General features: G+C 40.2%; 2 protein-coding genes across 9 annotated transcripts; both read right to left on the reverse strand.

Moving 5' to 3' along the window:
• Positions 1-8,164: 8,164 nt before the first annotated feature.
• On the reverse strand, positions 8,165-111,790 carry LOC108135856 (homeobox protein homothorax). Of its 8 annotated transcripts, none has more exons than XM_017256750.2 (14): positions 111,437-111,790; positions 103,290-103,570; positions 100,932-101,073; positions 91,795-91,845; positions 89,512-89,562; positions 83,915-84,100; positions 59,529-59,652; positions 46,263-46,310; positions 31,078-31,173; positions 26,478-26,501; positions 18,390-18,538; positions 11,247-11,323; positions 8,875-8,933; positions 8,165-8,655 (listed from the first exon to the last, which is right to left on the reverse strand). In XM_017256750.2, exons 1-14 carry the CDS (start codon positions 111,449-111,451, stop codon positions 8,513-8,515), a joined length of 1,446 nt encoding a protein of 481 aa, XP_017112239.1. In that variant the 5' UTR covers positions 111,452-111,790; the 3' UTR covers positions 8,165-8,512. The 8 variants fall into 8 exon arrangements, with proteins under 8 accessions (XP_017112239.1, XP_017112238.1, XP_017112242.1 ...); XM_017256749.2 differs by having other exon boundaries at positions 8,165-8,673; positions 111,437-111,789; XM_017256752.2 differs by having other exon boundaries at positions 8,166-8,673; positions 46,308-46,310; positions 111,437-111,788.
• Positions 111,791-143,275: 31,485 nt separating this feature from the next.
• On the reverse strand, positions 143,276-143,993 carry LOC108135861 (NADH dehydrogenase [ubiquinone] 1 beta subcomplex subunit 9-like). The gene has a single exon (XM_017256762.2). It carries the CDS (start codon positions 143,842-143,844, stop codon positions 143,419-143,421), a length of 426 nt encoding a protein of 141 aa, XP_017112251.1. The 5' UTR covers positions 143,845-143,993; the 3' UTR covers positions 143,276-143,418.
• Positions 143,994-144,179: the final 186 nt, after the last annotated feature.

Consider the following 144,179-nt stretch of genomic DNA (forward strand, 5'->3'; position numbering starts at 1 on the left):
TACTTTTCAATGCTGAAGAACCCTTAACTCCTCCAAAGCCACACTGGTAAAATTTATGTCCCGACACTTATAGAAAATATCTTTATTCACCAGACAAATATTTGTTTTGAAGATCCAATATGGCATGATTAAAGTGGAACTCAGCTTAGGCTTAACATTTTTTTTTTTAAGCTTTTAAAAAGAAAAGATTTAACATTTTTCCTATTAAATTAAATATATTTGTTAAGATTTCATTTCAGTTTTTTGTTTTGCCCTGTGCACTTTTATTCAAATGTATTTTTCACTTTGGCTGGCAAAACCGACAGGGGGCGTGGGAGTGGGCGTGGCAAGCCGGCCTGCATTGACAGCATTTATATAAATTCTGTTGAAAGGTTTTTGCCTGAGAGATGTTAAATGTGTGCGAGTTCGAATTGCGAAGAACAGCCATTTTTGATTGCAGCTAAATGCATTAAATTTGATTGGTTCTACATAAGTGTTTGTGCACATATGTAAAGTTTTAAATTGGCACATAAGTAAACTGACTTAGCGACTAAATCAAAATTAAATTGCTTTTCGTTTGCGGCATTTTATCAGGGAGAGAAAGAGGTAGTCTTAAATAATTGAATTACATAAGCCTAGTGAAATGTGCTTTAATTAGTAATGGCCAATAATTGGAAATCGCATTTGAACGCATTTAAAGTCGCAATCAACCCGATTTGGGTGGACCAAAGCCGAACCGTTCCCGCAGGCACACTCCACTCCAGAGATCTCTCGAGCAGCTCGAGTGCCCCATAATCTGATCATTTAATCTGCATTGGAAATCATTATACGCATTAAAGTCAAGCATCCCAAAATCGGAATCGCAGACAAGCCCGCAGATGGAGGCCACCACCACCGACCGCATAACAGAAACCAGAGGCAACCACAGAAGCCACCACATCGCACCACCGAGCAGAGCAGCAGCACCAGCACCAGCACCACATCCATATAGCGTATATGGACCATAATTTATGCCCGCCGATTGTTTCGAGCACATTCGCACACTTCACAATCTGTTCGAGTTACATTTTTATTGACAAATTGCGTTGATTTTTGCGCCGGCGGATGAGGGCCCTTTCCAGATTTTGTATCTCTGCACGAGCATAACTCCCGAGTTCGTGTTTCTGCAGGCCGGCATCGATGGCACTTCAAACTGCAAACGACCGGAACTAGCAATTGTCAATTTGATGATCCCTCCCGCAACGAACGAACCATCGACAGCTCGACAATCAAGCAAACAAATTCAATTATGTAAATGCAGACATCAGCACGGAGAGATAGAGATACAGATACAGATACAGATACGGATAGAGATACAGCTGCCGAGAGATACAGGGAAATTATGCCAGGAACGTACGAGTATAGTAAGTGGGACAAGTACACGCGACATGCCGCGATGAAAGTGCAAAGGCAATCGAGACAAAAGTCAGCCCAATGACATATTGAAGCTGTCCGTTTGTCCACAGTTCGCGTGGGCGGACAACGGACAACGGCCAAGCGGACAACGTACCAGCGGACAGTGGATAGTGGACAGTTAACCAACGGACAGCATTCCAGCATCCAGAGTATACCCAACTGGCAGTGCACTAAATTTTTCATTGAATCAATTGTCAAAACAAAGTTTTGGATTGTCGCCACACGGACGGATCTCAGATCTCAGAACGATGCCAGCCGCCGTTCGTGGTGTTACTTTCAATTGAGCTTAATTAAATTTGTAAGTGAATCTAGTGCGGGCCGCACGATATCGTCTGGCTTTCAGTTGCCCCCGCATTCCCCATTCCCCATTCCTCATTGCCAATTCCCCCGCCAAGTGCATTGTCTGGGGCGACAATTTACATAATTCGAGTCATTTAAATTATCCGAAAACATTTCAATTCCAGCTCTTACTCCACTTGACACCAACGCCCCCGCAAAAACACATCGCATCGCATCGCCATTGTCTGTCGCCTGAATGATTTTGCGATTATGCAAAGTGCATTAATGAGCCGAGGCTCGGACTTCGTAGCTCTCCAGATCCTAGCTCCGGGCTATAGACGAGTGAATGAAGCCATGGATGAATGAATGAATGAGTGAGTGAGTCAGTGGGGGCATGAATGGGAATGGCTTGACAAACGCGTGTCTTGAATGGATGGCTCTCGCTGCGATATCACATTACGGGCCAAAGACAATGGCTAATGCTGCTAAATAGATTTGGCCAGGGAAACGAAAGAACTGAGGCCAATGAATGCCAAATTACTGGAGCTGGGCAGGCACAAAAGGAAATCCATATCCATTGTGATACTCCGAGTTACCGTTCTGTTGCGTTGTGTTAAAAAAAAGCTAAATAACGCTTCTTTGTTATCGTGAATCATAAATTAAAGTAACGATATTGAAGTTTCACTAAAATTGTTAAGGGCTTAGTTTATATATATATTATTTTTTGTGGAGTGTATTTGGATTAATATTTAAAAAATATTTTTGAGTAATTGCTATGTTTATTCTTAAACGACTTTGTTCCGTTTGTTTGCACGTGTTTCCTTTAGTAATCCAGAATAATTTATCCTTATTTTCTAATCCTGAAAATATGTAGAAATAAGAAATATTTAAAAGTTGTTGTAAAAACTGAAATTAAAGTTTGTGCTTCTTTTGAGGGGAAACCCTTGAATCTTTAACCGCACTTCTCGCCAACCCCCTGGCAAAACTGCCCGAAGTAGAACGCAATCTCCCCCTCGGCTGAAATTGCTCATAATACGCTCGCACCTGCTTTGATCTGGCCGGCCATTTAACCCAATGCCGATGCTGATCCCACTTAAGACCCCGGCTGAACCCGCTGAACCCGCTGAACCCTCGGCTCAAACGGGTCGCACTTTCCTAGCCGAGATGCGCCGTGATGCCGACGATGATGCCATAAAGGAGATAAGCCCGTCGCATAAAATGGTGTCACATATGCGCAACATTAATCTGTTTTGAAATTATAAAAGTGGAGAGAGCGCAACAAAGTCGGGCGGCAAAAAAAGCGAAATTAAAATAGCAACCACTGGGGATGAGGCGAAGGGCTAAGGACCCAGGGCTGAGGACTGAGGGCTGTGGCTGTGTAAGCGCAGTTTACAATGTTTTCGCTCCCAAATCATATTCATATGCAAAGCGAGGGCAACACAATGGCAGAAGTAATGATGCCAACACCGAGCGTGACATTATAACACTCGGAAAGGGAAAACGGGGAGGGATGGGAGGAATGGAAAGCCGGGAACAGGAGGCAACAATAACGAGGGAATTACGAGCATCAAAATGCGCAATGAAAATAAATTAAAGTTTCAAAAACAACAGCCGCAGGGCGGGAATCCCGGGATGTCGTCCTCTGCAATTGTGCAGACAATTTAAAGAACTTTGTGTAGGTGGACAGAACGGAACAGAAACTTTGTGTGTGTTTGTGCCTGGGGGAAATAAGAAATTTGCATAAATTGACAGCAGAAATTTTTATACGCCACCACATAATGACCACTCGGAGCAGCTGTAAACAGCTCGTAAAAGTAATTACAGCCGCCGACGGACAAAGCGGGGGTTTCCACGACTGCGTTCCACTGGCCACTAATTATAGGCAACTTAAACGCAACTAATTTTCACACTTGGAAAATGATTAAAACTCCATTTATCTGTGTGCGTGTGTGTCCGTCCGAAAAGTGGCCAAAATGGTGCGTGTGTGTGAGTGTGAGTGAGTGTTGGCCAGCGAGGAGCAACAGCGTGAGATCCGGAGATCCAGCGGGAGAGCCACCAGCTCGACACCTTGGCTAATTAATATTAATTGAATTTCTTGGCCAGCCACTCGGGCGGGTGCGTGGAAATCCACGCAGCTGTTGTCGGGTGCCATTCGATTGGCATTAGCAGCGGCTGCCAAAAAATAACAACCCAATGAAGTGGAGAATACCCTGGTATTTGGAGCAGCACTTTAAGAAAAAAGTTTGTGGTAAAAAAATTTTACAACAATTAATATTTCAACTTAAAAAATGTTTGCTTTCAAATAAAATTTTTTTACTTTTTTTTGTATAAAAAAGATTTCTTGAATTTCATAGTTTTATAATTGGCTCCCTATCTTATATTATCATTTAAGACAGGATGTTGTTCTCCAAACTAAATTTAGAAACCAAAACGAAGTGATTTCGTTTAGAACTACAAGCCCAAGCAAAAAAAAAGCACATATTTATGGAAGAAAATGTTTACTAACCTTACAATCATTTAGATTTGGAAATTAGATTATACTAGATTTTAGAGTGCTATTTTTTTGAGTGTGTGACCAGGAGAAGTGCATTCAGTTCACACCAACTCAGAACACAGCTAATGCCGGGTCTAAACGATCACGAAAGCCGGGCGGAAGTCGAGCAGATGAAGCGTGCTCCGCACGAACATATCGGGGCAATTATAGTTCAATTATATTGGTCGAGAGAGCGCCGTAGATATATAATATATAGTGGATTCGACATTGGCCATTTACCCGGGCACGCAACGGTCAAGAGCGGGTCAGTTGGCGATGGAGTTTGGGCTTGAGTTCGAGTTTGAATTCGGGGCCCAACTGACAGCTGGCAAATTGCGAGTGGACCCACGTCAGTTGTCAGGACGCAGGACAACCAGGATTTCCCATTCCCAGGCTGGACTTTTGTCAGAGGTCAAGCGGTGAACCCGTTACCAAGCACACACATTGCATGCCAATTCAAAAGACAGTCTCGGTTGGTTTTTATAATCTTTTATTTCATAATTTATTACAATTGAAAATTATGTTCAATATTTCCTCATATTCTGTTTCGCCATTGTTGTGCCTCCGCCAGTTGTCTTTCGATTGCTGGCCACAACAAGTTCAGGAATTCGTTAATTGGTTTTTAGTTCTTTACATAGAAGCTTCATTTAGTTAATTAATTTAATGATACTGTTTCCTTTCAATATATTTATATTTAATTCATTCTGGCCTTTAAGTCTAGCAATTTAGTTAAAGTTAATTTTTACACGCACAAACATTTATTTATTTCAATTCTCCATATAAATATATTTATAGTTTTTACTTCTTAGAGTTTTCTTTTGTTTTATTGATTTAATTTCTGGATTTCGCAACTGCTGAGTTAGCTCTCCCTTTCTAACTCAAGTGCTCGCTCTCGCTCGCTCGCTCGCTCGCCCCCTCGCTCTTCCGCCAGTGTGTCTTTGTCTATTTCTAGCTCTTTCATTCTTTTGGATTTACTTGATGCTGTCGCGTGGGTAAGTTGTATAAATTGTTCTTCTGTCTTTTTTTGTTTTTTAGTGCACTATAGTCTATGCTCAGGGTTGCATTTCTCCTCCAAATCGTCTCTTACCATTTACCGCTAGAACCTACCTTTAGATTAGGTTTAGACTTAGCTTTATAATTAGTATAATGTTCTTAAGTGTGAGTGATCTATGAAATTGCTGCGCTATATTTACAGTGTTCTCTAAGGGAAGTTATCAAAAATGTACAATATTTATTACATACATTACACTCGAATATGTAAATTTATAATCGTATTATCAATCGTAGTAATCATAATAGTAATAATAATGTTGCTGGAGCACTTAATAATCATATTCATAATATTTACGGCGTATACATTAAAGTTTCGAGAAAAATCACATTTTAATTTAAATTCTGACACGAAAATAATTTCAAACGTAAAAGCCTTTTAGATCGTTTTGTCCATATACAATGCGTTTAAAAAATCGTATAACTCATTATCTGGATTTTTGTGGATACTTATCCACACCGATCCGATACGCACACATATTGCCATATCCCTTCAAATCAATCCTACTGATTTAATTTACAAGCATTTGTCGGCCCGACGCAGCGAGCATATATCTCAGATACTCTGGGCAGATATTGGATATCCCGAGGATCGAATGCTGAAGGTGCATATAAAAGAAGCTTATACAAAATACTTGGAAACTCCCGGAAATTCTCTGACCCATCAACTGTGCTATATCACTCGCCGCCGACCGATTCGACTGCATTTGGTTCCCTTTTCTTAAGCCATAATGTTTATGATATATAGATATATACTATTTAAGATTTTTAAAATTTAGTTTGGTATAGCTAGGTATAGTTTATATTCTGTATATAGACTCGTATACATCATTCATTCAATGCTTCCACTTTGGTTTCTCATTTAAGGCGTTCTGTACAATTTGCGTTTAAACGTTTCGCAAGTCAATTGTTGTGTCGATTATTTAACTACTTTATATATAGTCTAATAAATTACTAGCGATGCGTACTCGTACTCGTATATCGTATAGTTCTGTTGTATAATTGTGAAAATGTTCGATTTGCCTTCAAATTCAATTTCAATTTAACTTCGTGATTACAGCTTTTGCAGTTTAGCAAATTTTGTAAATAAATTTATCGCTTCGCTTGTTGGGTGCAAAAAATTCGCATAAGGTTTACATTCTTGGGGATTCTTAGAGAAGTTCGTATACATTTGAGTGATTGTTTCGAGTGTAGTCGGTAAGTAGTAAGATAAGTTTGCCTAAGTGTGTCTGCCAAAGAAATGGTGGTTTCCCATGCAAAAGAAGCTCAAGTTTCATTCAAAGAGCAGGCTAAGCAATCGATCCTAATTCGCGTTTGTATTTTCAAAAAAGGTACTCGCTTTCCACACTTTCAACCTGTATATAGTCAATAAGTTCAAAACTAAAAAGTTAAATTTCGATTTGTTGCCCTCTGCATTTACGTATATTCGTTACCATTTAAGATTAATCAGATTCACAAGCAATGTAAATTCAATTCAGTTCCTTAGCATGTCACTCGTCTGCCAAAAGACCCAACAAGAGTACAAAATAAAGATACCGTGAAAGAGGCGATAAGGCTCTTGGAGCTTATATTCCTTGAAAAATCATAATCCTTGCCCCGCTGTAAGAAAATCATAAGCCGAACCAAAATCAAATGAAAACACAAACAAAGGTTATTTTTTCAAATATTTTCTCATATATGCATTTTTGTTTTCATCAATAAATCATCTTTCGTACAATTCTATCCTCTTGCTCAGTGTTTTGAATTAGTTAAATTTAAATCATTAATTAAGTAAATGTAATAATAATAATAATAGTTAACTAAGGATTAACGCATACAAATTAGAATACATAAATAAAAGTACAGTTTAAACGTAAGCATAATTTATTATTAATATTACGTATACATATTCAGAGTTATGTATATGCCTATGCCATTATAATTATTTGTATCGTATTGTTTGTATCTCGCATAAAATCCATACATATACATATACATATATTCAAATCGGTCCGTGTGCTTCAGTTGGAAAATAATACTACAAAATCCACACACAATAAAAACTCTAAAACAAATTCCATTCAAATCATAATGCTTCCTCCTCATCGATCTTTCTTTTTTGTAAAAATTAAATTCCATTTCGTTTTTACTTAAGTGTTGCAAGGCGTAAAATTAGAAAACAATTCAATTTATTTAAATTAATCGTCTAAACGTAGGATATAGTAGGGTTCTATCGCCTAAACGTAGATGTACGTGTGTATCTATAGTTCGATATCGATTTGTTTTGTATGTACATATACATATGCGTAAAGGTATAGAAAACAAAGCGTTACTACAACTGACTTGTTACATAACTAAAATGAAACTAAGAACTAGCAAAGAATTCTCCTTCAATTCCGCAATTAAATTCAAACTTTATTGAAGTTCGTGCTGCTATGGGTTTTTCTTGATTTTCTGGTGGGGCGGGACATTCTCTAAATTCAAACTAAAATCTATAACAATTCCGAACGAAATGTCGCTTTAATTTTGTGTGGGTTTTGTATCCTTGCTGGACTGCGCCTAAATTCATGCTTTAAAAATTGTGTGTGTGTCACATACTGCAGCTTTGAACATAAAAATTTGCATTTCAAATTGTTGTTGTTATGTGTGTCTGTGTGTGTATTTCGGGTGTATGTGGGTGTGTGTGTAAGTTTTGGTTTTATTTTGTTTATTTAACTTATAGCTAAGCGTTTCATTTTTGTTTATGCATAAATATCTTTTTTCTTGTTTTTATTTTTCCCTTTTTTCTGCTTTTGTTATTTATGTTTAAGGTATACACAAATAGTTTCTTTAAAATTTCTGGTTTCTTTTTGATGTGATTTGTTTTTGCTGGTGCCTTTGTTGTTGCTGCTATTGTTGCTATGGTTGTTTTGGGTTCTGCCGTTGTTGTTGTTGTTGTTGCTTAGCTAATATCATTTTATAGATTTTACGGTTGTTCTTTGCTTGTGTTTTTTGTTTGCTATTACTTGACTGATATTGCCACGCGGTATGCTAGTTTTGGGATTGGATCGGACTGCCCCTGCTCCTGCTCCTACTGCTGCTCCTGCTCCTGCTGCTGCTCCTGCTCCTCGTGATTCAGCTCCTTCTCCTCCAGTTGGTTGGTGGTGGTGGTGGTAAAAATTTAAGCTATGATTTTGGCTTGATCGCTTCCGGAGAGCTTTCTGGTTCCGTTTCCGGTTGTGGGCCGGATTACGAGGATTACAAGTGCTGGCCGTAGTACTCGGCGGGCGGGTAGTGCGGATAGCCCTGGTGGAAGCCCGGATCTCCGGGCGGACGGTGCATCATATGCGCCTGGCTGTCCATCATGTAGCCCATGGCGTCGTGGCCATATCCGGAGGGACCTGGATGCGGTGTATAGACTGTTGGTGAGTCGCCCAAAAAAAAGGGAAAGAGAGAAAAAATGCACATAATTAGAAATTGCGTTGGAGTGGATTGCGAAAGTAAGCGAGGCGATCCTCTCGGTTCACCAGACTTAATTCTTAACTAGATCACCGCCATTTCATATTTATGGATATTTTTTTTTTTGTTTTTTCTTATTTCTAAACGAGAGCGATAGTTACCTGCTCGGTTCGATTGATCGATCATTGGCTGGACGATTCTCCGCCGCGCATTGATGAACCTGTAAGCACACAAGAGATATCGTTTTAGTGGCATTCCCTAATTAAACACACAACCGAAAAGGGGCCATGAATTATGCATGAATTGGCCCGGATTTGCCGGGACCGCGCTGCTTTATGTGCCCAACTTAGCCATAAACCAAACCAAATCTCTGCCGGAGTCACACTTTTTGCGGCCCTGCCACGGCCAGATCAATGGGCCGCGCCGACTTTGGTTATGATTGTCGTTTAATAAATGCAATAAGAAATAATAAGCAGTGGCTGCAGTTGATCCGCAGGATCAGTGGCGACGCAATAAGCACAAAAAGAGCAAAATGATTAAAGCAGAAAGCCGCCGGTGGAGTGACAGTCACTTGGCCAAGACGATGTTACCCGCAAGCTTTGACACGGCCTCAGAAAAAATCAGCCAAACAACGAAACCACACAGCAAAAAACCCAAACATGGAAAAGGAAAAACACCAGAGGAATCAGTTACAGATGCACTCAGAAAAAATATAGACTAAGATGGCAGGACTTGTCCAATCTGCTGAAATTTAGCTGACCAGTAATGATTTAGGATTTTAGTTTTGGGATCATTTTCAAATAAATTTTATCTTTCTTGGCCTTATTGAAAGCAAGGTGGTAAAAACTTCAAGTATTTTTTTTAAGTGAAGAGAAACAGATACAAGGACGGTAATGGATACAGCTACTCGCATTAGCCAAAAACCAAGTTAGCTGGGGTTAATGCACTTGGGAACTCCTCCTCAAACGGATTGAAAAAGGGAACATTTCACCGCTCGCCCCTTTGACTTTTCAATTTGCAGTTCGTTTGCAATCTGCCCCTGATTTCTGCTCATTTTGGGGCGGAAATTGTTGCAACGCCCTGAAATCGTTTATCAAAACGACAAAATGGAATTGAGTTCCGTTCTGCCATATAGATATTTTCGCGTTTTTCGCTCTTCACGATGCAGCCGAAGATTTGAGCTGCAAATCGATTTGCCCGCTGGCCTCGCACTTGATTGGAATGATTGCAGATGAGGGAAAAATGTAGGTTCAAATCTGGAGGATAACTCGCAGAAGTGAGCAAACATTTGCCAAGTTATTTATGTACTTAGGCCATAATTATAACTTTTCTTTTTGCAGCTGTAACTAAGCGGTAATATTTAAAACTTACTCGGCAGCAGGGAAAAAAGTGAAACTTTTTCGATTACGAAAGTTACTTCTGCCGTCTGGCCATCTTATTGGGTGTTAATGGACTTCTCGAGCTTCTCCTGGTCATTTGAATGGCTTCTTATGCTGTCTTTTTTCTGCCTCAAATTGCGCAAAATAAATACACATTTAGAGAAATAGTCCCGGCGGCTATTCCCCCAGGATTAGTGTCCTGCTCGGACCGACTTGCTCAGCAAAAGGTGTCGCCCGCCTCTGCCCATAAATAACCGAAAGTGTCAACATTTTATTTTGCTATTTTCTGCCAAGGTTTTCCCTCTCTCATTTTTTCGTTTTTCCTTATTTTTCCCCATTTTCAGACCTCTGTCTACGCAGCGTTGCGTGCCTAAGCGAATCGGAAGGGCAGAGTCCTTCGGCTACTATTTGTTAATTTGCAGTGTGCTTCGGTGAGCGCGAAATTCAATTTAATTGAGCTGAGTGCCTGCCAGGCGGCCGAGCTCTCACACATTTCTCGCCGGATTTTATTGTGGCCTGTCCCAGCTTAAAAGCATTCCAGGCCACCTCGTCCCGAGCTGCATAAAAGATTCAGCAGCGCTTTTAACTTGCTCCCAAGCTTTTCCATCTTGCCTAGTTTCGCATCTTCTAGTTTGCCGTTTCCCATTTGCCATTTGCCGTTTTAAGTTTTCAGTTTGCAGTTTGCGGCTTAGCAGCCAGTCTTGCCGAGTGTCAAGTTCTGCAGCCTGTCGCATAATGTGCAAAATTTGATGAAGTTGCCGTCTCCGTTTCGTTTCGTTGCGTTGCGTTCCGTTTCCCTGGCCCTGTCTCAAGCCTAATGCACTTCGGGATCTCTAGGATTTCCAGTTTGCAGTCCCAGGTAACAAGGCCCATAATTTTGTTTGCCACATTCTTTTCACCTCTTGCCTGTCGGCCCGTGGCAGGTTCTATTTCCTTGGCGTGGGCTGCCTTATAAATTTGTTTTCGGCCAGATAGTTGTATTTTCTCGTGTGTGCTCTGGTTTTGGTTTCGGGTTAAGTCTTACGACCAGGTTGGGATATAAAACGTGTGAGTAATGGACAACCCAGGGCATCGTTTACCACATTATGATGTTGTTTTTTGAAAGGATATCTGAGAAGATCCGATCGGATCTCGTGCGGATAACGGATACTCACCAATTATTCACTTGCAATATCGTTAGGCCGGTGTCCTGGGCCAATTGTTTCTTCTGGTCCTCGGATGGGTAGGGATGCTGCAATAAAACAAGAAGAAAATGAGAATTTGAATTATATGTAGAAATAAAACTAACTAATTATTTATACTGAACAGCCTTTGATTAAAATAACAAATAGGCAACTGTATTTCATTCAAATGTATTTATATGAAAAATGATTTTTTTATTATTTATTAAAAACATCATTAGTATTTTAAGCTACACATACATTTTTTATCATGGTTAATATATTTGTTAACATATCTTTAAAGTATCATTAATGACTTTATCTGTGCCAGATAACTCCAGATCATTTGCTTAACAAATTAAAGTCGTTTTAATTTAATTGAATAAAAAGTATACCCCCTGCTCTGTCACCAAACCTGAATTTTGGAGTTGGGAAAACTGTTGCAGTGCCCAAATTTACAATCTATCTGACGAGCCGGTCAAACAATCGATCAATCATGGCCGCAATAAAACCGAATGGGAACCTGTCAGCCCGCATCGATGGTTGCACTTGAATCGCAGCATTTTCGGGTGTTTTTGTTTTATCGGGCGGCGGTGGCAGAGCCTCCTTCTTATCAGCAGTGCCACTCAAAGTGTCCTCAATTGCCGCTGCCTTCAGGGGGTAAAGGGAGGGGGTCAAAAGAGGCGTTTGCTGCAATGGGAGCGCGTGTCTAGCGCCAAATGGGCAAACAAATGCCACCGAGTAGTCCACTTCCCATAAATCTTGCAGTCGAACCGCCGACACAGTGGCGTCAGTGGGTAAATAGTTCGACTAAAGTAAAAGTGCCACTCCCCCTGGACAGCCGCAACTCCGCCCCCTAACACCACGGCTGCCCAGCAGCTAATCTAATCGTTCGACTGGCCTGGCGCTTATTACAATTCGTTTTATTTGCCTAGTTGTTGTGCACTTTTTGTTGATTCAATGATTTCGATCGCAGCACAAATTCACTTTATTAATGCTGCTATGGTCTGTGACACAGGGAAAAATTTCAAACTTTTTGTATACTGTATATCTTTAAAACCTTTTTCACAATTAGTTTAATTGAGAAATAGTAGTAGAGTTTTTAAAACAATATTTTTCCATTAAAATGAAGGTTAAGATAATTTTCTCAGTGCAGAAAAGGACGCAAAGGGGTTTAACCAGTCACCTGGCGGCTGTCAAAAAATTGTTTCTAAGGATCTCGGTTCAACGGAAGTTCCCGTCAAACGATTTTGGCTTTGTTTCGCCCTCGAAAAATCGGGATACTCTTGTGCGCGTGCTCGAAGGACGAAGGACGAGGAGCCTTTGTGTTTTAACCCTCGACTGGCCGCAACCGTTTCCGGCAGCTGTGGGCGGTTTCTCCAGCTTTTTGGCACTCGTCACCAGTCGATAATTGTGATGCAGAGGAGCCCGATTCCGTCTGCGAATGCAATTTGCTCGTGGTGGGGCTGGCTAAGAAATTGCATGGGAATTTACGACGACCCCAAAAATATATGTACTGTCACCCGTACACGGGCACTCACATCCGGGCCATACCATATATACCATATAAGGCGGGGCCATTCCAATCGAAATGTGCAACGCTGCACATCCTTGTCTTCGTCTGCATCTGTGTGTTGGCTGGCATGTCCTTCTGGCCGTCCGTAATGCAATTTAGTTGCCGTTGTTGTCCTGCCGCAGAGAAGAAGGCTTGGTCGGTGCCTCGTGGCCTGTGCCCCTTAAATGCATTTGCCTTATTGTTTGTGTTTAATAAATTGTACGTGCTGTCCGGCAGCAATAGTTGTTTGCTGTCCTGTCCAGGCCAGGACTTTCAGCCTGACACGCCCGCACTTCGGACAACAACGACAAACAGCAGATACCGAATACTATATGAAATTTGCGTATTGACAAATAAACGTAGAAACCATGTAAATACAATGGACATGCCAATGGCAATGTTTTCCCCATTCCGTTGCTGCACCTCGTTTTCTCGTCCACATAAAATGTTCAAGAAGTCAGAAGGCATAAATTACATGCAGGTAAATTAAAACGGAATTTATAGCATACTTTGTGGCGCACATCTATTTGCCGAGATGGCTTTCTCCAAGGAGGTGGTGGTCTGAATCTGTATTTGGATGCAGGTGAAGTTTGGTTATTGATTTGATGTTGTGGCCAACACAAGCTGAGACATCTGGCCGTAGCAGGGACAACTTTGTGGTTGTCAAAGGGCAAGAGGAATGTGCTGTTGTTGTGAACCAGGAATAATTAAGAGTCCAACAATAAGCAGGGTACAGGATAAATTTCGGATTTTATTGATGAGAAAAAGAAGTGTATTTCTAGTAATTTCAGTGATAAGCTTGTCAAATCTAAATCTACGTTGTTATAAGTAAGTAATTCCACCTATTGATCAATCAAATCAAAGTGCTCGTTTTAGAAACAATTTAAAGATTATACTATAAGCAACAGAAGTGAGTAGTTTTAAGCTACATTTCCAAAGTATAATCTTATTGTACAAGAAGATCGTAGAAGGCCCAAGGGATTGCCTGGCTAATAATAAACGTGAGTAATCTAGAATTTTACATCAAAAATGGCATTCACAGAGACAAAGATTTCTTTAACAACTATAAATACGACAGACTTCGCCCGTCTGAATATAATCCTTTATACAAGTATATGTGGCAGGTCAAGTTCGTTGACTTGCCCGACTGTAGGGGGATCAGAAAGTGCATATATTTCATTTGCAAAAGCTTTTCTTTCAACGCCTACTCTTCGTTGTGTACTCCCAAGAGCTTAGCAGACCGTCCCGCTTTCCCCTCGACCTGCTGTCTCTGTCTGCTTAAGCGTTTTTCTTTCAGCTGCACTTTGTTGCACCAATTAGACTAATAAAAGCAATTATGCATTTGCGCTCACACACGCCGAGTTATATGCACACATATACAGATAGTGCATAACATGTCAAGTAGAAACAAAGTCCATTTGGTTTATTAATTTACCATACGACAAAATAATTAATTACTGTCACGCCTTTAAGTTGTCGCCCCAGCCCACAGTCGTTGGCCGTCTCTTTCTATCCCTGGGCTGGCCGTCTCTTTCTTTCTGATTTCTGATGTCTGCCTTCTGTCCCTGTGGCAACCGTACTCGCTCCACTTTTTTTGCCAGCATATTTTCACTTTGTTGTGTGTTTATTTAAACTTGGCAAATGAATTTAAAACAATCATCGCACACATATGAAGGGGGTTTCGACGACCCCCTCCACCCCCCCTGCTGACAAGTGGTGGCAGGCCCAAGGCCCCGAAGAGAGACCCCCTTTCATTGGACCTGGGCCCAATGATGTCAACATGACTGCAACGCCGTGACACATGGCACAACAAGCCCAAGAAGTCTGCCCCCTTTTGGGGTCCCCTCTTTACGCCCCTTTCGCCCCACCACCCATGTCCTCCGCTCACGAAGACCACGATGCCAGCGATGCCGACGCCATTAACAACGCCAAATGCGACGCCATTTGTGAAACAAGCCGACGGCAACAGCAACAGCAACAACTGCTGCAGCAACAACTACGGCTACACCAGCAACAGCAACATCCACAACAGCAACACCAACTTCCACTGCAACAACAACGTTGGCAGCAAATTTCAGCGGTGAAAATTGCAATGCCACAGCGAAGAAAAGGCGACTGTTGGCCATTATGAAGATTTTTTCCAGTCTAAACAAAGCCAAATGAGTGTTTTTGCCCCCGTCTTCGCCCCTCGAAACCCCCAATGATAAGGTGAGCTAGAAGACCCAGCACTAATCGCAATGTTGTGGGGGCTGGAAAAAATCATAATAACTTGCAGCGACGCGATAGGGTTATACTGCAATAAAGATGCCCTACGCCTGAAATTGAAATTGAATATTTAAAAAAGGAATTCGATTTAAGGATTTGAAACATTCCCACTTAACTATAAATGCTCAAGGCTTAACAAAAACCTTCTGAAATAAGCAAACTATAACAATAAATTTTCAAATTTTAATATGAACAAATTTGAACAAAATCTATTTTAGGATTTACAGTTTTTTAATTTTGCTTTTTGTTTTTCATTCATGAAGCGCATTGCAGTTTTGTCTTTAGCCGGCACCTTGAATCATGCCACACACTAAGCGCCGTTGCAACATGACTCTGTTGACAACAATGCAACTCTTTCACCGCGGCTGCACCTAATTCCCCCGGCCTCTCCCACTACCCCCTTTCAGCGACCCAGCACCTCCCTCTATGGCTTCCTTTGGCCATTTTGCCATGGTTTAACATTTCGCGCTGTGCGCATTTTTTTCGGGGGTTGCAAGTTGCAGCGGCAATACCAACGGCAACGGCAAAACGTAGGCCCAAAAGCAGAACAGCAACAACAGACAGCCGGAAGAAAATTGCCGGCGAGGGAGGGTTTTTTGGGGGGAAGTCGAGAATGGGAACGGACCCGGGGCATATGGGCACATGGGCACATGGACACATGGACGCACACATGTGGCCGACTGCTCGAGTAGGCGGAGCACGCGAAATGAGTCTTTTTTTGCTGGTGTTGCTGCCGTGCCATAGCCGTTGCTGTTGCCGTTGTCGTTGCCTTGGTTGCTGTTGTTGCCGCCTGTCTGCAATGCGCGCCAAATGTAAACAAAATATTCGCGCGCCTGCCATAATTATGGCAACCAAGCGGCAGCAACAACAGCAAGCACATTTTTGCAACAACGGCAGTCAGCCATAAGCAACAACAAGGCGGCCATGCAATGCCCTCAATGTTGCTGTTGCTGTTGTTGCTGTTTTTGCTGTTGTTGTTGTTGCTGCTGCCGTCTGCCTTTTGTTTTTTGGTTGGCCAGTCAGTTAACCCGGCCCCAAACACCCCGCCCCCATTTTCAGAATGCAATGCACTTCATTAGCACCATCATTGCGGTCTTATTTGGGGTCTGGCTTTAAGTCTTATTCGGATTTCGATTTACAAACGACGTTCCTATAAATAAATTTATCAGGCAAGTTTGACAAAACAACTTCTTTTGTAAAAGGATAAATAAAAAAGCTCAGCAATGGATTTAATTGTATACACATGTTTCCAATTTGATATGTGTAAGACAACCCTTTATAGTATAGAGCATCTGCATTTAGAAAAATAAAACAGAAACTTTGCTTAAGTACATTCTAGGCATACTGCCCTAAGTAAATTAATGCGCCTTTTGCATTTATGTAAATTAAGTATTTATTTCTATTTAAAGCAATTTAAATCATTTAAAACTATGTCCTCTACGAAAATACATCAGTCATAGGATCGCCTTAAATAAATTAAAAGGCTACACCGATAAATCAAACTGGCAATCATTGCTTTATGCCAAATCGAAGGCCATTGAATACGAAATTAAAGTTTCGAACGCATGTCGGCGTAAAAGAAAAACAATTTCCCTAATGCGTTGAAAAACTGTTAATGGCATTAAGCCGGGACGACGGAGTCAGTCAAGGATGAGAATCAGGATGAGGATGAAGATGAGGATGTGCAGGCTGTGAAAGTCGAGACGCTGCCGCTGGGCAAACATGAGTGATGCGCTGATTTAAACGGCAATTCATCAATGTCACCGTGGGGTGGGGAAATGGGGGTGGTTGGGCTAATGCTTCTTCCGTTTACTTTACTTTTCGCCCGGGGGGTGGCTGGCGTTTTAAAACGATTTTTGGGCCAGAAACGCAGCCTCAACTTTAATTTCCGATTCGCTGGCTTATCGCGCTGGTCAGCTTTTGGTCGTTAACTCTGGCCACACACATTCGCTTACCGGATTCCATTAAGATTTCTATCATTTTACATACGCAGCTGCGTCGGCAGCAGACTCACAAAAAATCCCCAAAACTAATGGGCAAAAAACGTAGTTACAACTTCCTTGACCCGTCCAGCATAAAATCTTATAGCTTTGCTTGCCTCTTTCTTGGCTCGTTCACATTCAACCCTTGGCCACCTCCTTCGCTAGTTTTTTATTTTTTATTTTTTTTGTAGCTTAACATAAAGTGGCGCATAACAAATCTGTTTATTTGTATTACACATCCGCTGGATTGGACTGGACTTCCGTTTGGCATCTCCGAAATCCGAAAAAGGAACTTTGAACTGCAGTTTCTGGCTTTGAATAGTTATTGCCATTGGCAATTTGTTTTTAGTGCCGCATTTCGAGGCCGTTTAGCCGAGCTCTTTGATGGCCCCAAAATGGAAATCTAATTGGACGCGATGACCGGGCAAAGAAGCTGCCGTGGTCCGAAAGGGTATTGCCAAATGGATAAATGGCCAAAGGGCTAAATGGATGCTTAGGCCGAGTGAGTGGACTGCGATTGGGTCTGGCAGTTGGATTTGGGCGGCGGAAGGCTCTTCACTCTGATCAAGTACAGCACACAATCTTGTTTGCATTTCCCACCCTAATGGCCATATAATCAAGGTTCCAATGGCGCCTCCCCTGGCTGCTATCGTTTACATCATCGTGCAGGCTTTTCCTTGCCTCCCCCCTTTTGTTTCCTTTTCCCCCAGGTTTTCAACCAGCCTTTCCCCACCCACTGCGCCGCCAATTGACGCAGGCCATTCATTGGAGCCCATGCGGTAATCTTATCAACCTGCCACACGTTGGAAAAAAAAACAACGAAAATAAAACAATAGCTGCACTTAGAAAATAGATTTGAGAGTACGTTTTTCTTTCAATCCCCTGTAAATTCTTTTTAGCTTCAAACTTTAAATTTAACAGATTCTATTTCTATCTAAGTACATTTTTCTCCGTTATATTTTCTGTATATATTATTATTCAAACTTTTTTGAACTTTTTGACCTTTAGTTAGTTGGATAGGTCTTGAAGGTATATATTGATAGTTTTTCAGATATTCTGTGTATCTTTATTTTCTTTTATATTGTTGTCCGTTGGCTTGTTCGTTTAATATACGTTTTTTAAAAAAATTATTATGTAATAAGAACTATTTTTGCGCAGTGTGCCTAGAGCACACGCTTATCAGGCCGGGGCTGGTTTAGCTCCCAGTTTGAAGGGGGTGGGGCCTGCCCCCGGCCAGTCAGAGATTCCCACCGAGATCGCGATAACATCTCTGACGTGCCGGTAAGCCATTGGCCAGAAATCGGAGGTGGAAATAAAGGTACTGTCGGTACTCACCGTTAAATGCTGAAACAGCCACGCTCTCAATATGTTGGTTGCTACTTTTGGGAAAATGCCACGTTTCTTTTGGTTCTTTTTGCCGCTCGCATCGTCGTCCTCCTCGCCGGTGCCCTCGCCACTTCCTATGCTGGCATTGCTGGCATCACCTGGAAATGGGGGAGAAATGGAAGAAGAGTGAGTGGTGCTGGTGCTCGTGGGGAATCTTCTAAGGCCTATGTCAATATTGCCACAGTTCCACACACTACGCCTCTACGTTACTATGCTTTACATATCACTATAAGCTGCCCGAAAATGAGAAGACTACAAGAAGACTTCCAACTTCTGTGTTTGCTGTTCTGGTTTATGGCTGTTTGTCAAGTGGGCATAAAATTACTCGGCTCGGTCGTAACGATAATCATATGGATGACATTGTTTGTGGCACTGGCTGCAGGTCAGTAGACTGGGGCTCAAAGACTTGTTTATAAACAAAATTAATATTTGTCAGGGCTGCTGCGTTGGCTTTAGCTTTGGTAATGTTCGTGCATAATTTTTGGTTAATTTAAACTCCCCTGGCTTTTATCTTTTGTTTGCCTCGTTGGCCGAAAAGCAAAATCTCTGGGCCAGGCGTTTCCTGTGTGCTTTCCTTTTCATCATCATCATCATCACTGGATCTCCCCAGACAGAGTGTATATTTTTGTTTAATATTAAGTATGTTATTTGTGTGTTTACTTAAAGTTTTAGTTACACTTAAGTAACTCAAATGCCAGCAAACAGGAAGCCCGAATCGCTGCGCACATGCAAACAAAATAAACCAGACCCAACTCTCCTCGAACCATGGATTGCATAATTTCACGCTCCTTCCTCGATGATTATGGCGACGATGATCATCAGATTTCGGGGCCCAAAACAAATATTGCCCAACGCCAAATGTCTAACTTGGTAGCCTTCGTTCTCCGCCCCCAAACCCCATTGTTTAATTCCTTCATAAATTTTCCATGCTTTATCTTTTGCACAACACCTTTGGCATTTGCTTTCGCTCCACCTTCACTTTGGCTGCTTTTCATTAATTTTTCAGTTAACTCATTCATTAATTTTCACACACAGTAGCACACACACACTGGGCCACACCTAAATATTATACATTCAATGGTGGCAGACTTCACGCCATTTTGCGTAAACCGGAAGTTCGTTTTGATTAATTTAGTCGCCGATGGAGACGTTCGCTTGGCGAGTGGTCAGAAAAGTACAAGAGTGCAGGAGTGAGGGGATTTTCCAAATAGGCCATAAAACAAAAGCCGATGGCAGCAGACTAAATAAAAAACACAAAAAACCAAAAATGAACCTGGGGAATTTCGAGTGAGAAAAGACAGACCACTCTATACTCTCGATTTAGATAAAGAAATGACGGTGGTTCTAGGGCTCCTATCGAATTAGGAATTCAAAAATAGCATAGAGAGCCGGAAGAATTTGTATAATTTGTTTTTAAGGCTAGATAAATTCGAATGAGAAAGAAGACCATTTAATACTCTCCATTAAGATATAAACTTCATTTCCTCCTTCACTATTTGTATAATTTCATTGCTTAATATTCAATATAAGCTCCAGAAGAAACTATTCCCTCAGATAAAGAAATGAAGAAAATTGAAGCCACTAACCAAATCAGCGGAGCCCTATGCCGGAAAAGTTGTAAAATTAATTTACCAGAAAGAAGAAAAAAGGCCGAAAAACGTAAACAAAAGAAGTTCCCAAAACAATCACTTGTTGGAACCTTTCTAGCGCCTCGCCCCCAACTTCGCCCCATTGTTTGCATAATTTAGCAATTATGGAAATGCGTTGGCCTACGGTGTGTACGAGTGTGCATGTGTGTTGGCCAACGGAATCTGGCCAAATGAAAGCCAAGGAGGAGGCGTCCATTACACAAGCTTATCGAGCACTGTGAGCTGCACTTTAGCCGCGAAGAGCGGAGAAGAAATGCTAAGAGAGTCGGGCCAACTAGCTGCTGGCACTTAACAACTTCATTAAAAGTTGTTTATGATCCTCGAAATTGATTATTCCACTCGTGGGGGGGCGGCAGGGGGATCCCCAGACCCCCGATCGCCGCCAATCCCCCCGTTTCTCCATTTTACCCCCGCGAAAGGGGCCAAGGCACTCAAATCGCGACGGGCGCGCGCTTAAGAAAACATGAAATTGATTAATGCATTTGCCTGCAACATGGTCAGGAGTCGCAGATGCAGATGGGTCTGCCGGGTTCGGGGTCTCCATGGATCCAGCGGCTGGTATCTGCTGGTGATATGTAAATTCCTTCAAGTGGTTTGCACTTTACGCCGACTCCAAGTTCGGTTTGCGGTGTGTGCTCCCATTTCTTCTTTTTATTTTTATTCTTTTTTATTTTTTCTTTTCTTTTTTGTTTTTTTTTCAAGACCCAAACACAATTAATCTTTGGCCAGAGCCGCATCTTCTGGCTCGCTTATTATTGTTATAATAACGATGTGCAAAAGCACTTGTGCCACTTGAAAGGGCACTCGTCTGGTCGGTGGAAAAACGGGATGAAGAGGGGGAACCTAGGGAAAGGGGGGAAAACCGATTAGGACGCGATGCGTTTTCGTAGCTTTTTCCAAAGTGCTTTTCGCTGTACGCGATAAAGGCGCTTGCATTTTTGCTTTTAATTGAATTGTTAAGCGCAGCGCAAAACTTAATTAATTTTCACTATAACTTTGTGGACTTTATGGTGCCCGCTCGATTCCCAATAAGTTTGCTTTGGGGGCGGGGAAAATAAATTTGATGCCGGGGCAATTTTCGTGGGTGGCTCACACAAACACACACACAACTCACACACAAACTCCAGGCAGCATTTTTATTTATTATTGGCTTAAAGGACGAAGGATGCAGGAGCCAAAGACGCAAACGCAGACAGTTTTATATGTATATACGATGTGTGTGTTGTTATTATTGCAAAAAGCTCCCAAAAAAAACTACAGTTGGTCTGCCTTGCTTGCCACATTTTCATGTTTGTTTTCGGCACGCTCTTTTTGCTCTCATTTTTTTTCCTGCCTTCTACAATTGCGCAAAATTCCAATTTGCAGTAAATTTTGCGATTTTTCCTTTATACGGACATACAAAACATTTTTAGTTTCCTGCTGGCTTTTCCCCGTCCTTCCGCCCTCCCCTCCCCCAGAATGCAATTATAGAGTAAAGCTGACAAAACCCCAAAGCCTCGAGATGCATGCTCAAAGTTGTCCGATTGATTAAGATTTTCGCAGAGCCAGCAGCTTCTAACTCTGCGAATAAACTTTACTTCTGAGACGTTGGTTAGTCCAGAAAGCCAAATTCAATATATCTAAATGATGCAGATGCTCCTTCAAAGTGCAAAAATGTTTTATTTAAGCCATGCTTAAATGGAACATTTTTGTATGTGTACACAATTTTAGTTGAATAAAGAACAAAATAATATATAAATACATTTCTTGTGCAGGCTGCATAAAATTCAATAACAAAATGCACTTTTCCACCCGTCAAGTTGCAGCAGCAAAAACAAACAAAATTGCTTTTCCAGCAGACAAGAAGCGAATGGAGAAAGACAAGGAGGGCTGTAGATATTTTCCCTCTCTGGCTGGCAAAATATTTCCAAACTACTTGACTGCGAGGGGAATCCGTAGCAGTTTTCAATTAGTTTTAAAATAAACTTTAGCCCTCACCAACTGAGAAACGCCAAATGCTACCGCTCGCGCGCAAGAAAACTTTCCATTTTCGAATGGCGGGGCCAGAGTTTTCAGAGTTTTTCCTCCTCCAGTTTGTTTATACAAATCCATGCCAATCGTCTGTCAATCATTTTCCAATGGGAACGAGCAACATGGCGGAAGTCTGCTTAAGCTCATCGGGCGTAGAGTATTATTCAGGGTGCCTAACTAATTGAGTTTGGCCCGAAATGATAATAAACAGCGGCGGCGGCGGCGGTCCAGGCCGGTTAATTGAATTCAAAACATGTCAAAAGAAATCAGACAGCAGCACGCCCTGGGTGGCCTAAACGCCCCCGGGCATTTGTCAGCTGCAGCTTGGCAAACGCAAAGGCAAACACTCGACAAAACCGTGGCTCAAGTGCTGGCCAAGAAGCTGCGCTTGAGCCAAACACTTCAGCGGCAGAGAGGCCAGAAGAAATCCACGGAGAAAAACAGAGAAGCACGGAAGCGCCTGACAAAAGCACTGAGACTGGAAAGGGCGTCATCATCAGCATGCTCATCAGTGCGCCGAGCTTGTCAAGTGGGTGGCTGTACAGTAAACACTCGAGCTTGGACCCCCGAGAAGTGGGACCTCCGAGGTGTTAGCCCGCTTATTAGCCAGCATCCGAGCTGGGCTTGAGTTGGCTGATTTATGGCCCGGCATTCATTGTTTATGAAACGCTTTATTGAACCTCCCCGGCGCTGTGATAAACATGAGCAATTCATTTCGGTTTAGACGGTGGCCAGTTAAGTGATATGCATACGATCGGCAAATTAATAAAGCTTAAGTACCACTAACAAATGACTTAATTAAGCATGGAATAATCAACGTAGTTTGGCTTTGCTTGCTTTGACAATGATCCATGAATTATGGCTGCACAGCTGCAATTTTGTTATATTTTGGCCATTTGGCTACATTTTTAAATGAACACTTGAGTGCAAACTTAGTGTAGACTTAGATTTAAAAGGAAAGTATTTTGTGACTCAACAACTCCAATGGCGGAAATAATTATTATGATAGCATTTAAGCACTGCTTAGCCAAGTGTTTTCCTTTTTACTCATTCGATTTTCCAGGACAATTTCATGTGCGAACCCAAAAGGAAAAATATGAATAAACTGCAAATTATCGGAGGCCGCAAAATGATGATGGATCACCCAATCGCGCAACGCCATAAAACGGCAACAAGTCAATAAGAACAACTACAAGAGCTCAGGCATATGGCAAACCAGACTCCAAAGTCAATAGCAATTTTTGTGGCCATTTTTTTGATTTTTCCTTTTCGTGTTTGTTGTTCCCAGGCAGGCACAAAAAACAGTTTGAAGTATTAACACAAAAGCCGCTTTAGCTTTTGGCTTTGCCATCCGCACACGAATATATCTGTATATATATATATATATATATATATATTGAGGGAGAGGAGGCTTTTTATGGAGGATTTGTGTGATCCGCTGCAATATTTTGAGCCGACGAGCAACAACCAACAACCATCATCATTGTCGGCTTGTTGCATTGTTTTTGGCCGGCAAAAAATGGGGAGAATAATAATAAAAATAATAATAATAATGTTGCAAGGAAAAAACTCTGGCGATGCTGCAACATGTTCATGCCTCATTATTTTCGTACGGATTTTGCGGTTCGCCTTGGACTCTTCGGATTTCGGTTCTCAGGCTGATGCTGGAGTTCATTCAATAGGCTCAGAAAAAAAAATGGAAACTGCTTGGCAAAAAGTTTATTAAAATTCCAGGCCAGGCCGGCAACAAAAAAATAAAATGAGAAACCGACCAAGCCAACACATGTTTTCACGCCTACGAAGAAAAAGCAGTTGAAGAAAGAGGGAAAAAAGCTGACGGAGCACCGCCTTATATGCAGATTAGCCATATGGAGTCGCTGTTTCTTTTGACTCTCCTCCCCATTTGCAAAATCAAATTATTCAAATTCAATTATTGTCAATTTTATTTATTATTAATGCGCATAATTGTCAAATTTGCCAAATTTATGAACCCCTCGGTTCGTTTCAGTCCGTTTTTTAAGCCGTATGCAAATGGCGGCAAGACGAGATTTCTGTGCGCTCAATCCGGTCGAATTTATGAGACACGTTGAAGTGCATCTCACCTTGCCGGTGTATCCAGGTCCCAGAATAAAACCGAGACAGGAACTGCGACTGAAACCGAACTCTGGAGTTGATCTGCCACCAAGGGAGTTGGCTGGGAAGATTAATGGCAGCGGGTTTAATTTGTTTTCGGCTGTTCGGGTATTCATTACTCTTTATGCACTCGCATTGACACCTTTGCGAAAGGAAAAAAACGAATCAGGAGAGCTGTGTTGTGGGGCCCACAGGTGAGTGACTCCGATTTGATGCCTCCTTTGGTTATTACCCTCACTTTTTGTTCTATGCCTTGTGGTACAAGATATTAAGCAATTCATAAGCGTGTAATTTCGTTTAGCACACGAACCAAATAACATACAAGCCAGAAAAAAAGTTAAATGTCTGCAGATGATTTTTTTTGACATCAAAATTGCAGTTGCGGCGCAGACAACGCGAAAAATTCAAGGCGGTTCCAGGCATTGGGGATGTTCTGCTTTTTCTTCAGCTTCCTCCCCCTTCCTTTCTCATTTTTTTTAATAACACACACAGAAAATGCTTTTTAAAAGCCTGAAAATTATAACGCATCAGTCACGAAAACATGAAGACAAGGAAATTTCTAAAGTATTTTTTGTTGAATTTTTTTCATTTTTCTGTTTGTTATTTCCTGTAGTGTTTCCCTTTCGCCGCTTACATGTGAAAATCTTTTTTCTCTCTGTACGCTGTTACCCCATTTTGTGCAGCTTTGTCGGCCATATTGGAGGGGAAAAGTCTGGCCAGAAAGAGAGAGGGCGCGCGAAAAAGAAAGAGAAAACAGGGAGCAAAGTGCAAAAACGCAGAGTGAGGGCGAGCTAAAAATTCGCATTTATTCCGCCGCTGTACTTAGCAACAAAATGGTTTATTAGATTGAAAAACGAGAAGCAGAAAAATACTATACTAAATACTATAAAAAAGAAATCCAATCTTTTTTTTTATTATTCCCCCTCTGGCTTCAGAATATGCAAATCAAGTTAAGTAACAGACAGCATAAATTAAAAATAAAAAAAGACTAAAAATCTAGATGCGATGGGAGATCAGATGAAATGAATCTTTGAACCGCTCGGCAACTGTCCAATAATAATGAAATATTTCCAACTTGAGCCCAACGAAGAAATAGACAAAAACACGCTTGTAAGACGGAGTGTGGTTTTTGTTGTTCGCGTTATTTATGTTCTCCCTACTAATTTCGAATTTGAATCTTTGGCTGTGACCTTTGGGGCCTTCCCGGCCATATCGATACATGTATTTGGTAGATGTGTGTATTTTTCTTAATTTTGAAAGCGTATTAAATTACGAAGCGAGGGCCCCCGTCCGCCAGGCCCAGAATTGAAACAAGAATTTCAAGTATGTTTAACCCAAAACACAGAGCACAGAAAAAAGCCGAAACAAAATCAGAATCAGAATCAGAGAACCAAAAACCGAAACCCAAGTGATGTGGAGTGGCGTGGAGTTGGTGAGGAGTTGGAGGCTCTGGGCTTAAAGTATTTCACAGGAAATCTTCGGAAACGCAACCCAACAGCAACAGCAACAATATGTTCTACACATTTCTTTCGACCCCGCTCCCTGTGTGAGAAATCGAAATCCCAAAAACTAAATCCTATAATGCCTGCGAGGGGCGCACACACATCGAAAAACCCCGACCGAACCAAACTGAACCGACCCGCACTCACGCACGGCTACATTTTGAAATATCTCATCGTGTGTGAGTGTTCGGTTTGGTATTTCATTTTCTTTATATATTTTTTTTTTGTTTTTTTCTGCCTTTTGGTTTCACATCCCCACCCAGGTTCCCAGTCCCTTTCGCCCCATCTCTCGAGAGTCACAGGGCACTGGCAACCCGAACAGAGCGTGCGCTCACTCTATAATAATGATAAGATGGCTCTTAATCACAAAATTTATATGCCCCGGCATTTAGTTGTTCCTTCTCCCCAAAGCCAAAGACCAGGAATCAAGGGATCTGGAAACTGAAAACGTAAAACTGAAAACTGAATACGAAAGACTGAGGCCCGAGCTGAGTTGAACTGAAGTGAACTGATGATGGGTTATGCGCGTTTATAATTATGGGTCCTGTCATTCCGCATCTCAAAGTCTACAATTTTCAGTTTAGTGCGGAACAGAGATGGGCAGCCTCGCGTCATTCCTCTCTTTCGGTGCCTCCATTTTGGCAAAAACCAGGCCCAGAACTCTGATCTCGGGGCGTGTCGATTTTGGGGCTGCCCCACTTTATTGGTAATAATAATTATACAATTATAAGGAGAAAGCTTACCGCTTGCACTCGTTCCGAAGTTGTCTGCAAGTAAAGATAAATAAACAAAAAATTATTTAATTATTTGTTCAGTTTCGGAACGAAAATATCAACCTGTCTTAAGCCGAAATATTTCTCAAGCTGAACCATAATAAATCTTCCCATAACCCAGCACACAAAATTTCAAACGCAACAAACGCAAAAAATTGAAAAATTTCGTGCAGACTTTTGACCGCAAAATTGTTGTTTTTTTTTTTTGGTCGGGTTTCGTTGGCTATAAAATATGAAATATATATTCACACGCAGAAGTAATAGGAGGGGTGGCAATCAATCAAAACTATGTGAAGCCTGTGGAATCAGCGCCAAGTGTTAGCCCAAAATATTTGGAGCAAATCAAATGCAGCCTCAAAGAAAACAAAAGTTGAAGCCCGTTTCGGCTCCAACATTTTATTTTATTACCCTTTTTTTTAGAGCTTGGCAATAATTTTGTTTCCCAGTTTTATTTTTGGTTTTTTCGCACGCAAATCATTTTTTTGTTAGGCGAATTGCGTTTTGTTTTCATTGTGATTTTTGAATTTTTTTACGATTTAGCTGGAGGCATTATGCAAATCTCTTTTCACGGGTTAAAACATAAACATAATATTCAATCTCTGCGAGATCTTTGCATTTGGACCAGGTCTTCATTATATAAAATTTCTTGCATCACTTAACTGAGATCCACGGATCAGAAAAACTGAACAGAAATTATATCAGAAAAAAGGAAAAAATCTTCTGTCTCATACTTGATTTTGTACCCTGCTTACTGCCTTCTTGCGCCCAACTCACTGGTGTCATTTAGTCAGTTTGTAATGACATGGCTAAGAGTATTTTGTGAACTCGGCTTTTGAGGTTGGCCAGCTCAATTGCAGCCTTGGCATCTCGCATCGCAATGGACGCGTTCCTCTTGTCATTTAAGTCATCGAACACGCATTGGTACATTGTAGACAGTGTCGGTGTCGGGTTTGTTGTCTCATTCTCCGTCTCTTTCCGCTGGACAGGCTCCTTCTCCCTCTACTCGCTGGATGTCAGTGTCCTGGAACGGCCATCACCAGACCAAGTTCCCAAGTTTCAGTCTCGCTTCAGTTCAGTTCAGTTGGGTTCGGTTCCCGAGTAGGATCCCCAGCCCCCCGAGCAGTTCATAAATAATCGTCTTAAGTTGATGGCAATGCGGTGACTGTCGACGATTGCTGGGTGGCACTCGCTGCAGTTGATGGCGCACAGAGAGAAATAATTGGACCGAAAAATTTGCCACTAATTTTGTATTTTATAATTCCAAAAAATTTAACTTTCTCAAAGTAGCATTTAAAATATATCACAATAATTTATTTACTTCATAATTCTATTGAGGAAACAATATAAATAGCGACCAGTTCAGAATACTTGTTTTTTGCAGAAATATGTAAAAGCTTAAAGAATTTTTCTTAGCGCAGCTTTTCGGCTTGGCTTTCTGGATTTAAGTCCGAGTGCTTAACATTGCAGTTCGAAAATGAAAAGGCTCGAGAATTTATCTGCGCTGCTGCAGAAAGAAAGCAAAGGCGGCTGGGAATCGTTCAGATATTCCGAAAACGTTTCAATGAATGTCAGCAACGCATTGCTTCAATTTTTTTTCAGCTCTGTTTTTTTGTTACCCGCCAATACAAACTTGTGTCGTGTCTGATCCCATTTTAATATTCTAGATACTTAAATAAAATACGTGTCTGGCCTGGCCAACAAACGTTTATTGTTTGTTAATTGATTTCGCAGCCAAAGTTCTGGTTAAAATGCAAAGTGCAGCTTTTCAGACGGCGGAGACGAAAACAAAACGAAGACAAAACTTTGCACACAGGTTGGCTGGCATTTGGTATGCAAAATTTGTTTGCCTTTCGGCCCGGCCAAGATCGCTGCTGCTCCTCTTCTTCCCGAGCCTCTCTTTTTCACTTCTTCTCGACTTTTGGGCGCAATTAATTTGCAGACGGCGAATCAGCCTTGAGGCTTTAAGCAGTTGACAATTGTCAAGGATTGCGACAACTTGGCGGCAGAACGCAGCGTTGTTCGTCTCGTTGTTTGTTGTTTGTTGTCCGTTGTCTCTCGCATGGTTGTTGTTTTCCACTTGGGACCTGACATCTGACAGTCGCTGAAGACTTTGTCTCTATGCCTCGGACTTGGGTTATTTAACGGTAATTACCAAAATGCTGGCCGCACAAAAAGCTTTCCGCGAACGTTGGCTGGAAAACGCTTTGGTCTTTTCTTGTTTTGTTTTTAGTTTTAGCCGACTTTCCGAATAGCTGGCTGAAAGAGCAGCTCAAGTGCCGACAAAGCCAAAGCGGCCAAGTGAAGCATAAAAATGAAGCACCCAAAACGAAGAAAAACCTCAAAAACGGCAGAGCCACAAATAAAAGTAGAAGTCGGTGTGCACTGGAAACATTAAAGGTGTAAATGAGCTCTTAACCAAATTAAGAATAGCTTCCAAAATATTTATCTCTCTGAAAAATGTTGGGACTAAAATATTTTATAGGAACATCTACTGTCTTTGGAGCAAACTACTTTTTCTTGATTTCTGAAGCACAACGTAGGGCGCCAATTTTTTGCCTTGTATTAAAGTAAATAGTTCCCTAACAACTTTCTTTTACAATATCTTCAAATTCATAAATTACACTATATTTTTGCCATTGATCCCTGATTTTGTTGTTTTGAGTGTAGGAACCCAGGCACACGATTTTCCATTTGGCCAGAGCCGAGCTACGCGAGACTCTCGAGCGCGACTCACAGTCTATTTATGTGACTATTGAAGTGGGCTTTCTGTACACTTTCCGGGGCCTCCTCTTCAGTGGAGTCGGAATTGGAGTCGGAGTCCATGCTCCGCACTCCATAATACTCCAGACCTGAAGAGACTGCGGCGGCTCGGGCTTTGATTTTTGCTTGATTTCTTTCAAAATCGGCTGCAGCAAAATAGAGATGCAGAGCAGGGCACCTCCGGACCCGAGAATCTCGGGCCTCCGAAGAAGAGATGAGGATGAGACTCGAGTGGTGGAGTGGTGGAGTCTGCTTTTATTTTATATGTATTTTTTATTTTTCATTTTTGCTTTTTGTGTTGCATGTGCAGTGACTGTGACGCCATTTTCAGTCGAAGCGTATGCAAAAGAGGGAGAGAAGCCAGAAGACTGAGGTTGGAGAACATGTCCAAAGGCAAACCGCCAAAAGGATAATCAGCAACAATTTAGTATTATTACACCACGTTTCGAAGCCATCGGAAAAGGGTTGGGGAAAAGGGGCGGTTCGGGACGGGACGGGACGGGGCAAAAGGTGGAGCACACAAAGTTGTCTGTCAGAGGCTCTGGGGGCCCTCTTTTAAGCCTGGCTGAGCTCTCGAGTATGCATTTCAAAGAAAATCATTATTATCGATGCGGCAAGAGGATGAAAAAGAGTCTGTGGAGGCCGAGGGCCGCGGGTCTTGCCTTTCGGTATTTTCACGTAGTTCGTAGATTGAGTTTCAATGGAAAAATGATTTGCAAATTGACTTTAACGAATTGCCAGCCAGAACGGGCAGGTTGGCTTTTGGGCATGTTATGGAATTTTGATTACAGCATTTGCTATTAGAAGAAAGCTGCGGCCGCATGTAATTGGCACGCATTTTGGACTCCGCTATTGGGGTCCATGGACCTCTGGGGCACTCTGCCATTGAGAAGACAATCGAAGGCGTTCGCCGGAGCCATGTCGATGCCATTTTGATGGTCGTTTCATTGGCATTGGTATTGGCCAGGCTGAAACTCTGGCTGAGACTGAGAAACTCAAGATACTGGGGCCGCAGGCGGGACGTCTGATCTGATCCATGGCCGCCGATCAGGCGCACTCTTAAAATGAGCTCACTGGAAGAAAACTTTTTTCATTTTACCAAAATTCTGCTTCTCAAAAACCTTAAAAAAGCGTTTTAAATAAATAGGTACTAAAATAAAAAGGAATCCAAATAAAAAAAAAGTTCATTTAATAAACATAAAATTGTAAGTTTACTTTGGCCTATTTTTGGCATACCCCAAGTCTAACGTAATTTTAATACAAAATTAAAACAAAAACCAATTGTTTTTCGTTAGATTTAGAGTGGCTCCTTTTCTCTCCGTGTTGGATTGAAACTTCGACTGCGAATCCACTGCGGAGGAGCCTTTGCCCGTTGGGCGATGCCAGTTCGTATATCATTATAGAAATTACCTACTCTCGGCAGCAGCCATTGTTAGTATTTTGCCATTAACGTTAACTCTCTGGCACAATCTGAGTCGCTTGATCTCTCGCTTTTGCAGCAGCAGAAGCAGCCTTCTCATCGATGGGGCAACAGAAATTAAAAGCAGCCAACCAACAACCGGCCAACAACCGAGCAACAACCAGCCAACAACCAACCGGCAAGAGGCCACAAAAAACTGTCAGGCGGAAAGGCAAAGGCCGGGCAAAAAATTGATGTTGTAAATTATTGAAATCTAATGGAAACGTTGACGTCAGTTGGTCTCGTGATGATAGCTCAAGACCGCTGATAAGCCGCCCTATCGGTTGGCCAGACAGATAATTGTGGAATGGAATAGGATTTTGAGTAAGTGGAGCCAACGAGATTACTTACCAGGACTACCGAGGAAGACTGAGGAATACAATCGCCGGGAGGCGTCCGCATTGCGAGCATCGGCAGGTGAGGACCATTCTCTTCGACACCATCGTCCTGAAAAAGATAGAAAAGCCGATCGTTAGAAATCTATTAAAAATCGGACTGTAAGCCTATGTACTATAAACTATGTCTCGTGTGTGATTGTAATGAAAAATGGGAGTGAAAACCATTTAGTTTAAAGTTACTCCCTATAACCTAAGCCTTAAACTATAACTCATTTTAATCATCAGCTTTAATAAAAGTACCTATAAAGCGAAAGACAAATTGCTTAAATCAACGAAAAACTTTTTAAGACCCTCAGTAAGTTATTGCTCGACTACTTAGTTATCAGGACGGGAAAACCACGTATAATTATTAATTCAATTTTCCACGTTCCTAAGCCTTTCGGCAAACGAACTAAAACTCATTTCCAGTTAAGGCATCCGCAGAAGTATTAAGATCTTGAGCCACTCTAAGCCACCGACTGACTGACACAATTCGCAACACTTGTCAACTTAATGCTTTTCAACCGATATTGACAGCACGCTGAATATGTTAAGCCAACGCATATATCTCTTGATATTTGTAGAAGGTTTGCAGATAGTTGGCTATGGGCTTTCGTCAAAATACGGTGAGTGACAGGTGCGTCCCCACCTGAAATTCCCAATAATCTCGGTATCTCTGAACGAAAAGGTCGTTTGCGAGGAAACCCTCAAAAAAATGGCCCACAAAATATAAACATTAGAACCTCAATGGACACTTTAAGCTTATAAAACTTTAAATGAAATACGTAGTGTAAGAAAAAGCAGGGCCAACGCAGAATGAAAATGGCGCTAATAATAATTTGGTTTATTGGCTTTAAAGCACAATGAAGGCGAGAGAAAAAAAAGCGCAGGGGGCGGCAAGTGGAGAGGCGTGCCCAGCGGAAGAGGAACAACAACAGCAACCCTCGGCCAATCTCCCGGGCAATTTCTATTATTTTTTTAAGCACTTTCTTGAGCTCAACGACGGGGGCAGACAACCAACGCACCTTTATTTAAATTTTCTTTTTTTTCCTCGCTGCCTTCCTTCTATTCTGGTCAGAAGACGAGGAGAAGTTGGGGGCCAGACTACGCTTCGTTTTCTTCTTAATGGGCAATTTTCTTGGTAGTAAATGGGCACGTTTTATGAACGCTTTTGTGGGGTGTTTATGGGGTGGTGCTGATGCCCAACCTTACACCCACCCACCCTACATGAGCCACCCCACCACTGCCACGCCCCCATTGGGCAAACGAATGCAGGTCTCTTTTGTTTTTCGAAAAGGAATATTAAATTGCCACTGAAACTGCACCTGTCCAATTAAAATGTAACATAATATGGTCGAATATAAATTCGGAAAAAAACAAACAGTAGAATAATATCTCTTTAATTGGTCATCAATTCAATGGTTTTTGCCTCGCGAATAAATATTATTTGGAAAGTTGATACCACTTTTGCCTATTTTCAATCGATTTGACTACTCAGTAATTAATCTTAATTATTTAACCTTACGAAGAACCTTTTATTCTAGGTAGGACAAGTTCTTTCAAATTTCAAAATATGTTAGTGAGCAACTACATGTTGATTAATATTTAGTTTAACATTTTTATAAAATATAAAATAAACGTCTGTGTGCATGTAATATTGTGTTCAGCATTTATATACAGATTAAAAATAGTTTTTATCCAAAAACTAAAATTTAAGGCCAATAAACATACGCTAACAATAACAGAAAAATTAAAATTTTTAAATACAAATTTTATTATGACATATTCTTAGCCAAAACCATATTTTTTACAAAATCTTTTTAATTAAAAAGTAATTTAAAAAATGTTAAGTTTCACAACGGATAAATTTAAACAAAAATTTTGTATTTTTCAATGCAGCCAACAAAAGTCAATAATTAAATTAATAGAGATTTCTAGCAGGCAACAACACAAACAGAAGCTACAGTGAGTAGCCGAAAAAAAATTGTTCACACATAAATCTTTGCACTAAAAAATTTTATTGTCGTTTTTATTGTAAGGAAATAAAATAAAAAGCCGAAGCAAAACAAAACACAACAAAAACACAAAGAGACAGAGCCAAACAGTCTGCTAAAATCGCTCTCTCAAACAAGCACACACATAATAGCGCTCTCTCGCTCTTGTGATGGCCGCGTATATTTCCCCTGACAGATTATCGTACCGTAAGTTAGCTGCTTAAATATCGTAAGAAGGCTGCGCCATTTGCCTCGCAGCTGCTCTGTTCTCTCTTACTGCGCCAGAGCGAGACAAAGCTAGTGAAGACATTCAAGTGCGGCGAATGAGGCGAATTGAGTTGTTTTTGCTTTTTTTCTACTCTTTTTTTTGTGCCAAGTAAATGATTTTCGATTTTTGTGACTTGACTAATTCGATTTTTGGAGTCCGTCCCTCTGCTCTTTTTTTCTATTAACTTATGCAATGTTAAATCAATAAACCGAACCTAGGCGAATTCGCTACGCTTTAACAGGAAAAAAACCTGAAAACAAAAATAATTTTAAACCAAAATGCTTTTTAAGATTTCTTTGTTTATGGGGTCTTTAAATGTCACAACTCTCGATTCTGAGAATGTGCTAAAACATTTATGGTGCGCTTGTCTTAATATGTATTTTAAATTACATATATTGTCGTTCTCCGTTCAACTTGGTTCAAAAATGTATTTCAAATGATCTTGCTGGCTTGTGGTTGTTCCAATTTAGTGCCTGGGTTTTTTTTTTGCTTATTGCTTAAATAATTCAAATTGTTTTTAAACAAAATTTAGGATTGCAGTAATCCTTTCTGTGTATTTTTCCGAAATAACATTTTATTTCAAAGTCTTTAAATTTCTTCTGCTGCTTATTATTTTTAGTTTGTTAGAATTTGTCCGTGCCAAAATTCTATTAAATGTTCTTTAAAATTTCTAAGCTTGTATAAGGGTTTTTATTTTCTTGACTATACATTTATTTTTAATTTTCTTTACTTCTTTTCTTGATTTGATTTTTGGCCTTTTGTCAGTAAAACGCAACGAAAGATGTTCTATTTTTAGTGGAACTATTTTGGTGGCGACCCCAATCGCTTTTCCGCTTCTAGCTAAGTGTATTCTTCTCCCCACTTTCTGCCCCGATTTTCCCCGAAGTTCGTGAAGTGCCCATGGGCCTGATAAATGGCGCTTAGGCATTGATTAGATGCCCCAGAGCTTCGAAATGCATTTGCCTTATCACCCATGCACTCCTCACACACACTGGCACACATTATAACTAACACCCATTATACCTCCACCCCCCACCCCCCACCACCCACGGTCGAAAGTATTCCCCGCCTGCCCAGAAAGCCGAAAAAAGAAAAACAACAGACGCAACGAAACGAATTTTCCATTTTCCATAGAGTTCACTTCACCCCAATGCCAAAGTATCTTCAATTCGGTTCAGTGCAGTGAAAAAAAGTATAGAGTTGTACATTTTTTTACCTAAAGTTTAAAATACCTCAGTTACTTAAATAAATATACAACGTTTGCTCAAACTTAATATATTATCTAGATACTTTAGTGGTTAGAATTAACACAATGGTATAACAACCAAAGAATATTTTAGTGATATTGATATTATATAGAAACTTCAAAAATTAGTTAATCTAAAATTGAAGTTAAACCGTATTTAATAACACGGGTAAAGTTCCACAAAATGTTTTAAGGTAATTTTATTTATGGCAAGCTTTAATAAGCCTAGCGATTTAAAAGATTTTAAAGTGGTGCACAAAGTAATTAACAGTGCTAGCCGATGAATTAATAAGTGTGTATTTTGTAATATTTAAATAGTTAAGTAACTGTTGCGCCATTTAATATATTCTTAAAAATTTGTTCTCTGTGTACTTGTGTCTGTCGCATTTTGTCTGTGTGCGAGTCAATGTCTGTGTGTCTGTGTTTAGATAAAATTGTGTTTCGAAAGTGACAGTTGAAATGATTTATCACTTGCCAGCGACTGCAAGGCGCAAACGCCAACGCTGCCCCGCCCCCTCGGTCGCACCGCCCCCTCACCCCCTCCACCATTCACAGTGCTTGGCTGTCGTCAAAGTTTTTAGCACAAGCTCCCTTTAGCCCCCTTTCTCCTCTCTCTTTCTCAGCCCCGGCATGTTTGGCATTTTTGTGTAGAAAAATTGAAAATTGCTTTTTTCGTCAGCAGCCCCCTTTCGTCGCCCCACCTCCTCCCCTTTGTCCTGCTATCTCAGGCAACTTCATCTTTCCAATTTTCTACTATTTGGCTTTGTTCCCCTTCCTATGTTGTTGTTGTTATCTCTGAGTTTTTCATATGAAAATTTAATTCCGCTCAACCCCTCACCACCATCCACTTTCGCCCCCCACACACCTACCCCCTCAGCCATTTCCCATGCGAGCTAATTTAAAAATTTTTGTAATTTTTTCGCTTTGCTCTTTTGGAATTTTTGCAATGCGCGACAAAATGATTTATGTCGCTGCCTGGGCGAAATTAAAAATATTACAAAAAGCCACAACAGCAACAACAATGTGAACACATTTAAATAACATAAAAAAAATAAATACGTATCTGTACATTTGTATATGGTGTCACTTTAAAACGAAATTGTTGCCGTGTGGAAATTTACGCTGGCTTTTCTCAATTTTTATGCCCAACAATTTCAAGCGACTGCAGCAGTGGCGGCAGAAAAAATTTAAAATAAAATACATAAACCGCAACAATTTTTCAACATTTTGCACGTGTAAATTTTCCAATTGGTTGAACGCGCCAAATGAACGAAGGGAAAAAGTTGCAAAAATGGGTAGGAAATCGAGGGGGCGAAAATGTGTGGGCGGCCAAAGCCGGGTGGTTCGAGGGGCGTGACTCTCATATTAAAGGTCTTTCTGATGGATTCATTTAGTCAATTCTAAGGGCAGGCGAGCAAGTTTTGCCTTTGCATACAAAAATAATGGCAGAAAATTATGGCTGAATATGGAATTTGAATAGCGTATGGGAAACCCTTTGGGGTGGCCCTGAAAACTGGAAAACAAGTTAGGAAAACAGGTATTCTATCTGTCTCAGTCTTTCCTTTTATAAGTCTGAATATTTTTGCATTGCCGTCGGCAGTTTTTAATACTTAGGTTGGGGAGATCGGCCGCAATCAAAACTTTTTAGCTTTACGAGGGAAATAAATATAAATTACTGACAAACATTTTGAAAATAATTAGGAAGAAGTTCAAACAAAATTTGATTAGTTATTCTGAGAACAAAAAATATTGATAACACCACAAAAAACTTAATAATTTGTAAAAAAAAACAATTCCAAATCAAATCGACAAAAATTATTATGTTAATCAAATTGTTCTTGAAAAAATGTTAAAAAGTACCTATTGATAAAGACCCCGAAAATTTCATACCAAAGGAAATAGTTACAATTACTCACTTTTCTGTGAATGAATTGTGCTGTTTCACTCAAGCCAGAAAAGATTAACCAACAATTGATTAGATTAAGCTCGCATGGTGACAGAAAACAATCTTTCACTGGCCTTTATTTGATTTCCATCCTTTTTATTCAATTCTATTCGGAAAATTAAAGCCAGGCGGCTGAAGAAAAAAAAATAAACCAAATATTGTTAACCCAAATTGCATTGGCATTTCATCTCTGCAAACTTTCATTTGGTTTTTCGCCCCATTATTTTTTCTAAGCTTTTTGTGTAATTATTCACATGCACCGAATGAATTTTCGTGTTTTATTTTTTTTCTTTTTGTTCACCATGATGGCCGGAAGGTGTCGCTGCTGCAGCTGCTTTACGACCATTGAGCAAAAAAAACAGAGCAGTTATCTATTTTGTTGCACTGTTTTTGTAGTTTGCCTGGCATTTTCCGTTGCCGTTTTCACAGCATTTTCCAGTTTTTTTTTTCAAACATTTTTTCGTGGAGGAATTTTGTTGTTTGCTTTTGTTTTAATTTAAATGAAAAAGCTTTTCGCGCATAGTTATGAAAATAATGGCTGCCAAAAGAGGGTAGCCTTCATATATATAAATATGTATATGTATGGGTGAATGGAGCCAGTTCTAATGCATTAAAGCAGACTAAGTGGTTTTAGTTTATGCTTGAAAATCAAGCCCTTAAAGCGATTCGCTCGTTTTTCAATAAAAATCAAGGGCCACACCTCGAACATGACTTGTAACTTAAGCTACGGAACTTCGTTCCTTGGGCCTGTGCCTGTGTCATCGGTTTTGGCGACATCCTTTACGCCGCATATCGCTTTACACTTGAAGCGAATTTGAAAGTCTGCATCGGTCCGCTCGTAACTCTTGTTTACGCCCCCCTTTCCCCTGGACCTGCCCACACAAGCTCTTCCCATTGGCCTTTTTTCCTCTTTTTTTTTATCTGGCCCGCGACTAATATAAACGTACAATGGACCAACTTAAGCTGAAATGACAGTTGCGACATGTTTGCGTAGGCGTGTGCGATCTCCCGGACGGACGGACAACGACCCAAGACTCAGACATACGGACCAGCAAATGTTTTGGTATTAATTTTTCTTGTTGTTCCTTTGAGCATCTGGCCCCTCAATCTCTGGCCTCCCTTTGAAGCCCCCCAAGCTGGCTGACAATAAACTTTATCGCATTCATGTGAATGCACTTTATGACACCTAACCAGGCAACAGCCGAAGGTGGAGAAACTTGTTTACCTGCCCGCAATTTCCACGGGCCGAACAAAGAATTTTGTTTCGGATTTCGAAGGCAATTTTTGCACGACTGATTTGAATTGAAAGACTTTGATGAGCTCTACACGTGGGTAAGGATATTTACACGTGCAGAGAGAAAAAATATCAACGAAGTTAATTATTTATAGGGTAATAGTTAAGAATCTTACAAAATCGCAAAATATTTATCTTTAGTTTTAATAACTGTTTAAAAAGCTTTAAGCGAACACAAAAGACATTCAACTTATTTGAAAAAACAAAGCAACTAATGTATTGTATAAAATTGTAACCCTAAATTTCTATTTGATTTGATGTAAGTCGTTTTCAAACATCAGTTATTTCTCTTGTAAAGATCTTTTATTTGTTTCGAATAAGTCAGAAAATACCAAAGTTATTTGGCTTGTAAGTACAGAAGACAATAACGATATTGTTATGCTTTTTTCGCCGTGTTGGCAATGGATATTTTGTGGTCGTCTGGCTGACTCGTGACTCGTGCAATTTCAGTCGTCCGTTTGACGGTCACGTGACCCTAATAAATCACAGAATTAATGTTACGTAAAATGGAGTTGGCTCGACTCGGCCGAGTCCTGAGTCGCAAGTCCAGAACTCAGGACGAGGTCCTGTGCTGCGAAAGCAACCACCGTTGAGTGGTTAAACTATGCCGGCAGGAAATTGAAAAACGTTTGCGGCATTTCTGATAAGCCGAAGCGAAGCCACTGCCGAGAAATGTAACTTAAAGATCAACTGGTTAATATGGAAAATTTAAAACTGTATACGTCACTTCAACCAGCACTCACACACAGAAAATGAGATAGAACGCCAACATTACGGCCATTAAAAATACCCAAAACGACAACGACAATTTCCTCATTATCGTAAAATTTATTCAAGCAAAATAAATTCATTGGTCGTTAACCTTGACACTGGTTTTTCTTTTATTTTCCCGACTCGGTGGGTGTGTGTGTGTGTGTGTGTGCACATAAAACTCATGCTATGACGCGTGTTAAATAGTCGCCTGTCAACTGGGGAAAACTTTGGCCCGCCAGCTGTAAAATGATTTTCCCAGACGGCACAGCTCCAGATTGCCTCAAGTTCGACTACTTTAAGTGTAGGCACAGACAAACAAATTGTGATTACAGGCAGAAAAAATTAAAAAAAAAAAAACACAGGCTCCAGGAATCTAAAGACCAAGCATGACTTTCATTATTTTCTTTGTCTGACAGCTTTCTGGTTACCAAACTACCAAAAATAAATAAAATGAAATGACGCCCGTAAGTATGCTACAATAATCGATACGGGTGTGTGTGTATGTGTGGGCTTGTTGTTTTTACTGCTCGGCTGCGTTTTTTCTCACACTAACGCACACACACACACTTACAGACAGGCAGAAAAGAGAGCGATTTGTCATGGGGTTGCCGCGAGTTTTCGGGAGTTTTGCATTTTCCCCAGACATTTCCCCCGGGTTGTTTTCAGTGGCTTAAAGTGTTAATGTATCAGCCTGCCATTGTTTTCCACAATTTATGCACTGAGAACTTGTTGAATACCTTGTGGATTTATGGGCAACTTAAAGACATATATGGCGCCCAACTAAATTTAATTTTAAATGGCGCCCAGCCACTGAGAAAATTCACATGTAAAATAGCAACTTCTAGACTCAATATAACCCCTATATATAATATTTATAGCTGTGACAAAGGAAAGCCAGAAATAGGAGCTGAAGGGATAAATAAAAAACGGGGAGAAAACTAGAATGAAGAAAAGCTTTTTTCATCCCAAAAGCTAGCTGTGTACGTTTGTGTGGCAGCTGTCTGTGTGCGTATTGGCGAAAACTCCGACCAACTCCGACTGGCTTGCCCTCCATTTTTCTCTCCCTACTTTCCTCTCAAGCTGTCGTCGTCATTTCGTTCTTTATATAAAACCCGAGTGGAGCCAAGGAAAATGCTCAAGCACACACACATTTATATTTTTCCAATTTTTTTGTGTTTTCTTTTTTTTTTGCTTTTCCTTTTTTCTAGTATTTTTCTACATTTCTTTTATTTCCAGTCAGCAGAAAAAAATCTTATACACAAGCGTTGCGTTTCTACAAGTGCACAAGTGTGTGTGTGGGGGAAAAGCTTTGCTCTCATGTGATTGTGAGTGTGTGCGAGAGCTGGAGCAGTCAGCTCAGTTTTCTTTTGAATGATTCGATGATTTTAAGCGCCTGCGTTATATGAAAACCAATCGCATCAAAGCACCCCATTAAATTTCATCGTCAGGCATATATCCTTGCCGCACAAACACACACAACGGGGGCACAGCTGCTACTAGCTGATATCCTTGGCTCCTGGCTGGCTCTTGGCCACGTCTGCATCTATGGACGTATTCGTCTGTCTAAGCCCAAGGCAACGGTTGCTGTTCTGTGTGTTTGCTATGTGCCGGGGAAATCCGTCAGAAAAGCGCAGCCGCTGCAGCTGCTCCTTCAGCATCCTGAAACCACCTCGCCCTCCCCCTTTTGCTCTTGCCACCCAGCCCCTCCCACTCCATCATTATGTGCTGACGGCGTAAATGGCTCTATCAGCACATTGTGCCGTTGGTGCCTCTGACATGTGAGCCTGGTGAACCCAGCCTCAGTGATTCCGGCTTTAAGTTTTGAGCACATTTTGAGGCAATTTAAAGTGCTGCTAATGGCTTTATAGGAGCCACAAAAAATGAGCAGAAAATTTATAAATTGCAAGTCATACTGGATTGGGAGTGGGGCTTACAGACGAACCTCTCTAATGCAAGTTTTAGGCTGACACAAAAAGTAGTATACGGATAAAGTACCTCACATTTAATATTATTATTTTAACAACTATCTTGTCATTTAACATTTTGAAATACAAAATCAAAAAAGTTAGTTTTTTGATTTTAAACATTTTTATATTAAAAAAAATCGTATTAATGGTACATGTGCTAAGTTTTATTAATAAATGACACCTCTTCAGATATCTGATAATTTTGTTTTCGTAATAAAAAGGTATACTTTAGGTTGTATGACACTACTTAGTTTTTAGAGAAGTTGGACTGTAGTTTTTAGACATGTACAATTTAGCAGCTATATATTTGCACATAGTCCCACAGTCTATCACTGGCAAACGCCGCCATCTTCTGGCGTTCGTCGTTTGCTTTATTTGCAGTTGGTGCTACTCCATCTCTTATTTCGCCTCCTTGCTCCATCTTCTTCTAGCTTTCATTCTTTTATTCCCCCACTCTCTATATATTTTTTTTGATGGCAAACATTTAATGGGTTTTTCAGAAAATTGCATTTTCTTCTTTGGCACTCTTTAGCCTTTTTGTTTAGCTGCTACTTTGCAGCGGCAAAGGGGGAGGAGGTGGGTGGCTTTAAGGAGGCGGGGAGCAGAGCCCCAGTTGTTGTTGCTGCTGCTCATGACCATGGCTGCCATATTAGATTTTGAATGCATTTCCGCTTTTTGCCGCAGCGAGCAAAACTTTTGTTCGCCATGTTGGCTCTGCTTTCCCAGCTTTCCCGGCTTTCTATCCTTCTCTTTCGCCCCCAACTCTACCCGTCTCGTTCCCCGTTGGTTGGGAAATATTTTCCACTGACTGACAGCTGTGCAAATGGGCGGCAACAAGGACGAGGAGGCGTACTGCAAGTTTGTCTATCTTCGGCTTGTTTTTGCTTGTGTTTTTGCTGGCAAAATGTGGGTGGTTGCATTAAAAGTTTGTTTCATTTTCCTCTTATTTTTCCTTTTGCTTTTGTCGATGAAAAAGTCCAAGTTGTTGCGCAAAAGTTTTTATGCAAGTTTTGCTATTTTGGCAAATGGATATCCTTCTGCTACTCCAACTTCTCTTTTCCCTTCGATTATTCTGTGGGCGCGCTATCTATGTTACTTATATGAAAGTTGGTCAGACATACACCATGTATATATATATGTGCCAGCTCTGCTTCTATTGGCAAGAAGTTTAATCAAAGTTTTCCCCTTGAATTGAGGAGGCAAAAATAAATTAAACAAAACAATAATGCACAGTAAGAAAAATGCTGATGTGCTGATCAATAGAATCAAAGTAACTACTTAGTTGACTAAACTAACATAACGAACCTTTTAGGTTTAAATTCATGTTGCTCACATCAAAGAGGATATACAACCATTTGATAATACCATTTCACACGTAAAAATTCCTTCTGTTTTTGTGTGTACGAAATTCCCCACTGAACACACCTTCTTGCTATGTTGGTGGAACAAAAAGCACTGCATATTTGAGGGTGCAGGCTGCATATGCAAATGAAACATTCCACACATTCCCCCAAAGGCAAAAGGCCATTAAATGTCAAACCCGCAGACACAAAAAACAAACACCGGCCAACATTTTCCAACCCGTTTTCGTTGACCAAATTAAAAAGCCATTTGGGCCTAGCGAAGCCAACATTCTTTTGTGCCAAGTTACCTTTTTAGCTGGCGGCAATTATAATATATTATTTGAGAAAAACACAACCGGTTGACGGCTTTTATGAGTGCCAATCAAAGTTCATCGATTATGCGACAGCAGTCCGTCTGCTTTTCTGTTTTCGATTTCGGTTTTGATTCCGATTCGAAATGTGAGGCATATCTTTAACGATTCTCAACGGCACTAAATCTTCAAGGACAGGGAGCTGAAGTGAGTTAATCATGAATGATTTAACGAGTCGTAGACCATTTAATTGCCATTCAGCTCGGACATGACAGCAATCGGTGATTAAAGCCAAACGAGACAAAAAAGCGACACCAAATTGTGTTCGTTTTTAACGACTTGACAAAGTCATTTATGGAATTTCTTTTGACAATTTTGAGCTGAGTTTCCTCTTCCCTGACGATGGGAAATGTATCCGGCACCTGTAAGTTTTTGGGGGCTACAGCACGCGCCACTTCGTTGGAAATTGAAAACGTGTCCAACATCGAGACATCAATTTTTAAACAGAAGTAATCACTTTGTAAACGCTGAGCGAAGAGAAAAAAATAAATATTCGAGCATATCCTTTGGGGGTTGACTCGGGCCGGGCTAAGCCAGAAAACCAGCGACCAGGGACCACAGTCCTGCCGGTCCTTTCGTCCTTCTGGTTTTCCTCTTATTTACCCCCGACAAGTGCGCCTCAAATTTCTGGGGTTCGCTTCGCTTGATTTCCAAATTTCTGCACGTAACAACGTAAAGTTGCAGAAATTTTTATACAATTTGTTGCATGCATAATTCAGGAGGACAAAAAACTTGGGAGGTACTTTTGGATTTATGTGGGTTGTGTCTGGCTAAAGAACTTTCGGTGGCTGTCGAGGAATTATGATGAGCCAGAGCATCAAAGAAAGTGACTTAAACGGTTGGCTATTCAATTTGGGGAAAGTTATCGCCGAAATAATGTTTGTACACAGAGAAAATGTTTTACTAATGTATGAAAATAATTAAAAAGAAAAAAATCAAAAAGGTTTTACATACAAACGACATATCAAAAAGGCTTGTCTTTGGACAGCCAATTTAGCTAATATTTTCCATTAACCATAGTTAAGGTATAAGCTTTAAATCAAAGCTCTCTTCGCTAATTGATGGCAAACCAAATAAATTCGAAAATAAAGAAATTTGAATACCAGGCGAAACAAAAAACTGAGACCCCATCAAACAACATTAAGACCCCGTTAATCTATCGAAACGAGCGCCACCATTTGCCTGCTCCATACACGTTTTAATTGCCGTCCGCACTAAAAACTGAAAATCCAAATAAGCTAAAAATTTATTAAATTCTCATTTATCAAACGCCATAAATCACGCGTCTGCGTTGTATTTTATTTGAAATGATCTATCAACAGTTGCCATTTCGATGGCTGTTCCCTCACTTCAGACGTTTTTATGACTAGCTAATTTGGTTTGTTTTTGATTTTGATTTGTCAGTTTATTGTGGCTGGCTGTCAATGATTCGCTCTCGCTTTTCGGTGGCTCAATGAACTATAAAAAAGTAATGTTTCAGCGGCGGTCAGAGTTTCGCAAACTGTGCTCCTGACAAGTGAATGAAAGCCCCAATGATGTCAATCTATCAAATACACCCCCTTTTTTCTAACCGCACACACCTCTGGGCCTGTCAACTTTTACTTTCTGTGTGACCTTTGCTAAACTGTCAAAATTTGTTTTCAAATCGTGTACCGTTGCTGCGGGGATGTTGCTTTTGCTGTTGTTGTTGCCGCCGTGCTGCGATGATGCTGCTGCCACCGCTGTGTTGCTGTATTTGCATTTGACAGCTGCTGTCGGACGTTCGCTGCCCTCACATATATTTTTCGCACTTTTGCAGCAGACGCAAAACGCGGCTTTGAACTACTAAATCATTTTTGACAGTTGGCAGCGAAGCCGGGGAAAGCCCCCAGTTGCTGTCTCTTTCGCCCGTGACCTTGAGAACCGTTACACTTACACACACACACACACACACACACACACAGGCACACTCACACAGACATTTTTATTCCGCTGGCGTAGCCTTTGTTTATGCAATAAATTAAAAGCAATAATTTTTCATCTTGAGCCAGCAGCAGCAGCAGCAGCAACAGTTGAAAGTTCACCCGCTGCGGCGCAACAACATTAATTTTACACACAAACACATGCTGAAAGGGAAGGCTATATCTGAGAAGAAAGAGAGGTCTGTATATGGAGTGAAAGAGACAGGGGCATTTGATAAAGCACCGCCATGGCAATGGCATTGTTTTTAACTCGCTGCGACTGCGCTAAAAGCAAACAAAAAAACAAAATCGCAGGAACAATAATTCAACTTGTGCTCCACATACACAAATACCAGGCACAAAAATATGGACTGCAGGTTCAACGGACGCTTTGCGCCTGCGCAGGGTTAAACAAATTGCAGCTGTCTCCCTCTGCCGCCACTCTGCCCTCTCCCTCGCTCCCACTCTCACTGGGTGTGTGCCATTAATTCTAGCGCTTGCCGGCTTGTTTGACAGTTCTGACAGACGATTATTTAAAGTTGTGCTTAAACGCTCGCTGTCTCCGTCTCTGTCTGTCCTGTTCTTGACCATGGCCAACGGCCGTCTGCCACACCCCCGCCCCCGGTCCACACCCCCCACCGCCCACGGCCAGTCGAAGGAAATAATACAAATTACACTTTTGGCATATTGTTCGGCTGCTCTCCTTTTGGCCAGCCTAAAATAAGAGCTCTTTTTGTAGGTTAGTGGGTCTCTCGAACTTGAGTTCACACAGCGAAAAAGGTAGTGCTGGTCATCAATACCACAATGGGTTTATCAATATGAACATTAAAGCATCTCTTTACCTTAACCTATTTCAAATAACATTTTAGAAGAATAATATGCCCCACTGTCTGGTTGTATTGTTTGATTGGCAATGTTTGGCACAAAATAGAACTGTTTTGAAATTGGAAAGGTCAAAAAAATTGACAGTTCTGTATACTGCTCAGCATTTCTGCAGCCTTTTTATTTAGCAATCCGTCATTGTTACGACTTTTCTTTCGGTGCAGGAAAAACAATCGGATATGAGTTATATTTGAGCGTCCCTACACTTGCCTTTTAACGATTTAAATGCTCTGGCACGCCATTCCTCAATTTAACGCATCATAAAGAGGGGAAAACTGCATCCTGAGCTGGGGATTTTACGACCCAGAGGAGGCTGCTTAGCCGGCAAAAAAAAAAAAAACAAAAAGAACAAAGAATACAGAATACAGAAAGAAAAGCCCCACATGGAGTGCCGCTCGCCGATCATAAATCAAATTTCAATTCACGTGCCGGGCGCTCGTCCATTCGTTTTTGCCCCATGTTCATTAATGAAAGCGAAATGCGCTTATATAATGCCGTAATGCGGCGACTATCGGCCCTCGGACATCATCAAAACTGCCACTGATTTTCGCAGCGCAAAAATTGGCACAAGTTCATCATCATCGTCGTCGTCTGTCGGATGTTTTCAGGGGGCGTGGCCCACATGCACGTTGAAAGCTCCGGACTCCGGAGACAGGAGACCGCCGATGTTCAATTTATGAGCCGCAGACAGTATTCCGTCGTCCCTGCCCTCGTCTCGCCCTTTAATCGATTGTAGTTTTTAATTAAAATTTAACTTTATAATGATTTTTTATCAGCTGTCCCGGCCAGTCTGTTTAAGTCTAAATTAAAAAGAAATTTCTCATTTTGAAGATCGGCAGCAACAGGAAGCCGCAGCCGTGAGCAAAGTGGGCGTGGACCCGGCAGGAACGTGATCGCGAACAGGATTAGTGACAGACATCACCCATCGGACATCAGACATTGGACATCAGACATCAAAAGGGAACGGAAGCCCCACCGATCTATATCGATGCCCTTGGCCATCGGCCAGCTTTGATTGATGTGCGAACCGAAGGGCAGCACGTGTTCCGGATCTCGGATCTCGGGTCTACTCTACTATGTCTTCAACTTACGGACTAGCAATCAACTCTATTTAGATATAAATGTGTTAAATGACTTAATGTGGAATGTGACTTACCATCATATGTTAGTTCTGAAGGATTGAGTGATGATAAGAACTTACCATCTGCAACGAGAAGATAGCGGGATAGGGGAATTAATATCAATTATAGCTGTCTGCATGCAATTCGTTAATTGTCAATAAATTGTAATTTGTGATTAGCCAGCGAACTCTGATGTTTTTACACTTGATGTAAAACTAAATGTTTATTGGACAGAGTTTTAATTTTTCACTGATTTAATAAACAATTTTAGACCTTTTTAAGTTCGTAAACTAAACAAGATAGATTTGTTTGCCTTTTAATGTAATCAAAATCAGTAAACATACCGAACAGGTATAGAATTTTTATGTGAGGTATTGAAAATGCAAATATTTCGCTGTTCATGTTTTCCCACCCTTCTTCCCGCTTGTCCATAAATGAAGCATTAAAACGCTTAATTACATGCACTTTATTGTTGCTGTTATTGCACGATATAGTTTTTGTTTGGCTTTTGTTTGCTACCTTTCTGCAATATTTGGTTTTCCTGCCTCGTTATATTCTATACGAACACATATTTTTTTGCTTTGGTGCTTGATTAATTTTATTATTGTGCAGCATTTAATTTAATACGCATTGCGGCGCATAATGTACAATAATTATTTTAAATTCACTTTGACAAGCGCACACACACGTAGAAATCTCACCCACGCTAACCGCTTTCATTTCCCTGTTAATGTTAATTTAAAATTTTTACATTGTGCTCGTGTTTTAATTTTGCCTGCGGTTTGCCATGTTTGTTCCTGCTGAAATTGTTGAACTTTTTCGCTTGTTTTTTCGCTTTTGTTATCATAAAACAAAAATGCAAATTAACGCAGAATCCTCTTCTGCTGCTTCATCTCGTTTTGTATTGTTAATTATTTATGGCTGTCATGGTACATTTTTTCGCTCTTGATTTTGCCGTGTTTTATCTTTTTTGCCGCATTTTATTTGCACGCATTTTATTTCAATAAATTAATACATTTTTTTCATTTTTTTTCAAGTGATTTCATTGTGACATTTTATGGATATTTTAAGGCCATAAGCATTTGCAGTCGGATTGAATTTTTTGTTAGTCAAAACCAGTTAATCCTTAAAAGCTTGATTTCACAACGACTTCTTCCCTATTTCCGTTTGTGGTAAAAGGCTTGTAAGTTTAATTTAAATTTAATTTTTTCGACCCAGCTGGAGTTTTTTTGTTTTTGTAAATAAATCAACGATAATTAACCTTCTGCAGCGCGTAGAAATAATTTTACTGTCAATGTTGTCACCAATGACAGTCGAACATCTTAAATCATTTTGTTGTTGTGGCTCTGTTTCTCTTTTTTGTTGTTGTGCTGATCACAAAACGAAATTAAAAAGCGCAACAACGACGGACACTAAACACGGCTAAATGATCAACGCGCCCCGAAAATGCCAAATGCGCCAAATGAAATGCCAATTCGCACTCAATTGGAGGTAGCATTGGCGGGCTGGCGACAAAACACCTTTTCGAGAAAGTCTTCTGTGTCCCTGTCTCTGTATTTTGCTTTGTTTCCGACTCGTTCGTTGTTTAAGCACAGAAAAAGAAAATATATAATTTTAAGTAAATGAAATATAAATAAATATAATTATATATACTTCAACCTGTGTATTTTGCGTTGTCTCATATAAAACAATAGTAGATAAAATAAGTAATTGTAGTCAGACTAAAAGGAATTAACACATTTTATAGTAATATTTGGCTCAGTGCATCGCTTCTCCCTGATGCGTAGACGTCAAAATGCCGCGGTGGCAATTAAATGCCTTCGACGCTCATTGCCAACGCCTCAGTCTCAGTCTCAGTCTCGGACTTGGAATTGGACTTGGACTTTGAGTCTTTGGGAGGCTTCAGGAGGAGTCTGCTGAAGTCCCCGTTTGGGCTGGTTTACTACCTCTGTCCTGGGGCTGCGGCCTCCTCCCTTTTCCACCTGAAGAGTCGGAGAGTCGGAGGGTCGGAAAGCCGAGCCACAAATAACGCCCAAATATGGCGCAATTTCATTCGCAACGCAACGAATCGATTGCCGATGCCACCGCTGCTGCTTTCAATTCGTTGCGTCTCGATTTATTTATCACCTGTCGTTGAAAATTGAAATTGCATTCGCCTCGAGACTTGGTTTTTGCCTTAGTTTCATTTCGATTCGTTTCGTTTCGTTGTGCTTCTTTTTTTCCTCGTTTCTCGTCTTGCGTTGGCCCAGGTAATCATTGTCAACAATTAATGAACAGCCATTGGTGGGCGTGGCAGTCGTTTAATGAACAAACCACCAAAGAGGCGGTGGTGCTTTTCCCTTTTTTTTCTCGTGTTTTGTTTCTGTTTTGGTTTTCTGTATTTTTTCCTCTAGATATTTATAAATTAGCCGAGGCCTTTTTCCTATTAGAATGGCCAAAAAACTCATCAGCATAATGTAAGATGTTGTGTTGCTCGGGGCGATAATGAGCCATAATGGCGTTGACCAAGGAGTGGGAAAAGGGCAGGAAGAGGGTCCGAAAACTGGTTCGAAGTCGCTACTCTTAAGAGCTCTTAATGCCGCTGTATGTATATTTTTTTTCGCTTTTTCAACCTCTCTTTTTTGCATATTTAAAAGCTTGATTCCGTTCAGACCGAACATTGATCGACTAATCAGCAAAAGGCAAAGAAAGGGCGAGGAGACAGGGGTGCACTCTTATCAATGCACTTTGCCGTGGTACACGTAAACTTACTTTAAACGCGCCAAACTTTTCATTGCCGATAAGGAGGGTAACCTCTAGAGTGATAGTATTACATTGAAAGAAAATGGGATGCTAAACACAACATAATGTAAAGTTTTAGCGAACTGCTAATGACTTTATCTTATTTCTGGAAAATTAATATTGGTTCATTAAATCAAAATAGGAGCTCTTGTAGCCGAGTAACTCATATAAGCTTTGAATTTAACTTAAAAAGTTTTGAGCCCTTTGACTAAAAGCTCCTCGTATTTTTTTTTTAATTTCAGTGTTTTGTTTTTTTTTTATTTTTTTGTCTAACCCTTTTTGCTAAGTGCACTCATTGATTTCCATCATTGTTTATGTACTTTGCATGCGCCTCGAAGAGCTGCACTTGATTGGCAGGGAGCTTGGCACTCAGGAGCGGAGTCATTAGAGCGGCAATTGGCCAGGGCCAAAAGGCTGAGCGTGTTCGTGCCGGCGGCGCGCGCTTCAACGCTTTGGTCGCTCCATCCAAGCCGCTCCACTAGATTTTCCTCTCGATTCCGATTCGGAAAGCCTGGTCTTGGGGCCTTGGTCGATGGGGTATGGTCTATGGTCTATGGTCTATGGTCTATGGTGTACGGTCTGGTCTTGTGGCATGCGGACTTTTGTAGCAGACAAAATTGTCGACAAATAGTTTACACAGGCATGAAATTTTGCTGCCCCAGCGAGCAACAAAAGAATGTTGTTGCTCTTGGCGCAGTTGTTGTTGCCGCTTGCAGTTGTTGCAGGAATGCAGCAATGCAGCAGCAACATGCAACACAAAGCTATTGGCAAAAGAAAGGCAAATGGATGGGGATCGGATGAATAGAGACAAGTTCAACATGATAGCCCACCTACAGCCCACCACCCACCTGCCACAAAATGTTTAATTAAATTATGTGAGCTGAGCGGAGTGTGTGCGATATTCTGCCCCAGGATTATGCATTGTATGCCGGTCATTAATTCATATCAAAAGGTAATTGAAAACCGCATAAATTAAACAAACAGCTAGCAAAAAAAAAAAACAAAAATAAAACAGAGCAATCAGTTTTTTATTCAAATTTCTTTCTCTGATATCCGCTGGGGAATGTGCAGCGCGCGGCTTTGACATTTGGCTGCATTATAGTTTAATCTTATTAAAATATTTATTTTATTAAAATATGCATGCAATTTGTTAATTTAACTGCTGCGTTTGCTGTTATCCGCCGCCCACTACCCACTGCCCACTATTTTATTTATGCAGCATTTTTTTCTTTGATACCCTGGATCAGGAAAGGATGTTTTCGTGTTGGGTGAAAGTGACTTTTGTAATCAAATAATTTAGTTTCATTACTTTTCATATAGTCATTATTCTGAATATGTTGCATAAAATACTTTATATTTGTGTGCATTTGGTTCCGATGTATTTTGGCAGATGTGCTTTGTTTTTTTTTGTAAAGATAGTTAATATAAAAGAAAACATATAAATTGATCTAACAAGGGTATCAAAACTATCGACAACTCACAGCTTTTACTACTTATTTTTTAGTTGGTCATCACTGATTTCGTGCTTTTATTGTGGCAGCCACTGCGCTTAATTGCATTTTGTATATGAATTAATGAATTTTTTATCAGCAACAATGCACCTACACACACAGAGAGAGACAGATGGGCTATATAAGCCTCTCCACATGCATGTTTTATTTATTTGTTGCCTTTTTTGTGTGTATTTTTTCTTGTCATGGCGCCTGATAATGCAACGAAAACAACAAATGCGCCAACCGCAGAGCCCCACTTTTTTTAATGCATTTTTTGCACCGCTGCGAATATTTAATTTCATTTGTGGTGCGACCAATAAAAGCCAACCAGCGATAGACACATATTGTCATTTGAAGGCTGGTTAATCTTTTTAATAATATGCCGCAGCGAACTCTCCGAGGAGTTGGCATTTACCATATCATTAACAACTAGGCTCGTATCGGTCCGTTAGGATCTTATTATAGATCTAGATTCCCTAGAAAAAGGGTTTACCTCGGGGCCGGAAAGTTCCTGTTTCTGTTTCATTAAAATGCAATTAATATAGGCTTTCAGCACATTCTGACGACTTCGGGGACTCCAAATGATAGCCGGGCTAGTAGCAAATTAGGGTGCGCCTATAATTAATAATAGTTTCAACGCAGATAAGCGGGGAGGGAGAAGTGAAGCATTTCATTAACTTCCCATTATATATTACACGAGCCAAAGACCCGAGGCCGCTGCAATTGTCCCAAAAACTCGGCCAACAGACACGTGTAAGCTCTATGCACACAGAAGTGCACGCAAGATTACACTGAAACAAATCGGTAAACTCCTAATTTAATTACTTATAACTCAAATAGGTTTTTTGCAAGCAAAATTGGATATTTTAAGTTACCAAAAGTCAATTTGGAATTATGGAAAAAAGTTTCGACACAAGTGATGTTTGATCTTTCAATAATTCTTTTTCGCCGTGCACAAAAGAGATAGAGAGCGGCCTGTATGAGTCAATCCATTAACGTTTTGATAAAAGATCTTTATGACGACACTCGAAGCGACGCCGGCAATCATCATCATCAGCCACATCGGACAGCCACAGAAATGGCTTTGGTACGTGTTGGCCAGCAGAGGAAAGACAACAAACGCACACACGTTGGGTGAAAAGTAATTGCGTTTAAATGCGTTTACATTAGGGCCCGAAAACACAAAAAAAAAAACAAAGAAAAGTAACAAAATATATTCAAGCCAACACGAATAATGCAATGGAACTCGAGGCGACCTAATTGCAGGGCCTGCCGTGATGACCAAGGACAATTATTACATTACACTTGTAATGGCATTATTAATACCGCTCGGTCCGATTGTTTTTACGCCATTTCCCAGGCGATAAGCCAGAAATAAATCTCCATTGGTGACTTTACGACAGCCAAAGGCCGCCCGTAAAAACACACTCACCCACAAAATGCCCAACTCCTCATCGCACCCCTTCATAGTTTTCTTTTTACGACTTTTTAATAGTTCTCACATAGATTTTATAGATCTCTGCTGCCCCAGCTTTTGATGGGGCCCCGTATTTGTTGTTCTTACTCATGGCCAGAGCGCATAAAATTGATTTCCTTTTCCCGGTTTCCCGACTCGCGCGTTTACTCTTCCTGGGCTGTCATAAAATTTATGTTTATGTCGTAAAATTTAGTTCGATTTTTTGCCCTTTGAGCAATCAATGTGCGTGTTTCCCTCCCTCGAACTCTTTTTCGGTTTTCGTTTTTAGTTTTTTCCTTAGTGGACCACACACCAGGTGTTTGCAAAGGGTTTTGCTTCGTAGACTCAGACGGAAAGTAATACGCAACTTTTCCGGACAAGAAATTACCGCCAGCCTGATATAAACAAACGACAGACATTTATTTTTATTACGCACCTTTTTGGGGAGTTTTTCGTTTTGCGAAGGGTGACACTTTGGTAGTAGATTCTAGTTATTCTAATGCACATTTCATAGGCAATTCCAAATTAGGCAATGTTTGGCAATGTACTCGTACACCACCACCCACCCTGTACATAAAGGTGTGGCCCAGTGGGGCGTGTGTGTGTGTCTGTGTGTGAGTGGTTACTTTCTCTTTCTCGGGTGGCTGTTCTGTGGGTTTCCTTATAAAAAAGTAATTTTCTCATTTGAGGCTTTTTGTATATTAGAAGAAATGGCTTTATTTATTTCTTATTTCTGGCGTACAAGTGCGAAATGAGGAAAACTTTTTGCCGCCTGCTTTCACTTCAGTTCGCTCTACTCCACTCAACTCTACTACTACTCGCATTTCTTTTATTTTACTTAACTTTTTCTGGTTGGGCGCCCGTTAAATTGGCAAGTTTGTTGTGCTAAGTTTTTGGGGTCTCTCGCTGCCACTCGGAGCCCATAAATTAGACGCACAAATTAGAAATTATGTGCGCATTTAAATGTGAAGAGGAGCTCCGGCTCGCTCCCCATTTCTCCGGCTGTCTGCTCCATATGTTTGGGCCAACTTCGGCGGGGCTAATGAAATGGCAGTGGGTTGCCGGGGCCTTTTAGTCAAACTCAATGAATATTTGAAGAGCCAGCAAACGAATGGTTCGCAAAAAAAAAAAAAAAACAACAACAAAATAAGTATAAGTACGAAAACGCCATGCGAAATGGAACTTTTGTGCCACGGCGCCATTTGGCGCTACAAAAGATATTTTTCCATTGAAAGCGTTATATGGCCGGGCGAAAAAGTTGTTTAAATTTAGCGCAAGACACATGTGTATACATCTTCGTGTAGTGGGTGTGGTTGGGGGACGGCAATTGGGGGCTTACAAGTCCCAGAAATTCCGCATTTCGCCTTCTTTGTGCTGGCTGGCTCTTATTTTATTTTGCAAACTGGAGACAATTGCCGCCAAAGTGACTCAAAATTGCAGACAGTTCAATGATCATCTTTGGTTCCTTGCCCTCGTGATCAACGCTTTATCAGCCCATTTGCATCGTCAAGAAGTCCGTTTCCTTCTCGTCTCGTTTTTCCCTTTGCTAATGTCGTTTATCATTAGGCTAACCTACAATTTCCATTTCGCTGGGCCAGCAAATGTATATATAAATACACGTATATTTACCACAATTTTCCATATATTTTCCTCCTGTTGACGCTAGATAATTTCTTGGTTTTCGAGGGCAGTGGAGAACGCATTACAAAATGTCAAAATTTCCTCACAAAACGCCCCCGACACGCTCCAACCAGGTGGGCGTTTTCTTGGCAGACGGGAGTGAGGGCGGTGTTGGTTCGTTAGTTAAGTTAAGTTAGTAGGTGGCATAACAAAACAAAACAGAGGGCCAAGTTGGTCAGGTGAACAGAACCACCGACCACGCCCATCACTCAGCCGCAAGGTGCACAATTTGTCATTGAATGTTTGCACAGAAAAAAAGGCGGGCGGTGATTGGGGAGGTGCTGCTGCCACGCCTTCTGCGGTCAGTGGGCGCAAGCAATGGTACACAAGAAATAATTGAAATATAGGAAATGGACTTAATTTCCAAAATTTTTATTTTTAAATTTTAAAAAATTAATAAATTGTATCAGCTTGTTTTCATTATCTACCCCAAAAACTAATTGTTAATTTTAAAAACACATCAACACTCAACCAAAACCTTGGTTATAATTTCTTACTCTGTAATTTCTTAGGTGCTTCCGTGGCTTTGTTTTTGAAGCAAACAAAACGGATACAAGGACTCTGAATAATTCCAGTACTGGGCGTGTTTGGTCGAGAGGCTAGCTCGACTAATACTCGTGCTGCTTAATTTGCTTGGCTGGGCATTTAAAAAGCATTTAGCATACAGTTGGGTCGTTGAAAATATGTCCACTTCTCGAAGAAATTGTATGGAAATTTACAAAGGATCTTTAAAAAAGTTCGAGTACTGTTTTTGGGAGTATATTTTTTATATTTTTTTGATGTTATAGAAAACACAATTATTGAGAAAAAAAATAATTTGATTAGATATTATAAATATGTGGATAAGGCTAAAGGTCTGTTCGCAACTAAAAAAAAGAGTTTTATGTAAAACTTTTATATGATCATTTTTAGTCAAAGATAATCTGATTTTTCTCCGTGTTCCCTCCGGATTTCGTTGCTATCTCCGACGTATGTCATTGATTCTGGTTTCAGCGAAAATGAGAGGTCGTCAGGGCTCACAGCGCACACACACTTGAGCGGCCAGAGAGAGCCGTATAATTATAATTGCTGATAAATGCTTCGTACTAATAAACACTTGGCACCAGGAGAGGCATATAGAGGAGGGTTCGTCAGATCGGGATTGGGATCGGGACGTGTGACGCTAATGACACTTGGCTCGTCGGGCAAAAATGAAATGATTTGTGTGAGAGATTGCATGCCGCGCAGTGATTTGTGATTTGTGTGTTGAGAAATGCAGTTTTAAACTGCAAAACTGCAAAACTGGCAGCTTGATAAGCTCCGCCACTGTCATCAGCAGCATACGGCACTTGATAGCTCTATTAATGGCACGCCACCATCGCGCCCTCTCTTTCTCTTTGGCATACGTCCATCTCTTTCTCGGATGCAGTTGAAAGACAGACCGAAATGAATGCGAAAATAATGAATAATAAAAGTCGGGAGTACATGGTTTTTAATGTTTCCTTGAGAATGAATAGCATTGAGGTTAAAGCGGGGACAGTTATTAAAAAAAAACTTATCTCTATAGAATTTTCTGTCTCTCTCTGATGCGGGCTTGCCATCTCATTCGCGGACTTATCACTTGATGGCTTGAGTGCTCGTCCGGCTGTGTCTAATTTATGCGACCGCCAGTGTGGCAGATCCATAACTATATTATGGCGATAAGTGTAAAGCTAGACAAATTTCAAGTCAAAAGCGACCACCCATGAAACACGATTCCCAGCGAAAAAGACGACTATACCAGGTGGGAAAGAGACGGCACGGAAGCTTGCATTTTGTTCGGGAGTTTTGAGCAACCCTCGAAGACTCTTTGGTGTTGCTTGTTTGTCAACTCCCGGCGACCTTCTGCCACATCATCCCAAAAAGAAGCAGAAAAATAAAAAAACAAAAATTTCAGAAACTCCCAATGCTGGTGTTGATGATTCCGTTGATGTGAGGGTTACCCCGGGAAGATCCCGGCCGGGAAATTCGATGCGCATTCTATTCATTGGCGTGTCGGCCCAGAAATATGATAATGTGTACGGAAAAAAAAGCAACAGTCAGTTCGTAAATTTTCATTGTAAAATAAGAACAAGTCCCGGCTGTACGTTCTGTCGCTTTTTAGGGGATGAAGATGTATTGCCTTTTGTGCCGTTTGACGTAATGTTACATAAGCTCTCTTTGGTCCTGGTCCCCCGACTATTGCCGTTTTTTCCCACTCCTCATTATGAAACATCGCATTTCTGTTTCAATTTTTACGAGTGCGAGTGCGAATCAACCCGAGCGGAATCCCAAAAGTGCAGCAGCTGGTCTGGCACGTTTTGCCGGATTCTAGGGGTTAGGGATCTCGATTCATATTCCTATTCCTTTTCCTATTCCGAAGAGATACCCCCGAACAGATATGGGCAATTTCTGCCATTTTATTCAAAGGTTTCGTTAATGCGTAAAATTTTAATTTCATTTTTTTGTCAATAGCTGTCTGCTTTGGGAACTTCGTGTCAGCGTTTTGACAAAAGAGTTAAAAAGTTGTGGGAACGATAAAAAGATGGATCAGCAAATGCTGGTTAGGTGTGAATTATGATTGGGTTGCATATGTATGTTGAGGGATACATTTGAATGATTGAGGGCATAAGAAACTTTACAGAACCTTGAGAAGTGAAAAGTAATTATAATTATACATATAACATGGTACAATTTTGAACACAATTTATTTAATATTTTCTTGATTTGTTCAAAATATAAAAATGCACTCCTAAAATTAGCATGAAGAATCCAAGAGAACCTCAAAGCGTGTTCACTTCATTTCCCAAACCAAAACAGACAATACAATTAAAAGAGGTGAGGAGTGAGTGAACCAAAAGTGAGGAAAATGCTTTCACATCACAAAAGACTCAGAAAACTCCCAAGGCGACTGGGTGAAATGCCTGAGAAAAACTGTCAACGCTGAGGGCACAAATGGAAATTGTCTAATTGTGCGTGGTAAGATAACAAAGCAGAGTTAGAGCTTCCTGTTATTGTTATTTCTCTTGTTGCTGTAAAACATTTGATCAATGTAAATAGGCTAGAACAACAGAGCGGCCAAAGATAATCGCCTTAGCACGGAAAAAAGTGCACTTCACACAAGGTCGGGTAGGATTTAGATGCCGCAGTGACAAAAACAAGCTGCCACATATAAAAATCGTTCCCCTTTGCCTGCCCTTTGGCGAGAATGTTTTAAAACTGTAACAATTGGCAATTGTGTGGGTCTTGTGGCTTGACGAACTTCCCGAGCGGAAAGGATAACACGCACTTTTCGACCCAACCCCCATGAAAGTTAATTTACGTCACGCAGCATTTTCAATCAATGTCGCTGGCGGAGGGTAGGGAAAATCAAGGGGTTGCTCTGCTCAACGACCCGCCGACCGACCGCCCGCCGCTTCTGTTTATTTTCGTTTCCAATTTTACTTCCCTGACCCCCGGACTGATCTCGTTTTGATTTGCATTTAAGCGCGACACTTGACGACTTGCCGTGTAAATAAACAGATTGGGCTTTAAATTTGGGTATCTTTGGCTCTTTAACGAGGCATTAGCTCGTCATCCTGAAATATTTTTTAATTGAAGTCTGGCTGAAGTTGATGAGGGTGATGTGTAATTAAAGGGTCTGTTAGTCTGACTTCTGCGGCTGTCAGTTGGAGTGGCCGGTTTTTATAGGGAAATCTATTGCCCCGCTTAGGATTCATCCGTATATATATAATTATACACCTTAAATATCTTTAAGGTCTGGGGAAACATTCCCCTACTGCCATGACCTCTCGCACAATTCGTGGAAATTTCAGGACGCGCATCCTTGTGCACTGAGCACTCTTCTTTTTTCCTTCCTTTTCATTGTGCTCTCGGCTGGGGCATGAAATTCCTGTCAAAATTGATAAAAATCACATTTTCCATTTGAATAACATTTTACGAATTCGTGCATAAAATTACGACAGAAAAATATTCCCTTCCCGCTACTCTTTTGCAGTGGAATTTCTGCAGCTCGAAGAATATATTCTTTGGCAACCGCATTCCGCCCTCCGTTGCCTTGTCTACTTAAAATGTGGAAAATATCTATTTGCTACGCCCGAAATACGCGACGCAAATTTCTCACAGACAGCAGGAGGAAAAAGCGAAGGGGGAGGGGCTGGCCATTTTCTTATCGCTGGAAAAACAAGAAGAAGCTGTGGCACAAAATTAACATGAACATTTTGCGCGCTGGTAGAAATTATTCAACTGTATATAATTTCCATTGAGTGCTCTACAGAGTGCACAACTTGAACTATGCCGAAATTTAATTTGTCTACAAAGTCAAGCGACGTGTAGATAAATCAATCAAAATGGCGCGCACTCACGACCACATACAAAATCTATATGTATATAGACATCGGCGGAGCAACTGGCACACAATCGTTAAAGTTGCTGTTCGGCGCGCTTTAAAGTTTTTCGAATTTGACGTCAACGTCAATGGATTGGCTGCGGAACGCCTCCTATACCCTCCAAAGCACTCTTCAAACCCCTTACCTTTCTTCTACACAGCAAACAATTAGGGGCTTTCGTGTCGGCTTACCTAACAAAATCTTGTATTTAATATTGTAAGCACTATACCTTAAATTTGTATCTATAATTGAGCTTAAAAAAGTGTTTAATAATTGAACTTATTTTATATTACAAGTCGTAGGTGCTTTAATTCTTAAGCCGTATTTTTTTCAGTGCTAAAATTCTTCTAGCAGTAAAACTGCATTATCACCTTGGGGCCCCCCACTCAATCTTCGGTTTTTTCTCCTTTATTTTTTTGAGAGCAGACAACGAGTGGCCCCAGAGTGTCTTTTTCGAGTGCTGTTTTGGCCAGGGCTTTTGTTTTTTTCGCTGCCGCCACACAAACAAAGGGGAAAACAACGCACTCGCGCTCTCTGAGGAAATAAAAAAACAACAACGAAAAAAAACAAAATATTATTTTTGCCTATCACCATAAATAATTCACCTGACTCCCCGTTCCCTCCGCCAGCACGAGATCTTCAAAAAGAAGCGCCAAGTGCAAAGTCAGTCGTACTCGAAAAAATATTGAAAAAGCAACAAGGAGTGCGGGGAAAATACTAAAAAATACACATAAAACTCTTTTCAAGTTGCAGGTTGAAGTGGAGTTTGGAGTGGAGAGTCCACAGCTCCGAGCAGCGAGTTCCAAGTTCCGATCTACAAGACAGGCAGTCTAGGGCCTCAAAACGCAAGATCTGAGGGCTGTCCCTAGGAAAAGTTGTTGCTCATGTGTGGTGTTGTTGCCTACTTGCTGTGGTTGTTGCCTTTGTTGTTGTTACTCTTTTGTCAAGTTGTTGTACGATTACGCTGCGAGCTTGTTCGAAAAGCTTTGGCGGCACTTGAAACTGAGGCAAACAACATAATCAAAAGAGGGAGACAGCCGCCTCAAGAGGTGTGAAGTGTGTAACACATTCGATAGGGATTAAGCCGATCGAAACAGGCTAGAATCAGCTTAAGTTCAAAGATATTCTCAATTTTAAAGCTTTGGAAATGTATGAGATTTTATGAACAAATTATAGCATTCAAAACAGTCTAGATAGTTGCCTATTAAAATATCCATATATGTAATAAATTAGTTTTAGAATACCTCTAGCCTCGCCCCTTCTTAACAATTTCTGTACAACTGAAACATTTAAATCCTTGTTTTAAATTTTTAATCCCTCAATTTAATTTCACAATCTCAATTAGAAATAAATGCGATACTGTCAAGTACCATCATGTTCAAAAGCATATCACATATAGAAAACCAATGATTTCAACCACACGTTTGCACTAAATAATCCGCTAAAATTCTAGTAATCATTATTAAACCCAAATAGTTGTTTTAAGAGAAGTTAGTGTAGACTTACCAGGGTCTGATGTATCTAGGGCAGGTGGCTGCTGTGACAGTGGACCGGGAGTACTACCAGCGCCCGGCGATCGGGCGTCATCGTTCATTGCGCCGCCGTAGGACAGCGATGAGCTCGGCGGCCGCTGCAAATATAAACACATACAAAACATAAATAAATAAATTCAGTACAAAATAGAGATAAAAGAGAGTGTGGTGGGGCATGTGTTAGCTGATTGTTAGAATTGATTACAAATTGGTTATAAATGTCGCTTTAAATTGACACGCCTGGCCATTAAATGAGCCCCAGACGGTATGGCCATGGCCAATGCCAAAGGCAGACATTGTCAGTCCGTCTTGTCCGGATTCTTCCGCCTCCTGGCCCGGCTATAACTCCCCTTTCCCGTATTCCCCACCCCTCCCCGATCCCCCCAGCCCCCACAGACTGTCTGCACGACTGTCAAGTTGTCAAAAGTGCCATGGCCTGGCCATATTGTGGACAAACAAATGTTCAAGATTGTCGTGGCCTAGGCCTAGAGCAAAATACAAAACCAAAGCCAAAACCAAAACCAAAACCAAACCAAACCAGACAACATCGTGTGCAGAAATAAATATAGCTAGATATATATATAAGTTATCAAATTAATATGCAGCGACTGGCTCTGGCTATCTGGCCGTCTTCTAACTAGGAGTAGAATCAACTCGTCTCCATCTCCATCATCATCAACATCGTCATCGGCAATGGACAACAAGCCGGCGACAACGATGGCATATTAAACGTTGCAAAAAAAAAAAAACGAGTAAAAAAACAAAACAGGGAAAAACTTATGCAGAAACCAAAAATGTCAACGTCCCAGGTATTCAGCGACCGCAGCGATCGAAATCGATCGAAGAGCAATTTAAATTCTGCTAATAACATATATACAAAACGCTTCGCATTAATTTCGTGCACGTGCAAGCTACAATTTTTAGCCATAAAATTATTATTTTCCCAAGCTCGTAAAAATTCTTGACTTTCGAATACAATAAATATGTGTATTTTGTCGCTTTTTTGATTCATTCCGAATTCGAGGCACACGTTGAATGTGTTTTCGCTAAATATTTGTTAAATCGCATATTAATAGCGCTCTGCTATAGATAATTTGTGGCTTGTTTGCGTATAATTGTTATGGTCGAAATTTGATTTGTTGGAATAGCTGGGGGATCATTGAACTGGAGGGATAAGAACAAGCATACGGAAGATAATCCCTAGTTTTAGTTAGATAAAGCGACTTGGCCAAGTTCCAATAAATTGGTACCTGCTTTTTGCCTACTTTCCATTTCAAACACACACGCTGCCACAAATCTATTAATAATTAGACAACGCCGTCTGCATTTTAAACACTCCAATCCCATCCCTCCACTTTATGAGCCATAAGGTGTCTCTTGATAGTCGCATAAACAATTTCCACCATAAACGGACGCGATAAAGCCCCTGGAACCGACTGCAATTGTAGCAATTGTCGTTGCTTTAATGGCTTATAAACAAAGACAAGGCACAATTGCTTTAGACTGACCGCCGGCCAAAACGAAACTATTTAATTAGCCAGCCGAAATCAAATAAAATGGCCATAAAAAGAGCTGGCCAAAAGAGTGAACAAAAATAACAACTTTCCCAACGAATCAGTGAAATTCGATAGGCTTGACGGTCTGGACCAAGTCTTCTGAACTTGCTCGCATCTTTCACACTTGCCGCACACTTTGCCGGAGTTCTATTTCATTTTTATACCATATTATTTTGGCGGCCTTTGAGCCCTGTGAAGGTGTCTCCGGTTACTGGGAGCTGAGAGCTCGGAACACGCCCGAGTGTTGGCCAAAATGCCAGGCGTGCTCCTTGAAGAGCCATCGAGCCATCGATGCGTGCTTTAATTACATTTTCAATTAGCCAACGGCCCGCTCCACAAATTAAGCTATCGAATTCCTTCGCATGTCCTGCGACAATTATTAACTAATATCGGTTTATATTCAAATGATGAGCGTCCATGCTGTGGGGACTGCTTTTAATATTAATGAAAGCGAATCGAGGGGGTTCACCCATCTAACCCCAATTCCATTTCCACGTCACGTAATGCTCCCGCATCGTGAAAAGTTTGTTTTTTTCGGGGGGAACGGCCCTTTGGGTGCATTAAAATGATCAAGAAACAATTTTCGTTTACCTGCCGGAGCTAAATTATTTATTTAACGCCCTCCCCCCGACCGCTCGACTTGCTAAATTTTTGATGATATCTGGAGTGGAGCAGCGACAATTGGGTGAGCGAGAGTGTAGATGGGCGACCGAGACAACAACCGCAAATTTCTAGGGCCAAGTGAGTCATAAAAAAAGTTACGACCAAACCCATCAAAGTTTACACTGAGAACTAGGCTTTATGTAACATTCAGAGGAATTTAAATTGTGCAGCATTTTTCTTATACGATTTCTAGGAGTGGTAATAAAGAGTTAAAAAATCAGATTACTTGAAGAGTCAGGAATACCGACTAATAAAATGGTTATGAAATAAATATATTAATTTTATGATGCATAAAGCAAAATTCGGATTTTGTTTTATGGAGATTGCTTATGTAGCTTGAACACACTTTTGCAAGCAATTCAAAACAAATATTCCTTTATCCATGCCATACAATAACCAGTGTAATGGCTCCTTTTTTCCCCGTGCATCATAAAAATTTGCTAAAGTATGGAAAAACTTTGCTGAATTGTTTTAGGCTTCGCTCACTTCATTACGCCGGTGAGAAGTTTGACTTGCGGTCAATCTGAGAACTTTCCGAGTGAGTTGACTAAGTCGGCTCAGCTGTGGGAGATAATTGCTGGTGAGAGGGTCGACGTCGAACAAATATCGACGCGTGACGTGCTGCGTTCCACCCAAAAGTCAAAACATGCAATTTCCATAGACCCCTGTAATTTGCCAGAAATCTCTGTCACAGCTCCTTGCCGGTTAATCACTACAATCAACAGTTTTGGAACCCAGCCCTCTTCAACCTAAGTCCCCCGAAAACTAAAGCAAAACAATCAAATTACGGTTCGTAACTCAGTTTTTGGTGCGTGGGAAGTTTTTCCCTTTCGGAATGGGCGTGGCACTAGCAGAGATTTCCCTCCCTTTTCCATCCAGCCGTAATTGCCCGGCGGCGCATATCCTGCAAATGACATTCGACAGAGGGTTTCTGGGGGTAAGTCGAAGCCTAACCCGCGGCCAAATTTGAGTCCGAATCTGGGTCTGCGTCTGGGATTAAGCCTATGCTTCAGGCTCATTTCACAATTAAAAATACAAACTACTGCTAAGCAGGGAATGGGTGGGGGATTCAAAAAGAAAAACAGTAATAATCATACACAGAAAACAAAACAAATTATAGTTTTAAAAACTGTCAGATATTTAATGAAACAATAAGCACACCTGGCAACACTGATTCTATGAAAAAATCAATGTGACCATGCACCCTGCAGAGATACAGGTTACTTAAAGAATTAGTCTATTGTAATGACGTTTTTTAAATAAATATCAAACTGAATCAATTAATGTTGATATTTATCCTGAGAACTTTTTTAATTTTTCCTCCGTGTGCGCTTGTCATGTTATTTGGTTTGATTTTGTTTACAGAACGCCCTGCCAAGTGGACGTGAAACATATTTTTTCTATTTGTCGGCAAACACTCAGGAACAAATTCTCTCCCCCATTTGATGAGCATATCCTTAGAGCAAATAATTAAATCCTTTCTACACGGCCGCTGCGAATGAAAGTTTTTCCGTGCGGTTTCTGGTTTCGCAGGATTTTCGGGAGATGGGAAATGCTCGATGTGGAAAAGTGAGTGGCAGCGAGTGGAGTGGAAGTTGAGCCCAAACCCCAATCCTCGGAACAATCCCTCCTGGCTGTTTGTTTTGATGGATTTGCCGTTGCTCTGGGGCAACAAAAGCTTTTGTTTGTCTGTTTGTGTCATGTTTGTTATTTTGGTTTTGGTTTAGGTTTTGGTTTTGGCTTTAGCCAGGCCCTCCAGCCGGATTTCTCGGGCTGAAGAGTCTTTGGCGTTGGGTTTCTGTTAGCAGGCTGCTTAATTAACGGTATATAACCACCCCCAACCCAAGTGTGTGTAAGTGTGTGCCACTTGAGCAGCAGCTGCTTCAGCTGTTGTTGGGCTCCACCCTTTTCCACTTTTCCCTGCTTTTTCCCGCTTTCCCCACCCACTTGCACCCACTTTTGCTGTTGCCACCTTTTGTGTATTTAATTGCGCGCATGGCATTTAATTGTTTTTCAAATTTGCTCAAGCTGTAAAAGCTGTTCATGTGTGTGAGCCATTTTGTTTGGGGGGTTGAATTTTTAATTAAGGCCGGTGGAGGTGCAAAACTCCTTGCAACAGCCCGAACAATTCAATATGGCTGACTGAAATCATTCCCCTTTTCTCCCCATTTAACCATCACTTTTGGCAGGCAAATTGCTTCGCCAAGAATTTTCCACATATGAGTAAATGTGTGTGCGAGGTATAATTTCAATCAAATGGCAAGTTAATTACACACAATTACTGTGCACACACAGACAGACAAAAGGGCTGGCATTGTTAAAGTTTGCTTGAAGTTTAGCAACATTTAAGGTATTAAGGTTTTAGCAGGAAATTTCACTGTGCCTTCCCAAGTTAAAAATTAAAAAAAACTCTACAGTAATCAGCACTTAAGTCATCGACTATCAGTGTTTTAATTAAACACCAATAATTACACACATTTAAGACCGCTATCATATCTAAAGAATTCGAATAGACATCAGCAGACAACGGGAATTTAATTTTCCAGTTAAATTCCATTTTAATTTCATGTCGAAACACTTGACATAATTAAAGTAAACCAAAGAAATAAGTCATCTTCATAGATACAAAAGGGGACATTACTCATACGCCACGGTGCAGCTCCCTTGTGACCATTATCTAACCAAAATCTTGGCTTCCTATGCTCCGCTATCAGCAGCCAACACAGCAGTGAAACCTAGAATAACAATAAGGCCTGAGCGAATGAACGCCCAAAGTACTGGTCTGTGATTAAATATTTATAGGCTGATAACAGCCAAATTGAAGTAGGCAGCGTAACAGAACAAAATTTGGAAATCTTGTGCAAACAATGAAATTAGTATTTTGATAATAAAAATTCAGAAGCTACCTGAAAACTGCTCCAGAATCAAGCAAACACGAAGAAGTCAAGAATAAGTAAGGTAAAATAATAAATAGATAAGGCCAGCGGTGGCGCGCAATTGTGACTCTATCAAACTTATCATTTGTTTGCCTTTGTTATTATGTTACACAAACAGAGAAAACAGTGGAAACGTTGAGACTGCAGGCCCGAAAATAAACAGGGAAAAACACATCCAAATACACATTTACATTCAAATGCAGGGATCGGGGAGGAAAGACCCGGCGGAAATGGAGCAAATGGAGCTGCACGCGATTTTGCATTTCGCACAGATCGGGTTTATCTGCTCCACAAATCTCGCAGCTATCAATTTGAACTTTTCGCTCACACAGCCCGAGATTAACCAGTCGGAGAAAGAGAGATGGGGATGGGGTTCCAGAACTTTGGACTCTAGTTTGTAGATTTTTGCCCCGTTTTAGTCGTGTTTTTTTTTTTTTGCCTCTTTTAATTTGCACTTGAGTGCATTTCTCGCTGCGGCTGCCATGCAAATAAGATAATTATTCAAATGGCATGTTTCACACAATTCCAACACAAATTCCTGGGGATGAAACGGGGGAAATCACGAAAGGCAATGGAATCATTTTCTTGCCGGCAAAAGATATCAAGATAGCAACATGCAAATGCTGCAATGATCGCGAGAAATAGATTTGCATAAGAGACTTGCAGACTGGCTTGCATGTGAGAACATTAATCGTGTAATTAATTTGATGCATGTGTATGCAAAGTAATTTCATGTAAACTGTCACGCCCCCCTTTCCCGCTTTTCCCCGATTTTGTTGTTGTTTTTATTGTTTTTGTTGTTGCCCCCCTTTTTGTGGCGTGCTAAAAAGTCTCCCGGGACAGACGAATATCCAGCGGAAAGACAACGACAACGACACCGGGACCAAAAACCAAAAACCAAAAACCAAAAACCCAAGACCCCAGACAGTGTCAAATAGATTCCGCTGGCCGATAGAGACGACAACCTGGCCCAGAGATTAGCCAAGACATGGGACCGGGCCAGCCAGGATCCCGATCCCAAATCGGACACTTCGTGAACGTTTCCCTGTCAGCGGCTAACGCAAATCCCCCGACAGAAAGCGCATTTCCAAACTCCGAGCCCCGAGCCCCGACCCCCGAAAACAAACATTTTCATTTCGCAAGCGAGAGATTTCATAGATTGCAATTGGCAAGACCGACGAAGGTGTTGGCCTGGGCCAACTTATCGCCGGCTTGTTCCTTTCGGCCCGGCCCAGCCCGGTCCGGCCCGACCGATAAGCTGACAGCTGAAATTAGCCGGACTAGAGGAAACATGCCCAGAGACGAGGCATTACAAGGATTTGTCGCTGTCTGGCGAGTCATGCCTCAAAAAATGTGGCGGTGGGGCGGCCGAAAATGCCGAGTCACTCCACCGGGCAGCATAATACGAAATTCATACAGTATTATTGATATGAACACACTGATAAATGGCCCAGAGTGACTCAAATGTAGATCAAAGATTCGCGCGAGCTACGCATTCCAAATAAACTCCCCCATTCCCTTTTTGCCCCTTTAGTAGGATAGAAGTGCACTGAGAAAAGGTATTTTTAAAATGAATGTTCTGTATAATGAAATAGGTAATTGGTTATTAACCTTCTCAGCACATTTTTATGCTAATTGCTGAATCTCTTTTCATTAACACCTTCAGATAAATACTTCTATATTGCTTATATTAATCAATTTATCAAAACGATAATTTCTAAAAAAAAATAGCTTTAAAGTTTAAGATAATATTGGTAAGGTGATGCATTTCATCTAGTCTATTTCTTCCATTTTAGTGTCAGTATTTAATTCACCAAACGCATTTTGTCTGAGTGTTCTAAAATCCCCATCTGAATGCGATCCAAACACTCTTGTTTTGAATTTTAGCCCCGTCATCTTTGCCGCGAACTTCAGCACGGCGCTTTTGAGTTCTCCGTATTATTTCATTCTTTTTTCCCCCGCTTGAGATAGTCGTTTGAATAGAGGGGCGGTCGACTCTTTAAAAGCCTGGCCAAAAGTGTCGCATCATGGCCAGTGCGAGCAGCAGACTGGAAGACGACGTCGCCATGGCCATGACGAGGCACAAGTTCCGCCCCTCGACTCCCAGTCACATTCCCATTTCATTCCCAATCCCATTCCCATCCCCATTCCCCACTCCCAGCACTTCCCCCGAAAAGCCTCTTCAGAAAAAGAGTACTTAAGGTTGAATCATGCCGGCCACTGCCAAATCAATTAGACCTGGTCGTGAGCCTCACTTTTTGGCCATTACTCGCCGTTTGTCAGCCCCACAGAGGGCCATAAAAATTAGAAAATTTGATTATTGCAACACGAAACGCTGCCCGAGATTCACTTTAGTCGGGAAGTGGTGTTTTTTTGGAGGATTGGTTGTATGGTAGGCAGGAAGGAGTACGTCCCACTGGGCCGGGCCATTTGCATATTATCATGGTTGGGCAAAAGATGCTCTAACAAAAATTTCATTACCCAAACTGCCGGAAAAGCGCAGTCCAACGGTAGCGATGAGTTTAAATGAGTTTATTACATCTTTTGGCGCCCTTTACAGCATTTAGCCGGGTATGTTAAGGGAAAAAGTTTTTCAGACCGAGAAAAGGGGTGTGCGATAATGAAATTTCCATAGATTTGCATAAAGCGAGAGCTCCAAGCGACTCGAGTCAGTCAGCAGAATCAGCAGTCAGCAGTCGGAGATGCCCTAAATTAGATAATGTCTAAATTGGATTTAAAACACGCATTTTGCGGGTTTCCAACGGCAGCAGCAGCACCAGCACCGGCACCAACACCCATTGAAGACCCATCGAGACAACATCAAAATATCATTAGAAGGCTGTGCTTTTTTACGTTGGGTGGCTTGTTGGCTTGTTGGTTTGTTGGCTTGTTTCTGGTGTCTGGGCATTTGAAGGGTTGCTGGGCTCTGATTTGTATGCAAATGTTTTGGCTTTGGCTGGCTGGCATGAAATTTGATTTCCCATTTGGTGGAAAACAGGTGCCAGACGTTCTCTCTTTTGCTCTGCCAGTAAGCCGATTATAAAACGTAATTAAATTACGCTGGAAAATCATTTGGCCCTGTTATAGAAGCAGAAAATGTATGTGACATACAATAATGAGTGTGAAATTTAAAAGTTATCAGAGAAATGTAAAAAGTTTACTTTTGTATTAAAAAAGAAAAGCTTCTAAAACGTTTCAAAATTTAAAATATATCCTAATTGAATAGAGGTCATTGATTATAAACATATAAATTTTGTATATTAGTAGATGACTCTTGAGAGAGCAAACTATCAAGTTAATAAATAGAAACTCTAAAATTGAAGTGTATATATAATGCATTTAAAATTTTGTTTAATTTTCTGCCACTTCCTTAGTCTTTAACTGCCAAGTTAGTTAGGCGACATTATTTTGGTTCTGGTTGTTTTATTTTGCTGAACTCTGAAGCAAGTTAATAAATCTTGGTGCTGCCCACATTGTCATTACGTCATTTGCATGCACATATACGCACGTCACTGGGGCAGCCATTACACAAAAAAAACCAGAACAACACACTAATGTACACTTGGACAAGTTCATAAACTTACGTTTCATTCTGCCCCAAAGGCCTGGCCGTGTTGTTATTGCCTTTGTTTTGAGTGTGGAGATTGCGTGGCATTTTTCGCATATTTCTGTTGCACATTTCGTGCAAAACTTAATTATATTAACTGAGTTATTTGCGGCATTTGGCGCGCTCTGCGACTCCAACTTGGCCCTCGAGAGTGGCTTATATGTGTGCATGTACACTCTGCAGGTGTTGTTGAACGACAAAAATTATGACAACTTAACTTGACTAACTGGTGTGGCTGTGCAACAGAGAGGCAGCTAGTTGTTCGCACCTAAATGGCCAGAATGACGGGCCAAGACGGACGGACGTCGGGCAATCAACAACATAATTAAAGACAACAAATGCCCATGTCTCCGGATCTTTCCTTTATTTTTCCTTTTTTTGTTTTTATTCCACCAGCGATCCTCGAGACGTTGACTTTGGTATGCAACGAGTTGCAATTAAAAATCAATAAAATGCGTGATTTTTGCAATTTCTGCGCTTGCCATTGCAATTTGTAATTGCCATAATTAAAATGTTGGCCAGACCGAAGACACCGACCCCCTTTCTCTTAATCAAATTTTCACCTACCAAAACGAGATGGCAACTGGCAGGAGTCAGATGGCAATGAGATGCAATTAAATGCGTTTTCAAACAATTTCACTTCGGAACGTCGCGACGGACAGTCTGATTTTGGGAAGCGAGGGTTGTGTGCGGTGCGGAAACCACCCTGAAACCCTGACAAAATCAGGCAATCAATCACAGGACCGCCGCATAACTCACCCTCGTCCGGACTTTTCGGTTAGGGGGCGCAACAAATCGGATTAACTCCGCCAGACTGTACCGAAATCCACGCAGGCGCATTTCAAGGATGCCCAGGATGAGTGCGTTCTGAGCTCTGATTCCTCGACTCTATATCTATAGCGTTCTCTTTCCCGCACCCGATGACTTCTATACCATGGTACCATACTTAGCAGGGGGTAGCTGGCACATAACAATTAACTTTTTTGTTGAGGTTTTTTCCCTGTTCTTCGGGGCGTGTCGGCCATCCCTAAAAACTAGATTCTCAAAAAACGAGCAATCAACTGAAAGATCCGAATCTCGGTTCCAGCTGCGTTTGTTGATCGTTAACCAACACTGGGCAAATCAGGGGAAAAAAATGACGAGAGATCGCATGGTCGTCGTGTCAGTTGGCTGTCAAAATAATCATTATCGATGGTCCACCGCCGATAAGGAAGAAATCACGATGCGAGGATCACTGTGGGCTGGCGATTGCCGGACCGAGATTGAGGTGGCAAAGGTTGCCAGACGGAGATTTGACTTTGGACGGGTTCTAACTAACCCTGCCCTTACAGAAAAAACGGTAATCTTAGATGACTTGAGTTGTGGTAACTTGAAACAATGGGGAAAATTATGTTCAAATATTAATTCCTTAATTGGGTTACTTTTTTTTTCGAAATGGAAAATAGCTAAGCTTATGTAAGATTTTATTTTGTAAAGGATTTTTTCATGTGGACAATAGAACTTACTGTGTTTGCCCATAGTTGCCAAATATTTATTAACAGAATATATGAAAATTCTTAAAGTCTATTCTCATTTTAGTTTATATGCGGGTTTTTTTCGGGCATTTTAAAATATTTTGGTAAATCGATATTTTAATGATGACATTGTTTGGCGATTATATGATAATTCTTCTTTCATTTCTTCATTTCCAAACAAAATGATTATCAATATTAAGGTGATCTTTACTAGTTCTTTAGTCGATTTAAGAATATTTTTTTTGTCTAGTGTAAGTGAGTTTTTCTATTGCCCCTCTCTAGCTCACTCGTTCTGCCCACAGTCAATTGAAATTCTACGCATTCCAACAAACAACAAACTAATGCAGGCACACAGATACAAATTCACAGCCACATGCAGAGGGACAGGCAAACATACAGACAGTTGCATATATAGAATTCTCAATTGCTTTCGCATCATTACGTCTGCGAACAATTTATTTTTATAAAAGCGAAGCGACCGCCGCCAGTCCGAAGTTGGCGTCATCATCATCACCACACCAACCGTCCGTCGTTTTCCCTGCATTTTCCCAGTGCTGCATTTTCCCGCTCCTCAGCGAAAAATACACGTTCAAAAGTGCAGGGGAAAATTGAAGGAAAATACTGAGGCATGAAAGCGGCGTAAAGAAATCAAATAAATTTTATTGTATAAAGCAGCAACAAGCCCAAGCAAAACAATCATTGAGCCTGCTAGGCTGTAAATAGTTTACAGTTCTCTCCGCGGCCGCTGCGGTTGCTCACACTTTTCCTTTGCCCGCTGCAATCGATCGCGAAATTTCCCCCACTTTTCCGCGCTCTTTGGTTTTTCATTCCCTTTTTTCTTTTCTTTTCTTTCAATTTTTTTTTTTGTATTGTAAACAATTCTGTTGGCGGCTGGCGGCCACATCATCATCATCATCATCGGCCAGGCGGCCTAGCTAAATGGGTGTTGAGTGCAAAGTGTTTGTATTGCCACAGATTGCCCGCCATATCCCCGATATATCCCCGCGATATCGCCATACCGCCATATAGCCCCATCGATCCCCACACTTAGGCGAATGCAATATGGCGCGGTTGCCCCGATCTCGATCTCGATCTCTATCCCGATTCTACATCGGCATCGGCATCTGAATCCGTATCGGAATCTCTGCCCCGACCGTGTTAAATGCTCGATCATTTTCATGTGCATGCTTCTCTCATTCAGGGATTTGTCTCCTCAATTTGGCGACCAGTGGTATTTAGTGGTATTTAGTTGCATTGCTGTTTGTTTTTAAATTTATGTTAAATTTATTTTAGGTATTGCTCTTTATTGTTTTCACATTATTTTTATTTAGTTTTTAACTTCTTTCCAAATTATTATTATTATTTTTAATAAGATGAATTTGAACTTTAAAATTTTTCAGTTTATAATGGACAATTTTAATAGGATATTATTATTTTGGCATTGCCTTGCATCCATATTATTTTGCAAATCGTTTTCTTTGTTACTCGATTTCAATCAGACTTTTGTCATTCCCTATTTATTATTTTTATATTCATTAACCGGTGGCTCACTTGGTTCCTAATTTATTTTTTGCCCACTTATTTTCTGTTTAATTATTGCTTAAATTATATTTTTTTCAGATATGTTTCTTTTTTTGTTATGTTTTCTTTGAATTTTTGTGAGTTTGTTCAATGCAAACTTTTGTTCGGTTTGCGTTCAGTTCCTTACTTTATTATTATTATTTTTCGATTCTTTTCGGGTCGCAGCGGGAGATGCATCTTTTGTGCTGTTGCTGCTGCTTCTTGATCGCTTTGTGTGTCTTTTTAATTTTATGTCTGGCCTTGTGCTTTGCAGGGGTGGGGGAAGCGGAGTTTTTGGAGCTGACACTAAAAATACAATTTTAAAATACGAAAAATTCGAAATCGAAGTGAAGCCAGAAAGAAATCATACAAAGGCCATGGCCAAAAGCCAGAAAAAAGCGACTCTCTGCTCTTTTTGAGATTTTTCATAATTTTTGCGCTGACCACAAAAAGGCTGCAACAACACAGCAACGACCACCATGTTAACGACTTTGGGCTCAGACTCCGTCATAATCATCATCATCATCATCATCTCGGTTGGGCTGGGCACCCCTCTCCAACCCTCCCTACATTGTCAGCCGGATCGTTTCCTTAACTTAACGTAAAAGTTTCATTTTCGTTGCCTCCGCAGTGATACCGAAAGGCAGGAACCGAAATGAGACTTTGTCCAGAAAGCGAACCTCGAGAAGCTGCAACAAATGAGTTTCTTTTCCTTTTCATTTTTTTGTTTTTTCCCTGTTTTTTTTTATGTTGTACTTTTTGCTGCACCCCTCTGATGATTTTTGAATTGATTTGTGTTGTTAAATATTAAATTCTTATAAGTCATTTGCACTCGGCTCGGGTCTGGGGCCCGGAGCTCTCAGGCATGGAAGCTTTGTGTGGCTCCGAAATGACAGACAAGACGGTTTGGTCCGGTCCGTTCCGTTCCATTCCCCCTTTTCCGCCCCCGATGTCCCCCCAAATATATCATTTACACTCGGCCAACTCAGCGAGCTGGCAATTGGAAACGGAATCGAATTCGAAGCCAAGAGCCACGGACCCGACTCAGTCAGACATTCAGTCAGTTCACAGCGGTCGGTCGGCCAAAAATGGCAACGGGGCAGCATCTCAGATATACGATTTTTGGGGAGGGGCCGCTAGCTGGGGAGCCTGCTGGCTCAAACAGAAATTATATTTTCAAGGTGTTCTCTTGCACATTGCTGGGTGCCTTAATTTTCTTGTATTTTTATAATTTTAATTAACATTGCTGGGGCGCTTAAAGATTGCAATTCGATTTTAACACAATCGGAACGTGAAATACAGTCATGCCTCTTTAAAGGCATCTCTTATTAAATTAAATATTTATTATTGAAAGCTAGGATCTTTTTAAATACTTAAACTTAATTAATTATATTTTAAACATTTTTTTTTGCGATTTTAACGAAGATTATTTGTTAAGATTCTTCACATTAATCATTATCACGGAAATCAATACGGCTTTCAAAAACAGTTTACATTTTGTTATGATTACACAATTAGAGATTATTTAATTTTGAAAAAAGTTAGGAAAGCAAGCAAAGCAACTTTTTGACTCTACTGTCTCTGATTTTTTGTTGTATGGTGCTGGAGTTTTATTTCCATTTGATGGCATTTTATTAATATTTCTCGAAGCGGGGAGACAGACTTTCTTTGGCGGGAAAAGGAAAGAGGAGTTGGGGCCTCAAAAACATTCAATAAACACTCACGCAGTGCACAAAATGGACTTTAAACAAGTGCCACATGAAGTCTGGAAATTTATATGGAGAGCTTTAAGTAAGTCTCCAGCTGCCGTTGTTGCTGCCGTCTGCTGCTGTCTCCTTCTTTCTTCTGCAGCCTGCTTCTTTCTTCTGGTTCCTCGGCAGCTCGTTTCGGTTGCATTCATTACAAGCGAGCCAAAGGTTAACATGCAACGAACGAACGGCAAGCAGCAATACAGCAACACAGCAACAGCAACAACAACAGCAACAACAACAGCAACAACATAGCAGCAGCAACATCAACAACACAACAGCAACAACTGCTAAAAAGCTTAAATTTCACAACACGCTTCGAGAGACAGACAAACACACAGCATCAACGTTCGTCGTCGTCGTCTCTCAACTTTTGCGTTTGAGCATTTAAGTGCCAATTAATAACAATTTTTATGAACCGAAGAAATAGTTGACAACACGGCATGGCTTCTCTTCACTTCTCGTCTCTGCGATGAGAGTTGCATGCAACAAGCAACATGCAACATCAGCGTCTGGCCAGTCAAACCTCATTTGAAAACACATAATATTGTACACTTTATGAACAATTATTATATAAGTTTTATTAGCAACGCGTCCGCGTGAGATGAAGAAGCAGGCGAGAAGAAGAAGGAAGCAGAACTAAGCTAGACTCTTTAATTAATTTGTGATTTTTCTGCATCAGAAGCTGAAGTTGCTGGCACAGCAGCAACGTCTAAGCTGGCAGCAACTTAGGAGACGATCGCTGGGGTAAAAGCAACACTAGAATCATAAGCTGCAACATTAGCCTCTTTTACAGCAGCAACATCTAAGCTACCAGAATTATTAAAGATGACGGCAACATCAGCTGCAATATGAACAAGTTTTTATTGAACTGGCATCAACAAGCAAATTCAAGAAAATTGTAGGAACTGGATAAACTATGATCAAATTATTATCTGTGAGTCAAATACTATTACAAGTATTAACACTGGGAGTGTTATAAATTATATATTAAATTAAAAGCCACTATGACTGCAACTTACATAAAATAAATACTATTTATGTAGATTTTTCTCCATCTTATGATAACAAGATCCAAAATATAAATATAAAATGCAATAAATAACTACCAAATTATGGTTTACAACCTAAAAATCTTCAAGTAAGAAATAATAATACAAAAAAAGAAATAGAAGGCTGAGAAACCCACCCGACTTGTACATTGCATTAGAGGCCATTTATGCCGGCTTATTGACAGGACCAAAAGTCCGCGAAGGAAACCCAATAAGCATACGAAAGCAGAGCGAGGCAGGCTGACTTTGAAACATTTGGCGACATTAATATGATTTAATGCGTTAATTAGCGCCCGGCGAACAGCAGCAGCAACAACACATTGCAGAGGGTGCGAAATCAGCAACTTGAGAGCAACTGACGCAAAGTGTTTCTCGCGTTTTCCTCCCGCAAAAGTATGCTATGCGCCGGCAGCCCTGTTTTGAGAATTCCCCAAATCCCCGAAGCGGATTAGTGAGAGCAGAGGCATCCAAATGTAAGGCAGGGGAGCAGCGGGAAACGCGGGAAAAGCTGGTGTCTGACTGGTAAAGTCGGGGAGTGAATTCTGCGCCCCGTGTGCATTGCGTAATTGACGTCAATTTTGTTTTCGCACCGCGCTTACCAATGAAAGCAACAGCCAACAAGGAAGAACAACAACAACAACAACAACAACAAAACACACCTAAGAGGGTTTCGAGTGGGTGGTTTTCCCTTCAGCCGACCGGGGGAAACCCAATACCCGACCGAGAAAATAATTTGCCAAAATATAGAAATTGTGTCGCCGTGCAGAAATATGCAGAGATATTGAAAACTTGAGGCCGGGCCAATAAACAGGAGCTACGACAATTTCCATGGGGGTGGCATCATATTTCATTTATTAGCAGCGAGCGTGGCAGGCATTTTTATTTATGCCCCATAATGCCGGGCATATGTGGCCCAAATGGGAATTGCCTTGGCGGATAAGCAGCCAGGCACTCAGCAAACGCGGAGAAATGCAGAGAAAAACTTACAGAGAGTTGGAGAAAGGGGGAGAGAATTCTCAATGCTGAGTGCTTGGCAAGTAAAAGTAGCTTAAAGATTTATGCGGCATTTGTTCCATTGAAATTTCTGTTAAGCTGCACTTAGCAGCTCTGCAAACTTTTTGGTTAATTAAAAGTTGAAGCTCAGAAAATATTGGAGTTTTACAAAGAGTTTAATTTGGGAGGTGAAGTTGAGAGAGACTTTATTTTTCTTAAGTGCACTATGGTGAAGCTTATATTGATAAACAAATATACAATTTTGCGTTTGCTTTGCCACACTTTGTTAAAAATTGTTCAGAAGGAGGTCTTTATACAAAAAGAATACCCAAAATAGGCCAAGGCAAAAAATAAATAAAGGAGTAGGGTTCCCTGGCACGTGCGCTATTATATATGCAATAAATTATTTTCGGCTAGTTTCTGCTTTCCCCTGGCCACTGCGGAATTTGCTAAGCTGCCTGCAAATTATAGAAAATCCCCCCAAAGACGCCGAGATGTGGGGATAAGGAAAAAGCCAATGTAAGCAATAAGCAGGAACACCATTATCTAATGCTCGGCGCGCCATTCAGGCATGAAGCCGCCCCCATTCCCAGGATTTCCTCGTGGAAAACTTCTTAGGCCCGAAAATAGTGCGCAGGAAATAAAGCACAAAAAGGCAATAAAAATCGTTGCCCCCGCAAACAACTTTGGACCGACTATTTTGTAGATGCTAGCCGCACAGCTTCCGGGCCAATAGAAATGCCAACACAATAACAAAAGCCGGGAGCCACCCTTCCAAATAAGCCAAAAGTCCAAGACTGGGCCTAATGGCCAAGACAAACAGACAGTAAGACAGTCAGACAGACATACAGACGGGGAAATGGAGATAGAAACGGAGACGTCGCCAGCAGCGGGTTTAAGTGCAAGTGATTTATGTCCTCGGAGATGTGGGCGAAAATCATTGGACTGAGTCAGAGCCAGAAATTAGTCGAAAAGACTCGGGCCAAAGCCAGAGCCGAATTGCAATTTGTGGCCCAAAAATCAATCAAAAGTTCAATGACAAATATATCTGTTGAAAATGCATCAAATATTCCCTACCAACACGGAGAAAAAATAGTATATCACTCGATTTGGATTGATTAAAATACGAAAAATAAATGTAAATTCACAAACAGATATGGTCTAATTAATTATAGATAATTTAAAAATTTTCCACTGTTTCTAAATTTACAAAAAAATGTTTTCAAAAGAGTATTTGCCAATCAAATCAATTTCAAGACAATCATATTTATGTTAGCTTGAAGAAATCAAAATGATATTCAAACCAATAAATCATATTTTTGCACTGCGAAAAAGGAAATATTGGCGGAAAAAGGGTTCGAAGACTTGAGCCAAATTCAATTAGCAGCGGTCAGTGGCTACCCCTTTTGATGTTTGAATCATAGGAAATAGATGCCCTTTAAGCGGGATTCAATTACACTTTACAAGTGGTCAATACGGGCTAAGCGGACTTAAGGGCCCCCTTTTATATATTCTCTGTGGTCAGTTGCGTGTTGGTAATTGAAAAGCACTCAATGGGGTCAAAGGGATCAGGGTGAGGGGGCGATCCGATGATAGGATCAACTGCTGACTAATCGAGTTTAAAACAAGCGTAAATTGTCCTGGCCTTTCCTTTTGATATTCGAGTGGACTTCAGTGGCGTTATTTGCGGTGCCAAGTGCAGCGAGTACGCCGGGTAATTAATGGTAATTGTTCAGAGCTGAGCTGAGCTCCCACATAGGGCTTCCCTCAGGTGAGCATGGGAGAAAAAAATGAAAAACAAAATAAGCCCAGGGAGAGGTGCTGCATTTGCCTAATGACACAAAAGTAAACCGTCCAGCGGACTTTGTATAATTTCCTTCGCCTTTTCGTTAAGCTCTTAAACCGATTTGCAGCTTAGTTGAATGGCCACGGGATAGAGGAACTGTGCAAAAATATTTCACAAAGCCAAAAACGCAAAAAAACGAAACCGAAACTGTGTTCATTGGAAAAAATGCTTCAGTCCAAGACAAAGACTGTGTGTTTTTATTTTCTGGCTTGTCTTGTGGCATTTTTACGGCATAAATTTCCATTGAATTGATACTTTTTGGCCGGAACACCACCGCTCCTCCCTCCAATCATGGCAAAAGCACCAACAAAAAAAGGGTTGACACAATCAGGTAGAGTAGAGTATTTTCTCCTGTCGGCCGCCGTCCTTTGAAGGCAACACTTGAGCAGCAAAATTTCATTAAGATTTCAAAAATGTTTTTTGCCAAGCATCTACGATTTCCTGGAATTGAGACAAACAGTTAAAATGGAAATATTCTATAAAATATTTACGACTAGAAATTAACTTTGTGTGCAAAAGATTTCACTTGGATTTTTTGTTGTTGGTCATAAAATGAGATAGCCGTCAGTTTGGCATGTCTTTTCACGCCACGCAAAGATCGTTGTGACCCAAAAAGTATCGCATTCAACGCTTTCAGTCCGTGCAATTCCCCTGGCGAAACCAAATTCTGATCAAAAAATTGCTGTCGAAAGCTAACAAAAAAAAAGAGACCATCAGATCAGCCGCAGACGAAATCTTGTGGCAACTGCATTGAAACATTAGCAGTGATGACATTTTTGCGGTCACCCCCTGTTCACTCATCAAAAACTGTCTGTGGATCGTCTGCTCTTGTTGCCTTTGTTGGTTGAGAAATTCCTTCCAACGCGACACTTCATACATAATAACAAAAGATCGACGGATCACAAGGGCAAAAACGTCAAGCACGCACAGTTGTTGGGTTCGCTGGATACCCTGTAACTTTGAAGGTATATTTGCCAAGCACTGTACTTTAAGATTCCAGAGAAAACGACTTTCAAACTTTGTTGTACAACTTCCTATACAAAAATATAATCTGATTATAATTTCCCTTATTTGTCCTAATAAACTCATATAATACCCAGCACTTTTAAAATCTCCTAAAAAAAAAAACGATCAAGGTTTCTGTTTTTTCGGGGCTTTTGGGAAGCGGGCATTTGTAGGGCTTTCGTGGCCTGTTGGTTTATTAATTGTAGCCTTGGACTTGGCGATGGTCCGTCTTTGTTTCACAAATGAATGCACAAATTTCGGGACAAGTCGATTCTGCGGTTTCGTTTGTGGCACAAAACGCAGACAGTATGACGACGCTAAAAGCCGCAAGACTCAAAAACAAACAAAAAAGCACGTAAAAGTAAATTATAAAAAAGAAATCCTTTTGGCTAACTCGTATCTCGGCCCAAAAGTCTTGAGGTGAGAGAAGCGGCTAATGAGCCAATGCCAATGCCCAAATGTCTTGGATCCTGTGTTTTTCTCGTACTTTTTCATCTGACATTTTGTTTGGGTTGGTTGGGTCATCGATTTCAAAACCAGTTGAAGAGTTTGGAAAGGGAGTGGATTGACTTAATGTCTCTAAAATTATAGGTTACTTCGCGCAGCTTGGAAAATTGTGTGCGCGTTTGTTTTGGGGCGTTGCTCGAGAAATTAATACAAAATTCAAGCAGCACGAAAGAGCATTTTCTTCGGGGAAAATGCCATGGAATTGGTTTGACTTTGAAGAGCCAAGAAACACGCCCCGGGCAATCACGCAAAATGCCAAATTACATGTAGCCACCATTAAGCGAACGAACTCATCTAACACGCACCAAAAAGAGAAAATAAAGCCGCTCGAAAAAAGAGTCATTTAAGGTGTTTTACACACGTTCTTTCCCCTCGTGGCAGCTGCCTGGATCCGATCGGGTTCACTGCTCGAATTTCAGAGATCTGGCGCACTTATCCAGTGATCCCCGAGTTTCTGACACTCGAGAGGAGGGAGCACCCCCAATTCTGGATCGAAATCCTCCCTCTGCACTTTAAGCGGCTTACACGTGCCGCCGGTTTTTGCCTTTCAGCTGGGGTAATACGAGACGAACTCCTCTCAATTTACACCCCCAGTTAATGGAACAGGAGCCAGAATTATGTTCACTTTCCAGTTCCTGAACAGGGTAAAAATATCTGACAAGTTGGTCAGCATATCATAACAAAGGAGTTATTGTTTCAAAAATAGTTTTAAAATATTGTAATTGAATGTGAATAAATTATTTAAGATTTTATATTTAAGATATAAATAGTCATTGAAGCATTTTCAAAATTGAGTTAATAAAAGTAGATAGCTTATGCAAATATCCTAATCTGCGTTGAAAGTCACAAAATCTTAACTATTTTAAGCACATGTTTAAAATAATTGTCAGGCCCATTCCAAGCAAATGATTAATACTCTCTTAAGGTGATTTCAAAAATCGAAAATTCCGTTCCGATTTTCCTGAAAACCTAAAGAAAATTATACCATTGCTTAGAAAGATCACGTAGGTAAGGAAGACGTTTCCAAACACGGCTGAAAAGTAGAAAAAGATCCCTAAGCGATACAATTTAAAGTTCTTAACTTTAATCTGACGCCCAATTGTTGATCTAAAAATTTCAGCTGAAAATTGGAAAGTTTCCCATGCTTCATTTTAAGGTCATCCATCTTTGGTTTAATCTGCATAAAATCCATTGGTGATGATGTTCAGTCGTGTCGTACCAGTTCCATTCTGCTTGATGTTTTAGAATCCGTATTTGCTTAAAAACTAAGGTAGTCAGAAAAAAATCAATTTCAGTTTGTTTTATACTTTTCAAATATATTTTGGTTTTTTGTTGTTTTGTTTCTTCGTTTGTTTCATATATTTATTGGCTAACTCTTTAAACTTTACTCTGTAGTTCTTTTTTGTTTTTACTTAATCCTTCTCTGTTTTTGTTTTTCCTTGTTTTAATTATATTATTAGTATACATATAAATAATTAAAAATATTACATTAAAATGTATTCGTATATCGTATAGAAGTTGCTGTTTTTTTTGTTGTTGGATTTATATTTTACTTTTCTTTCTTCTCTTAATTTTTGATTGCGTTTTCTCTCCATCATTTCTTATAACATTTACTTTCATTTTACAATTTTGCTAAAAACTAAATAAAATGTTTTGTTTGTAAAAACAATAATAATAATAATTATTAAAAAATGTATGCTCAAATTATTGTTAATTTATTTATTTGTTTTATATTTTAAAAATAGTAAAAAGCAAAAAAGCGCCTTCTTTCGATTTTTAAAACACATTACGTATATATTTTGCATCATTTTTTAATTTTAGGGTTTTTATTATTATTTTTACTTGTGTTATATTTTTATAAAATATCACCTAAAGCAATTACGTATTTCAGTTTCAGTATTTTGTGTTTGTATTTTAAGTATATTTTTACAATGCAACAATAAAAAATGTTTTCTTCATTTTTTTCAATTTTTGTAGTTTTTTTGTTAGCAAAACATTTGATACAAAAATCATTAAAGAATAATATGTAACGAAAATGCAAAAAGCTCACACAAAAATCATAGGAAACAATGTATTTATCTTCCTAGTTTCTCTCCTTTTTTGCAACTAAAAAGCGGCGAATTATGCTAATAGAAAAATTATTACATAATTACAGCAATTTTTCAAGTTTAATTTTAGTTTCTTACATATAAGTTTTTTATTTTTTTTCTGGGTTTGAGACAAAGTACAACAACTATTTTATTTTTTTTTGTTTGCAAATTGTTTTTTATAATTTTGCAAGAAAGTTTTTATTTTGTAGTTTTGAAAAAATAGTACAAAAGCTTTTCACGTTGTTGTTGTTGTTTAGTTAGTTGGCTATAATAAACCGCTGGGAATCGGTTCGACTATAGTCTAAGTATACAAATGACTGCCCATATAGCTGAAGAGCTGCGACCGACTGTTCGCAGTTCGATTTAAGTACATTTTTTGTAGTTTTGTTGGTTTAGTAGTCTACAACTCAAAATAGTAGTAGAAATTAGCAGTAGAAAGTGTTTTGTTGGTTGGTTTTGGTAGCTAGAAGAAGGATTTGCTGCTAACGTTTTTCGTATCTTTGAGTTTCGATTGCAAGTATAGTTTACGCCTAGCATACATCTCCTAAGTTGGGGCATTTTTGGGGAGTTTTGGGGCCTGACTAAGAACTATATAACGTACGCTATAGTATACAATTGGGGAAGGGGAGCGAGGGGTCTCTAAGTTGCTCGACTGCTCTCTAATTCAATTAAATTACATTAGCTTTCTCTCCTTTTATATTTATTTAATAATAATAGTATCGCGTAGTTTTCGATTTGCTTTAGTAAATGCTTAAAGTTTGTTTAGTTTGTTTTAGTTGATGCTGTTGATTTACGTATATCATTGTTCTTGAAAGATTATCGGCTCATTTAAAATGTCGTTCGTATAGGCGCATTACAATCCTCAATTAATTAAATTAACTTTAAGTTTTTTTTTCGTTTTTGTTTTTATTTAATAAACAATAAAGTTTTATTCGTATACTTTGCATTTGAACTCAGGTTGGGGTTTCTTTTCTGGTATCTCTTTTTACGTATATGCGTTGCATGATGAGAGTTGAACAAAAAAGATTAACGAAAATATGTTAATATTTTCATTTAGTTTTTATTTTACGTATTTTTATTATTTGGCAAGTTCACTTCGGTGTTGTAAAGCACGCGAAGGGAAAAGGACGTTTTGTTTTTGAAAAATCGTATACACGTTTGCTAAAGTGAAAATTTCCCGAAAACATATAGAACGAAAAATTTGAAAACTAAGCATAGAAAATATGTTTAGAAGTTTCTAGGAATTAACTATACTTTTAGCGTTTGTTTCTCTCTTTCACTTGCCAGTGAACTTCCTTAAGCGCAGCCTAGACTTGATTTTAGTTACAAACTACATGGCTAAGCGTTATTTCTATTTTAGATAGGTTTTTCAGTTTATTTATAGACAACTGGGGGGGGAACTCGAAGGAATAAAAAGTCGGGCGGGACTAGAAGTCCGCCTCGTGTTTGATGCGATAGCTGGCATAGGTCTCCTCCAGCGGTGAAAAGTCTTGGGTGCTGGGCTGTGATCATTTTCCAAGTAATTGGCACAGATTTACGTAAGGTTTTTCGTAAGATAGATAGAGAGAGATTTTAAAAATGTGGGGTATACTCTGTGTCTGGTATTTATCTGTTTTTTTTTGTAATTTTTTGTGGGCTATGTCAGTGTCTGCTTGTTGTTGTTGTTGTTGAGAGAGGAAGGACGGGGATGTCAAGTATTTACAAGTTTATAAACTCAAAAAACCGATAAGCGGACTTATCGATCCCACTGTCTAACTGACTGTACCCAAAGAAATCGGGGTAGAAAAGTTAGAGCCAGCTCTCGTATATCATATTATATCAGTATACATATATAATATATGCGTATTTGTGGGTATTTATATATAGTTTCTATATAGAACTCTATATAGAGTTATGTGCATATGTAAAATTGTTAAAAATTGGTTAGTTTTGGGGTTAGTAAACTTTCTCATAATTCGTTACTTCAATTCTTGTTGGTTGGTTTTTTTTTGGGTGTTCAGTGTGGGTTAAGTAAAGAAAAATAATCAAAAATAGTTGGTTAATGGTGTGTGTGAGTGTTGGGTTTTTTGTTAATAATAATTAATAATATATTGGCGAGCTATATGGGCCTCTTGCAAAAACGAAGTTCTGTAACATTGTTCATTGTTGTAATTTAGTTCTCAATTACTTTATGCTTTTCTTATCTGGCTTTTGTTTCTTTAGTTGTTGGTACTTTTTACAAATTAAGCGAAATTGTTTGTTGCTCTAATTATTGTTGCTCAGTTGCTTTTGTTCATTTTTTGTTTGTCTGTTTATCTTTATCATTTACAATCTGCTTGAGATATATAAAGTGATGCTTTGTGTTTATGTGTTTCTGTTTTGAGAGGGAGTGAGATGAACTGGGAAAGCGCGTGTGGCAGGCAAAAGTGAACTCACTTCGGCCCGGCCCGCGGCTGTCCTCAGTGTTTTGGAACTTAAATTTATGGCATTTACTGTACACAGAGGAGAGCAAACAAATTCTGGCCGTGGCAGCGGTAGCAACATTAATGGGTATCCGTGAGATACATTCGTAATTCGTTCGTTCGGCTCGGTTCTGGTCATATCGTTCGTGGTCGGTTCGTTGTCTTTCGGTTCGGATTTGTGGCCGAAGCCTCTTGGAAGCTCGTTTGTCGCTGGAGTACGTCACTCATGTCGGTTACTGTCCTCGGTTCGATTGCTGCTGGCCGCCGATGTTGCTGCCTTGCTGCAACTGTTGCCGCCGTCGCATGTTGCATGTTGCTGCCGTAGATATTGTTGCTGCTGCTGCTCCGGCTAGGAAATTCCTCTGCTCTCCATTTCGCTCGATTTTTGTTTTGTATCTGTTTTTCAATTTAAAATATTTTTGTGGCTTTTTTTCGTATTTCTTCGCTTTCTGATTCTGACTAATTTACAATGTGTGTGTGGGTGTTTTGTGTGTGTTCATAATGACGTACAACTTCTTCTGCGTTCGGATTTGGATTTGAATTCATCAATATTAATATTATGTTTGTTCGCACAAAGTGAATTAATTTTACTTAATTGCTTATACAGTGTGCAGCAACATTCTTTTCTTTATTTTTTTGTGGTTATCGCTCGGTTATTCGCTCGATTGGCATATCGTATTGATTGATCGCAATTATTATTATTGATTCATTTAATCCCAGGGCATTGTGAGCACCCGCTTCGTTTTTGCAAGAAGGTCGTTATCGTACTACGAACATGGGTGCACCACCGCATTGTAGCTCGCCAATATAGGACCATGTGCTCCCGCGAAGGGGGTACTCACAACGTCTGGTGTACTAGCTCCATCGGTGTGCGATGTGGAGTCGGCATTGCTGCGCCCTTCTCCGTTCGCCGATCCCAACTCCGGTGGTTTGGTGGTGTCCCGTTCGTCGATCACTAAATCTATTGGCATTTTACCCTTTAAACACGATATATACCGATGACAGAAGTTATCGCATAATTCGTGTACCTGCAACGAGACAACCCCGCGGACAAGGCAGAGAAGGTGGTAGAAGAGAGAGAGAGAGAAGAGATCATCAGTTTTGAGTCGGTATTCGGGGGTACGATTTCATCAGGGGCGGGGTGGATGCATTATCTTAAGAGGGTGCTACACTCTAAAGGGTGTGCTTTATATTAACTATCGATATTTCTCAGGGGTCTTATGTTTTAAGGGTATTCCTATATTTATTTTATTAATATATAGAAATATACTTTAACTTAACAGTAATGAAAGCTTAGCAGACGATCAACGATGTATTTATAAAATCTTGTTTAAACAATTTTAATATTAAAAAATATTTTATATTTCAATTTTAGAATAAATTTTTTTTTATCATCTGCTGTTTAGATTCAATGACTAATAAATGTTGACTACTTAAAATAAATTTGATTTTATCGATCATTTAGCATCGCTATTTACTTTTCACTTATAGCTTATATCTATACTTGAAGCCAGCTTAAACATTGCCATACTAAGCGCCATCGCATTCTTGCCCCAACCAGAAACCTGCTCATCCCGGTTGTCCCGACCCGCTGCCCCCTCCCCCGCAAATGGCATGCAAATTGCTTTTGATGCGTTACCTGAAAACTCCAACTTCAACTCCGACTGCGACTCCATCGCCAGACCCATGACCATGATGATGGCACTCAAAAATGGCTGATGCAGGGGCTTTGCCTCTAACCAAGGCCCATAAATATGCATAGAGGTACGAAATAATGCACTGGCCGAAAAGGAAGTTGCCGGCGAACGAGGCAGGCAGCTTAGCCCCGGGGCACACTTTCAGCCAAATAACCAACCAGGCCGACCAGCCAGGCCAACAACTAAGCGGCAACGGCAACGGTAACAGCAACAGAAACACCAAAAGCAAGCAGCAACATGAGACAGCAGCACGTGCAACACTCGCATTAGCAACATGGAGAAGATCGCTGGCGTCAGCGGGAAAAAGGCCCATGAAGACTTGGCCAACAGAATGCGTTTTTAAGGCCCTGTTGTTGCTGTTGCCCCGTGTGCTTGTGTGTGTGTGATAAAACAAATGCGATAAGGCCAAAGTGAGTGTGAGTCAGGCATATATGCAAATATGCAGCAACAAAGAGAGGAATGCAGCCGCCGCCACGGCTAAAAAGAAATTAATTGCACTGGGCCATGGCTGGCAGACAGAGCAGCAGCAACACCAGCAACTACAGCAACAACAGCAACACCAACGACAACAACAGGGTGCTCCATTTAACCGGGGCCAGGCATTTAATTTACGAAAAAGTGCGCGTTGCTTATGCAAATTGTTTGTTGTTGCTGCTGTGCCGTGTTGCTGCTGCCGCTGCTGCTTCTTTACTTTGGCTTTTTTGGCATGCGAAAGCTGCAACAGCCAGGCTATTAACTTGTTGCCCATTGCCCAAACTTGTCAAACTCGTTTGCAGGCTGCTTTCAATGTTATTGTCACCGAAAAATATACGCAAAAACCGAAAAAAGATGATAAAAAAGCATCGGCCAGCAACTGGTTTATGACAGGACAATGTCAAATTTGTCGCCGTCGCTGATAAGCTGGAACAGCAGCAACATGTTGCTGGCGCAGTCTCGGTTTTATGATTGCATTTGTAGCTGTCAAAGTGACCATAACAATATCCATAAAGCGTGCAATTAGCACGCCAGCAACATGTTGCCGCTGTGGCCGCGCACATGCAACATGAGAGCGCCCACCAAATTGATATGTTTATGCGATGCTGCTGCGGAGGTTGCTTGGACTTGGGCTTGGGCCCTTCAGAGACCCGCGAACTTTCGATGCCGGCTGGCTGATAACTTTTGATTAATTTGTCAGCATTGTATGTGACATTTTCGAACGGCTCATTGCGATATTTATGACTGCCAGCGGCCCCCATGTTGCTGTTGCACATTGCTGCGGCTGTTGCCGTTCCCGTTGCTGTTGCACATTGGGTGGGCCCCCGAGCAACAAGGGCGACAGGCAAACATGGACAACAGCAATAGCAACAGCAAAAGCAGCAGCAACAGCAACGACAACGGCAACTGCAACAACAGCAGCAACCAAAGGGAGTTGCTTGTAGTGCTGACGCTCATTTGTACATCCTGTTAAGCAAAACTTTTCACAGCAGCAACATTGGCTTTTCCCGACCGCACCTCCTCACCCCTTCCCGCGCAGCTTCCTCTGTTCTAATCTCGATGCAAATCGCTCCAATCTGCGCAGTGGTAATTCTCGATTTCCGCTCATAGATAGCTTTAACTACGAGTATTCCCCATCTAAAGTCTCGGCACGCAACCTCCAACACACAGTCTGTCTAACAAGTTTACTTCACTCTCTATGACATTTAAATGCAGTGTAATTATATGTACTATGCAATGCATAAATGCTTTTAATAGGTAATTAACTTTGGTCTTAGTTATGTTGAGCCCTAATTGGTAGTGCTTTATAATTAATTTTCTGCCAAATTGCTTCATTAAAAAAGTACTAAATATTTGTACACTACTTCTAGATCTGTCATTAAAACAAGTTTTTTTTATGGTATAGTACCTACTTAAGTTTTACTAAAGCCCCTAAATATAAAGTTATCTGTATTTTATTCGGCAAGCAAAATCCGAGAAATTCATCAGTTGTCTTGGCATCCCTCAGCTTGCATCATCATCCATCGACTGAGCCAAAAGTGTACAGCTGTCGATGGCGATGTTGCTGGTGTTTTTAGCGAGAGATCCCGAAGCGATCTTGGCCAAGCCATCAAAACAAGGCCCCCAAATCGGTGGTGGTGGTGTTGTTGTTGCTGTTGCTGTTACTGGTGGTTCTGTTATGCCCCCATGCCGGCATTAACCCAGCCGATTCCGATTCCCCGATTCGATACTAGCCATACCCATACCCATACCCCCTGCCGGCGGAGAAGCGTGTGCAACTGACCCAACGTGTTGTGTCTCCGGCTCTGTCCATCGGTCGGTTTGTCCAACTGTCCCACCGTCCCACTGTCTGTTTGTCAATTGCAATGCCTGCCTGCTTGATTTTTTCTCCCCTTATTTTTTGCTGTATTTTATTTTTATTTAGTTTTTTTTTTAGTTTTGTTTTTTTTGCATGTGACTCTGTGACGAGAATTGTCCGTGTGCTGGGGAGCTAAAAAGCTGGAGACTGGGCCCAAAGCCTGGAGCTCCGAGACTGAGAAACTGAGACTGCCAAACCAGTTTTGACAGACACAAGTCTTGAAAACGTCTTTTTAACTGATTCTGTTCGCTGTTGTTGTTTTTAGCAGCGGCAACAAATATGCACAGATACAGATATACATTTATTCGCTCCCATATAGATGTTGTATGTTTTTTTTTTTTTGTATTTTGTACTTTTTTTTCAAGTCAACCCGCACATTTTATTTAAGTATATTTTGTATTTCTTTGTAGTTTTTTGTTCTTTGCGTTTATATTTATTTTATACACCAAAAATCGACCGCTGCATTTTGTTGGCTGCATATAAATGAATGTGTTTTTTTATGCCTTATTTTTTGTTCGATTTTACGTTTTTTGTACAAGTTGCTACAGTTCTTTGTTGCTTTCGTGTGTGTCGCAAGCTGTGTGAGTGACAAATGACAAAACAAAAACCTGTCGTGGTCTCCGCCGTTGCTGCTGTGATGTTGATAAAGATCTTGAATGTTTATTTTTTTCTACTCTTTTCTGGCTTTCTATACAGGGTGCTGGCTGACTGCAACAAATTGCAGCTGGCCAACTGACTGACTAACTTGGCTTACTGCACTAGTTTTGTGCATTTGTTTGTTTTGCAAACTTAGAAAGCGTTTGGTGATTAACTGCAATACTAATTGCACCTTGATTGACTCTTCTTCGTTCGATTCCCATTCGCCGTCATTAGCCCATATTCATGCTCCATAGTCTCTCCGCAAAAAGAAAAGATGCTGCATTCCGCAGCAAATGACTAAAGGAATTTCATAGGGTTAGCAAACAATTACTTAAACGATGGCAAATATTTTGCTCTTCACGGATTTCCTATATCTACATTTTTCCGTGTATTTATTAGGAGCATTATTGGATCGATAGAGTATTAAATCGTTTCGAACCAACAATGTTGAAGTTTTTTGTGTTAATGCTACTCTACTATATATTCCCAGAGCGTTTGTCTTGTTTTGCTTCTTTTTTTCGGTTCGTGTAGAATGTTTTGCATAATTTCTTACTTAAGACTTAATTGAAAAAAGAGTGAAGAGCGACTTTCGGACGGGTTTTCTGGCCGGCTTAGCTCCAAGCCTCGGACTTAAACTCCGGCTCTGAGTTTCGGTTTCAGTTTCGGTTTCGGTTTAGGTTCGCTCCACGCTTCGTTGCGCATTTGCCTAATTAATTTTCTCAGCACAGCAGCAACAAAAATACAACAAAATACATTAAAGAGGGGGTTGCCGGCATTAATTACGACCACGTTCGAGGAACAACTTCCATTAAGTCACCGACTGAGAGACACGCACCCGAAGCCGCTTGCATATTGTTTGAAATTAAAACAAATTAGGCAACCTGTAATTTTTCCATTTAGACAATAAAGTGTCTAATAATCAAGTAGGTGTTGTAGAACCCTCTCAGCATAAAACCTCCCCCCTCGTTTAAAGATGGGAAAATAATTTATGTGGCTGCGTTATCTAGGAATTATGTTAGAAAATCGAGGGGAAGTTCTGCAGTCATCACACCTCATGTATAAACAACAAAAGAGAAGCCGAAACCTGAATGCATTCCATTGTTTAGAAACTATTATTCCTTTTTTTTTTATCTTACGCATGAAACTGTAACCGACTTTAAAAAAACACCTGCCGCTGGGCAAATATTTGCGGTCTTACCAACATCCTGTGCCCCTTGCCCCCACCGACAAATATTTCACTTTGATTGGCAATTAATTCAATTTTCAGCTGCATTTTTTTTATTTCTCCATTTAATTTAGACATTTTGCAAGTGTATTAGACCGACTGCAGATATATGGTCGCCTGCTGCGAGACTCTATGTCCCCCTTCCGCACAGTTCACCCCTTTGCAACATGGCTCAATAAAATGTCAACACAAATGTTGGTAATTGAAATGCGCGCCCGTTGGCAACTATTTGCCTGCTTTTTTCGCCCGGCGTTTGGGCACGGTTTTATTTATGGGCCTGCTGGCTGGAGACTGTGTTTTTGGGTCCTGGGTTCCTGGTTAAGCATTTTGGGTGGTCTTTTTGGGGCGTTGATAAATGATTGCCGACAACTTGGCCTGGCTTGGCTCTCTGGCTTTTTCAGTTAATTGCAATGACTAAACAAATGCTGCTTTTTCTGCTTTGATGACGTTGCATAAATAGACTTCGATATTAAAGCTATGGCAATGTTTTAGCTGGCTTAAGTGGTATACTATGCTAGGGGAAACATCTTCAAAGTCGTTACTTACTTTTTCTAATTCTAAAAGGTGAAACCGAAGTACTTGTATTGCTTGCACCATCTGAAAAGAGAGGAAATGAAATACAAATTTAGTAAAGGTATTTGCAAGTTAAGCAAAAACTCATAAAAACCCATGCATTTTCCCAGAGTGACCAGACTGTTAATTAAAGCATCTTATATCAAATTTCAGTTCAAGTAAAAAAATAATTAAAAGCGCATGGTCTCACTTTAAAGGAGTAAACATAATAAAAATGTTCTATTAAACATTTTTATTGATTATACAAAACACTCTTGCACACTCATAAACACACAGGCTCGGCATTTGGCCCGGTGTGACCAGACCGCTAATTAAAACATCACTTTGACATTTGACATTTTTACGATGCTGCTAACTGCTGCTGTGTGGCCTGTTTGGTTTTGGTTATTGTTGCAGCTACTGCCAGGAATTCCATTTTAACCCAAGACATGCCATAAACATTTTTATAGCAAGGGGTTTCTTTTTATTCCTGCCTCTTCCTTTAAGTGAGTGTTACTAAATGCACTTTTAAATGTTCAAACACGATAGCGGATAAAGGGGCGGAGCCCGCGGGGGGAGTGGCAACCACAGAGTGGCATGCCAAAATGATTTATGGCCAAAGTACGCAGACACACGGCCATGGCCAAGACGATCTATGTGTATGTATGGATGAGGGATGTGGCGGAGCAAAAACAGGGGGCACTCGGGGGATTTTTCAGTGATTTTGTACTACAACTAATAAACTAATCTGCAAGTGCATAAAATTAGGGCCACCAGAAGAAACTCCGCCGTGAGTGAGTGGGTAAGTGAGTGACACATTTACGATGCCGGCAATTAAAATTAGTTTTGCCCATAATCTCTTTATACTCCGCCAGACTCTCTGCTATATATATACATCTGGGTTTTTTCATCATTCGACTTTAGCTTAGCTGCTAGCCAATTGCATGCCTCGTTTTGCACTTTTTGCACTCTTTGCACGCGGCATTTCCGTCTTGATTTACATTCTGCTGGATGCTGCCTCCGAAATGATCTCTTTTTGGCCCCCCTTCATTCGCCCCTTATTTCCTTACTCGTGCACATAAAAATTGTTATGACTCGTCGGGTCGAAAAATGCCAGCAAAAAACCAAAAAAAAAAAAAAGGAGAAGGATCTGCTGGGCGAGTTGTATTTATGTCTCATGTTTAAGATTAGTGGTTAAAGGACTTTCGATACACGATTACAAAAATGGTGAATATATTTTTGATAGCTACGAGCGATGATAAAAAAAATCGATGTGTAAGGTCACTTAATTACTAAAAATTGGTCTAAATAAAGTTAGAATACAAAGTGGTTCTAAAAAGTATTATCTTCCATCTTAAAATATTTTATTCTTTATTATTTTTTAGCATATGATTTTTTTCTTATTTTCCAGTGCACCACTGACTCATTTCGTTTCTTTATTTCTGACTGATCCCCTGAAATGTATCTGCCCTATCTGAGTGCTCAAAATCTCGAAGCTCTTTTAACGATCATTTCCTTTGGCAGATTAGCATGAGTTCCGTTCCCCTAAACTATAATAATGCTCCTCGAAGATTTTAGCTCATCATGAGCGGCGATCATGATGATCTGCAAGGTTGTGCTGCTGGCATTTGCCTTGGATCGAGCCCCCGTTTTCCTCCTCCACCTCCCCCTTTTGCCAAGACAGCGAATGCATATTCTACTAAAGTCAAGACGTTGGCTCCATTGTTGCTATGTTTGTTCTTTTTTTTTTTGCATTTTTTGCATTTTTTCCTTTTTTTCTCTTTGCACACCCAAGGCTGCAGGCAGCCCATTTAGAGAGTGCAAAAATGTCATATGCATCATTAAATCGTTCTGCTTCATATTGTCGTTCGCATGGGTTCGCTCGTCGCCGGCCCCGCTATATGCCCCGATATCGCCCCGACTATACTATATCCCCCGAGAGCAGGCACAAATCAAGAGCGAAAAGTATGGCAACGCTGTCCAATAAAATGACTAAACAACTCAGTTCGGGCTGACGAACAAATGCTCATAAATTGCGTTCGTTGCTGTGGCTTTGCGCTTTTGCTAAATTCACTGTGATTTATTCTAAATAAAAGAAAATTATTCAATTGTCGTCGTTGTTTTGGGTCAAGGTGATGCACACACATAAGCACACACAGTAAAATACAGAAAAAAAAAAAACCATGATCTTTGGCTTTGGCAACTTGCTGCCAAGGAGACTGTGGCAACTTTGTTGCCAGTTTGGTTTCTGTCTTTTTTTATGCTTTTTTTACTCACCAGTGAGTCGACTTCGGGATCTGCGGTATAATAGGGTTTCTGTGATCTTATCTGCAAAGAGAAAGAGTAAGGAGGACGATGGTTAGTAAGTGTTAAATTTACAGAGAGAAAAATAAATGGTATGTGGCATTTTATCGTGGACTTAACTAAAAGGTTTAGTGTACAACTAAAGGTACAGTGGAAACCATTTATATTATGAATGCATAAATAATAATTTTAAAAATATACCTCTAAATAATTCCAAATACCAAATGTATTTTTTTCCCGCTCTGTACAGACTATTGCCAGCTGTCCTGGTCTCAAAACCGACTCCTCACCACTGGCCCTCTTATTTTTTTTTTGCTATTTTATGATGGCTTGGCCGCCGATAAGCTCATGCCAAACCAAAATATTTTGTACACATTATAAAACTACAACAGCAACCATAAGCAAATCGGTTCCACGGCGAGCATGGGAAACGCAACATTTGTGCTCATCAGCTCGTCAGCGGACCCAAAGCCGAAAACCCAGGTCTCAGACCCCAGACCCCGAAGAGGTGACGATGCGACTCGCTGTGACCATAAAAGAGATTCTCGCTTTTATAGCAATCCCGAACACTAAGCGATATAAAAATAAACCACACACTTAGATAAAGATCACAAAGGCAATATCTGGCTAGATAAAATGCCACACAGACCGAGAAGGTCATCAAATGCTGTGCGAATTATTTGAAATCTCTTGCCGATTTCGGTGTTAGCTGGCTCTCACGGAACTGAGCCATAATAAATGGCCAAGACGAGCTGGGGTCTTCAGTTTTCGGTCTTCGGTCGTTAGATAAACACAAATCGACGAAACACACCCGCTGTGATATCTTATATAACGGTCGATGGTCGACGGTCGACGGTCGACAGTCGATCTGACCTTGTCCAAATGCGTGTGTGTTTTGGTGATTTTGTGCAGAGTTGCGGCTGGTTGACCACCCAGCAACTTGCAACAAGGTTGCCTTGCAGCGGGCGGTCCACAGACAGGGTTGTATATTGTCCCGGGATAAAAGACCTGACCCTGAAAGGGTCCTCTTAAAAAACAAATTTAAACATTTTAAATAGGATTGCATCAAAGGTACAAAATCGAGAAGAGATCACTTACAAAAATCTATGGAATAGATAGTAAATATAATCAACTCTGCAAGAAGAAAGGTCACTCTAAGAATTAAATAGGCATGATGCCACACTAAGCTCTTGGCCTGGAGTAACATTAAAGTTAAAGTTAAACCCGAAAAATAAAGGATATTAAGTAAAGTATGCCCTAGTGATCTCCTACAGCTGGAAACTATGATCTTCCAGATGCAAAAACCCACGCAGACTCGAGTCCAGCGGTCCAAGGCAGTAACGGCAATTTGAAATCAACTGAGGCATGTGCAGCTAATAATTACACACTTTGCACACGGACGGCGAGGCGGGAAAGAGTTGGACGACTTGTATCTAGATATGTGGGCACTTCCATACCATTGTACGATGGTCGTATGAGAAAAACGCCCCATTGTGAGGCCGTGGCAGCCACTACAAAATGTACCATATACCATACACCATACAATAATAACAAACACAAAGCACGGCCATTGAAGAGTCGCGATCGAAAAGGGGAAAATGCGGGGTTGAGGTTGGGGGACCAGAAGGGGACGAAAAGCGGACCCAAGTTGCGTGTTGGGTATTTTGCAAAAGTTGTTGCCTGTTGGCTTTTATGTTGCATTTTCAAATGCTGGTTGGCTGATGGTGTTGCACACTCACACACCGAGATACAGATAAAATGGGAACTTGCCAAACTGGTTTCGCTATGCAGGCCCGTTCGTTCGGCTCGCGCTTTTGGCTTTAACTGATATGAAAAGCAGTCGGCCAGAAGTTGGCCGGCCGGGCATATTGCACGCACTTTACCGGAGGTAGGCCTTTAAAAAATGGCTGCCCCGAAACCTTGAACACACTCATCTCCACAACCATCCTAATTGAAGTTCTTCGCCAAGAGAACGAGATGATTTTAAAAATATATAAATCATGCGGGCAACTACTAAAATGCACAGCATGAGACAAGTCTATAAATACGAATGTTCATCAGTTGGGGCGTGAAAATGAAATGGAAATGAAAATGAAAATGGGAATAGGAATAGGAATAAAAACGAAATAATTTCCCTGCTTTCCCAACAGTTTTGTCAACATGCTGCAGTGCGTGGGCGTCTGCAGCTGACAATTTTGTATTTATAGTTTAGTTTTATTTCGAATCTGATTCAAATCGAGTGTGCGGAAATCGTCACGCGCCCCAACGGAACCTGAGAACCCAATGCGAACCCCATTCCTAATCAGTTTCACATGAGCACCTCATAAATTTCTATTTCTGTTGTTCTTTGTTTTTTATTTTTATAAATTTTTTTTTTTTTTTGCTTTTTTGCGACAACGGTCGAAAAGAAATCACTACTGTTTAGATACTGCTCTTCAAAGCGCCTTTTTTATGATGCCAATAAATGCAATACAACCGGCGAAAGGTTTACAATGTCGTGTCCCCAAATCGCTGGAACCAAAGATACAAAAAAAAATCTAAGGTAAAATAAAATAAAAATCGAAACTCGCTGGCGTAGGTGGTCATAAATTTCCCGCGCGATTATGGGGGGAATTTTGAAATCAGTACCATTTCATCAACCACGTGCTATCATTCCCTGTCATAAAAACTACATATGTATATATATATATATATACAGACAAATGTGGTAGTCAGTCGAATTATGATTCAATCAAGAAATTTCCTCAGACAATTATCGAAAGGCGAGAGGCGAAGAAAGCGAAACCGAGCGACTAAATCTGGGTTCATGAAAGACTGAGTAAAAGCATTCATTCTAGCCGGACTATATTCGTTTTATAATGCCAATACACGGTTGGGCATGATTTTATGGCCAGGTCGCGAGGCTATAAAATCATTCCGCCGCGAGGGAGCGAGGAGATAGCCCCGGACTAGGGACAATAGTACGGGCTTTTGGTCTGCAGCCACTTGAGTAATGTGGCCATAAAGCCCCAGTCAGAGTTCCAGCCCGGACCGGGCCATAAAGCAATTTATGCACCACCGCCAGCACCGACTTTTGGAATCAGCGCACAGTAGCCAGCGTGCTTCGAGTTGTCGCTGCCGTCAAAAGCTGCCTGTCGATCGCCGCTGAGCCTCCGGCCACTTGAGAAAACAGTGCAGTGATAACAGTGATAACACAGCCCAATAACAAGCAAAAGGGCTGGAAAAAGATTCGCAAGCGGTATGAAAAAATGGGGAAAGGCCCATGCGTAAAAACAAACTAAATGCAAGTCATCTGAAAAATATATGAATTTAAATCTGAGTGGAAAAAATCAAACTCTTTTAATAAGCAAATACAAAAATAACTTAAGCAAATACTTCACAGTTTTTAAATCATCGTTTACTGGTAAATATAATAGATTTATTTAATTCAAATATTTACACTATTTCTTGAAATCATAAATACGTTTTCTAAAACAATTGAATGATTATTTATTTTATTTAAATTGAATTTCAAAAAAACTATTTATTAGAGTTACAATTTACTTTAATTTTTATTTCTTTTAAGGAACCAAGGGAACTAAAGTTCAAAGTTCGACCTGGAACTGGAACCTCTTATTAGTTGTTTTAATTGCGGAGCCAAAAGTCAGCGGGGGATGTGAAAAGCGAGGCGCCTAAATTGCAGCACGTAGCCGCATTATATTATTTTCATTTCCATGTTGCGTGCCACGGCGCCAGCCGCATGCGGGTTTTCCCTCCCCTTTTCCCCCTCACCCTCAAACATTATAAACAAACAAAAAGAGCAACAAAATATTTGGGAAAGAGATAGCGACTATGAGTGTCTGAGGGAATGTTATCAAGATTTGTACTGTGGCCCGGGAAAAACTAACCAAATTAAAATAACAGACGAAGATGAAGATAGAGCCCAGGCAGCAAAAGCTCTGAGACATTTTTCATAAGCTCGAGTAAAAGATTATTTTTGTTTCGGTCTAGACTTTAACAAACTTGTGGCCGCAACAGCATAAAAAGAACAACATCCCTGCTCAGTCACTGCAAAATTGCACTTACCTCATACAGCGAAATACAAACGGAGACCAACTCGAATCGAGACAAAACCATATCGGGTTTCTCACACCTACACAATGGTAAAATGGAACCACGCTTAGGTGCCTAAAAGCTTGCAAAATAACCAAAAAACAGAGACTTCACTTTTGGGGGCTAACCAGAAAACTATGGCCATTTATAGTGAAGAAGAACTCTAAAAAAATAATTACAAATAAGCCTCATAAAAAACAGTTTCCCATTTGTTTACCCCTTTTTAGAAACTTTGTCGCCGGCCTTGTGCTGCAACCCACTCATAAAAATAACAATAATTTCGTTGTAATACAAAACCGAAGTCCAACAGGAAAAAAGTGAGCTTTATTTGCCTAGCCGATGACGATGATGTTGGACTTGTTTAATGTCGTTGATTACTTTTACCCGGCATCAACAAACATAAATAGAACAAAAACAATAACAGTAACAACAACAAAAGCGAATGCGTTGTCATAGTCGTAGTTGTTTTTATCTATATCTTTATAATGGGCGCACAATATCGGTAGTAAACCAGCCGCAATTGAGGTGACACAAGCAGAAACTAGAAACAAAACCAGAGACTCGACGACCCCCACCGGCAGTTTCTTTTTATAACCCCATGTGTACACCCCGCTGGAAAGAGCATAGGTTCCCGTTCCCCGAGGGGGGATACTCCACTCCAGATACTTGAGTTTACGACCCAAAAGTAAACGCATTGGGCCAGCTACCGCTCAGATACACTACTTCTAACGCTTTTTAGTGTGTTGGCAAACACACAGAGGTAGGACAAATAAAGAAAGAGCGGCAGGGACAATGTCAATATTTGCATTGGCCAAGAGATTTCTTGGCCGCTTCGTACCTGAACTGAAAAAGAAAATAACAGAAACTAGAGATAATTGTAATAATGTTGCCTCTAAACATCCGGTCTTTAACTGATAATCGTGCAAATAACCAGAGAGAGGTTCTTGTTTTATTTCAAAGAAGATGGTTGACAAGTTGGCCGCCGCCTGTCAATTGTGCCACAATTTGTCATTTTACAGCCTCTCGCTGTGCTTTGGTTTTTAATTGAGAACGTTTAGCAGACATCTCGTCTCGGGAGCCGCCGCTCATAAATCATTTTGGGTTAGCTTCTAGGGGGGGTGCGTTGGATTTTCCCCATAAGTAACGCCACATAAATAAAGGCACCGCGAAAGAGTGAAATATTTCCGAAAGAGATGACAAGAGAAAACCATTTCCATACACAAGAAGAAGGAATCCGATCATAAATCCATATTGATCTTAGGTCTATTTCCTATTTCTGATACGAGAATTTTACCATTAGATAGCCAGTTCAAATGGGTGTATTTTGTATGCGTAGACTATCATTTGTGGCTCTATTTCTTGGGCCAGCGCAAATTGATGGGACACCCTAATGGTTAAACAGACATTATGTATCCAGCAGATACACATACTATTCCGTGGCATATATAGAGCTGTTAAAAAGGGTCAAACTACTGAACAAATATTGAAAGTCATTCCGGGCAGCAGCAGCCCGAAAATGTTGCCATAATCCAAACACAAACTCGGAATGAGATGGGTATAGAAACGGAGAGAGACAGAGGGAGACAGCGATATGCAGGCAGTTAACTAAATAATCACATTTAAAAGGCGCCAAGTGGTTCCATAAACAAATATTTGAGGGAATTTGGAACGCATCTTGTCTGCTGGCTGCTAATGGATTGTGGCTCGTATGCAACTGTTAAGTAAATAATCTTGGAAAATCCACCCCGCGTCCGGTTTTCGCCCCCCCTAATTCCCCGCTGCTATGCCAAATCAATTCACGCTGTGCAATTGCGGCAATCAACATCAACAACATCTACAGTATGAATGCAACGCAATTCCAAAAAATTAAAGAACTTTCAACCCCCTGCCACTCCCCTTGATTTTTTGTGGAAACAGTTGCGTCTGCGCGCTTTTGCTCATTTCGCAGTTTGGCTAAAAAATAAAAGAAAAAATAAATAAAAATAACAGAGGGATTCTTTTGATTGTTCTGCCCAAGAAATTCAAAACCCGCTAAGGGTTGTGCGATCGCACAAAACCAAAAGAACAATGCTTTAATAATATAACTAGAAAGGGGGAGAGGGTGAGGAAGAGGGCCGCAGAGCGAGAGAGATTAAAAAGGTACCAAATTCCAAATAAAAAGGTAAAGGTTTCTGTATTTTTTTTATCATTAAAAGAACAAAACAACGAACGGAGAGTAGAGGCAGGGAATATTGCACAAAAGAGATTAAGTTCCTTTTCTTTTTCTTGGGCCCCGAGAAACGGAGAAACGCAAATGCGTAGAGGAGAAAGGAGACGGCGGGACTACGGGACGAGCAGAGATATCTCTCCTACAGAGATCCCTCGGCAAAGTGAACATTCCAGCGAGGCTGTGGCCCTGGCTTCCCTGTGCTCCTGCTGCTGGCTGACAATACAAACACAAATGCGACGCGTAACCTTTCATACCTGATTATGAACCATCCTCCTGCGTTTCGGACGAAATCAGAAAATGCAATTTACGAAACAAAAAAACCGGGGAGGGCCAACGAGAAATGCGGAGGGGGACTGGAAAAAGGTAAGCCAGTAAATTGCCTTTTGTAGGGAAAACCCAATCCAGAGAAAACCGAAAAACACCGAAACATTGATTGGCATTAGGATTTAACCTGTTCGGTTTCGGTTAGAACTCTCTGTTACCTGCTTCTTTTTTTTTTGTTTTTTGGTCAGCTTGAAATGTTGTGACAGTTGTTAGGCAGCCAAACAAATGTCAAGGACGGACAGCCAGAGGCACTTCATTAATCTTCTCGGATCTTCCTAGCTGCAACATGCAACGTGCAACAAATCAACTCATCGCATGTCCAAACTATTAGCGAAATGTCAGGAAACAAGCTTATTTCCATTTAACATTACTTAAATTGAAATTATAAAATTATCTGCACATTTAGACGATGCTGTGCCTTTGTCTCATTTGGGGATCCGCAACAAAGAAATGATCAGACAACGAACTTTTGCTGGGCATTTTATTTTTATATATACATATGTGCGCGCACTTCTCTTATACTTTTTGTGGTCTTTATTTTTTTGTTCGTCATTTGCATCACATGTTGCTGGTTTTAAAGAGAAATTATAAAGCGTTTCCTTAGCTGCATCATTAGCAGCGCCAACACCAAAAGTCGCCTAACTATGCTCGCCATCAAGAAGAGCATCTTTCGTGAGGAGATCGGGAGCGGAGATCGGGAATCGGAAAGTAAGGAAAATAAGGAAAATATCACCCTGCCGCTGGCGTTGGCGTGGCGCATTTTACGCAGTTGCTTAGTCCAAATTAAAGTGAATATATATAGCATAGCGAGAGAGTGCCAACGAAGAGATATATCTATGCAATCTATCTATATAAAATGCATCGGCGTCATCAGCGGCAGTAGCAGCAGCAGCAACAACAACTGCGGGAACAGCAACTACGAGGCAAAGTAAAAAAGTGCCAATGCCTTATTTTTAGCCCCTCTTCTGGGGCGAAGAAAACGACGCTCTCTGCTCCTCTGCTCGTTTGTTAAAATTCGATGGGCGAATGACATTTTTGAGTTATTTTTGTCAGCCCGACAACGACGAAAACAACCACGAAAACAACGACAGGCAAAGAACTCAGCCAAACTATACTGAACTCGAGGCGAGCCGAAATAAAAACGAAATGTAAGCGACAACTTAGTTGTTGACGTTCGGTTCGGTGAATGATCAACAAATGTCAACTACGAGATGGTATCATTGCAGATCGACTTGCAGAATCCCGAGACGTTCTTTTCATTATCTTTCATTGGTTAAAGAAGGCTTGGTATTACCATTATTGGGGAAGTCAAATGTCTCATTACAATAACTTCTTTAAGCTCTTACATATTTAGAACTTATTTTCCTAAAATTTACGATTTCTCATAGTATTCCTATAGTTTTTTTTTTTGACATTATAAAAACTCTCATCTTTAAGTTTTAATTTGTTCGAAGGCGTTGCCAGATCCCCAGAATGCCTCAACTTTATGTGACATTTCATTGACAATCTGACAAAAGTCTATCAAAATCTCACCCAGCCCAAAACACAAAAAGACGGACGACGGATGGAGCATCTTGATAAATGTGGCTCGACTTTGAGATGGTGTTGGACTGTTGTTTAATGTTGTTCTTGCGGTTCCTGTTGTTGTTGCTGGTTTTATTGCCCATAGCAGGGGCCTGTCAAAATTCCAAATGGACCATAAATAAGAACATCATTTTTATAATATTCAACTGGGGGCGTCGGTTGTTGCAGTTGTTGTTTGCCAAAAATGTCGCAGAGCGTGGAATGGAGCCATAAGTTCTGTTTTGGCATCATCATCATTATTTGGATTCTGCGCGTCTACTGTTTCAAATGCGATCTTCACTGACTCATAAAAATAGCTGCCGGACGAAAATGGGGAGCAGGATGTGGAGAAGCAGCAGCAGCAGCAGCAGCTACTTGCAACATTATAATTTGTATGTTAAAACATCGTAAATTATCCAAATGTCAGTGTGTGGCAGAGTATCTTCAGTATCGGTTTTATGAACTCTAAAAAGGGGGCGCTAAACGGGGCGTGGACGCGGCCGGGGAGGAAGTGTCAAGTGTGGGCAGCGCCATTCTGGGAGTCACATCGCATATTTGTGACATATGGCAGCAAGACATTGTTGTTGTTGCCGCGGGAATGCTGTTGTCAGCGGGGACTGTAATTAAGTGCAGACTGCCCCGCTCATTGAGATGAAGAGAATCGATCCTCAACGATCCTCGGGGCAATGTAATCCGATCATTTAGCGGCCTGCTTCGTTAAGTTCGTGTGCCGCGATTTCCCTGTTGTTTTTATTTTTATTTATATTTATTTAGTGGCCACATGTGGGCCATGTGTTCCCATCGAGGCGAGGGATGCCCAAAGATATAGGATAGATATACGCTCTTTTCCCCACACCGCATACAGGAATCGTCTCCAATTACCACCATCGATGGCACCGAAAGCTGGGGCCATTATTCTTACCTGTTTACTGAACATTGCAATATCCTCGTTGAACGATTCCGACGAACAGACATCGCCACCTTGCACCCCGGGCTCCCTCGGCGTACATGTGGCCAATTCGCACTTCTCAAAGATCAGCGCCAAAAGCGGGAATAGCGGATGTCTGCAACGAGAATGGCACAATAAATACATAATACATCAGTTGTTGGTCAAATTTCAGGACATTTCCTGCCCTACAAAATGCAAATTAGCAGCTGCCTTTCGATCTCTATATTTATAGCTCCCTGGTTGGCAAAAATGAAAATCTTGAAAGTGGTAATAAATGTATACATTAACTGTTAAATAAATAAACAAATAGGCAAACAAAGAACAATTTAGTTCTTTTGGCAGTTTTTTATTTTAATTTTTGTTAGCTTTATATACATGCTCACTTTTAACCAAATGTTTTAGACACTTCCCTCTTAATTTTTTTTCTGGATTCCCCTACAAAGCCAGGATATTTCCTGACCAGCAAAATGCAAATGAGCAGCTGCCTTTCCCATCTGCAACTGTATTTGTTTCTGTATTTGTATCTGTATCTTAGCCTTTATACACATATAAATAATCCCTCTCTTCATGCTGACGGATTAGTTCAACAACTCAACATGATTTGACCATTTTTTTTCTTCATTCCAGGAGTAGTTTTTTCCTGCCTAATTTCTCAATTTCGGTGTAGTTTTTTTTTTTTTTTTTTTGCTGTTCACGCACAAATTGCACCTGAACAAAATTAGGCGGGACCCCTGACCAGAAAAAGAACCCATTAGATGGCACAAAAACCGACCGAAAGAGGGGGTGTCGACCTGCGCTTAACAAACTATTAATAAGAGTCCGAGTCCGAGTCCGAGTCGGAGTTTCAGCCTTTTACAGTTGAGTGCGTTTTTGGCCTGGGTCTGGGATCAGGAGTAGAGCAGCAAATAAAGAAAAAAGGCTAAAATAAAACCGCCTGATACTCATTTATGATGACCAGGCAAAAAGAGCAGCTGAAGAAGGTGTTAAACAGAGAGCTCTTTCCCTTTGTATTGCCTCTTCCATAAATTCAATTTGAATTTTGGGAAAAAGGTGCCAAAAAAATAATAATAATCATAATGGCAGGTGCTCAATGAAGTCATAATCATCGTGTTTGAGCAGACACTCGAGACAGGGACAATCATCAAACAGTCATCAAACAGCTGATTGAAGTCCTCGTAAGTCATTCATGAAATTCCCTTTTAAAGCAAATATTTGCACAATATATGCAGCGGAAAAAAGTGGGCAAACAGGCATTTCAGGCACTCAGACAGCTGGCAAAACAGTTGCAACACATGAAAATTGCCAGGACACGCAATGACATAAAAAGGTACGATCGGGTTAGAAAAAAACGCAAAAAGTCATAAGAAAGATACAAAAACCAAACAGAGAAGAAACCACAATTTTGGCAAATTATCACCCGAACCGCAGAGCGAGAAACTGCACCTCATTTTCGATGGTTGGTTGGTTGGCTGGTTGGTTGTTTGGTTGGTTGGCTGGTTTTTGGACTCCCTAATGCCTAAGCACGTTCATGTTCCGTGTCCGTCACTAAACACCTGACACACCCCCAAGATAGAATTTGAAAAAGCGGACATATTTGTGTGAGTTTTAGCCGTAAAGGCAAACCCATAATTTTGTATTTTGCGCAAAACGCATGAGGATCACGCCCATTTGTCCCTACACAAAAAAAAAAGGATCGTGTTCTTGTGGATAACTTCTTCCCTTTCGATAAGTTACGCGTGCGTAAAAACGATGTCGACTCCCTTGATAAGTTGAAAACAGGTGGCGAATTGGGTTGGACCATCGAGAACATGCCAAAAATTATAAATCGATAATGGGACAAGCCTTTGAAATGAGTTCGAATATTGATTAAATGCAGACGTTTTAATACTGATTATGCATTAATAGAGGCAATTCCTTTTTTTTCAATTTGCATATATTTTTTAATTTACTGTCACTCACAAAAAATGATTATGTATATAAAAACATCACCTAATATGTTCCTGTTGATAACTTCTAACATCTTGTATATTTTTATGACTATTAAGCTTTGAAATTTCTTAAGTAATTATTCACTGCAAAATATATATTCAATGATCATTAAATGAGCTTCAAGTGTTCATTGAGCATATATTTCAGAATTAAATCAGTGACAACTTGACAGCAATCGAAAAAGGCTAGCTTTCTAAAATCGTTTTCCACATTCCAAATTCTTCATTCATTACTTGTTTCTAATCTGAATCTGACAAAACAAGATCATCTTGGGTCATTCGAACTATGTACGAACAGGGCTGTCACCTCTGTTGATTTCCATTAGTTCTGCCATGTACTTACTCATAAATCGCATCCTTATCACGTTTGTGTACTTCAGGGATAGCGCCCATTAGGTGATTACCGACCGGCGATACATGACTAGGTGTTCCATGACCCCCGGCCCCCGAATGGTAGCCGTGCATGCCCACTGTGGCCGCCGCCGCCGCTGCGTGCGTCATGTGCGGAGAGTGGTGCGAGGGGAGGCCCTGCAGGCCTGGCGGCCGGTGACCGGCGTGTGGATCGTACATGGCCGCTGCGGCGGCTCCGGAGTCCATGCCGTAGCCGTGTAGGCCATCGTCATACTGGAAGGTCCAAGAAGAGCAAAATCGTACATTAGTGGGATATTGAAAGATGCATAAGAAAAAATATCCAACCAAAACTGCTATATATTGGGTTAACGCTAGTCTTGTTTATATTATCATTTTATATTAGTGATTCTTTTATTAAATTTTATATAAAAAATTAGTGCAGTGTTGGTTGTATTTTATTATATTTCAAGGGAATCCTAAGAGTGTTGATTCCTTAAGTAAATAAGTTAATATGTAGAAGTTACTTATTACTAGAGGAAATATACCATTTCTAAGCCAAAAATTTCAAAGCTTTAACATTTTGCCTAATTTCAGACCTATTGTTTTTTTTTCTTAGTGCAGTCAAATTAGCGGCGACATGAAATCTTTTTTAAACACACACATTTAGATACATTTTCTACATTAAAGACTCTCAGCCAGCAAAAAAAAATGAAGAACATGCCGATAAAAAAAAAATACAAACCCCAGCAAAAACTGACGACCTTGTGATTACTTTGCCGCTGCTTCGACATTATATGGATATATACTCGTTCATTTGCCAACCCATACAGTTGCGCTCCTATACATTTCGGTTACCTTACTTTGTCTCGGCGCTCGTCTTTTCTTTCAACGTTTTTTGCATATTAATTAAGCGCCAAAAGCAGCAGACAATTTTGAATATTATCAGTTAATCTGTCCAAGCATTTCGAGTGTGTGTTTGTTCTCTATCTCCGGCCAAAGTTGTACAACATTTTGTGAAGCCGCGCAATTGCAAACAGGTTTGTGTGCAACGCCAACAACAATGGTAGTAATAATAACACCAAACCAACTGAGAAATGATTTTTCTTATATATTTTTTTCTTTTCCAACAAAAGTTCAACTGGCGGCCAAGTGTGCGAGTGTGTGCAAGTATCTGTGTGCGAGATTTTTATCATTTGTACTCAAGTGGCGTCGGCTGAAGATACACTTCTCCTCTCCGTTTCACACTGCATAATTTGAGGGAACACGAAGAAGTTGACAAAAAGATTTTTGTGCAGCGACAAGAGATGATGGTTGGGTCCCCCCTTTTTCCCACTTTTCCCCACCGCTCAAGTTGAGGTTGATTTTTTATCAGCCTGGAAAAATCTTTGACACTAAATGAGCAATTGACTTGCCGTAAGAGAGTTGAAGTGCGAAAAGGGGGCTGCAGTTCGTTTGTGTTTTGGCGAAAATGTCAAGGATTTGCAGCTGGGAAGGAAGAGACAGAGACAGAGAAAGAGTATCTGTATCTGTATCTATACTTTGAAATAGTGCAGCGCGACTCATATGGCAGCTGCTTTTCAAATCGCAGGTGGCTCGAAAACAAAAAAAAAATAAGCGAAGGCAGAGTGGCAGGGAAAGAGCTTCTGCGACGATTGTCAACCTTTGAGGTTGGCAATCCTTGAGATACACACCAGAGATTAGTTTAGTGAGGCGGTCGTGCTGCCTCCGTTTTGGTGTTGTTGGCTGTGTGCACATGCACGAGATACAAACTCATAGATACTACCTACCGACTTGTCCGGGTTAGTCAGTTCGTTTTGGCTTGGTTTTCGGTTCGCTGGGGTTCAGTTCATGGCTGTTAAACTATAAAGTTGTTATGCTAATTTTAGTGTTGGTGGCAGCGGCAGTCGAACGCTGCTTTTTTGTTTCGATTTCTTGGCGTTCGGTTCGGTTTGGTATGATTTTGGTTTGGTTCGTTCGTTTAGAAATGAGGAAATTGTGGAGCAAAAGCCTCGCCAACAAAGAGATCTTGAAAATTACCACAATTTGTACTTGTACATAAGTAATGTGGGAATTTGAGCCGCCGCCGCGAAGAGGAGCTCAGAAACAAAACAAAAAAAATCTAAAAGAAAACACAATGAGGGGTATAAATCGAACAGGCAAATACACTTAGGTTTCGGTTTTGCGTTTGGTACAACTCCCCGAACCATTTGGGCCAACTTTGATTGATGATCTCGGGTCGGCTCTCCCTATCTCCCTCGCTCTTTGTCCCTGTCCCTGTCCCCTGTCCCCCGTATTTTTCCCCATTTTTTCTCTTTTGATTATTGTTTAGTGACCAAGCCATTGACCTTGTTGAATGGAAAAGCTCTCGGCCAAGCGGATCAATATAAGCCAACCAACCACCAAACAGTCGAGGCCCATGGTCTGATTTTGACAAGTTCAGCGTCGAAAATCCTTCAAAAATTTATGACGCCCCCATGGCAGCACCACCACCAGCAACAGCAACAGCAAACATAACAAAATGTGGGTGGTGGTGCTCAAAACTGTCAGTGACAGGCGCTGAAGGAGCTACGATTTTGTTTTTATTTTTGGAGCAGCCTTTTTCCGGAGGAGTTGCGTTTTCCAGCTCTTGTCCCAGTTGCTGTCTGTCTGTCTGTCTGTGTGTTTGTGATTTTTGGTATGTTTTTGTCGTGTTTGGGCCACATTAAGTCATTGCTAAAGCCAGCCTACAACCAACTATGCAGCAACAACTCAATTGTACTTTTCAGGCACCGCTTTAATATGTAGATTCTTGCTTTTAGTAGAGCCTTATTTGGCTGCAAAGAAATTTAATATTCTTTTCAAAGAAATTAAGCTAAAACGTACCATATGAATCTATGAGAATAAGTATGTTATGGAAAAAATAATTCATGTCACACAATAAAAACAATTTTCCATTAATAAATGCCATTTATAAATTTCAAAAATATTAAACAAAACTTACATTCATATATACACAAATTGCCAATGGATTAAAAGTTTTAAAATTGAAATTCAGGTATGTGTTGCGCTTTAAGCTGAATGCCCAAAATGAAGCACCGAAATCCTGCGTGAACTTGAAACTGAAAATGTTGCCCAAACGAAACACCGGAAATAGCCGCACAGCAAGGACATTTTATCGTTGGTGGCCCGTTCGGCCGTTAGCAAAGGGGTAAATGGGTGGGTGGGCTTTATCTGGCGACGCCTAAAACTGACCAAAGGCCAGACGCCAGCGGCTATGGCAGTGGCAGCGGCAGAAGAGTTATGAGTGCAAAAATGCAGCCAGACTAAAATGCGAGACAGAGATGGAGGAGCGTGTGTGTGCTGGTGTTTTAGCCAAAATGGTGACAATGGCCGCCATTACACATAGTCGCAGTCGAATAGTCAGTCCACCATCCACTTTCCCCGCGTGGAGGCCTCAATTTATTTGTTGTACAACCGACTTCGTTTATCGATTTCTTGCGTTCTTTCGCCCCTCAACACTTTTGCTTTTCGACTTTTCTATTTATTGTATTTTTGTATTTTCATACCCCGAATAATACAAAAACAAAGAACTTCTTAATTGCGCTGGCGCGGTCGAAGGCCTAATCAAAATTAATTGTTTATCATGTTCTATTTGAATTTCTTTCCATTTCTTCTGTATTTCTCTATAATTCTTTCCCCTTTTTTTCTGGGGCTTTGGCTTTGCTTAATTAGCGGACGAACCGCTGTTGTAGGTGTGTCCCTCTGCCACGCCTCCTTCCCCCGATGAAAAAAGTCACGCCCAGCTTTTTGGCGGCCTCAAAAGTTTTATTTGGTGTTAGACAATTAATTTTTGTTGCGTGCCTGGGTGTTATTTTAATTTACAGTTGCAGCATTGCCAAGAAAACTCCAAACACGCTTCATCCTAGGCGATATTATTAAATTTTATTGCTTATAATAACAATATTATCGAGCAGGCAAACATCAAACGTTGACGGCAGTTTGACAACAGTCGAAAACGTGCGCTAATTTTTGTTTCTTTTCTATCATTTAATTTATATCTAAAAACAAATACTTAACACAAGCGAAAAAATAAAACACTGAAATATATGCATAAATTTAAAGCAGAAAAATTAGATGCTCGGTAGCCAAATTGAAAGCGACCAAAGGGAAAAAAATATAAATGAATTCTTTGGCGTTTTAACATTTATCAAAAATCAACAACAAATGACGTCAGTCCGTGGCATTTATTAAATTAAAATGAGCCCCAAACTCGCGGACAAAAAACTGGCAGATGATTAACAAAACACCGACTGAGCCGGACAACAGCAACAAAATTTGTCGAAAAAGGTAAATTCAAATTTTGTGTGTACAAGCAATAAAAATATCGTATCAAAAATAAATCGAAAGAAAATGAATTTAAAATATATTTTTAGCTTTTTTCTGGGAATTTAAAGAGCAAAGAAAGCGAAGACAATTTAATTGCCGAAATTTAACGCAAATGTTTTAAATTTGAATTGACGGGAAATGGTAGAAAATGCAGTATAACAAGCAAATCAAATATATATGTATATAAAATAGCAAATGTATGAAACTTTTAAATGGAACTCAACTAAAAAAATGTTCTGGTTTTATTGAAAATTATTTATCTTTTTAATGCTATACAAACAAAAGAAAATACACTCCAAGTTATTGGCGCATCACTTCAAATTAACTCTATTTAACAAATCCCGCTTCTACAATCATTTAATTAAATTGCTCTGAGCCGAGGACTTGGCCAACTTTCCAAACAAAATTCCTAGCGGAAAGAAACAAAAGTCTTTTGGAGTTGCCATTTTTGCCGACGTCTTCTGGCCGGGGCCAAAAGTTACTCAAAAATACGAAAATAAATTGCGTGCTGATGGCTCATTTAATTTAATGAGCGGCGTGCAACTTGTCTAAATGATTTTTCCTCTACTTTACAACACATTTTTTCTTCACATTTTGTGTGTACACTTTTGCCTCCACAATTCTCTGTATTTATTTCGTTTTGCCCCGCACGGAGGCACTTTTTCATCGATGGATCTCTCCCTGAAAGAGTTTTCTACCAAAAACAGTAATTCCATGTTATTCGATGAATATTAGCGAAACACTTTGACTTAATATTGGGGAAATTACACCAACGAAAAGAGGCAGATTATTTAAAAAACTTTTAAGCGTAAATGCAAAAAGAAATGAAACTAATGAAAACACTTCCAACGGCAGCTAGCGACCTCGTCAAACTTGGCAACTATGTGTAGTATGGAGGAAAATAAAAATAATAATACTACTATGGCTATAACAGCAAAAGCAACAACTATAGCACCAGCAGGCACCGACCCAAGAATCAGGCACGCAATTTGATCATTAAACATGAAGCTCTTTAGCACACGGAAAACAACATCGGGTGAGATGGAGCTGGAGATGGAGATGGGGACGAGGGGCCCCATATAGAGACTTGGGCCCCCCGGTGCCCCTTGCAGAAATATGCATATGTAATTTGTTTATAAATATTCCTCTCAGCCTGATGCGTCCTACTCGCTCAATTTTCGCTGGCATGTGAAGCGTCTGCAGAGCGAATTCTCAACCAAACCCGAGATATATCTGAAATCTCCAGATTATAGATGGGAGCCATGACTCATGCGGGGAATCGCCCACTTAATTAGAAAAGAATTCGCAGCGAAGGTTAGCCGCTACCAAGGCAGTCTGATAAGGATTGGAATATTTCCAATATAATATATTATTGTTTATAACATTAAAATTTATATATAATTCAGAAAACATTATGGACTTTAGAAGCAAAGTTTCTCAACATTTGGAATTGTTTTTTATGGGAAACCATCTCAATCTAAACTGTATTAAAATCCCGTATATATAATAATACACATACAACATGTTTTTGTAATCTATTTCTTAATAGCTTTCCCTCAACAAATAAATGTGGGCTAACAACTAAAACGAATTCCCAATGTTTCCATCAACTTTTGTAAGTGTTGTCGGCCACTAAAGTAAACCTCAACATCGACTGTGGCATTTTCCGCTGCTCCGCTCTCCTTGATCTTTTCTATTTTGATTTTATTTCTACAGCGAACAAAAAGTATTCGAACAAACAGTGGGAGAGGCGCGAGAACGGGCACACGATAGACGAATTATATTTTATGCCACAAATTACGCTGCGGTTAACCTTTAAATTAAAATAACACCAAAACAATTTTTGTGCTGCATTTCGCAGGCGTTTGAAATGGCACACGAACTGATGGCGGCAAGGTGGGCGAGGGGGCAACTGCAGCAGCTGCAATGCACATTTTTATACAAATTGCAATTGCACATTTTTCGTTTTTCGTTTTTTGGTTTTTGTTGTTCGGCCTCTCTTTCTCTTGGTGGCATAAAATAATCAAATTAAATATATATAAAAATGTATGTACATGGGGTGAGAAAAGTACGAGAGAACCCGCGAAAATTGCTTCCCGCCATTTTTCGAAAATTATTGCAGAGTAGTCATGGAAAATGGTAAAAATAAAATTGTAAATAATAAAACCGCGAAGCGGCAGAAACTGAATGGATCGCTCTCGGCCCGCTGGCAATGTGCAATAAAATTATATGCATCAAATGCACACAGACCAACAGACCAACCGACAGACAGACAGACAGACAGAATGCCCGTATATATCTTTTGCCCCGAGTCGAAAAATTCATTTGATGGAATTGAAATGGCGCGATTCGGGAAAAGAGCCGCAGGAGAATTACGAAAGGGGGTTCAGAGAGGTGGATTCGGGACAGAATCGGGTATTAAACCACAAGCGTAAATTTATTCGCCAGTAACACAGGCACACACACACACTACACAAAAATCCCGCGGGCATTTCGTTTTCTTGTTTCTTTTTTTCCTTTCTGTATTTTTATGTTTTTCATTTTGATTTTTGATTTCCCAAAGAGCTCGTCCCACCTTTGGTAACACACACACACACACACACGAGCTCACAACCTCACACACTCGCTAATTGGTAACACACACAGCCATGTTTAAAGTCTTTTTGCTCCGTTAAATAAAAATCAAGTTCACTTCGCATGTCCATGATAATCAATTGATAAAGTCTAACTGCGATTTGGTAATAATATTGAAGAGGCAGAGGGCGGAGACTGCCGGTCACCTGATTAGCATATAATTTATGATCCAGATGGATTGTAAAAAATTATTACTTTGCTTAAACCGAGGCGAGAATTTATGCCTTATAAACGTGATGGAAAATGGTGGAAACATCGGGAGACCTCCAGCAGGGGGCTCTTTGGAGGTGAAGGTCCCAGCGATGTTTATACGAAAATATAATAATTATTTATGGTGCGAAAACGAGTAGTCTACTTGTGAGTTAGAGCAACTGAAACTTGTTTAATACCAAGAGCTATATCAATTATATTTATATTTTTATTTGACTGTGAAATAATATTTTTGCAGATAAAACAACCATCGCCAGTTATTTTAAATGAAATATCTTGCTACTTTTTTCACGTTAGCTAAACTAAAAGAATGCGGATTTTTTTTTATATTTGACTTAACATTTAAAATTATTATGTATCAACAATATCAACCACTTTTCACAGACATTTTATAAAATATAATACTTAAATATACCACAAATAGATTGGATGGCTATAGACTTTGTTAATTACATAAGCTTGTACGAGAAAATAACCCGCATAAATCAAATATGATTTCTTTCCTACTCCATCACACACAACTCACAAATGCTTGGCTAAGTTTCAGCTTGATAGGGCTCTATTAATAAATAAGAGCTGAATTCCCTATTGAATTGATTAAACTGGGGTAAATTAAGAAATTTTGGAGGCCCTATATAAAAAAGAAACTCGAGGTTTTTACTATCCTTTATTTGAATCTGTATATATTATTCTGAATTTGCACTGCTAGTTATAGTAATGACTCAGAAACTGATAAAGAATCTTAATAATAAAGCACAGTCACCTAAAAACTATTTGGGCCGACGGCCTTTTGACTTCCTGACTTGGTATTATCATGATTAAAATACCCTAGTTTTTTACCGTCGCTACTTTTCTTAGGATAACAACACTCTGTGAAGACCTGCCCTTAGGTTTTCTATATAGATTCTGGATTTCTGGGGCTCTACTTACCCTGGGCTGAGCCATTAATGCTCTGGGAGCGACGTCTAACCCGATTTGTGCCACTTTTGGAGTAGAAACAACAAATGGGGGCGCAACACTCAAACCGACGTCCCTCTCCGCCGCTTCACCTGCTTCTTCTTTAGGGGAGCTCTACTGTAGCTGCCGGTGTGGAGTCCCTCTTTTACTTTCCAGTTCTTGGTTTGAGTTTTGGGTAGTTATTTCTGGGGTTTTTATATGTTTTGCACTTTTACATTTATTCGGAAGCTTCTGCTTTTTGAATGCTTTGCTTCTTTATTTGCTTTCTTTTTTTAACACAGGCACATTTGTTTAGATTTTATGTATTATTATTACGTTTGTATACTTGTTGTATTATTATTGTTACGCGCGCGTTTGTTGTTGTTTTTTTAAGCGGGAGATCTGTTTTTGTTTTTGAATGTTTTTTGCTGTTATTTTGTTTTGTTTTGTTTTGTTTTTCTTTTTTTTTGTTATAATAATTATTTACATAGAATTTGTTTGGTTTATAAAAATCGTATACAATTTGTGGTTAGTTGCCGTTGCAGTTTTTGTTGTTGTTCTTGGTATACTCATGTATTGTTGTAGTTGCTGCAACATCATTTGTTGTGTTGTTTAGCATTTGTTGTTGTCATAAATCCATGGCTTTTTCCGTTTTCTTCTCTCTGAGTTTCCTTTGCCTTTTTCCTTGGTTATTTAGTAGTAGTTGTTGTGGTTGCTTGTATTTTGTCGTATACTCTTTTTGCTTTTTTCGTATAATATGCGCACTATTTATCACAGCTGCTTCTACATACTACGTTACTAGAGATGAACAAATTATATTGTTAATATAATGGTGATATATTATGTTGTGTTTTTGCGACGGCAATTTGCGTTTTTGTGCGGGGGGATCGGTTGGATCCCCTCGTTTAAAGAAATTCCCTCAGCGGCCCTCGAATAATAGTATTTTGGGCTTTTCCAATATTTTGCAAATGGGGATTTTGGTTTGTTTTGTTCAATACAAAAAACACACTAAAAAACGTAATGCAACACGAGACGCGATGGAATAACGCGCGCGATTTCCAAGTGTTTATTGTTGTGGTTGTTGTTTGCTGTTGTGATCGATGATGGCTTTTCCCTCGAAAACGCGCGTATAACGGCAATAATAATAATAATAATAATAATAATAAACTTCACCGACGGCAACGCTTTTCGCTTCTTTTTCCGTTAACGACAGAAACGCAACGCAACACAGACACACGTCGTACGCGCTTCGCAGTCAAAAATACACTGTGCGGATGAAAGATATTTCATCGAAAAACCAACCCGCCAGATACGTTTGAATTTCGTTCTACGACGGCCTTAACATTGGCTGTTAGTTAACATTTGGAGAGCGGAGAGCAACAGTGCAGCAACAAAGCAGCGTGCGAGTGAGCAGTGCCGACTGGTTGTCTCGGGCACACATGCAACAATTGTGCCATTAAAACGTTGAGGGCCATAACTCAGGCAGAGTGAGTGAGAGGAGTATATGTGGACATTGATTATGCGCACGCTCCGGCGAATTGCGGGCGGCGAAAGAGAGCGCAGGCGCTCTCACGTCCTGCGACGATGACTGATTTGTTGGTACGCCTCTTCTGTCATCCGCACACAGGCCCACACACTTGTCACTTCTGTCTCCCTCTCTCTATTCGCCTCTTTTTGCGCAATGTTCGCCGCGTTTGAAATTTATTTGGCTTTGGCCAAAAGGAGACGGCTTATGGGTTTTTCGCCTCTGCCGACGTCGACGTCGCTGCCGGCACCGCGATGCGTGGCGTTGAAAATCAGCAAAAACCAATCCCATTTGTTATTTTCGCTTGAGTGAGTGGCAGTTGGCAGCTTGGCTCTCTTTCGCCGCACCTTTACAGGTTGAAAGAGAGAGAGAGCGAGAAAGGGGGCGCTTTTCAGTTGTCCATCAGCTTTCGCTCACTTTTCGCTCTCTTTTGGCATGACACATACGCGAATTGGCAACGCCTTCGAAGAAAAGCGGCAAAAAAAAAGAAGAAGCTTGAAGAAAACAAAGAAGAAGAGACGGCGACGACAAAGCAAAGTTTTCGCTGCAATTTCCTTTTTTGTGACGGCGATCTGGCCACTTTGAAAGGATATGATCCCGACAAAAACAACAAACAGCTGTTTCGCTCTCCCCCTCTCTTTCTCGCATTCTTCACAGGCAACAACAAATAGCGCGGCGATAAATTGCCAAAAAATATTCACTGAAAATTGCATATCCTGTAGAACATTCTGCGCTCCTGTCTGGCGGCAATGTTTTTTTTTTTTTGGTATTTATACCCTTTAAGATGGTATAACAACTTTTAGGAAAATGTAAAATGGCAAGTTCATAAAAAAGTTCATTTAAGTTTTATTAACCAATACAGCCTTAATAAAAACAAAATGTTTTTACATTCTAGATGTTAGCAAAATGAATTGAAATCCAATTTATCAACATTTCTTCAACGTTGTTTTAAAGCACCAAAATAGTTTTCCTGGTCCTTGAAACTATTTTAATCTTACAAAAGAGCTGTATATTTTTAGTCATTTTGTAGATCTAAAGTTTTTTTATTTATCCCACATTAATTTTTTAATTTTACAGTAATTCAGTATTGCGTTAACGATAATCTTTAAGATATTTGTGATTCCAAAAGTCAAAATTAATGGTTTGCATTTCGTAAGTTCAGATCCATCGAATATAAGTAATCGTTTTTATATTTTGCTTGATTTACTTAAATTTTTTTTTAATCTGTCTACTAATTCACTCCTGATACCCTATATTGCTAGAAGCCAGGGTATCCCCATCGTCGTTTTGGTCCCAAAATCCTCGCTGTTGTTGCTGTTTTTGTTGCTGTCGTGTCGTCGTCCTCGTGGCAGTTTAAAAAGCAGTTAACACATATTCCCAGGCAATTTTTCACCAGCGTATTTTTGGCTTGGCGCTGCAGTTGCCATTACGACGAAAGAGAGGGCGATATTGGGGCGGGAAAGAGACGGAGCGCTTTGGCCGCCGTTTTTAGGAAAATGAAAAATAGCCTTGTTTGTTTTCCGACGCTCGCCAAAAGGATTTCCCGTGTCTGTTTTCGCTGGTCAAAAAGATGATGTTGCACTTAATCTGGTTGCCATTTCATCTCTGGCATCTGGGCATATGGGAATCTCGAAGTCCGCCCGATATCTTGGGCCCTATGATATGGGGGTCTGTGTCCTGTCAACACTTTGACAAATTTATGAGACTTTGATTGATTTGCGGTCGCCTTTTTTCGGCTCACAGTTCGCTTTCCTTGGCTTTCTGTTGGCGAACTTTTGTGCGACTTCTGTGGCCAGAAACAAGTAATTTATGTGAAACGAAAATCACATAAAATCGAATCAATTAAATGCAATAAATTAGGCAAAAGCTTTAGTGTGGGAACTGTGGGTCTAATGACCAAATTAAATTCGCGAATCAGCAGATCGATTGATGCGGCGACAAAGTTCAAGGATCCCAATCAAATTATAAATAAATAAAATGTATGTCTTAAAGCAACTAATTTTGCTACTAAGAAATGATAAGAGATTTTTGAATTCTTATTAATCGTTTTTGTTTACTGACTAATATAAACCTAATTCTAATTCAAAGAAACACCTTTTATTTCTTTGAAAAATGATAACAAGAAATAATCAACATTTCTGAGAAAAGCAAATTAGCTTTAATGAATATTTAAATTGAATTGATAATATAAGAGAGTCATAATAAGTTGAAAAATCATTAAGCACAATCAATTACATTGATTACTTTACTTTAAGATATTGAGAAAAATTAACAAAAACAGCATTTCAATTAAATAGGCATATATTAAATCACTATCCTTTGTTTTAGACATTAATAACAATTTTGTGAACTCCTTTCTATAGAAGGGTAAATAACATTTTTTAAAGCTTTATGTATTATAGGGCCCCTAACAGTGCAATCTTATATTTTTGTTTGTGTTTTTTAAAAAGAAATTGCATTTACTAAATCATGAGAATCTAAAATAACAAAAAAAATAATAAGAAAGGGCTAACGGCCCAAAAAAGCTCAAGTATTTCCCCAACTGAAACAAGGCAGGAATTTAATTTAATATTTAGAACTTTGCCAAATTGAAGGGACCATGAAATTTAAATCACCCGAAAAAAGGCAAATAATCAAGGGGCGAAGAAGAGGGGAGGAGAGCGAATTTAGGGGGCTGGGTCTCCACCCACCAAAGGCAAAAAAAAAAGAAATAAAAAGCCGAAAAGGAATCGACTCGGGAAAACCTCAAGGAAAATTGCATTTGGAAACTTCCAATCCCAGACGAGCGAAAGAGAGGGAAGAGTGAGTGGGATGGGGGAGCGGGGACAGCTCTCACCCATACACTCACGCCAAATGGGGGGCAGCCAATATGATTTAAACACTCACACATTTATCCTGTTGCCTTCACCTACAGTGATGTTAAAGCCGGCAGCGACGCCGACTGTGACGTCGACGTCGGCAGAGAAGTGTGTGTTGTGTGCATGACAATTCATCTCTTTCTTATAAACGCAATTTATCAAACGCAAACGACGAGCGACAGCAAAAGATGAAGACGACGACACGATATCAACTTGATGTGGCGCCATCTCGCTCGCTCACTCACTCACTCAAGCAAAAGCCCGAATAAAAAAATGGCACATGAAGAAAAATAGGAGTTGCCGTCGGCGCTCTTCTTCTTCTTCGCTGCAAAAGGAAAAAAAAACAAAAAGTGACTGAAACCGCCATAATCTTGACAGACAAGTGCACGCGCTCTCTTCGCCGCGTTCTTAATGGTTTGTTTTTGTCCGAATTCGCCGGAGAGCAGAGAGTGCCGACAGCGCCAGAGTGGGATAGCCTGCGTTGCATTGCGTTGGAGAGAGAGGCACTATGTGTTTTATGGCAACGCGTTTTACAGCTGTTCTACAGTTTTAGATTCACTCGATGTGTTAAGTTAAACAGTTTTGAGGTCATTGCGGTTTTTCGATTAAGGATTGCATTTTAATTTTAAAAATAATCTTTCGATTTTATTGTTTTGCACTTTGCAAAAATGTCTTACTCCATTTTTGGTTTTACTTTAAGTTTTTGTAATTCAATTTTGTAATTGTACATTAAAATAAAAACTTTTAATTACCTTTAAACTTTTATTGCTTTAACTACACTTTTTTATAGCATTATTAAATGAAATATTTAATTTAGTTTTTATCACTTATTTTGCGCTACAATATATGTTTCTTACGAACGCGCAAACTGGATTATATGATTTTGTTTTGATTTATGTTCCAAGTTTTCGGATTGTCGCAAATTAAAATTTTTATTTCGAAACTCTTATTATCAAATCAAAACAATTTTTTGTTTTAACGCTGAAATTTTCCAGCTTACCTGCATAGTTACCTGTTTCTTCCTTGAAATTCCTTTTGCCTACTAATTTTTTGTGACTTTCAACGCTTGAGAAGGACCATAAAAGGCTTAGGACACTTGTACATAAATCTACCTGATCTATTGCGACTCACACCCTCTACACAGAGAGAAAAATACGATAACTGATGATGGTATTACGTTAAATATAGTTCTATAAAATTGATCGCTTCTTTTCTCTGTGTAGCGAAGGTCTTTCGATTTTTCTTTAGTTTTCCTCGAGTCATCATTCAGCCTACTTTAACTGACCCGAAGAAAAATCGATGGCAAATTTGCTGGTTAAACAAATGTTTAAATGTGCCGGGTCATCCAGGACGATGTCCTTTTGGCATTTTGGGCTGTTGTGCTCTGCTTTTGACAGCCGCCGACAAAAGTGTCAATTCTGTTTCGGCCAGCCGACGGGTCTGTCAACAAACGTGGCCTACACACGCCCACCGCCACCCCGCTAATCTCAAGGACACCGCCGGCAGAGCCTTTGTATTTTGTTTAAATGTAGGTTTCCTTTTTTCGGTGTCTTTTTTATGAGAATTTATTGCAGACAATTAAAAGAGTAAGCATTAAAATATTTGATCAAAATAATCAAATTCTGCTTAAATTGCAAAGTCTTGAATAATAATTTTCTTCTCTATATTGCAATGACAAATTTAAATTATCAATATTTAGAATAAAATAAGTAACTTCATAAAATGAAATTTAGTAATTAGAGCATTTTCTTTACATCTCTTACTGAAATGAAAGCTCTTTTAATCGTCCACTATAAACTTCTAATATCGAATAAAATTTCCGGGTCAAAACTTTCGCCACAAAGTAAATTTCCATTTGATTTGATGTTCCCAACTCACTTACCTGCTCCGTATTTTTGATCATACTTTACCTGCAAGAGAGAGAGAGGAAAATTAAGTTAGAGAAAGGCAGATAGGCCAAGTTGATTTGAGGATAAAGTCAGTAGGGAAAACATTGGGAAATGCAAATGAGCGGAGGCATCGGGGATTAAGATGCACCGAGTCCTTTGTCCGTCCGCCGGCGACCACATGTGTTGGGCACCCCTCCCGAAAATCCTCAGCCCGCTCCCAAGTGACTCATCCCTCTCGGACCGGTGATCTTTTCCTGGCACATTTGTCGGAAAATGTTTTCCCTCTAGCTGCCTTTTGATTGATTGCCTTGGAAAACCACTTGAAACTGTCAAGGGCGCAATCGAGGGGCGGGGAGAATTTTCCGGGGGAGTGAGCCCATCGAAATGAAGTGAAAATCACTTTTATACAGATGGAGGAAATCGTTTTTCTATGAAAAACTACTTAGCGCAAATGGCGGGCGGGGGCCAGAAGATGCATCATGTTAATAACTAAATTAAGGAATGAGATACCACTTCTAGGATTACCAAAGCGACTGCTAAAGAGACTTCAATTCGTCAGGGGAAAATACTTATTTCGATTGAAAAACTATAGTGGACCAAGTAACTGGACTGTAAAATATATTTAACTTATGCTCCATTATTGGAACAAGTTTTTTTTTTTTAACAGAAAAAGAAATACAAATAAAAATTATTCACAAGAAAAATATAGAATACTGTACAATTTTTTTTGATCCAAAGAAGGTTACCTATTTTAAAAGTACAGGTACTTCAAAGTGTCAACTAAGCTGATTATAATCTTATTTGTCGACAAACTACACTTAAATTGATGCCAAGAAAATTGGGAAGAAAATCTTAGCCAGAATGTCATCAAAAAGAAACTTATTAATGTCAAGAAAATCTAATTGAGAAGCGATAGAATGAGGAGCCCGTCTTAGAAAAAGTTCGGCAACGAAAACAACAAGAAACGCACAAAATAAATAAATTTATGTGCATTTCCGTTATTTTTTCGAGGTTTTCTTTCTTGTTGTTTTTTTCCTTGGTTTTTCCTTCCGGCAAAGTAAATAACAAATATTATTATCGCATGACCAACAGCAGCAGAAGCGAAGGAAAAGCAGCCAAAAACAGGGGTCAGTTGCAAGGGAAAGCGGGTGGCAGTGTGGAGTGGGGTGGGCAGCAAAATAATGGTCAGTGGATTGAGATTGGGGGGCTGAATTTTCCAAGGCGTGGCCTTTGGTTGCAATCTGCAAGTGCCAAAAAAAAATCTCAATATGAAATTGAAGAAAACTAACGAAGAAAGATGGTATGCAGGATCCAAATTGCATCAAGAATTTAATAAGAATTTTAATGAAAAAATGTTATTAAAATTATGAAATTGTCAATAAGAAGTAGTTGTTCTTAAAAAATGAACAAATCTTTAAAAAACTAAAAATCACTGGAGTTATATTCATATGTTTAAGACTCGATTTGATAATTTAAGATATATTTAGAAATCAAAGTAAAATTACTAATGTTATGATTATTCTAAGAATCATAGCTCACTTTAGTTCAACCTTTTGATTGTATACTGTAAAAATAAACTTAAATCGTAGCCATGAATGTGGAATGCGATGTAAGAAAGGGGGCAAGAAGCAAGGTTGTCCAGGGGGATTGGAGAACGGAAGCCGCCGTCGATGTTGCTGCTACTGCTGCTGTTGCATGTTGCTGCCGTTGTGCAAACAACAACAGGAGGAAAACAAACACACAACAGCAACACCAGCAACACAGCAACCATATCGACTCAATGAAATTATTAATGGTCAGCACACAAAGATGCAGTTCAGCCGGGGGAAGCGAGAGCAGCACGAGCAGCAACACAGGAGCAACATGAGGAGCCCGGCAGCAACATGAGCTACCCAGGAGCAACTTCGATGTGGTCACCCGAAAATGGAAGAAAGCAGAAAAATCTGCTCCTGGCTGGCCGGCAAATAAATAAATAAATAAACAACAAACTCTAATTAAACGCCGTATCCCCTCTCTCTCGGTCCTCCAGTTTTCTGTGTGTATTTCGATAAGGCAACCTAACCAATTACTCGTAGCCGTGCCCCCACCTCGCTGGGCTCCCTCCTTATCGTGTGGGTCACAGTTTGTGGACTCTTAGCCTCGGAGACCTTTTTGTGGGGTCCTCGGACTCTGGGGCTTGTTAAAAACTTTTTGCCAAAAATTCAATCTGTTCGAGCCGCTGCACAAGCCGAAAAGGAGTAAGCTTTGCAAAGAAGATAAACAAGAACAGAAAAGTGCAACATATTGCAAGGATTCAAGGTCGGGCTAAATAAGCTAAGAGCTTTGGGCAAATCTCACTAATTTAAACATAAATCCCAAGTCCTTGAAACGTCACAACTTCATAAAGTTAGTTAGAAAGTTTAAAATGTTATGGTTTGACAACAATGTAAGTTAAGAAATTATAGTATCTGACTTATGGCAATATGTTAGGGCTAAGAAATAAGATTATAATGCTTAATACCGACTGAGAAACAATAAACAAGCTTACTAAACTTGATTAATATCTTTAAAATATTTATATTTGATAGCAGCTTTAAAATGTGAAGAGGAAATACATGTAATCTATCATATAAATAGTTTTTCAAATGTTTTTACAAATATATATATATACAATATATATTTCTCTAATTTAGAGCTTCACTAAATTTACATAATCCGAAATGCCAAAAGTAGTATAAACAAATTATACGAACAGAGAATCACCCTAAAAATTCATCAACAAATTTTGTATCTCGAATTCAGTCCAATTAGTCAAAATATTCCTGACCCCAGTGACCTTTTTATGCCTTTAGTTAAACATTTTTGGTTCACATTTGGCGACCAACTGGATTGTAGCAATGTTATACTCTTAAATCTTGCGAAATGCCATAAAATACCAAACCAAGGAAATGCTGCCAAACCGGCTGACTAAGCTGGCCAAAAATAATATATAACATTTGTTGTTCTTGTTCACCGACCATTTGCATAACAAAAACAAAAAACCTCAAAGATTAAAAACCGAATGAAACGAAATTTATAAATTGATTTCGAGCGCGACTAAAAATAAAAACAACAGCCGCTTCAAAGAAATCAGGATTTTGGGTATGAGCAGATACCGGCGAGTATTTGCCACTCTGGCGCGACTTTGCTGTTTCAGCAGAATTATTGCATTTTTTATATTGGTCTTTACGTCAAATTAAATTTAATTGTCAGTTAAGCTTCAGTTTTGAAGCGAATTAAAAGTAAGGCCACAAAAAAATATTCGAAACGGAACCCGAAAATGGTAGTAACAATCCAAATATTTAATGCTCTTGTAATGTGTATCTTATAAAAATTCCTAATTTTTTGTTGTCTTACCCATTGAATTTAAATGTTGGATATATTTAACATAAAATAAGTTAATCATATTCCGTTTTTCTTTGTATGTTTCGGTAACTTAAAAAGAATTTAACCTATTGATCATATAATGATAATTCGAAAAAAAATTCGTCCATTCTTTTGGACCCTTATGGGTCCTATTAACTACAATATTTTCTTTCATTTTTTTATACTGTTGCTTAAATTTTATTAAGACAATTGTTGTGACAAAAAAAAATGTTTAAAAATATCTGTTTTAAGTTTTTTAATTATTAACATCCAGAATTTAAAAAGAGTATTTAACGAATTATTGTAGGGCCAAAATTTCGCCAATCGATTAAAAGTCTGGAGACTGAAAAAGAAGGAGATAAGAAACATCTTCACCGTTAAAGAGACAGAAAAATTACATTAACTCGAATTTAAAAAAGGCACCTTTTTGACGTCGATTTCGGCTTGTTAATCGCGTTTCCTAATTATCAAAACTCATAAATTTCGATTAATGTCCGATTCCTGGCGATCGAAAGCCCCAGTTCACCGCTTTCCCCTCATTTCAGATGCACTCTTCGCGCTGCCATAAAAAGCGAGGGGAAGAGCCGAAGCCGCCGAGGAAGAGAAAGAGAGGGCGAGTATTTCCCCTCCGGACTTGACAACTTGGAAAAGCCCCTGTTGTCTCGCTCTGGCCCGTGAGCTTCTGCGGACGAGGGGTGGTCTTATTCCGAACCCGCCACCATTATGCCATTATGGAAAGTGAAATGGATATATCGCTAATGCGCCTGCACATAACAAGGTCGGCAATAAATCAAAGACCTGGAAGCTGGGGGCGAGGTGGCGGAAAAGAGGGGAAAATGCTGCCACCGCTTGACAAAAATCAAATCAAAATGCCATAAAATACCCCACTGCGTACCGTTGTCGGCCCTCTCTTTCTGATCCAATGGGTTGGCCGGCCGGGCAAACAACAAATGAATTATTTGCAATTAATTGAGCGCAAATTTGCAAAATACTTTCGTGTGTCTGCGCGTACGTCTGTGTGATGATGGATATGCCTGCGCGTGTATAGGTGGCGATCTCCCCGATAGCGTATTCGCCCTGTGTGTCTTACCGGAAAATAACAAAAAAGCGAGGCTCGTTTCACTTTATTGAGCAATTGGCTGAAAAGCAATTTTCCCAAAAAACAATCGCTTGACTTACAGCTCAAAATTAATGTATGTGACTTGCACTTGATGTTATGGCAAAAAAGAAGTTTCCGATTAAAATCGTATTTTAACTGAAATTTCGCATTAGGATGTGAATATTGTTAAAAAAGTTGTTGTTAATTTTTATTTGTTAATATTAAAAATTAAAATTATAACTTTCTTTCAAGGTCTTCCCGCACCAAAAGGGTATTCAAATTATAAGTCTTACCATAAATTTGACCAATTAAGTGTACTATTTTCGAAACAATTGAATATATTTGGGGCTCGTTAATATGTGGCGATTAGAAGGCCATAAATTAATGTTTAAATAAATGCCTTAAGCTAATTCAAAAAGGAATCCCAATTAGCTAGACCACAACAATTGCCACCTTGGAGCGATATCCCTATGGAAAATCTCCCACAAAAGTTTTTTACGACTAAAGAAATGGACAATTTTGTGACTTCATAAGTGCGAGGCAGTCCATAAATTCAATGAACTCGGCCAGAACAATTTGTGATGTCAATTCCTGATGTTTACACTCACAAACCCCGAAACACACGGAGACAACTTTCACATTTTACGAGTTTTATATGGGCCCTCAGTGCGATGATGACGATGACGCTAAAGACGATGATGGCATTTTCACTTGAGAGTTTTACGAGCAACAAATTGCGCTACAAATTACACGATAAATAGAAAATTATGACGAGAGGCGAGTGTAACCCTCGACCGACCCTTTCGCCGTGGGCCCGTCGTAAAAATGTCTCCCTGGTTCCCCGAATGTTCTGTCATTCCATTCCACCAATCCATTTCTGAGGCCCCCTGCCTGCTTTACAAGCTGTCAAAAAGTTTTGTTTGGTGTAAATTCAATTGTTGCTCCGTTTATTGATATTTTATTTGGGCCGGAGAGTTTTCCCATTGGCGGTGCACTTGGAAAGTCGTAAAGTTGCGAATCGCTAAAACAATGGCAAAGTTTTTACGAGCGGAACAACGAACATTTTTACCTTTTCGAGAACTAGAAAAAGTTGTACGCTTAATTTATTGAGTGTTGGCCTTGTGGTCTTCAAGGACCTTCGGCCCATAACAGGTTGTCTGCCTCTCTGGTAATGGGTTAAGCCTATCCATATCCATGCGGGTCGTAAATTTTCGGTTAATTTGGCATTTCACACCTAGCAAAACAAGCGGCAGCCTGCAGACTGCTACATTCTACATGCTACATGCAACATGCTGCATTAACGAACCTGTCAAACGTGACAAGTATTCCGCTTAAAGTTGAGCAACTTATCGGCCGTTTCATTAAGCACGGGTTATCTATGGCCCTCACCATGGGCCAACGGCATCCTTGGCCACGTGGTCAACTGACAACTCCCCGAAAATGTTTTCCCTAATTGATGGGCTTCTTTTTTCGGTGGAGGAGGTAGAGCCGAGACAGGTATTTTGTAATTAAGCCACTTGAGCCCTCTCCAGATTGAGTACAGTGGGCCAAGCGGACGGACAGTGGGACGGGCGGACGGACGGACATGTCAAGTTACCAATTGAAATATATTGCAGGTGGAGCGGGCGAAGGCAAACAAAAACAGCAGACAAACATTCTATCGCAAAGGTAAATGCTTTTTTTGACACTGCCTAATGCGACTTAATGTTGCGGTTACGCATTCTCTGCGAGTACAGTGCGGTTCAGGCATATGAAAGCGCATTTTAATAAATAAATTATATAAATATTTATTGACAATTTAGTTCTGAGTCTGGAAGCTAAAAGAACCAGTTAAATTGAGAGACCAAACAAGTAGATTTTAATATTAAATGGTTTTAGGCTAGGCATAATTTATCAGTTAATTAATATTTTGAATACTCTTTATTCTCATTTATTTATATGTTCCATATTTATTCACACAGTGTATACAGCCTTACATTTTCGGTACGCACTGTATCCATTTATCTTTTTTTACTTTACCCCCAACAATAATCATGGGAAATACCTTTCGTGGAGAATGGAATGGAACATGCAGCTCGGTCTATGAAAGCCACTCAATCATTTTGCTTCACTTCATGGAAAAATAGAATAAAATAAGAAAGAAACGTTTTAACTGATCGCTCAATCACTGATATACATGTGTCTGTGTATGGAGATATATATATCTATATATATAAATATTCGATCGCTGGGTGGCAGACGCTGCCTGAATTGAATTCATTGTTGAGCAGCGATTTGGTTAAGTCACCCGCGTGGTTGTTTGCCTTTTGGCCTGATAAGTGACTCCGTTCCACCCGTCGAAAATTCACCCGAAAATGGCTCCTGATTCATCTGAGGCCAAAGGGCAATCAACAGGTGACGGGGCTTTTTTCTGGCTTCTGTGGGAAGATTTTAAATCTAGCATTCAAGGATGGGAACATTAATTTTATATTGATAACCTTTTACTCCAAGTTTATTGGCATGCAAAATTTTGATGACTGATTTTATTGCCCTACGGTTATAAAAGTATTTCACAAGAAACGCGAGATTATGGGCGCAGTGCAAATACTCTTGCAAAGGTAGTCCATTTAGTTAATGAATATTCAGAAGAGCCACTTTATTACATTTTTAAAATTGTTTTTAAATTAATATTATTGTCTTGGTCTAGAAAATTAAATTCCTGGAAATTCTAGTCCCCTTGTATCTCATAACTTGTAACTTAGTTGATTGGATCAACCACTATTTAGCTCGTTTTTGAAAATTAACTGACTCATCCAGATCCATTGGGATTATCTACGATCGGACTTCATTCCGGTCATAATATAAGCCATCAAGCAATTGGCAATCTAAATGTCCAGCTAAAACTACTGTTACAACTAACCAGGCTGAAAAGAAATCGCATAAAAACAAAACTTGTCCAGACGTTTCGTTCCATCCAGAGTCGCTGCCTCATTTTGGGGCACAGCACGGGTTGCTGCAAGAAGGCAGGAAGAAATTTTATTTTTACGATCCGTGTGGGATCGTAAAACGTCTGGGCGACCGACCGACCGCGTGTGGAACGTTTAATTTGATGCTGAAATACTGATACTGATAGTCCCGCACCACAGGCACTTAAATTGCGTATAAAAGTGGCTTTTATGATTGGCCTTCTATTAGCGAAATCAACTATTATGTGTTAAATCGCACGATCCATCCAGTCGAACAACAACAGCCACAAAATGATCGTTAAATTTAGCCAGTTGTTAAATTTCGAGTTGGTTTCCCTTTTTTCCTGAGTCTTAAGGTGAGTCAATCAAAGGATGTGCAGCCAGTTCAGTGGTGCAGTGAGCAAAGGCTTATTAAATTTAAAACAAAAAAATTGGCGTCCTTACAGATTGTTATTCGTTTTTCCTTAAATAAAAATGTTGGAAGTAAAGGGCATCGTAACAGGAAAAAAAGATTTGATTTTACTGTAAAGTGGGTGCGTAAATCTCATTTTAAATCTATATAAAACTTTCTAGAGTTCCTTTAATTAAAATGACACCCTTTAACCAACCGGGCTGCTGTTATCATTCGAAAGACATCCCTTTTGCGCAGTGTATCCTGGACTCCATACATATCCTGGACATATTGCGTTGGGCAAGGTGTTGTCTTACATGTGCTGCGATGGATGGCAGGCAGGGAAATAAAAAGAAATGAAATGGAGTGCAGTGGAGTGGAGTGGTTGGAACGGCAGGATCCTCGGGATCCCAAGATCTCTCATAGAAAGCGAAAGTGAGTTTTCAGGGTAAATGAAATTAACAACGCATCCTTTGCTGCGCATCGCTGATTGTTTTGTTTCAATTTCTGGTTGCGCCCTTCGATCCAGAAACAGAAAGGAGCAGAAAGGGACAAGAAGGCAGAGGGAAGGTAACCTTTAACCTCCGGATCGGTAAGTGTTGCTGTTATTTCCCCGAAGTCTCAGGCTGCATTTTTCGGGGGAAACTATGTGCTATAGTTGAAGTCGCTCTACCTGAACCACCGCTCGGTGGTTGTTTCGTTTGCCTACTTTGACGACAAGAAGTCAAACTCTCGATTTACGACCATTTTGTTTGAGTAATTTCGTCCTTCGTCGTCCTTTGCCACATGCTCGCCTGCCTTGTAAATTGTACAGTTTTACTTTCAGCTGTCGATCTGGCTGTCTGGCTGGGAGTGTATAACAAGATCAGATCGCATCGAGTGACTCAATCCCCGGTTAATAATAATTGAGTAACTCAGTTTTGATTTTTATGCTTGCCTTTAACGAGTTGTCGATATAAATATTTAATGCTCTGCAGCGCTCGTAACCATATTTCATTGGCTCATTTGCCTGCTCCAATCGAATAGTTAAATAAAAACACAAAACATACAAAAAAAAAAACTGATAGAGAAAATCAAAGCGAAGATATGTTCACGATTCAATTAAATGATCGTAAAAGTTCTTCTGAATGGCGCAAAATAAAAGTGGAAACAGAGTTGTTTGCCCCTAAAGTTATATTGTCGTAAAATTTCCTCAAATTGTTGTTAGAACATAAAAACCACCTTAAAATCGGTAATAAAATCAATCGAAACATAACTGGAATGGGACGTGCTGCTCGTCCCCCGCATTATGGGGGAATTCCCCCGGCAGTAATAAAACCAACAAATATAATGAGGGAGAAATGTCAAGGTGATAAGAGCTATATTAAAAGTATTTCGGAAGGTACAAATAGTCATCATGAAGTGGAAAATTACGAATAAAGACACTGTAATTAAACAATTATTTTTGTAAGAGGCCGATTCGTTTTCAAATTAGTAACGCCGATCCATAGTTATGTTAATTGTATTTGGCTTGTTTATTTTATAAGTATTAAATAATGAATTGAGGAATATAATTATCTTTTGGCCTTAAGCAAGTGGATTTTGTAATCAAGGCTAAATATGTTTCCAAGTAGGAAATACAATATCACTGGTATACTATCACTACAAAATCTTTTTTAAACATTAATAGTAACAGTTTAACATTAGATTCGTTAGGAACTTCAATTTGTGCTTCCTTGAATGTAACCTTGAAAATCTTAAACGTTTGATTAGCGCAAATTTAATAATGGCATTCAAATGAAAGTTACAGAGATTTTCACCACCAACCTGGTCTAAACCCAAGCTATTACCATCCAGACAGGATTCAATTAGAGGAATGACCCAACCCGGATGTGAAATCCAATGAATATTAAAAACTGAGCCGCATGCAACAGTTGGGTACATTTCGCAGACGAGCAAATCAACATCAAAATCAAATTCATTGCATTGGCCATGGTTCGGGACCAGGCCCAAACCCACACACTCGCAAATTGGCACACGCACACACACATAGAGGCATAGACACAGACAGATAGAAACCGTCAACACGGAGTGCCTCTAAATGCGGCGAGAACGCGAAAAACCGTTAAGCATCAATTTTGACGCATCATAAAACTGCAATGAAGTGATAAGTGCCGCTGCTGCAACGCAAATATGCAACAGGAATGTGCAGTTGATATGGGTGTATGTGATGAAGGATGGGGGTCGCGAAACCAGAATCTGCAAATGGATATTGACGAACTTCCCACTGAAAATGGGCGATAACAATGCAAATGCAATGGCACCCACTTCACATGAACGTACGAGTATCTATGGATGGGTTTGGGGCTTGCAGTTTGGGCTTTGGTTTGCTTTGGGTCTATGTGAGTTCGCTCGTTCGTCTATCTGCGGTACCGCAAACAAAACAAGACTTTTATGAACACCGCGGGAAGTTGACAGCTTGCATCATTGTCGTGATATGCGAAAAACTGTGACACTCCCCTCTGGCTTCCACTATTTTTCCTGGTTGGCCAATTTTATTGCCTCGCGTGCGCAATTATGTTTATGGCTATTGGTAACGTATAAATGTCAGAACAAAAACTTTTGGCATGAATGGAAATTGTACGGCTTTGCAGACGGTAAAGTGATTTGTTGTAGTGAAATTTAATCAAAGTTGTTCGTACAGGTCTTTAATTTGTATTAGCAGTTGGTTGGCTTCCCGTTTTTAAAATTGTATCATAAATAGATAATAATATATTTATAATTATGTTTTTAGGTTTTACCAAAATAATTACAGCTTTCTGAAATGTATTTCCTGTTGAACCATCAATAAATAACAACATAAAATCAAAATAATTGAATCATTTTATTGGCTTAATTCAAAAATGTTGTTCCTTACAGTTGTTTCTGCATAAATTTGAACACATTTTCTAGCCTGAGCAGGCTTTAATCACGTCCCTCTTGCCCAAAAATGATTGGACCAAAATCAATTGCATCCCATTTGCCAATCTTAGCGGCCGAGAGCCGACTAATTGACTTATAGCCACAGATGGCAGAGCCCTGGACTAATCAGTGCGGCCAGAATCCGGCTATCCGGCAATCCAACTGACCAGCCACACACACCCATCACACTTTTGAAGGTATATAAATTATCTTTATTGGCAGGTGGAAGGAGCTCCGTCTTCGACTTGTGGCAGGCAACACCTAAAATGGGGCTCGTTAATTATTGCTGGTCCGCTGGAGACCAAAAGCGACTGGTTGCCGCATCGTAAATCATGGGGAATCCATCAAAATGCGATCATTGTATTGAGATTGCAACTAAGCCCCCCGTAATTTCAATATTTTTGCACTCGCATCGCGGGCAAGTGCGGGCTGCACTACTATATGTATGGCTGTGCCAATTGACAACTTAATCCTGCGACATGTCAGTGGAGGCTCAAATGAGATTTACGTGGCTCGCAGTCAGTTAGCCTGGCCCATTTGTGTTGACTCAATGAAATGTTGTAGCGATTTTTCAACATGTTGTCTGCCTCTGCCTCTGCCGTCTGGGTCGTGTTCACTTTGATTGACAAAGTACAAAGGTGTAATTATTTTTCATAAAAATTGTTGCTCCGAAAAAGTTTTCGTTTTCTCTCGTTTATTTTTTTTTTTTTTTTTTTTTTATAGCTCGTAGCTCTGTTGCTCCGTTGGTCCGTTGATTTTGTTGTAGGTTTTCAATCAATTTGCTTATGTGGCGTGGTAAACCCCTCCCCATCCAATTATGTCAACGATCTGAGCGCATAAATTACGAGAGCGAGCGCTCATGCCTGGAGCAAAGCGTTGAGCGGCTAAGATCTTTAGGACATCAGCAGTGTCGCCATCGCAGGGAGACCAATCTAGAAGACCAAATGCAAAGGATGCACTCGAAAAAGTCTCTTTGATATCAAGAATCTTGGGCAGGTATCTTTAGAAACTGTGGTTTTTCGAAATTTTTAAATTCATTTGGAACTGAGTCTAAAATTCCATAAAAGTGTTCAAAACTTTCCCTTGCTTTCTAGATTTCTAGATATTATACATTTGTTAAACTATGTAAATATAACTTAGCTCTTTCTCTAAAATGATACAAATAATATATTTTGGATTTTATTGAGTTTTCGCTTTTTTTGTTTTTGGACATCCAATATGCAAACATTATATTTTATAGTTTTAGCAAAGTACCCAATCATTAAAATTATTGAAACTGTGGGGCTACATTTTTTCGTAGTGTGGTCCAGCTACAGCTGCTGCCCTGGGCCAATTTCAGACCCCTTTCCCAGTTGGCGACCCATTCCACAATTCCCCCAGAGCGTCAGCCCATAAATCTTGAGTCCGCGGCGCGTTACTCATGCGCAGTGTCCTCCACGAACGGCAGACTCGAAACTCTTGCTCCGGTCTGGGAAATGTTTTATAATCGCATTGCGACTAATTATCGTATCGGAGGAATTATTATGGCGCGATCATGAAGGTGATTTGTAAATTGCGTGCCCGCGATTCATCCACTAAGTGATTAGATTTGATTCGGGCGTGGTATATAGTGTACCCTGCTCTTGATATTACCATTTATTCATGATTTAATTATCTAAGCTTTTGATTTAAGCATGACTGTTACAAATTTTGTATAAGTTAAATTTGCTAAGTTAACTGATGATTATTATTAAATTTATACTATTATTTAAAGATATCATATCATGCCATTATCGTATAAACTAAGTTTACATTATAATTAATGGGTTTTTTTATTTAGTTACATAATTATGTCTACTTGTAACTTGTTAAAAATCTTGAAACTACATTCAAGGAGAGTTGCGCAATTTGACCAATTTTTTTAAAAGATGGTTGTTTATGGTTGTATATTATTTTAAGCTTTCCCATGATCCCGAGAAACCAAGTTGATTGAGTCGAAACTAATATGCCCGTCGGTTTACGGAGCTGCATTATGGCCGCATATCGTCAATGATCGTGTTTTACTGCACTCTTCTCGCATTTACTATTTGATTAACCAGCTGGCCCGGCAGCCAAAAGCCCCCACCAAACTCCTGTTTCCCAGCCGAAAACCACCGAGAAAAATAAAAACCCCAAGCCGAAACGAACCGAACCGAAACGAGCTGAGCTGAGCTGGACCTGGTGATTTGGCTGGTTGTCTTGAGGCATTTTATTTGGCGCCATAAATCTATCAGCGCCGGCTAACTCGAACCCGAACGCGTGCGCATGCGCAAACACTGGACCTCTCGAAAAATCTCCCTACCTTGCTGGAGATGCTGATAGGCCCGAAGATTTACGGCTGGCACAAAGCCAATGTTCCGATATCTTGGCGGTTCCGAGGGTTCGACGGCTAGGAGAGATCAATTTAAGTTTATGATACGAAAATCAGATTGCTTTATTGTATGCGAAATGCGATCGATTCGATTGCTCCTCCGCACGAAATTCATTTATATTTATGATTTGTGAATTGCTTTTTATGATGATGTTACTCGTATTCTTACCCCCCACGCAATTACATTTTTACAGCCTTTCGTTCGGAGGGGCGAGTGGTTTTCCAAAAGTGTGAATTTGCCACTTCATTTGAGAGCTGGTAAAGACATAAATAATGCTGTGAAGCGGGAGCTATTTAGGCGCAGTTTTTATGGCCATGTGAATTGGAACAAACGAAAGTGTCGGGGCCCCAAAAGTCAAATGTCGGGATCGAGAGACTCAAACGCTCGTAGATGATTAAGGTATAGCCAGGGGTTGAGGAGGGGGCCGGGGGTAGCCACTCCTGGCAAGAGAACTAACAAAATATATTAATGACTTATCAAGGATAATTTGACAACGGGCCATAAATCAAATCGCGTAGCTCTCTCGTTGGCCAAAACAGAGCGAGTGGTTGGCTCACCCCTCCAGCTCCCCTTGTCCTTTTTTTCCTGCACCGGAAAAAATGTCGTACCTTTTAGTATTAGTTTTAAGCCTAATGAAAGCAGATCATTGAAGAATATTAATTCAACTTCTTACATATTTATTAATATTATTTTTTGTATTTTTTTATGGAAAAATAAAAATAATTAATCATTTGTTGCAATTTGTGCATTATACATTAATAAAACTAATGATGTGGAAAATACAAAAAGAATTTTTTATTAAAAGTCAATCCGTAATTTATGAGCAGTGAAACAGACTACTTTGCATTTTTTACCTCTTACTCTAAATGCTGTCAATTAGTTATTCTTTTTATGAGTTTTCCTGGTTTTTTTTCTGTGCATAGTGTGACAGCAGTGGAAACCACCCAGAGCCATTGGAATGTTCCAACACACACGCCAAATGGCAAATGCGAAATGCGATGCTGATGCTTAATTTCTGGCCAAGGAGTTGGAGGTGGACACCAGTGGAGGAGTAGGATGCGGGATGAGGGGCCGCAGCCTGTGGTGGGCCAAATTGGATGCCCAGCTGTGTGGTTGCAGACTGTGCCATAACTTAACACCTTCGCTGTTGTCTTCGTCGGAGTGGCCATGGCCATTGCATTTGCCAGTCAAAAAGCGCCCCACAATGGCCTGGACCAGGGTGACTCAAGCTACCAAAAGCGTTAACAAATCAAATATTTTCAACTTAATTTTCAATTAATTTCCATTTGCAATAAATGGAAAATTTTTGTAGCATTATATTCCAATTGTCTTAGGATCCCACAGTTTTTATATTTATAATTCTTTATTTCATTCACTCTTTTAATATTTTTAATAACACCCAAGGTTTTTAATTGAAAATAAATAATAATTTTGGCGTCAAATTGGATAACGTTAATAACTAATCTTCTGAAAAGTATCTCAAGAATTCTTTTGTATTTATTTATTTTCAAGGAACTTTCAAGTGAAGTGTTATTAATAACCCTATAAAAGCTAGTCCGGAAGAACGCAATTTTTTAAGGAATTGTATTCCAGGTTACGAATTTAGTGCAAATTTAGTCACCAACCACTTGTTTTAGTCGTCAGATAGAAGACATTAGCTCTAAACCACACAGAAGTTGGAAAACTCATTTAAAGTTCAATTTGCCTGCTGCGACTTCTTGAAGTTACATTATGACATCAGCTGGTAATTGTGATTAATGCTCTTGGGCCTCACACTTCGCATCGAGACACCCTCTGCGAAATGGCCAAAACATCTGCGGCCAGGACAATCCAATCTTTAGCCACATGTGAGGCGACTCAAGTTTATTGTATTTCGCATGTTTTTCGCGCTGATTTTCTTTTTATTTGCTTTTTTGTCAGGCTCATACATAAAATATGATTGCGTTTTCATTTGCATCTAGCAGATTGAGTTTCCTTTGAGGCGCGAGCCCCTGAGTTTATGAGCTTGTCAATTGCCTTTTCGCGGTTTCTTATTTATTTATTTGCATATCATGGCCAGAGTGGAGTGACCAATAAGAATAATAGCAACAGGAAGACTGCAGCCCCTGTACTGGCATTCAGATCAAAGCCAAACCGAATCGAATTGAATCGAATCGGGAGACCTCACCTCCGGTTCACCTGGCTTCACCTTCGGCGTTTCGTTGTAATTAAGAACATGTTAGTTGTAAAGAGGAGGTTGTCCCTGCTGCTGTTGGCCCCACCTTATATGGCTGTCGATGTTGTCCCTAAGATCACCAACACCCGCCCCGCTCACCCACCCATTCGAATGTGCCTCGCCTAACTCCTCCTTAAAATCGACTCGTGTCTCGTTGCATTTGCAAATTTGTGGCGGCCGTGTGAAGTCAAGAGGGCGAGCCAGAGTCAATTGCATTCTTAACCCTTTTGAAGCTGATCAGCCTGGCAGACAACAACAACAACAAATAACAGTACAACTCTAATTAAAAATTAACACACTTCCACACGTCGGGAGAAGGTTGAAGGAGAGCTACCACAAACATTCGTTTAATCAGACGAAAATCAAGTCTATTATATGGCGAAGCCTTGTGGCCCAAACGCAGCAGATTGGCTGTATCTGCATGAAAAACGTATAAACAGCGTCTCATTTGAAGTCATCATTAAAAACGACGACGACGAGGACAGTGGTGTTTGGTCCCTGGATCCTCGAACCACCGATCTTTCGATCCCCAATCCCCAATCCACAATCCCCAAACCGCAATGCACAATCCGCTCTTGAAGGCGCACACTTGAGGCCATGTAATCAACGTTTGCTTACTTCATTTAGCGCGCGGCGAAAAGAAAAGCGAAACATGCATACAATCAGCGAGGCTTGCAACTCTGGAAACTGAAAACTGGCACTGGACATCGGACATCGGACGGGGAATGCAGATGGAGCTGCTTAAGCTGGACTTCAGCTCCAAGGCGATTGCACAGAGAAAAAAACCCTCCCCAGAGTTGCAAATACTTCTTTGCAAAGATAAGCATAGGAAAAATGGTGTTTTCTTAGAAACTCTAACAAATAAAATGCCTGAAGTTAAATTTGTTTTTGTAGGGACTTAGTAATCAAAAAATCCTTTAAAACCAATTTAGTTCAATACTTAAATCTAAATGTTAGTTCTAACAAGTTTAAATTCACTTGCCCAAAAATTTGCATTTATGTTGTGTAAAGAGTCATCTGCTCTTGGCAAACAAATTGTGAAGTTATATATATATATTTTTTTATTTAAACAAGAAATGAACGCTATCTTTTTTTTCTTCATCTTTACGTATTTAAACATTTTTAAACCATTTTTAGCAGTGTTTCGATTCTTTTGGAAACTATGGCTGTAGCCTCTGCAGCCTTTGCTTGTTGGCAATGATGTATTTTTGATTTCGTATCTTATATTACCAACAACAAGCTGCTGGTGGAGCAACAACAGAAACATCACCGGCAAATGCCAAGTGTGAGGATCCAACTGCAGAGTAAAGCCGGGGCGACCACGACCACGACCAAATCCAAATCCCATCCAGGTCCAAGTCCAATTCAGTGGAGCGGGGTGGTCCAAGGGGAAAAAGTTGATTTCAGAATTTTTATTTTTTGATTGTGATGATTGTGCATTGAAATTTGATACATTTCGGCCTGGTCGGGGGGATGCTAAGATGTTGCCGTTGTTGTTGCTGCTGTTGCATGCAAAAATGTTGGCTAGTCGACAAGGCATTGGCATGGCCAGAAACTACTAACAACATTAATAAGATTGGCATCTGCTGCTTGCAGTTCAAATGTAATTTCTCATCAACAAAAGTGGGCTGACTCGCTGGGAATCCGCAACGGGGTGTGGTCGCATCTCCTCTGCTCTTGCCAACGATTGCATTCTGGCCATAAAGATAACTTTTGGGCGCGGTGGTGCTGGTGTCGTGTTTTGTGGTAGCTGGTTAGGCTTGTTAGTTGCTATTGATAAGCCAGAGATTGGGGCTAACTCGAAGAAGTTAAATGAGCAGTGGATTTGATGCTGGAGTTGATCGAAGCCATGGCATGGTTTGGTAAGTAAGCAGCCAGAATAACATCCCATAACTATTTGAACTCAAAAATGCTTAACTAGCTGATGCTAAAGCTATTCAGAATTGTTCAGGATTTTATTAAACGTAGATATAAAGTTTAAGACCATGTTAAATTATAATATTACATTTAATGATCTTATTTGCTACTTAGGTATTTAATTTTTTTATGAGCAATATTCACTTATAAGATATGAAGGTGGTCAATTGAAAAATATTATGTCTGTTAATATTTTTAGCACCTTAGCGGACTCGCAAAAGTTTACGAGTCAATTATTAATTATATAGTTTCAATAAACAAACAAGTTAGTTCAAGTTTGTTTTTATACATATAATAATTTATTCATTTTTAACTGATGTTGAAAAGAGGTACACTTAACTTAGTTGTATTTAAAGATAAACAACTTGTGATTTAATTAAAAATCTTTGAAACCTTGTTCGCATACCTATAAAAAGAATTTCTGAATCAAGAGTATAAGTTTCCTTTTTCTCGTACCTTCGACTTCTTTTGGTATCTCCAATTACTTTTATTTTTCCATGTCAGCACCAATGAAGCTCCAACAAACTATAAATCTTGGCTTGAAGAAACGCAATCTTTTTAAGGTATAAAAGTCTTTCCAAAAATGTCGCCTGTCTTTTAAAGGTCTTGACTTGGAAAATATCTAAGCCCTCAGCTGCTTATGTTAATATGACTCCCTCCGTACCCCTCGGGGAATCTCTTCCTCTCTTTAACCAAAAAAAAAAAACCACATGTAGAACGCCATGCGATATGGGTTATTTGGAATATGGATGGGCGAATGGAGACAATGCGTTTGAACAATATTTTCAACACAATATGAAAGAGGAAAATAAATCAAATTGATTAAATTTCAACAACGAACAATCTGAGGCTCGAGGGCGAACAAAAGCCAAAAGCCAGGCCGAGAAAGAACCCCGACCCTCATTTAAATAATAAACCACTAAAATCGTAGAGAAGACAACGATTTTAAATAAAAAACCGTTCACAGCCTCCGCTAACAAAACCGAAAAGTAAACCATTAAAAATTACTACTAATGTGCACCTTACACAAAACCGAATGAAAAAAAGATCCCATTGGGGATCTCCGGCTCTTTCAGCGGAGACAAAGGCCACAAAAGTCACGAATCTCGGTTCCCCAGCTAATGCCCAATATCGGAATCGGTTCGACCCACTGCGGCGACAGTGGATTCCAAACAAACGAGCACCGATTCATCTTCGGAAAAACCTCTTTGGTGAGCCGACTTGGTCTTGCACACTCGGAAAACGTTTTTCAAGCTAAGCTTTCAAATTCAAAGACCATTTTTGTTAGTATACAAATAAACCATTGAGCTAAATTATGTATAAACTATCGGTTTCCGTTGGTAAATATTATATTTGATCTATATTATAAATGTAGACTTAAACTTTTACTGGCTAATTTCAAATTAATTTAGCTTCGCTTTAGGATGTGTTAAAATCGAACAAAAACTTTTTTTTAGAGTGCCACTACTTCCCAATCACAAGGTACGATAAATGAAGAAAAACTACGAAACATAAATTGCACAGGGAGAACGGTGGTGCTGGGGAAAAACTAAAACCACTTAACTTAATGAGCATCAAATATCTGACTTGCCTGTATCTGTAGCCATATCGTTTTGGCCGCAATTCTCGATACAAATCTATTATTTAAGACTACTCTGGTGCTGCTTCTGTGGCCGCACTAACATTTCAATTAATAAACTGCCCGCAGAACTCCCAGCGAACTCCCGGCGAACTCCCAGCTCACCTTTCCGAGCAGTCGGAACAATGGCTAAGTATAATCACTTTGTTTGCACCTTTGGGAATAGCCAGTGACAGACGTTGTGTCCATGGATGTGGAAGTGGATGTGGATGTGGGTGTGGGTGTGGGTGTGGGTTATGCTGAAAAAGGGGTGGGGCTGCTGAAATAGTTGCCGGATAATGGCGACGGATCGGGCAGATCGGGGAGCAAGAAAGAAGGGCCACGTGCAGCAAGTTGGACGTCGCCACTGGCGTTGCATTTATGAAAATGAGCTCGGTTCTGGGCGGCGGGGCAATTTGTAAACGAGACAATTGACCAAATGCACGTTGCGACTCTTTTTCCCGCCAATGTGTGCCCATTGTGACTTGATTGCCGGGGCAGAGTGGGACAAAGAACAAATTCTAACAGGTGACACATTGCCATCATTGTGATCATGAAGGAAATAACTTTTAAGAAGATTCGCGGATTTAATGTAATAGACAAAGACAAATCTGATTAGATTGGTACTAAGATTGAGACATGTACTAATTTATAAAACTAAATCTTTTATCTGGTTAAACACCATGCCCAAAAAAACTGCTCAAACTCAACTAATCTATTTTCTATTATAACAACACAGAATTATTGTTCAAATAAAATAATATATATGTAGTAACTTTTTTTTGCTATCTTTCCTATGGATTTCACCATTTCACTATCTGCTTTCCATTTCGCCATTTCTGTGAAACGAGATCTTCGGGCTGAAATCCATTTCGATAAACACCCACCAGAATGGCCCAGTCGAACGGGAGAAACAATGGCAAAATGCCTGGCTAAACCTGCCAATCTCTTGTCTCTGGCCAAAAGGCCCCCGGTAACCAAAACTGCAACTGAAAGTCATCCAAGCAGCGACTTACAACCGCACTGTATGCCCATTTAGAGCGACTTTGGGCGACCTGCCACCGAAGGTCCTTGGACGAGGCTCAAAAGCGGCGACAAAAGACAATGGCCACCGACAATTGGCCAATGGTGGACAATGTGGCGATCCACAACGATGGCGGTAACAGCAACAACATCTACGGCGAGTGGTAATAAAAGTGAAATTAACAATCAACGGACGCTTTACGGTTAACATTTCACATGACAGGCTAGTAATGCGATTTAGCGGGATAAAGGACAACGGAATGGTTTTTGTTTTTGCTGGGCAAGAAGTGCAACGAAATGGCGAAAAAAATGACAGAAAAAAAAGCAATTATTGGCTTTGCGTTGCCTGCACACGAAGTGGTCTGATTTTTTCTGCTGGTGAAGAGAAAGTTAATTAAAATAATGAAAAATTCCGTTGACAAATGTCCATGGGACAGTCACATTGCATACTTAATAAATGCTAATAATAGAGTTTTAATTAAATAGATTATGTGTGTGGGTTTTGTGGGCAGATGCAGTTGCATTTCGACATTTGGCATTCTGCACTTTGGCTTTCTGCAGCATTTGCATATTTGCGTGTTTGCGTTCGGCGCCTTGGGATCTCTCCATGGCATTTTGTAATAAGCAAATTGATTTAAAATTGTCAGTATAGCCCAGTCGTGGTCGGGCTAAATTAGATTCTGGCGGGCGGAGGCGTTTGGGCTTGATAAATATTAGATAATGTGGGTGGTTTAGTCGGACTCGGACTCTGGCTTTCGGGCTATTATGCAGGATGGTGGCTCAAATTCGTAATGGCGTTTGAATACTTAGTCAATAATGAAATGCCAATGATTTGTTGAGCACAAAGCAAGTTCATTTGGGTTCAGAAATTGTACATCTTGAATGAAACATTTGAGTAGAAACTTAAATAAACGAATTAAAATTACCTGTCTTTTTTGTGGAGTTAAATATATATATTAAGATTATGAAAAACTAAGATACGATAATATTTGAGTTCGTTATTTGTTGGGTTTAAAAAGGAAAAAATAAAACAAAAACGTGGACAGGAACCATTAATATTAAAACGGGACAATTTTCATTTATTTTTTTCAAGATACTTTATATTTACAATTATAATTATATTAAAAAACATTAATGGTTTTTGTTAAAAAACATAAAATACATAAGATCAGCCAGAGAAGAATGTTTACTAATTACTACATTTTTGGTGGAAACACTGAATATTTCCATAACTACTTTTGGTTATTACACGTAAACATATTTTAGTGCTTTGTTTGACTTAATTTAATGTTATTTGAACTTACCAATCAGTTTTGCAATCCACCTCCTGTTTCCCAGAGATATCCACCGCTATGTTGCGTCTTTTGTATCAGTTTAGTATCAACTAGGAACCATTAAGTGATGTAATTGAGTCTTGTTTTTGTCCATTTCACTGCACCTTAAGATGCGGTTTGTCAACAAGGTTTTTGCGGGGTATTTTCCCGATTTTCGCCACTGTACACTGACAGTTCTGGCTGTCAAAATTGGCAACTGAGAGCGCCGTCGGTGGCCAAAACATAAACATGTCACGCCAGAGAGTGCGGAGAGAGTGCGAAGAGAGTGACGGCGCGAGAGAGAGAAAGTCACACACACACACGCGGGGGAGAGAGCGAGCGAGCGAGCAACTAAAACACTGTGGGAATTTCTGGGGGATACGGGGATTTTCCGGGGGGTCTACGGGATAACGTCTACGTTTAACGGTGCTCCCGCTTTCCTCCGCTGGCGGGTTTTCCCTCTATCACTTTCTGGTGGGGATTATGGAGTTACTAACAGTTCCTGCGCCATTATCCGGTCCTCCAGGCCGAGGATGGGATATAGTTATCCTTGCTTTAGCAGCATCCAGGACACAACTTCACCGACAACGTGGCGGCGACAACGACAACAAACACGTCTAACATGGCGACGCGATGTCCTTTCTCCATTTCCCACACACACGAACACACACACACACAAAATTTCTAATCTCGCGACTATTTCGATTTTTCTAGCTTCGAGGCTCCTTGCTTTCGGCACATGCAGTTGTTTGAAAAACTAATAGATAAACCGTGGGTGAGTTCACGTATTTTATTTTAATGAATTATTTTGTGTTATTATTTTTTTGTTTTATTGGGAACAACAAAAGCCTGGCCAAGAGCCCACTCGCGTCGCGTCGCGTTGCGTTGCGTTGAGTTTGTCAAAGAGAGCGACAAAAGCCAAAATCTCACAGCGTCTCCCAGCGAAACTCAAACCAGCATCAAGGACCAAAAACGTTGCCGCCATCGAACCACGCACACACACACTCGCACAGCGAAAGCATTTCTAAAAGTTCGGCCAAAGAAAATGGGTGAAAAAAAGTACGTGGAACGTGGAAAAGTGAAGTGAGCATCAAAGCGCACGGGACAGAATAGTTTTCAACCCGACCAACGGTGCACGGTGGGCTGTGGGTTGTGTACCGTGCTGTGCTGTGCTGCGCTGCGCTCCACCCGGCACCACACCTCCCAAACGCTACCCAAAACACCAAAACCCCACCCCCCGAACCCGAACCCATTGAGCCACTGAACCACACGGCCAAAACATTCTCTCCTTTGGCAGCGGCTGCTGCGTCTAAACCGAAAACAATAAAAAGCTCTATGCCAGGGCTTGCCATTTTCAAAGACGACCTTGGTAATGCTCTTAAAGTATTATTTTTTTAGGTAAATTAATTTAAGTTTATTAACTTTCCTAAAACGGTTCTGCTATGAGTCTTCTATAAAGTCCTATAAAATATAATAATAGTTTTCTTATTAATTAACCTCTTCATTGAATTCAGCATCCTTAGACAGTTGCGAAACAAATGGTAAAACAGCGAAAAAAGTAAAATAAATTTCAATAAATATATAAAAACAAAGAAATTTTGTTTCTCTTGTTTTTAAATGTAAGAGTAAATAATATTTGTAACAAGTTGGGCTGCATTAGAACTGTAACACATTTCCGGATACCCTTCAAATATTAATAGATTTTCCCCCTCACCTATACGACGTACAATAAAATGTAATGCTAAAATTGCAACCCCTGGCCGATAAGAACGCCCACGCACGGCGGAACCCTTCGATGATAAGAAACCCCCTGGCTTAAGGTACGAGTACAACAGATGGGATTTTTGCATAAATAAAATATTTATACAACTGAGCGTTGCCAATGCGCCCATCGATTGCCATATGCCCGGTTTAACTTGGAACTCTGACGAAAACGGGGGGAAAAAAAGCCGTAGAAGAATGCCAAAGCACGCGTTGACACTTTGCGCTCAACACTCGCACACACACACACACACAGAGTAGTCATATAGTCCTGCATAAAGGACTCTCCTCTCCGGAGAATTTGCTCCGGGCCGTCATCAACGTAGGTCCTGCAGCCCCAGAGCAGCAGCCTCCCAAATTACTGGAGTTGTTCATTGTAAACAAAGGATGTGCGAACTCTTCTCTTCTGCTTATTTGTTTCTGGTCGGGAAGCTGCTGAGTGGAAGCTCAGGAATCTCACTGCGCAGATTTGGGAGTCGAGAGGAAAGCTCGCGGAAAAGCCAGTGGCAACTGGTAGTCCGTCTATCGATTTTGCTCACAGCGCCAGCGCCGCAATTTTGACAGCTGTCAACGCGGCGGATGACACTTTGGGCACACTCCTGCAGCAAGGTAAACAAATTGAAACGCAAACTGCAGGCGCAATCATTTATCAAATGTCCATCGGCCGATAAGCAGGGTTCCCCAGAGCTGAAACTGGCACAAGTCGTAGCCAGGAGCCGGAGCCGGAGCCAACAGGCAACCGTCGAGCTGGCCATGGCAATTAAACAATGTCAGAAAGCATTTAGCCGGCAAATGAATGTCACCAGGCGGCCGAAGGATGAACTAAACTACATGCGAATTAATGAGCTGGTCGAGTAGCTGCACTCAGAAAAAGCGGGGACTAATAAGTAGCAAAATTGGATTGGACACTTACAAATTCAAAAGTTATATGACCAACAATTTGAAACATATGAAGAAATAAAGAAATGTTTGAACTTGTAAGTAAATGTGTTTCCAAAGAGGATCCAAAAAAAAAAAAAATTTATAACGCAGCTCTCGTATTCAGAATAGCAATCAATTGTATATATTTTAAATTTTGTATTTTTTGCTTTGTAAGTACATTTTAAATAATACAAAAATGATAGAATATAAAGAACTTTATAAAACATTTAAAATATATAAATGTTAGATGATTAATTATAATTTGTATTAATTTGTATAGGTTGAACTTATTATACTCTGCCCATTAGGGTGCAAGATATTCTATTCTATTTTCAATAAAGTATGCCAACCGCCGTAAACCCGCGATTTGGATCATGTTATACATGTTAATAAATTTTTTTTAGTGTATCGAGGTCAATCCGTCGTTGGCGCGATCCCTTGCCCGCTGTCAGTATGAATTTTTGATAATTTAATTAGAGTGTCGCTGCGCGGACGGATGGAGGGATGGACAGATGGTTGATGGTTCGTTCGGACCACTGGCAATTGCTTGTAAAAATGCGGCTGACCACGGCCCAGCCCCTTTTTTCCGGCCCTCACGCACACCAGGCGTTACAAAGGGAATTTTCATAATTAAGCAATTACCCATTTTTCGGTAACAGAGTCGGAAGAAGTTGGGTCCTTCGAGCTGCGTGGGCGTTGCGGTCACTTAGCTGACCGCTTCTCCATTTGTACTCGACTTCTCCTCCGCTGGCCAAATGTCATAACCGCTTTTTTTGGTTCTAGGTCTCCGGATTCCGGTCTCCGGGGTCCGATGGATCGGTGGCCCAGCTAACGAAGACGAATTGGTTTTTTATTCAAATTTAATTTATGCCCTGCCCTTTTCCTATTTTCAGGCCCATTAAAATCGCCAAAAACAATTGAGACACGTGATTTTTGTGGCCTCCAATGTGTCTCCATGAGCTGTGCGTGCCTGTCTGTCATAACCATGGCCAAAAGGCTGGAGGGCGTGGGGGGGGCGTGGCAGAGTGGTAGAGTGGCAGGCTGATGTCAACTAAATATCATCACCTAAGCAGATGGCCCAGAGCTGATAGCCATGCTGGCGACATGGACACACGGCGTTGGGGATATTTGTTAGGTGCAAAAAATTATGTTTGAGTTGCGGCGGGGACATGGCCACTTCGTCATAACGACATTGGACATTCATATCTGTTAACTGATAAAGATCTAAAATAGCTCCGTTGGGTGGGGGGAACTAGACAGGAAATTAAGGCTGGGGCTTGGTAGGTTGAGAGGTTGGGGAAAAGGTTTCGCTGGGATATTTTTATCGCTAGACATAATAAAGAAATATTTATTTAATACAGCCAAAAGCAAGTTATTTATTTTATGCTCAAAAAGGGTTTTAATTTGCTGAAATCTGAGGAATATTATGGCAACTTAATATTTTCATATAAGGACAATTGAAAAATTACGGAATGTATTTTAAAAACAAAATTGTTCTTATCAAATGTTCTTAAAATGGTCAAATTGATTTCAAACGTATTATTTCATTTACCATCCTTTCTTATACATTTTTTTGGTACTCATCATTTTTTATTTTTTTTCTCCAATAGACTTTCCAAGAAATAAAAAAAAAATAACCCAAAATTTGATTTTTCAAGTATATTTCGATGAAATGAAGTTTGAATTAATCCTGGTTCATATCCCGCTGTCTATGTACATTCTCCAAGCTCCAACATATTTATTTATATAAACAAAATTAGATGTGACGTGACTGCTGCATTCTGAGACTAGTGGTCCTGGGGATCCGACTTGCCATACTGCTTTTCCCACAAGGATACGTACTCCTTCTTGCGCTGCTCCCGCTTGGCGAAGTACTCGGGGTACTGGGCCTTCTCCAGAGGATGCCAAAAGTCGAGCATCCAGTCCGGACACTCCACTTCTCGCTCGAAGGCGATGCCACCGATGCTGTTGGTGAAGAACCGGGGCTGGTAATGCTTCGTCTCGAAGAGCTCCTTTTCTCCACAGGCCAGGAGGACGACACTCTCGGCCATATCCTTGCAGCGATTCTCGTCAAACCGGGCACGGAGCAGCACGGCGCGGTAGCGGTAGTCGGTGCGTCGATCGTACCAGGCCTCCAAATTGCGAAGAGCCCTCTTGTACAGGCTGCACACTTGGCGCTTGTGGGAGACAATTGCCAAAGGAACTTGGGCCATTTTAAGCCAATCGATTTGTTAAATTCTTTTAAATTTCTATTACTGCCTCGGCTACTACAGCAACTGTCAAAAGTTAGAGAGTGAAAGAATTTCGCAGCGTCATCAGTATAAAGTATCAAAGGGCTGTATTTCCTTGTATGTCATTTAAGGCCTTCTTACACTGCGACATATTTCCTATCGATAACTAAGTTAAGTCGATTACTCCAAGTGTGTGAACACACTTTTTAATTTAAGTTATACATCAGCTGTTATTTGCTGTGAAATTGTGAGGAACAACCCAAACATGGACAAATAAGATACCTTTTCTAACGTAATTTTATCCTTTAATATATAAG

Source organism: Drosophila elegans, unplaced genomic scaffold (assembly GCF_018152505.1).
Source record: "Drosophila elegans isolate 14027-0461.03 unplaced genomic scaffold, ASM1815250v1 contig_476, whole genome shotgun sequence".
Lineage (NCBI taxonomy): Eukaryota > Metazoa > Arthropoda > Insecta > Diptera > Drosophilidae > Drosophila > Drosophila elegans.

Excerpts from the sequence above, each read along its gene's own strand:
- LOC108135861 (XM_017256762.2), bottom strand. The coding sequence starts at position 143,844 with ATGGCCCAAGTTCCTTTGGCAATTGTCTCCCACAAGCGCCAAGTGTGC.
- LOC108135856 (XM_017256749.2), bottom strand. Across the intron at positions 46,311-59,528 it reads CCTAGATACATCAGACCCTG|ATGGTAAGTTCTTATCATCA; the intron begins GTAAGTCTACAC and ends TTCTCGTTGCAG. Across the intron at positions 31,174-46,262 it reads TTCAGAACTAACATATGATG|GACGATGGTGTCGAAGAGAA; the intron begins GTAAGTCACATT and ends TATCTTTTTCAG.